Genomic DNA, 105,495 nt, shown 5'->3' with positions numbered 1-105,495 from the left:
GCGTGAACCCGGGAGGCGGAGCTGGCAGTGAGCCGAGATTGAGCCACTGCACCCCAGCCTGGGCGACAGAGCCAGACTCTGTCTGAAAAAAAGAAAAGGAAGAAAAAAGTTGGGGTTTATCCTGATGGTTGATTTGTTGTGCTGTGGGGTAGGTGGGGAGGAGTGTGAGTGCTTCCTTTTCTGGGCCACCCCCTCCCCTCCCCGCAGTGGAAGCCCAGCAACCAGACGGCACGCATTGGTCCTGTGCACAGAATGCCTTTATTCCTGGGCTGGCGTCTGGATGTGGAGGACACAGGGACTCACAGATTCTCCGGTGGTGGGGGAGGGGCGGTCACGCCCCGGGTCCAGACTGACCAGTGCCTGCGTGCAGAGACCAGATGGGGCGATGGAGCCAGCTGGGGATGGTCGGGCAGGGACCCAGGCTGGTCTCCAAGTGCATGGGTCCGGATGGGGCCAAGTGAAGCCGGTCTGCAAGGGGCCTGCAGGGGCATGAGGCCCCTGCGTGGGTGTGGTCAGTGTAGCCACTGGGCCTGGCCTTTCTCAGCGGCCCTGAGCCTGGAGTCTCTGCATCTGCAGAATCTGGCTGAGAATCCGCTGCACATCTTCATCCATCTGGCCCTAGGGTGGGGGGAGTAGAGGGGGACCCTGAGTGTATCCCCGACGGCTGCCCCAGGCCCCTCCACCACTCCCAAAGACCAAGCCAGCCAGGAGGGAAATGCACACAGGTGGGCTCCCACATGCCACAAACCTCTCCCCAGGACCAGCCTCCCACTGTACAGAAGGGGAACCTGAGACCCAGAGAGCAATAGCGGCCTGCCCAAAGCCACCCGGGCACCCGGGAGGTGGGCCACTCACCTGAATGGCGTATAGGAGGTGGCTTCTGTACAAAGCCACCACGCTGGAGTGGTCCCTGGCAGCTTCCTGTAGGTATGAGGGAGGGGTGCTCAGAAGAACAGGACCACCTCCCCCACAGAGCAAAACACACCAACAAGTGCCCTTTGCACCCCACACCTGTATTTTGATGGGCGACTGCTAAAATATGAAAAGATGGCCGGACATAGTGGCACACATTTGTAATCCCAGCACACTGGGAGGCTGAGGCTGGCGGTTCACCTGAGGTCAGGAGTTCAAGACCAGCCTGGACCAACATGGTGAAATCCTGTCTCTACTAAAAATACAAAAATTGGCCGGGCGCAGTGGCTCACGCCTGTAATCCCAGCACTTTGGGAGGCCGAGGCGGGCGGATCACGAGGTCAAGAGATGGAGACCATCCTGGCTAACACGGTGAAACCTCGTCTTTACTAAAAGTACAAAAAATTAGCTGGGTATGGTGGTGGGTGCCTGTAGTCCCAGCTACCTGGGAGGCTGAGGCAGGAGAATTGCTTGAACCCGGGAGGCGGAGTTGCAGTGAGCTGAGATTGTGCCATTGCACTCCAGCCTGAGCAACAGAGCGAGACTCCATCTCAAAAAAAAAAAAAAAAAAAAAAAAAAAAAAAAAAAATTCCCAGGCAAGGCGGCTCACACCTATAGTCCCAGCTAGTCAGGAGGCTGAGGCAGTAGAATCACTTGAACTTGGGAGCTGGGAGGCAGAGGTTGCAGTGAGCCAAGATCATGTCACTGCACTCCAGTCGGGGTGACAGAGTGAGACTGTCTCAAAAAATCTATCTGTATCTATATATATTTTTGTCTTTTTACATATATATGAAAATATGGCCAGGCCCTTTGGGAGGCTGTGGTGGAGAACTGCTTGAGGCCAGGAGTTTGAGGCTGCCCAGTGAGCTATGATTGCACTACTGCACTCCAGCATGATAGAGCAAGATCCTGTGTCCAAAAAAAAAAGGGGGGGGAGTGGGTACCAGGAGCAGTGGCTCGTACCTGCAATCCCAGCATTTTGGGAGGCCCATGTGAACCCAGGAGTTTGAGACCAGCCTGGCCAACATGGGGAAACTCCATCTCTAATAAAATACAAAAATTAGCTGGGTGTGGTGGTGCGTGTCTGTAATTCCAGCTACATAGGACACTAAAGGCATGAGAATTGCTTAAACCCGGAAGGCTGAGGCTGCAGGGAGCCGAGACTGTGCCACTGCATTCCACCTGGGTGACGGAGTGAGACCCTGTCTCAAAAGAAATAAAGGAAATATTTCCTGGCCGCACCATGCATGTGATGTGGACCCCACTGACCCACCCCAGCCCCTCTCCTGGGATCCCCACCCATGGAGTGCTGATTGGTAAATATTTGGACTCCTCCATCCTGATGGTCCCCCGGCCCCTGCCCGGCCTGGCCCTTACCTGCAGCTGCTGCTGCAAATCCTTCACCTGGTCACGGAGGGCCTCCACCTCGGGGGTGGCCAGGGCGGCCGGCTGCTCCTTCAAGGCCTCCTTAAGACTGAAGACTTCTTTGGAGAGTTCTGTGATCTGGGGGTGCGGGTGCTATCAGCCATCACCCTGGGCCCAGGGCTGGGGGCTGAGGACCTCTCAGCAGCCGCAGGAAGAGGCCAGGGATAAAGGCCTTCGAGGGAAGGTCCCGTCCCAGGCAAACTCTGGCCTGAGCGCCACGTCTGGCCCACAGCCTGTTTTCATTTTATTTATGTATTTAATTAATTAATTAATTTATATTTTAGATGGATGCTTACGGTTACCAGCACAGCCTGTTTTTATACAACCCACAAGCTAAAATTGGTTTCCACGTTTTTTTTTTGTTGTTGTTATTTATTTTTTTTTGAGACAGTCTCGCTTTGTTGCCCAGGCTGGAGTGCAGTGGCGCGATCTCGGCTCACTGCAAGCTCCGCCTCCTGGGTTCAAGCGATTCTCCTGCCTCAGCCTCCTGAGTAGCTGGGACTACAGGCGCCGCCACCACGCCCGGCTATTGTTTTGTATTTTCAGTAGAGACGGGGTTTCACCGAGTTAGCCAGGATGGTCTCGATCTCCTGACCTCGTGATCCGCCCGCCTCGGCCTCCCACAGTGCTGGGATGACAGGCGTGAGCCCCCGCGCCCGGCCGTTTTTTCTGTTTTTGTCTTTTTATTTTTTTGAGATAGAGTTGCGCTCTGTCACCCAGGCTGCAGTGCAGTGCAGTGGTGTGATTTCCACTCACTGCAACCTCCACCTCCCAGGTTCAAGCAATTCTTCTGCCTCAGCCTCTTGAGTAGCTGGGACTACAGGTGCCCATTACCACGTCTGGTTAATGGTTATATTTTTAGTAGGGACGGGGTTTCGCCATGTTGGCCAGGCTGGTCTCGAACTCCTGACCTCAGGTGATCCACTTGCCTCAGCCTCCCAAAGTGCTGGGATTACAGGTGTGAGCCACTGCGCCCAGCCAAGTTCTTAACTTAGTAGTAGCTGTGATCCTCCACAGAGATTAAGTTTAAACTGGGCTTGGTCAACAGTAGGCACTCAATAAATGCAGGGCCTTATTACTATACATCGGGGGTTCTCAACTTGAGGCAACTCTGCCCCCCAAGGGGACACTGGGTGTTGTGTGAGGACAACATGACCTGGAGGAGTTCTTGGCATGGAGTGGGTGGAGGTCAGGGACGCTGCTCAGTCCCCTCCAATGCCCAGGACAGCCCCAGCCCAGGAAACGATCCTGCCTCGACATCCACAGTGCACAGGGGAAGAAACCAGGCTATACATAAACCATCATCCTAACTGCAATTCTGCCCTCTGTTTAGAGGGGGAAACTGAAGCTCAGAAAGGTAAAGTGTCTGGTCTAAGGTCACACAGTGAGTCGAGGCTGGGTCATTCTTTACACTGAAGTGCCTGGGACTCCAGGTGTCTCATCTCCTGTCCAGTGACATATTGCGTGATTTTGAGCCACTAACTTCCTCTCTTAAAGATTCAGTTTGCTCATCTGGAAAATGGGGACAAAAATACTTTCTGAAACCAGGTGCAGTGGCTCACGTCTGTCATCCTACCACTTTGGGAGGCTGAGGCAGACAGATCCCATGAGCTCAAGAGTTTGAAACCCTGTCTCTTACCAAAACAAACAAACAAAAAAACACAAAAAAACAAAAACATAAACAAAAACAAAACAGGCTAGGCATGGTGGCTCACACCTGTAATCCCAGCACTTTGGGAGGCTGAATCACCTGAGGTCGGGAGTTCGAGACCAGCCTGGCCAACATGGTGAAACCCTGTCTCTACTGAAAATACAAAAATTAGCTGGGTGTGGTGGCACATGCCTGTAATCCCAGCTACTCAGGAGGCTGAGGCAGGAGAATCTCTTGAACCTAGGAGGCAGAGGTTGCAATGAGCTGAGATTGCGCCACTGTACTTCAGCCTGAGCGACAGAGTGAAACTTTCTCTCAAAAAAAGAAACAAAGAAATTAGCCAGGTGTGGGGGCACACACCTGTAGTCCTGGCTACTCAGGAGGCTGAGGCAGGAGGATCGCTTGAACCCAGGAGGTCAAGGGTCCAATGAGCTGAGATTGTACCACTGCACTCCAGCCTGGGTGACAAAGTGAGACCCTGTCTCAAAAAAAAAAAAAAAAAAAAAAAGCTTTCTGGCTCTTAGAGTTGCAGGAAGATTAAAAATGGTAACGTGTGAGGCCGGGCACGGTGGCTCACACCTGTAATCTGGCAATCTGGGAGGCTGAGGTGGGGGGATCACAAGGTCAGGAGATCAAGACCATCCTGGCTAACATGGTGAAACTCCGTCTCTACTAAAAATACATAAAAAATTTGGCCGGGCGCGGTGGCTCAAGCCTGTAATCCCAGCACTTCGGGAGGCCGAGACGGGCGGATCACGAGGTCAGGAGATCGAGACCATCCTGGCTAACACGGTGAAACCCCATCTCTACTAAAAATACATAAAAAATTAGCTGGGCGTGGTGGCAGGCGCCTGTAGTCCCAGCTATTGGGGAGGCTGAGGCAAGAGAATGGCGTGAACCCGGGAGGCGGAGTTTGCAGTGAGCCGAGATCGTGCCACTGCGCTCCAGCCTGGGCGACAGAGCAAGACTCTGTCTCAAAAAACAAACAAACAAAAAAACAAAGGTAATGTGTGAAAAATTCCCAATCTAACAACTGGAGGCTGCTATTATCATCATTAGTATTGTTTAGGAAGAAAATATGGGAATGTGGGAACGTGAGTACAAACCCAGCTGAAAGACTGCATGGCTGTGTGACCCTGGGTAAGTGACTTCACCCCTCTGTGCTTATGTTTCCTCAAATGGGGATAATAAAAGCACCTGTCCTGTGAGAACTGGATGTGATTAAATGCATCAAGTCCATAAGGTCTGGCATGCAGAAAACACTCAATAAATATAACTGGGCCGGGTGTGGTGGCTCACACCTGTAATTCTAGCACTTTGGGAGGCTGAGGTAGGTGGATCACGAGGTCAGGAGATCAAGACCATGCTGGCTAACATGGTGAAACCCCATCTGTACTAAAACTACAAAAAATTACCCAGGCGTGGTGGCAGGCACCTGTAGTCCCAGTTACTTGGGAGGCTGAGGCTGGAGAATGGTGTGAACCTAGGAGGTGGAGCTTGCAGTGAGCCGAGATTGCACCCCTGCACTCCAGCCTGGGCAACAGAGCAAGACTCCGTCTCAAAAGTAAATAAATATATAAAAAATAAATGTAACTATGGGGACAGATGCGGTGGCTCACGCCTGTAACCCCAGCCCTTTGGGAGGCTGAGGCAGGCAGATCACTTCAGCTCAGAAGTTCAAGGCCAGCCTGGCCAACATGACGAAACCCCATCTCTACTGAAAATATAAAAAATTAGCTGGGCGTGGTGGCGTGTGCCTGTAATCCCAGCTGCTCGAGAGGCTAAGGCAGGAGAATTTCTTGAACCCAGAGGTTGCAGTGAGCCAAGATCATGCCACTGCACTCCAGTCTGGGCGACAGAGTGACACTCTTGTCTCAAATTAAAAAATAAAATAAGGGCCAGCCGTGGTGGCTCAAGCCTGTAATCCCAGCACTTTGGGAGGCCGAGACGGGCGGATCACGAGGTCAGGAGATCGAGACCATCCTGGCTAACCCGGTGAAACCCCGTCTCTACTAAAAAATAAAAAAAACTAGCCAGGCGAGGTGGCGGGCACCTGTAGTCCCAGCTACTTGGAAGGCTGAGGCAGGAGAATGGTGTAAAGCTGGGAGGCGGAGCTTGCAGTGAGCTGAGATCCGACAACTGCACTCCAGCCTGGGCGACAGAGCGAGACTCTCAAAATAAATAAATAAATAAATAAATAAATAAATAAAATAAAATAAGGCTGGGTGCGGTGGCTCATGCTTGTAATCCTGCACTTTGGGAGGCTGAGGTGGGCAGATCAAGAGATCAGGAGATTAAGACCATGCTGGCTAACATAGTGAAACCCCGTCTCTACTAAAACTACAAAAAAATTAGCCAGGTGTGGTGGCGGGCACCTGTAGTCCCAGCTACTCGGGAGGCTGAGGCAGGAGAATGGCGTGAACCCGGGAGGCGGAGCTTGCAGTGAACCGAGATGGCGCCACTGCACTCCAGCCTGGGCGACAGAGCGAGACTCCGTCTCAAAAAAATAAAAATAAAAATAAAAATAAAATAAAATAAAATAAAAGTAACTGTGGTTGTAGTTAGTAGCTGGAACAGCAGCCTCTGTGTGTCTGACTTATCAGAGGCTGTAACCAGGTCCCCTTCTGTTTCTGAGCCTCAGTTTCCCTTCTGGCAAATGGGTTGATTTTCCAAGGCCCTTGCAGCGGCGACCTTCATAGACCGTCCCCAACCTCTGCTGAGTGAATGCCTCCCTGACTGGGTGTGGGAGAGGGGGCACCCACCTTCTTGTCCTTCTCCTTGGCCTTGTCCAGAGCCTCCTGGGCCCGGCTCTGGGCCTGGCGAGCCCTTTCCGCCTCGGTCCGTAGCCCCCGTAGCTGCTGCTCTGCTGTGGCCAGCTGCGCCTCGGCCGCGTGTCGCTCACTCTTCATGAACAGGGCCTCACGCTGCACCTGCGGCCCAAGCCCATGCGTGACTCTCAGGACACTAAAGACTCCAATGATGCTAGACCCCAGAATTCATATGACCCTTCTACTTTGTTCTTGTATTTTTTGATTTTTTTAAAGACAGGGTCTTGCTCTGTTGCTCCAGAGCTGCAGTCCTGGCTGGAGTGCAGTGGTGCGATCATGGCTCACTGTAGCTTCAATCTTTCAGGCCCAAGGGATCCTTCCACCTCGGCCTTCCAAGTAGCTGAGACCACAGGTGCATGCCACCACGCCCGGTTACTGTTTCCCTTGTTTTTTTTTCTTTTCTTTTTTTTTTTTTTTTGGGGGGGCCGGAGTCTCATGCTGTCGCCCAGGCTGGAGTGCAGTGGCGTGATCTCGGCTCACTGCAAGCTCCGCCTCCTGGGTTCACCCTATTCTCCTGCCTCAGCCTTCTGAGTAGCTGGGACTACAGGTGCCCGCCATCAGGCCAGTTAATTTTTTGTATTTTTAGTAGAGACGGGGTTTCACTGTGTTAGCCAGGATGGTCTCAATCTCCTGACCTCTTGATCTGCCCATCTCAGCCTCCGAAAGTGCTGGGATTACAGGCATGAGCCACTGTGCCCAACCCCGGGTATTGTTTTCTTGTTTTTTTTTGTTTGTTTGTTTGATACAGAGTCTTGCTCTGCTGCCCAGGCTGAAGTGCAGTGGTGCAATCTTGGCTCATTGCAACCTCCGCCTCCCGGGTTCAAGCGATTCTCATGCCTTAGCCTCCTGAGTAGGTGGGAGTACAGGCACGTGTCACAATGCCAACCTAATTTTTGTATTTTTAGTAAAGACGGGGTTTCACCATATTGGCCTGAACTCAGGTGATCCGCCTGCCTCAGCTTCCCAAAGTGCTGGGATTAAAGGCAAGAGCCACCCCACCCAACCCATTTTCTTGTATTTTTTGTCGAGATGGGGTTTTGCCATGTTGCCCAGGCTGGTTTCGAGCTCCTGGGCTCATGTGATCTGCCCGCCTTGGCTTCTCAAATTGCTGGAGTTACAGGTGTGAGTCACTGCAACTGGCCAGATTTCATTATTTTTAATCCAGTGGACTCTGATGCTGAAGTTTTTGTTTTTGCTTTTTGAGATGGAGTCTCCCTCTGTCACCCAGGCTGCAGTGCAGTAGCATCATCTTGGCTCACTGCAACCTCCACCTCCCAGATTCAAGCGAATTTCCTACCTTAGCCTCTTGAGTAGCTGGGATTACAGGCGCCCACCACCATATCCAGCTAACTTTTTGTACTTTTAGTAGACATGGGGTTTTGTTATGTTGGCCAGGCTGGTCTCGAACTCCTGACCTCAGGTGATCCACCCACCTTGGCCTCCCAAAGTGCTGGGATTATAAGCGTGAGCCACCACGCCCAGTCATGAATTCAGGAATTTGAGACCAGCCTGGGCAACATGGCAAAACCCTGTCTTTACAGAAAATTAAAAAGTTAGATGAGCATGGTGGTGCACACCTGTGGTACCAGCTACTTGGGAGGCTGAGGTGGGAGGATTACTTGAGCCCAGGAGGTGGTGGTTGCAGTGAGCTATGATTGTGCCACTGCCCTCCAGCCTCGGTGACAGAGGCAGACCCTGTCTGAAAAACAAAAAGAAAGGAGAGGAAGGGAAGGGGAAGAGGGGGAAGAGAAAGAGAAAGAGAAAGAGAAAGAGGAAGAGGAAGAAGAGGAAAGAAGGAAGCAAAGAAGGAAGCTGGGGCGGTGGCTCACACCTGTAATCCCAGCACTTTGGGAGGCCGAGGCGGGTGGATCACAAGGTCAGGATATCCAGACCATCCTGGCTAAAACGGTGAAACCCCATCTCTACTAAACAAAACACAAAAAATTAGCTGGGTGTGGTGGTGGGCGCCTGTAGTCCCAGCTACTCTGGAGGCTGAGGCAGGAGAATGGCGTGAACCCAGGTGGAGCTTGCAGTGAGCCGAGATTGCGCCACTACACTCCAGCCTGGGCGACACAGCGAGACTCCCTCTCAAAAAAAAAAAAAAAAAAAAAAAAAAAAAATTAAAATTAAAAAATAAAGTAAGTCTGTTCAAGTAAAATCGATGGGGTCAAAACACCTCAGGGATGGGGGGCTAAAAAAAGGCCGCCACGTGGCCACTGGGGTGCCGGGTGGGGGCCAGCCCTGCTCACCTGGAAGACCTCTGCGCTGGTCTTCTCATGCCGCCGTCCCAGCTCCTCCAGCTGCCCCTCCAGCTGTGCCACGTTGGCCTGCAGGGCGCCCACGATGCGTTCGTGCTCCGAGAGCGCCACGCTGCACACGCGCTCCCGCTCCAGCTCCGCGCGCAGCCGGGCGGCCTCCTTGCCCGTGGCCACCACTTCCTGCTCCAGACTGGCCGCCCGACCCCGCAGCTCCAGGGCCTCCTCCTGCAGCCGGCGGTGCTCAGTGGCCGGCACCACGGACTGGCGGAGGGCCTCGGAGGCCTCCCGCAGCTCGGCCAGGCCCTGCCGCGCCTCCTCGCAGGCCGCAGCCAGCTCAGCCACTCGGGCCTCGGCCGCGTCCCGTGCCCGGCCCAGCTCCGCGGCCGCCGTGCGCTGCTGCTCCCCCGTGGCCTTGGCCGTGGCCAGCTGCCTCCGCAGCACCTCCAGCTCCCGGCTCTGCTCCAGCCGCGCCTCCTCCCGCTGGGCCAGCTCCGCCCGCAGGCCCCGGGCCTCCTCCTCGGCCAGCAGCCGGCTGGCGCGAGCCTCATCCAGGCAGGCCGAGGCCGCCTCCAGCTCCCGCAGGCGGGAGTCCCGGTCTCGGAGATCCTCCCGGGCCTGCTCCAGGGCGGCCCGCAGCTGTGCGGTGTCGCTGCCACCACCCACCACGCTGGCCCCGCTGCCCTCGGCCTCGCGGACGCGCTCTCGCAGCCGGCCCGCCTCTGCTTCCGCGGCCTCGCACTTCCCCAGGGCCGCCTCCAGCTCCGCAGCTGCCTCCCGCTCCCGCTGCCGGAGCGCCTCCTCCAAGCCGCGAATCCTGGTCTCCAGCTCTACTTGAAGCTTTTCCGAGGCCTCTGCGGCACCAGGATGTAGGACGGGGCCAGCAGAGACCCCCTGGGCCATGGCTTCTACCCCCGGGTTCTCTACACCTGTGGCACTGACTCCTGTGGCTTCCACCCCCGTGGCCCTAGAGCCTGTGGCCTCCATGTTTGTGGTCCCTGTGACTGGGGGCTCTGGTTGCCCAGCACCCACTCCGCAGGCCTGCACTTCTTCCTCTGCTTTTGTTTTTGTGGCCTCCACTCCTGTGGCCTCTGTGTCTGTGGTCTGCGCTCCTGTGAGCTTAGTTTCCATGTTTGCTTCCTCTTCTACAGTCTCCATTTCTCTGACCTCAGCTCCTGTGAGTTTTGTCTCTGTGGCCATGGCTCCTGTGGCCTCAGCTCCCGTGGCCTCAGCTGCCATGGACGTGGCTTCCATAGTCCTGGCTTCCATGGTTTCATCTCCTGCAGCCTTCTCATCTGTGGTCTCGGCTCCGTTAACTTTGGTTTCTGGAGCCACTGAGCCATTTAGCTCCATGTGGGTTGGTCTGTTTTTGGTGGCTGTGGCTCCAACACCCTCACTCTCCCCACAGGCTGCCCTCTCTTCTCTGGGGACCTCTCCTGTCTCCTGCTGCCTCAGTGCCTGCAGGGCCTCAGCATGCTGCCTGCGCAGCTGGTCAAACTCGGCCCGGAGAGAGTCATAGAGGGCAAGAGGGATGACCTCTGCTGAAGCTTCCACTTCCATCTGTGTCTCGTCCTTCTCAAAGTTCTCCAGGATCTGGGGAGTGGGGTGGGGGGCAGGAGTCTGGTAGGGGTTGATGTGATCGTGGGGACACAGGGCAGCTTTGCCACTTTCCCTGCCCACCCTGACCTCAGGGAAGCAGCCCTAGGTCCTCAGATCTGTCCCCAGCCTCACTTTCCCTACCTGGACCTTCTCCATCAGTTCCTGGTTCTGTCTGGTGAGCACAGCCACCTGTTCCTGCAGTGAGGCCAGGCGTTCCTGGGCCGACGGGCTGAGTTGCCTGGACAGCAGCGCCTCGGCCCCTGGAGGGGAACACAGAGTCAGGCCCCGGGGGCCTGGGCCACAGGGGACAGGAGGTGGGGGGCTGGAGTGGTGGATCAGGGTCCCCAGGGCAGGCTCAGACAAGCAGAATTTTAAAAATGGAGGAGTACATACCTCCCTCCCAGCTTCAAACTCCCCCACATCTAGAGGTCCAGGCTCCGTCTCCCAGGGCCCCAGGGGACAAGGCGGCCGGGAGTGCGTGGGGAGGTGGGGGCTCACCTGGAAAGTCAGGCAGCTCACCCTCCTCATCCTGCAGAGTGGTCACATCGTAGCTCGTATTCTCCCGCTCGTTCTGGGGGTGGGGAGCAGAGTCCAGCTTGGGGTTCTGCTCTCAGCCCCTGTGTGTTCCCACCAAGACTCCAGTGGGGACTGGGCTGTTCACATATCTGTATGTCTCCCATGAGCACCAGATGGCTGCATTTGGCCCACCAGACTTGGCCCACAAGGATTTAGTGAGCGCCTTCTATGTCCTTTGCCACCCCCCTTCCCCCCGCTTTTTTAAAATTACTATTTTGGAGCCAGGGTCTTAATCTGTCACCCAGGTTGGAGTGCAGTGGTGCGATCATAGCTCACTGCAGCCTCCAACTTCTGGGCTCAAACAATCCTCCCACCTCAGCCTCCCACGCAGCTGGGACTATGGGTGCGCAACACGACACTTGACTAATTTTTAATTATTTTTTTTTGCAGAGCTGCAGTCTCGTCACGTCGCCCAGGCTGGTCTCGAACTCCTGGGTTCGAGCCATCCTCCTGCCTCAGCCTCCCAAAGTGTTGGGATGACAGGCGTGAGCCACTGTGCCTGGCCCCGTTTTTTTTCTTTGTCCCAGGCTGGAGTGCCGTGGCATGATCTCGGCTCACCGCAACCTTCGCCTCCCAGATTCGAGCGACTCTCCCACCTCAGCCTCCAGAGTAGCTGGGATGACAGGCACGCACCACCATGCCCGGCTAATTTTTGTATTTTTAGTAGAGGCGGGGTTTCACCACGTTGGCCAGGCTGGTCTCGAACTCCTGACCTCTGGTGATCTGCCTGCCTCGGCCTCCCAGAGTGCTGGGATTACAGGAGTGAGCCACCGAGCCTGCCTCCATTTTTTAACTAGGTTGTTTTTTGGGTATCGAGTTGTATTAATTCCTTACATATTTTGGGTATGAGCTCCTTATCAGATGCATGGTGTATGCCAGCATCCCCCAGCTTCCTGGTCTATGTGCCATGGGGGTTTCCCTCCTGGCTGAGGGGACCTCGGGGGAGGCTCTGGTTACCTGTGGGTGTGTTTGTCTGCATGAGAGTGGATGCGACAGTATCTGTTTGGCATGCAGATAGCTGGCTGGAGGTGTGTCTGTGATTATAGGTTGGCTGGAGGTGTGTCTGTGATTATAGGCTGGCTGGAGGTGTGTCTTTGTGATTATAGGTGTGGGTAGAGTGTTGTGGATATGTCTTGGGGCCCCTAACTTCCTGTGACTCTGTGTGATTACATGCTTGAGTTTTTGATTGTTGATTTGTTCTGAGGGAGTCTCGCTCTGTCACCCAGGCTGGAGTGCAGTGGCACGATCTCGGCTCACTGCAACCTCTGCCTCCTGAGTTCAAGCGATTCTCCTGCCTCAGCCTCCCGAGCAGCTGGGATCACAGGCGCCCACCACCACGCCCAGCTAATTTTTGTATTTTTTAGTAGAGATGGGGGTTTCCCCATGTTGGCCAGGCTGGTCTCAAACTCCTGACCTCAGGTGATCCACCCGCCTCGGCCTCCCTAAGTGCTGAGATTACAGGTGTGCGCCACCGTGCCCGGCCTCATGCTTGAGTTTTAGGCGGGTGTGTGTGGCTGTGTTTTTAATGTGCCTGTGGATCTCGGTGTCTGTGTGTACGGTTGTCTGTATATATATATGTTTGCATAATTATGTGTTTTCAGAAATACTGGCGGGGCATGGTGGCTTATGCAATCCCAGCACTTTGGGAAGCAGAGATGGGAGGATTACTCGAGGCCAGGAGTTCGAGACCAGACTGGGTAACATAGTGAGACCCCATCTCTCCAAAAAGAAAAAAATTAGCCAGGTGTGGTGGCACACGCCTATGGTCCCAACTACTTGGGAGGCTGAGGTGGGAGGATTGCTTGAGGCCAGGGAAGCCAAGGCTGCAGTGAGCCATGATCATGCCACTGCACTCCAGCCTGGACCACAGAACAAGTCCCTGTCTCAAAAAAAAAAAAAGAAGAAGTATTTGTTGCATGTGTATGTATTTGTGGGCATGTTGTCTGTGTGTGACTGCACGAGATGGATGCATGCACAGTGCCTGTGTGTGTGATGATGTATTCTTGGACGTGTTTCTTGCGTGTCTGTAAACTGTGTGTTTGTGGGTGTGCCTGCTGTTATCTGTGCTCTGCCACGTGCATAGAGAGTGGTTATCCATCCCTGTGTGTATGCGTATGCTTAAAGAAAAGTCCTTTCTGGGTCTGGGTGTGGTGGCTCACACCTGTAATCCAGCACTTTCGGAGGCCAAGGTAGGCGGATCACCTGAGGTCAGGAGTTCAAGACCAGCCTGACCAATATGGTGAAACCCCATTTCTACCAAAAATACAAAGGTTAGCCGGGCGTGGTCGCGTGCACCTGTAGTCCCAGCTACTCGGGGGGCTGAGGCAGGAGAATGGCATGAACCCGGAAGGCAGAGGTTGCCGTGAGCCGAGATCACAAGAGCCGAGATCACACCATTGCACCCCAGCCTGGGTGACATAGCAAGACCCTGTCAAAAAAAAAAAAAAAAAAAAAAAAGGAAGGAAGGAAGGAGGAAGGAAGGAAGGAAGGAAGGTCGGTTGGTCTCGATCTCCTGACCTCGTGATCCACCTGCCTCGGCCTCCCAGAGTGCTGGGATTACGGGCGTGAGCCACTGCGCCCAGCCGTGACTACAGGTTTGTGAGTGCATGTGTCTGGTGGGTGCATTTGCATGTGTGTGAGGCTGTGCGTGCACTGGTGTGGCTGTCTTTTCACTGCGGCAGGAGAGAAGTTCCCCCACCCAGCCCCAGCCCAGCCCCGACTCATCACTGCTCCTACCTCCAGCAGGGACAGCCGGCTCTGCAAACTCTCCACCTCCCGTCCCAGGCTCTCCTTCTCCTCCTGTCTCTCCACCAGCAGCTGCTGCAGCTCTTGCACCTGTGAGCAGCAGTGGACGCTCAGCTGCCTCTGGGAGGAAAGGCTGAGCAGGGGGAGGGCCGGCTCCTCCCCACCTTCCCACCTACCTGTCTCTCCAGGCTGTGCAGGGAGCTGGCCTCCGGGGACTGATGGGAGAAGCAGGGACAGGGGGTTGGATCTGGGCAGAAGGTCTCCCTGCCCCACCTCCTGCTTCACAGTCTCCATTCCATGCATATTCACGCATTCCATGTGCAACTATTGAGCACCTACTGCATTCTGCCTGCTTTCTCATTACTATTTATTGAGTGGCTGCCGTGTACCAGGCACCATTCTGTTTAATCACTCATTACTAAGTATTTATTGGGCACCTGCTGTATGCTGGGCCCCATTCATTCCTATTTATTAAGTGCCTACTTTGTGCTAGCTATTGTTCTTTCACTCAGTATTTATTGAGCACCTACTGTGCCACCATGCACCATTCTGACCAGTCATTCATTTCTAAGTATTTATTGAGTGCCTGCTGTGTGCCAGTATGCACCATTCTGGCCATTCATTACTAAGTACTTATTAAGCACCTGCTGTATGTCAGGCACCGTTCCATCCACTCATTCATTCACTCAACAAGTTTGTTTTGTTGTTGTTGTTGAGATGGAGTCTTGCTGTGTCACCCAGGCTGGAGTGCAGTGGCGCGATCTTGGCTCACTGCAACCTCTGCCTCCCAGGTTCAAGCAATTCTCCTACCTCAGCTTCCCAAGTAGCTGGGATTACAGGCCCCTGCCACCACGCCCAGCTAATTTTTTTTGTTTTTGCTTTTTGTTTTTGAGATGCTCTGTCGCCCAGGCTGGAGTACAGTGGCACAATCTCAGGTCACTATAACCTCAGCCTCCTGGGTTCAAGCGATTCTCATGCCTCACCCTCCCAAGTATCTGGGACTACAGGTGCACACCACCATGGCTGGCTGATTTTTTGTACTTTTAGTAGAGACAGGGTTTCGCCATGTTGGCCAGGCTGGTCTTGAACTCCTGACCTCAGGTGATCCGCCTGTCTCGGCCTCCCAAAGTGCTGGGATTACAGGCGTGAGCCACGGCGCCTGGCGCAGCTAAATTTTTTTTTTTTTTGCTAAATTTTTTTTGTATTTTTAGTAGACACAGTGTTTCACCATGTTGGCCAGGCTGATTTCCAACTCCTGACCTCAAGTGATCCGCCCACCTCAACCTCCCAAAGTACTGGGATTACAGGCGTGAGCCACCGCGCCCGGCCAGAAAGTTTGTACTGAGTGCCTTTTCTAGGGCAGACCCTGGTTTCGGCCATTCATTCATCCACTCACTTGAATATTCATTCACCCAATCAATATTGATGACGCCCATACTGTGACCCAGGCACAACCAGCCATGCCTGCCCTCACAGGCTCACAGTCAAATGGGTGGACATACATAAAATAAATGCATGCCCAAGAGCAGTAAGTGCTACAAATGAAAATAAAGAGGCCAGGCACAGTGGCTCACACCTGCAATCCCAGCACTTTAAGAGGCCGCGGTGGGTGGATCACCTGAGGTCAGGAGTTCGAGACCAGCCTGGCCAATGTGGTGAAACTCCGTCTCTACCAAAAATACAAAATTAGCTGGGCGTGGTGGTGGTCGCCTGTAATCCCAGTTGCTTGGGAGACTGAAGCAGGAAACTTGTTTGAACCCGGGAGGCAGAGGATGCAGTGAGCCGAGATCGTGCCATTGCACTCCAGCCTGGGCAACAAGAGTGGCAACAAAACAAAACAAAAAATAAATAAATAAAAAATAAAGCGAACTAACGAGTTGGCAGGGGGAAGCAGGTGTTACCATTTTTTTTTTTTTTTTTTTTTTTTTTTAAGATGGAGTTTCACTCTTGTTGCCCAGGCTAGAATGCAATGGCACGATCTCGGCTCACAGCAACCTCCGCCTGCCAGGTTCAGGCGATTCTCCTGCCTCAGCCTCCTGAGTACCTGGGATTAAGGCATGTGCCACCACGCCCAGCTAGTTTTGTATTTTCAGTAGAACCGGGGTTTCTCCATGTTGGTCAGGCTGGTCTCAAACTCCTGACCTCAGGTGATCCACCTGCCTCGGCCTCCCAAAGTGCTGGGATTACAGGCCGAGCTACCGCGCCTGGTCGGGTGTTACAATTTTAAGAAGTGGGCATAGGAGGTGTCTTTGGCAAGGGGCCTATAAAGCAGGTGAGGTAAAGAGCTGTGGGAACATCTGGGGCTAGAGCATTCCAGGTAGAGGACCCAGGCCGTGCAAAGGCCCTGAGGCAGGACCGTGCCTGGTGAGTTGGAGGAACAGCGAGGAGGCCCAAGTGGCTGCAGCAGAGTGGGGAGGGGGAGAGATGGAGGAAGGAAGGTGGGAGAAAAGTAGGGGGATCTTCATGCCTGCATTGACCCCACCCGGGCTTGGCCCCACCCCTAAATCTTGGAGGCCTCCTAACCTCCTGCTGCCTCCGTTCCTTGTGCTGTTCCAGGCCCCGGATCTTCTGCAGGAGGTGGCCCCTCTCCTGGCGCAGCCTCACGATCTCCTCATAGGCATCTCGATCATCCTGTTTCCCTCCCCGCCCACGGCCTTCAGATGGGGCCTAAGGTTTCCCCATCCCAGGTCTCAGCCAGAGCCCCACCCTGTGCCTGGGGGCTCCCCACGCCTCCTCCCGTACCCGGAGCATCTCTCACCGGCATGAGGATGCTGGCAGGAGGTGGAGGCGCCTTCCGCTTCTTGAGAGCCCCCTGCTTTCCATGGCTGGACATAGAGTTCTGGGAAGGGAGGGGGCAGATCGGGGGTCCATGCCAGCCTCCCCGACAGTAAACCAACCTAGCCAGCCCCAGTCATGGCCTGACTTCCCGTAAACACGGAACCAGCCCCTGCCTCCTCCCCGTTGCTTATCCCAGCAAAACGCAGACAAGACCACCTCCCTGTACGTTCCAGATCTTACTCTTTACTCTCTGCTCCTCTCTGTGCCTCAGTTCTTCGCCCAGCTAGACCACACTGCCCACATGTTTTCACTCCTCTGTGGAACAGAGATGCTTTAAAACTGGGAGAGGGGCTGGGCGCGGTGGCTCACACCTGTAATCCCAGCACTTTGGGAGGCCAGGGCGGGTGATCACTGGAGGTCAGGAGTTCGAGAGCAGCCTGAACAACATAGAGTGAAACCCTGTTTCTACTAAAAAATACAAAAAATTAGCTGGGTGTGGTGGCACACGCCTGTAGTTCCAGCTACTCAGGAAACTGAGGCAGAAAAATCACTTGAACTCGGGAGGTGGAGGTCGCAGTAAGTTGAGATCACACCACTGCACTTCCAGCCTGGGTGACAGATCGAGACTCCATCACTCAAAAAAGAAACAAAACAAAAAACAAACAAACAAAAAAACTGGGAGGGGCTGGGCCCGGTGACTCACGTCTATAATCCCAGCACTTTGGGAGGCTGAGGTGGGTGGGTCACTTGAGGCCAGGAGTTTGAGACCAGCCTGGCCAACATGGTGAAACCCCGTCTCTACTAAAAATACAAAAGTTAGCCAGGTGTGGTGGGTGCCTGTAATCCTAGCTACTAGGGAGGCTGAGGCAGGAGAATCACTTGAACTCAGGGGGTGGAGGTTGCAGTGAGCCAAGATCAAGCCACTGCACTCCAGCCTGGGCGACAGAGCGAGACTCCGTCTCGCGGGGAAAAAAAAAAAAACTGAAAGAGGGGAAGAGGCCGATCTGCTTCCCTCCCTGAAGACAACAACCCTCAACAACCTCAGTCCCCACTGCCCTCCCACCCCAGCCCCGTAATTTGGACCCATCCCCCCAGTATTCTCACCCAGTTCTGGGAGTTAGGCTGGGCACACTGCCGCCACTTGGTGGCAGCATACCCTGAAGGTAGCATTCTTTCCAAACAGGTTTTCCCAGGTCTAACTTCCTTCTCTTCTCACAGAGCTTGGGGCAGGGGGGAAGTTAGTGTGGTTGCAGGGAGGAGGGGCTCCTTCACTGCTTAGGGGTCCATACCTGAGATGACGCCTCGCCTGAGTCATCCTCTGTGAGGGCCGGGGAGAGAGGGAAGCAGGGTCAGACGTTCTGTTCCCAGCCCCAGGAAGGGCATTGGTGGGCCCCAGGGACTTGTAGGGGGCTCCTGATTTCCCCAAGAATCAGGGCGTTTAAGGTAGAAATCTGGTGCTTGGGTAGAGTGCTGAGAGAGCGACTTGGGACTCTTAAAAAGAGAGGACAGGCCAGGTGCGGTGGCTCATGCCTGTAATGCCAGCATTCTGGGAGGCCGAGGCAGGTGAATCACCTGAGTTCAGGAGTTCAAGACCAGCCTGGCCAACGTGGCAAAACCCCAACTCCACTGAAAATACAAAAAGTAGCCAGGCGCGGCGGCAGGCACCTGGAGTCCCAGCTACTCAGGAAGATGAGGCAGGAGAATTGTTTGAAACACATGTGGCTAATTTTTGTATTTTTAGTGGAGATGGGGTTTCACCATGTTGGTCAAGCTGGTCTCGAACCCCTGACCTCAAGTGATTTGCCCACCTCGGCCTCCCAAAGTGCTGGGATTACAGGCATAAGCCACCACGCCCAGCAGGGGTGCCCTTCTTAGGAGACACAAAGTTTTGTTTTGTTTTGGTTTTGTTGTGGTTTTATTTTTGTTTGTTTGTTTTTGTTTTTTGGGGTTTTTTTTGAGACGGAGTCTCGCTCTGTCGCTGGGGCTGGAGTGCAGTGGCCGGATCTCAGCTCACTGCAAGCTCCACCTCCCAGGTTTACGCCATTCTCCTGCCTCAGCCTCCGGAGTAGCTGGGACTACAGGGACCGGCCACCTCGCCCAGCTAGTTTTTTGTATTTTTTAGTAGAGACGGGGTGTCACCATGTTAGCCAGGATGGTCTCGATCTCCTGACCTCGTGATCCACCCATCTCGGCTTCCCAAAGTGCTGGGATTACACACTTGAGCCACTGCACCCGGCCTTGTTTTTTTTTTTTTTTTTTTTGAGACGGAGTCTCGTTCTGTTGCCCAGGCTGGAGCGCAGTGGCGCGATCTCGGCTCACTGCAAGCTGCGCCTCCCGGGTTCACCCCATTCTCCTGCCTCAGCCTTCCAAGCAGCTGGGACTACAGGCGCCCGCCACCTCGCCCGGCTCATTTTTTTGTATTTTTAGTAGAGATGGGGCTTCACCGTGTAAGCCAGGACGGTCTTGATCTCCTGACCTCATGATCCACCCACCTCGGCCTCCCAAAGTGCTGGGATTACAGGCGTGAGCCACCAACGGCCAACAAAGTTCTTACTGTACAGATGACCCAGGAAAGCAGAAGCAGACCCCCTCCTAGACTACTCTAAATGCCCTGGGGCTCCTTGAAACTGTTCTGAGTAGAATTGGGTAAGCTCTGGGACCTCCTAGAATGCAGACAGTCGGGGGTACCTTGAAACTATTCATGATAAAGAAAAGGGGTGACAAGAAGCTGCCAAGAAGCAAATGCAGCGGGGAGGTGGGGCTTGCATACCGCTCGGTGGGGAGGGGCGCTGGGCCGCCTCTTGCAGAAGGTGCAGGATGAGCTTGTCCCCCGCCAGGGCACCATAGTGAGCCGCGTCCTGCCCCAGCGCATCGGTGATGCCCGGCTGGGCTCCGCCCTGCAGCAGGACTTCCACTGTTTCGGGGCTGGCCCCCTCACAGGCCAGCATCAGGGCCGTCCTACCAGGGGAGGGGGCTATTGAGGAGATGAGAACATCCTCCAAGCCCCCACGCCCACCTCAGTACCCAGGCCGGGCTGGGAAGAGGAGGCTGGCTAGATCGCTTTACTCAGAGAGGTTAAGAGTCTTGCCCAAGGTCACATAGCATAGGGTGGACTGGCTGGGAGGGGAGATACTCACCTGCCTTGCAGGTCCTGATCATTTGCGGCAGCCCCTTGCTGCAGTAGGAGACGGCACAGGTCTGTGTGACACATCTGAGCTGCTATAATGAGGGGGGTTGCACCTGACTGGTAGGGAGGAGGAGGGATGCGATGGCATGAGAAACTGACCCCTGGGAGGTGCAGAAGCCTATAGAACTGCCCTTGAGTTTTCACCTTGAACTTTCTCAGGCTTTCAAAGGGTGCCTGAAATACTGCCACTTGGTGGGTGGCAGCATACCTCAAGCATAACATCTTCCCCTAAGAGATCCCAGAAGCTTACCCGATCTTGGGGGTTTAGATGTGCCTTAAAGGAGCAGAGCACCTCTGAACAGGAGAGACAGCCACCAGCCACTGCAAAAGAGAAAAGGTTGTCGGGTGTGGTAGCTCAACCCCAGCACCTTGGGAGGCCGAGGCAGGAGGATCGCTTGAACCCAGGAGTTCGAGATCAACCTGGGCCAACATAGCAAGATCCTGTCTCTACAAAAAAAAAAAAAAAAAAAAAAAAGCAAAAATTATCTGGGTGTGGTGGTGGCATGTGTCTGTGGAACCAGCTACTCGGGAGGCTGAAGCAGGAGGACTACTTGAGCTCAGGAGTTCAAGGCTGCAGTGAGCCATGATGGCACCACTGCACACCAGCCTGGGTGACAAGAGTGAGACCTTGTCTCAAAAACCAAGAAAAGAAAGGAAGAAAAACAAAAGGGGGAAGTGTAGGGGTAGGGTGAGACTTCAACCTTTTCTGGGGACTTTCTGCCTGGGTATGACCCTGCCCCTTTATTTCATGAGAAATTCCCACGTACCCTGGGAGATTTGTAACAAAGGCAAATTTTGCATTTTCCAGATGCAGAAACCGAGGCCCAACCAGGCCTGGGGTCACCCAGTGGGGTCACAGGAAGAGTCAGATCTTGGATCTAGGTCTGCCAACTGCTAGTCCCAAGCACTGTGGTTCCCTCTACTTTCTGTAGAGACGGGGTCTCACTGTGTTGCCCAGGCTGGTCTCAAACTTCTGGGCTCAAGCAATCCTCCTGCCTCGGCCTCCCGAGGGGCTGGGATTACAGGCATGAGACCCACACTACAGACATGTGCAACCATGCCTGGCTAATTTTTACTTTATTTTGTTTTTTTAGAGACAGGGTCTTGCTATGTTGCCCAGGCTTTTCTTGAACTCCTGGGCTCAGTCTGCTCGCCTTGGCCTCCTGAGTGGCCGGGAGTGTGGGTGTGCACCACCACTCCTGGCTAATTTTCTTTTGGATTTTTTTTATGGAAATGGAATGCCACTATATTGCCCAGGGTGGTCTCAAACTCCTGGGCTCAAGCAATCCTCCTGCCTCTGGCTCCCAAAGGGCTGGGATTATAGGGTGGAGCCACCAATCCCGGCCCCGTTTCTGTATTTATTTATTTATTTATTTAGAGACAGAGTCTCGCTCTGTGCCCCAGGCTGGAGTACAATGGCGCAATCTCGGCTCACTGAAAGCTCCGCCTCCTGGGTTCACGCCATTCTCCTGCCTCAGCCTCCCGAGTAGCTGGGACTACAGGCGCCTGCCATCGTGCCCGGCTAATTTTTTATATTTCTAGTAGAGACGGGGTTTCACCGTGGTCTCGATCTCCTGACCTTGTGATCCACCCGCCTCGGCCTCCCAAAGTGCTGGGACTACAGGCGTGAGCCACTGCGCCCGGCCTATTTATTTATTTATTTTATTTTTATTTTTATTTTTTGAGACGGAGTCTCCCTCTGCACCCACGCTGGAGTGCAGGGGTGTGATCTTGGATGACTGCAACCTCTGCCTCCTGGGTTCCAGCGATTCTCCTGACTCAGCCTCCCGAGTAGCTGGGATTATAGACATGAGCCATCACACCTGGCTAATTTTTATATTTTTAGTAGAGACGGGGTTTTGCCATGTTGCCCAGGCTGGGTCTCAAACTCCTGGGCTCAAGCAATCCTCCTACCTCTGTCCCCCATAGCACTGGGATTACAGGCCTGCACCACTGTGCCTGGTCTATTTATATTTTTTATTTTTATTTTATTTTATTTTTTAATTTTTTTATTTTGGTCTATTTATATTTTAAGAGATCCCTCCTACTGCCATTTGCGCAGGACCAGAGTGGAGACAGGGAGGCTCCCCAGGAGGCTGTGCAGCTGAGACAAGAGCACAGTCTCTGGAATCCCTGGGTGTGAATTCCAGCAGGTTGACATACAGTCTATGCACAAAAATCCACTTTTCAGTCAATAAACTCTATTTGGGTACCTGCTGTGTGTCTGAGGGAGTATGAGGTTTTGATTGCTGCAAACCTTATCTACATCATGTAGAACAGTGCCTGACACACTGTACACAATAACTGTTTTCTGTTGTTGTTTTTTTTGAGATGGAGTCTTGCTCTGTTGCCCAGGCTGCGCAGTGGTGCGATCTCGGCTCACTGAAACCTCCGCCTCCCGGGTTCAAGCGCTTCTCCTGCCTCAGCCTCCCGAGTAGCTGGGACTACAGGCGCGCCACCACACCCGGTTAATTTTTTGTATTTTTAGTAGAGACGGGGTTTCACTGGGTTAGCCAGGATGGTCTCGATCCGCCCGCCTCGGGCCCCCAAAGTGCTGGGATTACAGGCGTGAGCCACAGCGCCTGGCCTTAATTTTTTATTATTAGTAGAGACAGGGTTTCACCATGTTGGCCAGGCTATTCTCAAACTCCTGACCTCCGGTAATCTGCCCGCCTGGGCCTTCCAAAGTGCCCGGTAACTGTTGAATGACAAAAACCAATGGGCTCCTGTATTGTGACCAGAGGCATTGCTGCCACTAGGTGGCAGCACACTCCAACTGCAGGGAATTCTCACTCAGGGACTAAAACCCCAAAAGCCCAAATTTATTCTGAGTTTCCAAAAGAACAGATGTTTCGTGAGTCGTCAGCGAAAGCCACGCCTGAATTTCATGGGCACAGTGGACAGATCGGGGGCTGTGGGTTCTGGTTCACATCCGTGGGTCCCTTTCCCTCCCTCTGGGAAGGAGATTGGATTTGGTGATTATGAGGGTGCCAGCTGCCTGAAGCTATGGTTTTCCTGATATCTTCTAGGAGCTCCTCAACGGAAATTAAACCCTAGGGACCTCTCCTCATCCTCACAAAGACCAGGAGTACAACTGGCTGCTCCTTGAGGTCAGATGACCTGGATTCCCTACGACTTATCTGCGGTCAAGTGACAGCCTCGTTAAGCCTCATCTGTGCAATGGGCTAAAAGCCTGCGGTTCAAAGGGTAACTGGGATTTATGATGGGCTCCAGTGCCTGGCATACAGTAGGTAATAAAAAAGGAGGAGAAGGGCTGGCACAGTGGCTCACGCCTGTAACCCCAGCACTTTGGGAGGCCGAGGCGGGCAGATCACCTGAGGTCAGGAGTTCGAGACGAGCCTGGTCAACATGGTGAAACCCCGCCTCTACCAAAAACACAAAAAAATTTTAGGCGGGTGTTGTGGCACAGGCCTGTAATCCCAGCTACTTAGGAGGCTAAGGCAGGAGAATTGCTTGAACCTGGGAGGTGGAGGTTGCAGTGAGCCGAGATTGCACCATTGAACTCCAGTCTGAGCAACAGTGGGAGATTCTATCTCAAAAAAAAAAAAAAAAAAAAAAAAAAAAGGAGGCTAGGTGGGGTGGCTCACGCCTGTGATTCCAGCACTTTGAGTGGCCGAGGTGGCAGGATCACTTGAGCCCAGAAGTTTGAGATCAATCTGGGCAACACAGCAAGATCCTGTATCTACAGATAAATTTAAAATATTAGCCAGGCATGGTGGTGCATGCCTGTGGTCCCAGTTACTTGGGAGACTGAGGCAGAAGGATTGTTTGAACCCAGGAGGTCAAGGATGCAGTGAGCCATGATTGCACCAGAGCAAGACCCTATCTCTTTTTTTTTTTTTTTTTTTTGACCCTATCTCATAAAAAGAAAAGGAATGCCAGGAGTGGTGGCTCACGCCTGTAATCCCAGCACTATGGGAGGCCAAGGCAGGTGGATCACCTGAAGTCAGGAGTTTGAGACCATCCTGGCCAACATGGTGAAACCCCGTCTTTACTAAAAACACAAAAAAAATTAGCCAGGCGTGGTGGCAGGTGCCTGTAGTCCCAGCTACTGGGGATGTTGAGGCAGGAAAATTGCTTGAACCTGGGAGGTGGAAGTTACAGTGAGCTGAGATCTCGCCACTGCACTCCAGCCTGGGCAACAGAGTGAGACTCTGTTTCAAAAAAAAAAAAAAAGAAAAAGAAAGGAGGAAACAGGAAGATTCACAGCAGGTCAGGTCCCTAGGGCACTGGGTAGAATAACCCCCAAGTCTAGCACCCTCTGGGCTACGGGGTCAGGGCAGGGCTGGGCTGCACCCACCTGCATGGTGTAGGGCAGTCCACCCGCTGCTGTCCACGACGTCCACCACGCAGGAAGCCTGGGGATGGGGCGAGTCCTTTGAGGCAGAGCCATCCTTCTTGCTGCCTGATTTCTCCAGGACTGCCTTCCCCACCCTGGGCTCTCCTATACTTCAGCCTCGCCCTTCCCTGGTCCCCAAGTGACTCCATTTTCATGAAACTTGGTGAGAAAAGAAAATAGCTGGGAGCTGAGAAGCAGCTGGGAATTTTGGGAGCAGCTGGGAACTCTGCAAGTGTCTGGGTCTAAGAAAGGACCTAGGGCTTGGGGAGAAACAGAGCTCAGGAAATACCTGGCACTGGGAGTATATATACATATATATATTTTTTATTATATGGTGTTTCGCTCTTGTTGCCCAGGCTGGAGCGCAATGGCGTGATCCTGGCTCACTGCAACCTCTGCCTCCTGAGTTCAGAGATTCTCCTGCCTCAGCCTCCCTAGTAGCTGGGATTACAGGCACCTGCCACCAAGCCTGGCTAATTTCTTGTATTTATAGTAGAGACGGGGTTTCACTATGTTGGCCAGGCTGGTCTCGAACTCCTGACCTCAGGCGATCCACCGGTCTCAGCCTCCAAAAGTGCTGGGATTACAGGCTTGAGCCACCACGCCCGGCTTGGGAGTATATCTTAAATAGGAGAAACATGTGGATGGTCTGAGAGTATCTGGTTATCTAGGGAGTAGCTAGGGTTCTGGAGTAAAAGGGGCCAAGGAATATCTAGGATTCACAGAGCATCTGGGGGTTCAAGGAATTGCTGGAACTCAGGAGTAGTAGGGGCCAAGGGAGTAGCTGAGATAAGAAAGTAAATGACCTGCAGTAGTTGCTTCAAGCACTGTGGGTGCCCGTATTTGGCGGCCAGGTGGAGGGCATTGTAACCTGGGGAAGAAAAGAAGATTTACTGGAGCTCCAGCTATTCAAGTAGCTCGCAGCTGCTCCCCAAGCCATGTCAACGACTTGTGATGAGTTTCTGTATCTAGCAAAGTCCCTGAACCCCAGTATTTCTCTCTTTTTTTCCCTACAGACAGCATCTTGCTCTGTCACCCAGGCTAGAGTGCAGTATGATCATAGCTCACTGTAGGCTTGAACACCTAGGCTCAAGCGATCCTCCTGTCTCAGTCTCCCAAGTAGCTGGGACTACAAGCAAGTGCCACCATGTCCGGCTAATGTATTTGTATTTTCTGTAGAGACAGGGGTCTTGCTATGTTGCCCAAGCTGGTCTTGAACTCCTTGGCTCATGCGATCCTCCCACCTTAGCCTCCCAAAGCGCTGGGATTAACAGGCATGAGCCATTGTGCCCCACCGTCAGGTACTTCTCAAAACCATGCTATTCCCTGTACCCAGAGATTCTCCAAGCCATGGCTAGTCTGTATTCCAGACAATCCCATCTCAGCGACTCTCCACACCCACCTATTCCTCAAGCCCTATTGCCTCAGCTACTCCCCATATTCCCAGATACTCTACAGGGTCAACTACACCAAAATTTCAGCTCTGCCCTTCACAACCCACAGTTGCTGTATATGTTCTTCCAATCCATATACCCTTGCTCTTCCATATGCCAACTCTGTCCCTGTTTGATGCTCCACGAATCCCCAGCTACTCCATATACCCTGCCCATCATGCCTGTGGCCCTAAAGCTTCAGATTTGACTGTGTCCCCATGCTAGTTGCCTCCTGAGCCCCAACTAGTCCTTTTGGCCACACATTTTTATCTCAGTTATTCCCCCCAGATCCCCAGTTAAGTCATACATACATACAAGTTCTCCTTGTACCCCAGCTACTCCAAGAGCTCAAGCTACTCCCACAGCTCCAGCTGCTCCCACAACTCCAGCTACTAGTCTAGATCCCAGCTATCCCACATACCTCAGATATTCCCCAAACTCTACTTGTTATTCTCCTGCCCCAGATACTTTGCAAGCTCAGCTACTGTCATGAATCCAGTTCCTCCTCCAAACTCCAAGTAGTTCCCTTCAGTCACTTCCTTGATCTCGGATACTCCCACATCCCAGATACACCTCAAAGCTTAGTTCGTCCAATAGTCCCAGTTATCTCCCAAGCCCCAGGTTCTTCCTCTGTCTCAGTCACTTTCTAGAAACTTCCGCAGGCTGGGCATGGTGCCTTACAACTATAATCTCAACACGTTGGGAGGCTGAGGTGGAAGGATCACTTAGAGCCCAGGAGTTCAAGACCGGCCTGGGCAACACAGGGAGACCACATCTCTACTAAGAATAGAAAATGTAATTGGGCGTGGTGGTGTGCGCCTGTAGTCCTAGCTACTTGGAAGGCTGAGGTTGGAGGATCTCTTGGGCCCCGGAGGTGGAGACTGCAGTGAGCCGCGATCATGCCCATTGCACTCAAGCCTGGGTGACAAAGGGAGACTGTGTCCCTCCCCTAAAAAAAGAAAAAAAAAAAAAAAAAAAACAGAAACTTTGCAGCTATCCCCCAAGCCCCAGCTACTTCCCTGTGCCAGCTATTTCCCCATCCAACTGAACCAATACCTGAATCCTAGTCACTCCCCATCCACAAGCTGTCCACTCGCTTTGCTCGGTGCCAGCCACAGTCTCTGTCTTTGGCCACCCCATCCTAACATGCCCGTGTGTCTCCCTGGGGGCAGGGGAGGGGCACCAGAGGGAGCCTCCCCCTTTTTCAGCGGGGAACACTGAGGCCTGGAATCAGGGCCTGGCTGGACGCTCAGACTGGGCATCTGGGCTGAGTTCCTCCTCCCTCCCCGGGGCCCAGCTGGCAGTACCTGCCCCGTCCGTGCTCATGACATTGGCACCATGAGCTATCATCACCTCCAGACAGCTGGCCGCACCCCGCATGGCTGCCAGGTGGAACCTGGAAGTGAGAGACAAGGGTTCAGCCAGCAGGTTGCACCCCTCAGCCATCTCTCTCCCGGGTCACGGGCACTCACGCGGACTTGCCCTCGGGGTCTAGCTTCGTGGGCACCAGTCCCTTGCGGGCGATGAGGGTGGCCACTCGAGGTGCATCGTTGTTTTCCACAGCTTGTAGCAGCCTCTCGTCACTCTTGCCCCAGTCTTGACTCTGCAGGGCACACCCAGAGGTGCGTGGGGCAGAGTTGGCCCCTGCCCCCTCCCCGCGTCCCCTGACAGGGCCTCCAGGCTCTCACCGCCTGCCCCTGGGCACTTGCCTGGCGCCTGCCTCTGGCTGCCGGCTTCGGGATGGGGCAGGGGCCGCAGGGCGGGCAGGAGCCAAGGTCAGTGGGGCTGAGCCGCAGCTGCAGGGGGAGGTGGTCCTGGGCGAGGGGGTCTTCAGACAGTGTTCCCCAAGCCTGCGACCCCCAGCATCTGCCCCCAGGCCCATCACCCCAGTTGTCCAACAAAAGCCCACCACCAACATCATCCCCTGAGCAGCCCCCTGGCATCTATTTCCAAAAGGTTGTTCCCTGGACCAGGCGTGGGGGCTCACGCCTGTAATCCCAGCACTTGGGGAGGCCAAGGTGGGAGGATCGCTTGAGCCCAGGAGTTTGAGACCAACTTGGGCAACACAGTAGGACCCCGTCTCTATAAAAAACAAAAAAAATCAGCAGGGCACGGTGGCTCATGCCTGTAGCTGCTTGGGAGGCTGCGGTGGGAGGATCATTTGAGCCCAGGAATTTTGAGACCAGCCTGGGCAACACAGCAAGACCCCCGGTGTACAACAAAAAAAGTTGTCCCACAATTCATCCGTTAGTGAAAACCACTCCTGCAACATCACCCCCAGCAAACGGATCCATCAGTCTTTTCCAAACTACCCTCCAAAGTCCCATCTGAACCCCTAAAAGGCCCCTCTAAACGTCTCTCAGGATCATCCTCTGCACTGTTTATCCACAACTGCCCTGAAATGCCACCACTGTCCCCTAAACATCCCGAGGCTTCTCCTCCCAAAACTAGAGCCTGAAATGCATTACAAAATGTCTCCCCGAAATTCCTGAAGTGTTCTGTAAAACCATCCTTCCCAATGAGCCCGTCATGTCCCAAAAATATCCTCCAAAAACATCCCTCAACTGTTCTTCAAAACTGTTCTCCAAATCATTACCTCCTCGCAAAATCGGCTCTCCCAAAATAGCCTCCAAGTTGTCCCCTCAGTGACCCCATCTGTCTCCAAAATGTTTTCCCAAAACTGCACCCCCCAATGCCCTCTAAATGCTCCTAAATGTCCCCATTTGTTTAAAAGTGTCTTCCAAAATGTGTCCACATGTCTCCCCAAATGTCTCTTCCATCCCCCCAAAAGCTGCCCCAACCTCTGTCCCCTCCCCCACCCATCTTTCCCGGGTCTGGAACGAGGGGGTGGTCCAGGTCAGCCGGGGACAGGGAAGAGAGGGGAGAGGAAGTACCCACGCCCCGCCCGCTCCCGCGCCCCCTCCCCAGGCCCTACCGCGAAGGAGGCGGCTGCGCACAGACACAGCTGCTTCATGGCGTCCGGGGCACGGGGCGCGGGGGGCGCACGGGGTTCCAGGAGGAGGCGGCGGCCGGAGGGGCTGGAGGGACCGCGGGGAGCGGCCGGAAGGCGGGGCTGGGCGCTGCCGGAGCTCCCCGCCCCGCCCGCCTGGTCCCGCCCCCTCCCCCTCGCCCCCCTCGCCAGCCCCCTCCCCCACGGGATGGAATGGGAAGACCCAGGAAGGGGGCTGGGCGCTGAGGGAGGGGGCGCCGCCCCGGCCCCTCCTGACCTTGTCGCCTGGAGGAGGATGAGGACGCGGCGCCGGGGGCCGGGTTCCCACACCTGCGCAGGCCGCCGGCTGCATCTCCAGAGGACCCGCGGGCGTCCATCTCCGCCTCCTCCGAGTCGGCCAAGGGCGCGCAGGTGCCTCCGGGCCTCCGCAGCCTCGCACCGCCACGCGGCCGGCAGGGCTCTCGCCACTCACGCTTTCATTCATTCACTCACTCATTCGTTCAACCATTCGTTCATTCATTCACCGGCCCGCCCATTCATTCATTCACTCACCCATTCGTTCATTCTCTTATTCGTTCGTTCATTCATTTATTCATTTGTTCATTCACTAGTTCATTCGATCAACCACTTGTTCATTCCTTCACGCATTTGTTTATTCGCTCACTTTCATTCATTCATTCACTCACCCATTCGTTCACTCATTCATTCGTTCATTCCCTTGTATATTCATTCATTTACTCATTTGTTTATTCGCTCACCCTTTCATTCATTCACTCATTCATTCGTTCGCTCATTCATTCATCATTCACGGGCTCAGCCATTCATTCATTCACTCATTCATTCATTCGTTTATTCATTCGTTCATTCACTCAGTCATTCGTTCACCCACTCGTTCATTCCTTCACCCATTTATTTGCTCACCCTTTCATTCATTCACTGGCTCATCCATTTGTTCATTCGTTCATTCTTGTATCACCCATTCATTCATTCATTCCCACACCATTCCTTCCTGCATTCATTCATTCCTGCATTCATTCACTCACTCATTTGTTAATTCATTTGTTGGCTCACCCATTCATCCATTCATTTGTTCACTCACCCATTCATTCATTTGTTCACCACTCATTCGTTTGTTCATTCCCACACCATTCATTCATTCATTCTCGCATTCATTTGCTCATTCATTGGCATGCCCATTCGTTCATTCATTCACCCATTGGCTCACCCATTCATTCATTCACTCTTTTGTTCATTCACTCTTTTGTTCATTCATTCATTCATTCGCCAGTGGGGATCTGCAGTCCTACACACCTGAATTTGAATCCAGCACCCCGCCCCTGCCCCAGCCTTTCCTACCTATATGACTGGGCCAACAGACTTACCCGTTTTGGACTTCACCTTCCTCCTCTCTAAAATGGGTTTCATAATAAATAGTTCCTACCGCGGAGGGTTACTGGGAGGATGCTGAAGTACTACCTGCGTAGCACTCAGTCGACCGGTGCCTGGCATACAGTAAGCGCACAATAAAACTGTGACTCACAGAAAGAGCTAGCTGGCCCTGGCGCAGCTCTGACATTCTCTAGCCATTTCCAGTCCATTTCCGCCACTCCTGGGACCCGCAGCTCCTCCAGCAGAGGAGATGCCTTGGGTTCCTCCTGGTCACTGCCGCGTACCCAGTGCCTGGCCCACGGCAGGTGCTCCCCAAATATGCATCAGATGAACACTTGGGGGAGATGCTCCTTCATGCAATAAGTATTTATTGAGCACCTACTGGATGCCACGCAGCATTCGCAGGCCTGGAGACTCTGGGAGCACAGCCAAGACCCTTGCAGGTAGCTGGCATTTTAGAAGGAGCCCTGGAGGTCAGGAGCGGTGGCTCACGCCTCTAATCCCAGCACTTTGGGAGGCCGAGGCGGGCGGATCACCCGAGGTCAGGAGTTCGAGATCAGCTTGACCAACATAGTGAAATCTTATCTCTACTAAAAATGCAAAAATTAACTGGGTGTGATGGCAGGCGCCTGTAATCCCAGCTACTCAGGCAGTGAGGCAGGAAAATTGCTTGAACCCGGGAGGCAGAGGTTGCAGTAAGCCGAGATGGCGTCACTGCACTCCAGCCTGGGTAACAGAGCGAGACTCCATTGCAAAACAAACAAATAATAACAAAAACAAACAAACAAAAAACGAAAACAAACAAACAAAAAAAAACACGAGGTCTTCCAGAGCCAGAATTTAAGAACAACGACCCAGCAGACAGGCGACAGGGGCTTGAATTCAGTTTGGTTATATCATCCTTGCTGTGTGACCTTGAGCTAATCGCTTTCCCTCTCTGAAATTCTCCCTCTCAATTTCTTAGCTGTTAAATTAGATAGATAATGGGACAGGCACCAAGGAGGCACTGTGGGCATTTGAGGCTGGATCTTTCTCTAGGGTGGGGCTGTCCTGGGCACTGCAGGGTGCTGAGCAGCATCCCTGGCCTCCACCCACTCCACAACCGAGCACCTCCAAGTTGTGACAAGCACAGATGTCCCAACATTGGCAAGTGTCCCTCCATTGACACACTGACCACTGGCTTAGGGCTGGGTGAGCATTGAGCATTCATTCACATGTCGGTGTGGTCTGTGATTATTCTTAGACATTATTTATTTATTTTTTTATTGAAAAGGAGTCTTGCTCTGTCGCCTGGGTTGGAGTGTAGCGGCATCATCTCAGCTCACTGCAACCTCTGCCTCCCAGGTTCAAGCAATTCTCCTGCCTCAGCCTCCCGAGTACCTGGGATTACAGGCACGCACCACCACGCCTAGCGAATTTTTGTTTTTTGTTTTTTTTTGAGATGGAGTCTTGCTCTGTCGCCCAGGCTGGAGTGCAGTGGTGCAATCTCAGCTCACTGCAAGCTCCGCCTCCCGGGTTCATGCCATTCTCTTGCCTCAGCCTCCAGGTGCCCGCCGCCACGCCTGGCTAGTTTTTTGTATTTTTCAGTAGAGACAGGGTTTCACTGTGTTAGCCAGGATGCTATCGATCTCCTGACCTTGTGATCTGCCCGTCTCAGCCTCCCAAAGTGCTGGGATTACAGGCTTGAGCCACTGCGCCCGGCCACGAATTTCTGTATTTTTAGTAGAGACGGAGTTTTGTCGTGTGGGCCAGGCTGTCTCGAACTCTGACCTTGTGTTCGGCCTGCCTTGGCCTCCCAAAGTGCTGGGATTACGGGCATGAGCCACCGCGCCCGGCCCTCTTAGACAGCTTTGGACAAGAGGAGGGAGGAGTGGGAACCAAGGCAGGAAAATGGAAAGTGACAGGCATTTGGGAAGGAGGGTGTCCTTGAAACTCCTCTCTGTTTCCACCCTTGGGGGTGGGGAGGTCCTCTGAGCTTTTCCAGAGAAGAGACTGAAATGGATCTCTGAGCTCAGGCATTTGGTTTCCAATTGTCTCCTGCACTTGTCCTCCTGGATGCCATACAAGATCAGAGCAAATGCCAGGCGCGGTCGCTCATGCCTGTCATCCCAGCACTTTGGGAGGCTGAGGCAGGCAGATCGCCTGAGGTGGGGAGTTCGAGAACAGTCTGGCCAACATGGCAAAACCCCATCTCTACTAAAAATACAAAAAACTAGCCAGGCGTGGTGGTGCATGCCTGCAATCCCAACTACTTGGGAGGCTGAGGCAGGAGAATCGCTTGAACCCGGGAGGCGGAGCTTGCAGTGAGCCGAAGTTGCACCATTGCACTCCAGCCTGGGTGACAGAGTGAGACTCCGTCTCGGAAAAAAAAAAAAAAAAAGGCTGGGCGCGGTGGCTCAGGCCGAGATCGCACCACCGCACTCCAGCCTGGGAGACGGAGCGAGACTCCATCTCAAAAAAAAAAAAAAAAAAAAATCAAAGTAAATGCCCCTCGGAGCCCACTGAGGTATACCATGGATAATGCCATCCCTCCAGGATTCATTCAAGCCCTGGCATCACCCTGATGCCTCTCTCTTGCCCCATATTCAGTCCACCGGCCGAGCCCACTGGCTGCACACTGGGTCCTATTCTGCCCCTTCTCACCCCTTCCACGGCCACCACCGTAGTCTAGCCCCATCACTGCAGGTTCTGCCTCTGGGATGCATCCTTCCTGGTCTCCAGCCTCTGACCTTGTCGCCTTGTCCCGTCTCCCCCAGCAACCAGAGGCAGCTTCCTAAACCCTGCATCAGACCTCATCTCTCTCTCCTGCACAAAAGCCTCCAGAGACCTCACTCAGCTTAAAATGCAAACTGCTCACAGCAGCCCAGATCCTGCCCACTGCCTGTTTCCGCAGAGAATGGTATTTACACGTGTGAGTCGTTGGGGGGGGGGGGGGGCGGGGGAAATCAAAATAAGAATCATCCTTCCTGACACGTGAAAAATGATATGAAATTCACATTTCTGGCTAGGCGCAGTGGCTCACGCCTACAATCCCAACACTTTGGGAGGGCAAGGTGGGCTGATGGCCTGAGGTCAGGAGTTTGACACCAGCCTGGTCAACATGGTGAAACCCCGTCTCTACTAACAATACAAAAATTAGCTAGGCATGGTGATGCACGCCTGTAATCCCAGCTACTCGTGAGGCTGAGGCAGAAGAATCGCTTGAACATGGGAGGCTGAGGTTGCAGTAACCTGAGAGCACTCTAGCCTGGGCAACAGAACCAGACACCATCTCAAAACAAAACAAAACAAAAAAACTCACATTTCAATGTCCGTAAATAAAGTTGTATTGGGGCCAAGCCCTGCCCATTCATTTATAGATGGTTGGATACCACACGCAGGGTATGAAAAAAAAGTGTAGATAATCAAAGGCTATTCTCAGGCTGCAATGGCAGAGCTAAGGCTGATCTACACCACGAACCAAAAATAGTTACCCTCTGGCCTTTTTTTTTTTTTTTTTTTTTTTTTTTTTGAGGCGGAGTCTCGCTCTGTCGCCCGGACTGGAGTGCAGTGGCCAGATCTCAGCTCACTGCAAGCTCCGCCTCCCGGGTTTACGCCATTCTCCTGCCTCAGCCTCCTGAGTAGCTGGGACTACAGGCGCCCGCCACCTCGCCCGGCTAGTTTTTGTATTTTTAGTAGAGACGGGGTTTCACCGTGTTAGCCAGGATGGTCTCGATCTCCTGACCTCGTGATCCGCCCGTCTCGGCCTCCCAAAGTGCTGGGATTACAGGCTTGAGCCACCGCGCCCGGCCCCCTCTGGCCTTTTAAGAAAAAATTTGCCAACCCTTCTCTGAGCAGCCCCTCTTTGCCAGTCCCTGACCTCATGGAATTTCCCCTCCCTCCCTCTCTTCCTTTCTTTTTTGACGGAGTCTCACTCTGTCGCTAGGCTGGGGTGCAGTGGCGCGATCTCGGCTCACTGCAAACTCCACCTCCCGGCTTCAAGCGATTCTCGTGCCTCAGCCTCCTGAGTAGCTGGGATTACACGCACCCGCCACCATGCCTGGCTAATTTTTGTATTTTTAGTAGAGATGGGGTTTCACCATGTTGACCAGGCTGGTCTTGAACTCCTGACCTCAGGTGATCCGTCCGCCTCAGCCTCCCAAACTGATGGGATTACAGGCATGTGCCACCGCGCCTGCCATCATCTTCCTTTACATTTCCCTTGGTGCAACCCATGTTGCCATAGCAGCCTCCTTCCTGTCCTTCAAACAGCTGGGTCCTACCTCTGAGCCTTGGTGTCTGCAGCTCCTTCTGCCTGGAGCACCTGCCCCACGACGCACATGGCTGCTTAATTTACTGCTGTCCACACCTGGAGATGCCTTTTCCAAGAGCCCTTCTCTGACAGCCCTTTCTTAGGCTGTATTTTTCCTTTATTGCTATATATATTTTTTTTTTTTTTTTTTTCTGAGGGAGTCTCACTGTATCGCCCAGGCTGGAGTGCAGTGGAGGGATCTCAGCTCACTGCAACCCCTGCCTCCCAGATTCAAGCGATTCTCCTGCCTCAGACTCCCAAGTAGCTGGGATTACAGGTGCCCGCCACCATGCCCCACTAACTTTTGTATTTTTAGTAGATACAGGGTTTTGCTATGTTGGCCAGGCTGGTCTCAAACTCCTGACTTTAAGTGATCCACCCACCTCAGCCTCCCAAAGTGCTGGTATTACAGGTGGGAGCCACCACGCCGGGCCTTTTATCACCACCTACATATCTTTTAAAAAATATTGTGTTTACTCTTATTTTATTTATTTATTTATTTATTTATTTATTTATTTATTTATTTATTTTGGCACAAGGTCTCGCTCTGTCACCCAGGCTGGAGTGCAGTGGTGCGATCACAGTTCACCGTAGCCTTGACCTCCTGGGCTCAAGTGGTCCTCCCACCTCAGCCTCCTGAGTAACTGGAGACTAGAGGCACACACTACCATACCCAACTAATTTTTGAATTTTTTTGAAGAGACGAGGTCTTGCTATGTTGCCTAGGCTGGTCTCGAACTCCTGGGATCAGGTGATCCTCCCACCTTGACCTCCTAAAGTGCTGGGATTACAGGAGTGAGCCACTGCGCCCAGCTTGTCTCCTCCTGATCTCTTCCTTAGAATGTCACCTCCTTAGGGACAGCGATTATTGTCTATCTTAGTCACTGCTGTATTCCATGCAGGACCGACTATAGGTTTTGTAGGCCTCAGTGAAAAAATGAAAATACGAGGCCTGGCCAGGCATGGTGGCTCATGCCTGTAATCCCAGCACTTTGGGAGGCTAAGGCAGGAGGATCGCTCGAGGCCATGAGTTCAAGACCAGCTTGGGCAATGTGGCGAGACCTCATCTCTGAAAAAAAAAAAAAGCATACTTAAGTAAAAAATAAAAACATGAAAAGAAAAAAGGCAGAAAGAGAGAGAGGACTTTCCACGAAGCATTGATGTATGGCATCTGTGAATCTCTAGAAACCCCAATCTTGGCCGGGCGCGGTGGCTCAAGCCTGTAATCCCAGCACTTTGGGAGGCCGAGACGGGCGGATCACAAGGTCAGGAGATCGAGACCATCCTGGCTAATATGGTGAAACCCCGTCTCTACTAACGAATACAAAAAACTAGCCGGGCGACGAGGCGGGCGCCTGTAGTCCCAGCTACTTGGGAGGCGGAGGCAGGAGAATGGCGTGAACCTGGGAGGCGGAGCTTGCAGTGACCTGAGATCCGGCCACTGCACTCCAGCCTGGGCGACCGAGCCAGACTCCGTCTCAAAAAAAAAAAAAAAAAGAAACCCCAATCTTGCCACTTGGGAGATTTTCTGAAACCTAAAATAAAGGCAGGAGGTCAGTGAGGTCCCAGATGGACAGCTCCAGGTAACTCCCATTTTATGGATGGAAATACTGAGGCCCACGGACAGCCTAAGGGGCATCAGAGTAAGCAATGCCAACTGTTGGGACCCCGAAGAAAGAGACGGTGTTGGACAGGCACAGTGGTTCTCGCCTGTAATCCCAGCACTTTGGGAGGCCGAGGCGGGTGGATCACTGGAGGTCTGAAGTTTGAGGCCAGCCCGGCCAACATGGTGAAGCCCCATCTCTACTAAAAATACAAAAACAACAACAAAAAAATTAGCCGGACATGGTGGTGGGCGCCTGTAATCTCAGCTTCTTGGGAGGCTGAGGCAGGAGAATCCCTTGAACCCGGGAGGCAGAGGTTGCAGTGAGCCGAGATCATGCCATTGCACTCCAGCCTGGGCAATAGAGCAAGACTCTGTCTAATAAATAAATAAATAAATAAATAAATAAATAAATAGGCTGGGGGCAGTGGCTCACGCCTGTAATCCCAGTACTTTGGGAGGCCGAGGTAGACAGATCACATGAGGTCAGGAATTCGAGACCACCCTGGCCAACATGGTGAAACCCCGTCTCTACTAAAACTACAAAAATTAGCCAGGTGTGGTGGCGCGCCTGTAATCCTAGCTACTCAAGAGGCTGAGAGAGATGAATCTCTTGAACCCGGGAGGTGGAGCTTGCAGTGAGACAAGATTGTGCCATTGCACTCCAGCCTAGGCGACAGAGCGAGACTCCGTCTCAAAAAAATAATAATAATAATAAATAAAAATAAAACAAATTAAATTAAAGTAAATACATAAATAAGAAAAAGCCGGTGTTAGAGACCAGGAAAGGCACGCAGAGAGGCCACCAGGCAGGGATAAGGAGAGGAGGAGAGGGGTAGCAGTGGCTAGAAGACACGGAACACAAGGTCCCAGGGACAGGAGGAGGCCAGGCCCCTGCAGTCACGGGTGTTTGCTTTCTTCCCTCGGGGCTGCTGAACAAAAGCTGAACTTGACTCTGGCTGCCTGCTGCGAAACCGGAGAAGGGCAGATGGAGGGACGGATGGCAAGGTGCTCCGGGAGGGGAGGATGGAGGCCATGCAGCTCCCCACCAACAGCCAGGCCTCCCATCTGCTGCAACAGCTCCAGCAGGCTATGGGCCGACCTCAGGCCCCTCCAGCTCCAGACACCCTTAGAGGCCCTCACACCCATCTGAGGTTTTAACATCTATCCTGTCCCTGTCCAATTTTGACTTTGTCCCGACCCCTCCCATTGCAAACATATCAAAACACACCCACGTCCCGAATGAGGCATCTCTTTTTTAACCGCCCACGCTTCTTGAAAGATTTGATTTAAATATTAAATATAACTGTGCTTTGGAAATGAAGCACTCATATGACTTGGTTTACCAGTGGCTACTACTTCTGGGGAATGCTTGGGGAAAAAAAGTGTTCAGGGGTTGACCCCTGAACAATATGGGTTTGAACGCCCAGGTCCACTTACATGTGGACTTTTTGTTTGTGTTTTGAGATGGAGTCACGCTCTGTCGCCCAGGCTGGGCAATCATGCAGTGGCACGATCTCGGCTCACAGCAACCTCTGCCTCCTGGATTCAAGCGATTCTCCTGCCTCAGCCTCCTGAGTAGCTGGGATTACAGGTGCCCACCACTACGCCCGACTAATTTTTGCATTTTTAGTAGAGAGGGGGTTTCACCATGTTGGCCAGGCTGGTCTCGAACTCCTGACCTCAGATGATCTGCCTGCCTCTGCCTCTCAAAGTGCTGGGACTACAGGTGTGAGCCACCATGCAGAGCCAGACTTTTTTTTTTTTTGGATGGAGTCTCGCTCTGTTGCCCAGGCTGGAGTGCGGTGGGGCCATCTTGGCTCACTGCAAGCTCCACCTCCCAGGTTCACGCCATTCTCCTGCCTCAGCTTCTCTAGTAGCTGGGATTACAGGCGCCTGCCACCACACCCAGCTGATTTTTGTATTTTTAGTGGAGTCGGGGTTTCACTGCGTTAACCAGAATGGCCGTGATCTCCTGATTTTGTGATCCGTGCGCCTCGGCCTCCCAAAGTACTGGGATTACAGGCGTGAACCACCACGCCCGGCACAGATTTTTTTAGACCTTTTTTGTTTTTTGTTTTGTTTTAAGAGACAGGGCTGAACTCTGTCGCCCAGGTTGGAGTACAGTGGTGTGATCACAGCTCACTGCAGCCTTGAACTCCTGGGCTCAAGCAATCTTCCCACCTCAGCCTCCTGAGTCGCCGGGACCACAGGGCACGCCAACACACCTGGCTAATATTTTTATTTTTCACTTTACAGACTGGGTCTTACTGAATTTCCCAGGTGGGTCTCAAACTCCTGGGCTCAAGTGATCCTCCTGCCTCCACCTCCCAAAGTGCTGGGATTACAGGGGTGAGCCACTGTGCCCAGCCATATATGTGGATTTTTTCTTTTTTTTTCTTTTCTGAGATGGAGTCTCACTCTGTCGCCCAGGCTGGAGTACAGTGGCGCCATCTCGGCTCATTGCAACCTTTGCTTCCCAGGTTCAAGCGATTCTCCTGCCTCAGCCTCCCGAGTAGCTGGGATTACAGGCACGCGCCACTATGCCCAGCTAATGTTTGCATTTTTAGTAGAGATGGGGTTTCACCATGTCGGCCAGGCTGGTCTCAAACTCCTGACCTCAGGTGATCCATCCGCCTGGGCCTCCCAAAGTGCTGGGATTACAGGCATGAGCCCCCGCGCCCGGCCTCTACATGGATTTTTGACTGTGCGGGGGGGCGGGGAGGGGCTGTAATTGTTTAAGGGGCAACTATAATTGAGAAATTGATTCCAAATGGGAAGAAAAATTTTAGGATCACTCCACAGTGAATGAAACTCACCCAATGCCACGTTTTGTAAGCAGTTAATGAGCCGTTTTTCACCTCTTTCTCTCCCGCTGTCTGTCTCCACCTGTTCTCTTTTCAATCAATGCACCCCCCTCCCACCTCCAGGCCAATCATGTTCATAGTAATGCAGCCCTAGGGGAAGGCTTGTGTCTCACTTCCTAGCTGTGTGACCTTGAGCAGGTATCTTAACCTCTCTGGGCTTCCCTCCCTCATCTATAAAATGAAGATAATAAAAGCTCCTGCCTCATTACATGGTGGTGAGGATTAAATGAGCTGACACCTGCAAAGCACATCTTATGTTCTCTATCGTGCTCAAAAATGAACAAAAATGAAAATAAAATAAATAAGCCGGGCGCAGTATTGCACTTCTGTAGTCCCAGCTACTTGAGAGGCTCAGGCAGGAGGATCTCTTGAGCCCAGGATTTTGAGACCAGCCTGGACAACACAGTGAGACCCCATCTATTAAAAAAAAAAAAAAAAAAAACTTAGGGCCAGGCATGTCTGTAATGGCTCATGCCTGTAATGGCAACCCTTTGGGAGGCCGAGGTGGGCGGATCACCCGAGGTCGGGAGTTTGAGACCAGCCTGACCAACATAGTGAAACCCTGTCTCTACTAAAAATACAAAAAAATTAGCCAGCCATGGTGGCAGACCCCTGTAGTCTCAGCTATTTGGGAGGCTGAGGCAGGAGAATTGCTTGAACCCAGGAGGCGGAGGTTGCAGTGAGCAGAGATCATGGCACTGCACTCCAACCTCAGCAACAGTGTGACTCAGTCTCAAAAATAAATAAAATGAACCCAAACAACTGAAGGAAGCCACAGAGGGGTCATGACATGCCCAGAGTTACCCAGGACACCAGGGACAGAGGAAGAATCTGATCTCAGAGCCACCTGATTTTACCCCAGGCTTGGCTGGGTGCAGTGGCTCACACCTGTAATCCCACCACTTTGGGTAGGAGGTAGGAGGATTGCTTGAGGCCAGGAGTTTAAGACTAGCTTGGACAACACATCTCTACAAAAAATAAAAATTAGCCCAGTGTGGTGGTGCACGCCTGTAGTCTCTGCACTTTGGGAGGCTGAGGCAGGAGGATCGTTTGAGCCCAGGAGTTGGAGGCTGCAGTCGGCTGAGATAGCACCATTGCACTCCAGCCTGCGTGACAGAAAGAGACTCTGTCTCAAAAAACAAAACAAAACAAAACAAAACAAAAAAACTGAACCAGGCGTGGTGGCTTATGCCTGTAATCCCCAGCACTTTGGGAGACTAAAGCAGGTGGATGACCTGAGGTCAGGAGTTCAAGACCGGCCTGGCCAACATGGTGAAATCCTGCCTCTACTAAAAATACAAAATTAGCCGGGCATGGTGGTGTATGCCTGCAATCCCAGCTACTCAGGAGGCTGAGGCAAGAGAATCACTTGAACCTGGGAGGTGGAGTTTGCAGTGAGCCGAGATTGAGCCACTGCACTCCAGCCTGGGCGACAAGAGGGAAACTCCGTCTCAAAAATAAAATAAAATAAAAAATGAAATCCAGGTTTGTTCCACAGGCCTCTTTTTGACTTTGCAAAAATGGCTTTCAAAGATCCTGAGCTCCCACTCACTCACACTCTCTGCTCCTGCCAAGAGAATCTGCCTGTCATGCCCGTGAATCAAGCAGACCTGGTCCAGCCTCCGAATCTGTCCCGACACGGGTCCATGCCCCGCTCCTCACATGCCTGCCTTCACTTCTCTAAATCCTCCCTATTCTTCCAGGTTCTGCTCCGGCGCTGCCTCCTCCAGGCAGACTCCCTGATTTCTCCAGGTCGCACCGGTTGGGGAGGTTGTATTCCATGATGGGAAAATTAAAGGCTCCAAGTCAAGTTTGCCCACCTAGGCCAGGCACCAAGAGGTGCTCAGGAAGGCTGACTGCCTGTCCCTGGAGGTGAGCCCTCCCTGTCATCCTCTCCATCTGTGCCCTGAACTGTCCACCACAGGGACTTGGGGGGCTGAGTGGGAGTGGGGATGACGGAGGAAGAAGCATGTCTTTCCAGGAGTTCATAGCTGAAGACACGGATGAAAGAGAAGATAGCTGGATCTACCTCATGGCCTTTCAACTGGCTGTTCCAGCCGCTTGGAATGCGATTCCTGCAAACCCCTCCCCTACTCTCCTTCCCCTTCTTTTTTTTTTTTTATTTTTGAGATGGAGTCTCACTCTGTTGCCCAGGCTGCAGTGCAATGGCACAATCTCGGCTCACTGCAACATCCACCTCCCGGGCTCAAGCAATTCTCCTGCCTCACCCTGGGCTCAGAGTAGCTGGGATTACAGGTGCCCGCCACCACACCCAGCTAATATTTGTATTTTTAGTAGAAACAAAGTTTCACCATGTTGGCCAGGCTGGTCTTGAACTCCTGACCTCAAGTGATCTGCCTGCCTCGGGTTCTCAAAGTGCTGGGATTACAGTCATGAGTCACCATGCCCAGCTCTCCCCTTCCCTTTCCAGTCTTTGCTCCAATATCACCTTCTCTGGGAAGCCTTCCCTGGCCACCGTCTTAAAAACTGCAGCCACCTCCCCTGCCCTAGATGCTTCAATTCCCTTTTCCTGTTTTGTCTGTCTTCGCGACACAAAATACACATTGTCACTTATTTATCTTGTTTCATGTTCATCTCCCGTACTCAGCGGTCGGCTCCACGAGGGCAAGGATTTTTGCCTGCCCTATTCCCTGGCTGATTCCCCGGTGCCTGGAACAGCGCCTGCTATCTAAACATGTGCTGAGTACACACACTCCAAAGCAAAAGACCAAGGTCCAAGGGAAAGTGGGTCCTTGGGAAAGCAAGGGGTCACTGTGGCCGGGGAGAGCGGAGATTGGATGGGGAGGTGGTACTGGGGCCAAACTGTGATGAGGAGGGTCTGATAGGTGGCAATGCAGGGAGAAGGTATTCCATGGGGAGCAGACTAGGGCCCGGGCAAAGGCCTGGGCTGCAAAGGTTGTACGGGGAGCAGTGGGGAGGTCAGGACGCTAGGGGGCAGCAGAGAGGAAAGGAGAAGAGGTGGGTACTGGAATGAAAGGGAGGGTCTTCAGCCAAGCCCCAGGAGACAGAAGCCTGAAGTTGGGGGCGGGGCGTGTATCCGGCATCTAGGGCCTCACACTCACCTCTGTCTTCTTAAATCGCGCCCTGAGAGTCTTCATGGTCGGTGCCCTGCGTTTCTCCTCTTCCCAGGCCACCTGAGGAAGGTCAAGGGTGGGGGTAAGGTGAGGGACACCAGTCCTGGTGGGCGGCAGGGTCCCTCGCCTCTCCCTTCTCAAAAGGGCCACTTCCTCCTCCCTGACCAGTCCTGCCCCTAGAGCAAGACAGACCTGCTGTATCTCCTACCTGCTGTGTGTCCTTTGGCAGGTTACTTGCCCTCTCTGTTTTTATTTCCCTCATCTATAAAACGAGAGAAACAATCCTTTCTTGAGCAACTCATGGTCAGTTTTCAGTATGGTCCCTACATAGAGCCTGGCCAAACATGAGGGGCTCCATAAATGCATCTCACCGGTATTTCCTGTTGTCCAAACAGATCAAGCCTTCTCTGGTCTAACTTTTCTCTCTGTGCAGTTATTTCTGCCTAGAATGGTTTCCTTTTTCTTCTCAGAACTCCTACTCACCCTTCAAAACCCAGTTACCCAAATCCCTTGCTCTGATCAGCTTTGCCTCTCGTTCCCAAGCAGAGATCTAACTCCCCAAATTGGGTTCCCGCCTACCCTGGCTGGGTCTCTTCCTCTGCCTCACCCCTGGCTCCATGGGCTGGAAGGGTCTGGGCTGATTCTGTCTTTTGCAGCAGTTGGGGGCTCCCTGGAGACTGAAGCCAGGGCTGAGGGCTCTCAGCATAGAGGCATGTTTGCTAGATAATCAGAGGGAACCTCCATGTGACAGCAATTCATCCATAGTGGGTGGAGGTCTGGGGCGATGGCTGCATGCATGTGTGTGAAGTGAGCGTGGGGCACGTGCATGCGTGCCCGTCTGTCCACCTGCGCCCGTTCTATGTTCCGCATGTGCAGGCACGGAGGTCAGGCAGGATTATCTCGAGGGGGTGTGTTTTTTGAGGGGTGTGACTATGAGGCCCTATGTCTGAAAGGGATCTTTGTGATGGAGAATCTGTATTTGCCTCTTACCAGGGAGTAGGGGTTGGGATGGCCTCTATCTGTCCACCTACCTACTTGCGAATTCTCCAAGCCACCCTTCTACCCAGTTACCACCTATGCACTCACCTGGGCATCCATTCTCCCACCTAAGCACTGTACACTCACTCACTGGCCACCACCCACAAACTCACCCACCCAATTCGTGTTCTCATGGTTCTTCATCACCCTTTAATCGGGTTTCACCCACACATCCATCCACCCGCCCAAACACCTACCAACTCCCACCATTCATCCATCCACTCATCTGCCCATCCATCCACTTATCCATCCCTTCATCCATCCACCCAACCACCCATCCATCCATCCGCGCATCCATCCATTCATCCATCCATCCATCTGCCCACCCAATCACCCACCCATCCACCCACCTACCCATCCACTCATCCATCCACTTATCCATCCATCCACCCACCCACCCACCCACCAGTCCATCCATTCATCCACCCATCCATCCATGGATCCATGGATCGATCCATCCATCCAACCATCCATCCATCCATCCATCCATCATCCATCTACCCATTCATCCCTCTACCGAACCGCCAATCCATCTATTCGCCCCCCATCCATCCACCCACTCATCCATTCATTTACCCCTCCACCAGTACCCATTCACTCACTACCTACCCTTTCTTCTTCTACCTTTGACTGGAGGATTCAATCACACCCAAAGCAGGGGGTAATAAGACACCCAACAGAGGAGTTCACAGGCTGCTTGGGAGAAGACAATCCGTGGGCTTCGGGGAGGGAAAAATGCCTGCTAAATTTAGGGAGCTGCTTGCTGGAAGAGGTGATGGTAAATAAGAAGGGCCTCATGGCCGGGTGGGATGTTGAGCACCCGCCTTGGAGGAAGCTAGGCAGGGCACAGGCCGGCAAGTGCGAAGTGCGTGGGTGAAGGAGTGCATGTGTGTGTCAGGGTACCCAGGTAGCTCTGAAGCCTGGCTGGGACCCAGCACAGCTTCTTTCTCCCACACACAAGGGCTCAGGGGCTTGGGACCCTAAGGGGATCCTCCATCCTGGGCCTCTCCCACCTCCTTCCTCCCCTACCTCCTGCAGCTCCAGTGCCCCGAGCTCCCGGCCAAAGTGCCCACTGCCGGCTCCGGTTACCCACTCCCAGCTGGGCCACGAGCAGCTCCAGCTGCTCCACTCTGACACCTGATCGGCTCTGAGCGGGCGGCCGCCCCAGGGGGCCGGGGATGAGCCGAGGGAGGAGACAGGCTGGCAGCGGACTGCCTGTTGGCCAACTGGCTCTGGCGGGAAGACACCCACGATCTTCCCTGTCATCACTGGACTGATTTCAGTTTCTGGAAGGAGCCATGCTCTTCCTCTCTTCTCAGCCTTTGCACTTGCTGTTCCCCTGACCAGGAACATTCTTTCTGTACTTCATGTCACCCCCAACTGGCTCTACCTGGCTCATGCACTCTTTAGATCTTTGCTACAACATCTCCTCCTCCAGGAAGCCCTCCTGGATGCCCCCAGCCTGGGTCAGGTGCCTCCTGTGAGCCCCCTCATTGCCCTGTGCTCTCTTTGTCACCCATTGCACCCCAACCACACCATGTCACCATTACCTGGTCACATGTTTGTGTCCACCCCCAGCCACCAGGGCATAGATGGTACCACCTTTGTTCAAAGTAGGTACTCGACACACGATTCTTAAATGAGTCCTCCAGGCCACCAGCCCCATTGACTTTGAGCAGGACCTGTCCTGCAGAACGCAGAACCTCCAGTTGGATGATACTCAAATAACCTGGCCAGGCGCAGTGGCTCAGGCCTGTAATCCCAGCACTTTAGGAGGCCGAGGCCGGCGGATCACCTGAGGTCAGGAGTTCGGGACCAGCCTGACTAACATGGTGAAACTCCGTCTCTACTAAAAAATACAAAAATTTGCTGGGCGTGGTGGCGGGCGCCTGTAATCCCAGCTACTAGGGAGGCTGAGGCAGGAGAATCGCTTGAACCCGAGAGGCGGAGGTTGCAGTGAACCGAAATCGCTCCACTGCACTCCAGCCTGGGCCACAGAGCGAAGCTCCGCCTCACAAAACAAAACAAAACAAAAAAAAACAACAAAAAAAGATACTCTGATAACTCTGAGTGCTATTCAAAATCCTTGGACTGGGGTCCCTGCTGTCCGGCTCTGTCCTTACGGAATTTACTAATCCGTAAAAGGGGTTGTGGGGGCACCGATAGCCTGTGTCCCTCATTTTAGAGGTGACTGAAGAACTGTCACGTAGGTGGCCGCCCCAATTTCCCGCCCGGGTCACAGGGCAGCCTCTTCCCAAGCCTTTGCGGACGCCTGCATGCAAAGAGGCAGTCTTCCTTCCGACAGCAGTTAATATGGCGTCTGCGGCATCAGCACGAGGCGCATGCGCCTTGCCGTGGGAGGCCGGGCGCGCAGGACGGGAACGTGGTTCCTCCTTCTTCCCCGCCCCGCCCCGCTTCCGGCGGAAGCGGCCTCAACAAGGGAAACTTTATTGTTCCCGTGCGGCAGGCGAGGATGTCGGTGAATTATGCGGCGGGGCTGTCGCCGTACGCGGACAAGGGCAAGTGCGGCCTCCCCGAGGTGAGCGCGTCCGAGGGTCCCGAGCTTCGCGCCCCGGGGCATTGTGGGAATATCAGGAGGCACTGAGGCTAGACCATGGGAGGGACTTCCCAGTGAGGAAGGGGCGGGAAGTGACGCCCCTGCGCGCCCGGAGACGCGAACACGCCCAACTCTGTGGCCACCCTGTCGGGGCTGATGGGGGAGAGAATGGATGTAGTTCCAGGAGGAGGGGACGACAGGCGCAAAGGCAGGGAGGTGGGAATAAACACATTTGGAGAACGATTAGGCCTGGGAGGTTTCCAGAGTCGGGCCAGGACGGGGCTCAAATGCCAGGCTGAGGAGTTGGTACTTTATCCTGAGGGTAATGGGGAAGGGTTTTGCCCTGGTGAGGGGCCTGGACAGAATGTGCCAGAAAGATCCCTCCAGCCACTCGGAGGGGAAGTGGAGGGATCGGCTGCCCCCTCCGCGCACTGTGGTACTTTGGGGAAGTCGTCTGCCTTCTGGGTCTCCATCTCCATCCTTTCTGCAAAAGAGGGGAAGATGGCCCCATTCCATAAAGGCCGGCCCATGCATTCTGTATCATGCATTTAATGAGCGCCGATGGTGTGCCCCCGTCCAGAAGCCCCACTCTTCATGCTACTATTAGTCACTTTATTATTATTATTTATTATTATTATTGAGATGGAGTTTCTGTGTCGCCCAGGCTAGAGTGCAGTGGCAGGATCTCGGCTCACTGCAACCTCCGCCTCCCAGGTTCAAGTGATTCTCCTGCCTCAGCCTCCTCGGTAGATTAGATGAGATTACAGGCGCCTGCCACCACGCCCAGCTAATTTGTGTGTTTTTAGTAGAGGCGAGGTTTCACCATGTTGGCCAGTCTGGTCTCGAACTCTTGACCTCAAGTGATCCACCCACCTTGGCCTCCCAAAGTGCTGGGATTACAGGCGTGAGCCACCACGCCCGGCCTGTTAGTCACTTTATTCTACCAACGTTTATGGAGTACCTACCGTGGGTCAGGCACTTTCTAGGTACTAGGGCCACAGCCAGGAGCAAGACAGATTAAAAACCCCTCTTTCTAGTAAGAGAGACTGACTAGGGGTTGCATGGAAACCAGGTGGCCAAGGGAAGCGTCACTGTCACTGAAATGACATCTGAGCCACAAGTTACAGGAGGTGAGGGAGGGAGCCATGTGGGTATCTGGGGGAAGAGCATTAAACGGTGTGGCCTTAAGCAGGACTGTGCCTGGTGTGATGGAGGAACAGGGAGGAGATCTGTGTGGCTGGAGCAGAGTGAGGCGGGGAGAGGGAGGAGAAGAGGGCAGGGAGGGGGCAGGGGAGGTAGTGCAGGGCCTGGTGGGCCGTGGGGAGGTATTGCAGGGCCTGGTGGGCCGTGGGGAGGGCTAGGGCTTTGACAAGGCAAGTGGGAGTCATGGAAGGTTGTAGGCAGAGGAGGGGCATGAGGACAAGCTGCCTTTTCCAATCCGTTTTCCTCCCTCAGGCAAGACAGGGACAGCTCAGTCTGTGGCTTGTGTGTGGCCTTGCCACTCGGGGAACTGTTTTGACCCCTCCGTCTGCTCTCTCCCCCACAGATCTTCGACCCCCCGGAGGAGCTGGAGCGGAAGGTGTGGGAGCTGGCGAGGCTGGTCTGGCAGTCTTCCAACGTGGTGTTCCACACGGGTGCTGGCATCAGCACTGCCTCTGGCATTCCCGACTTCAGGTCTGTGAGTGTGCAGGGGATTCGAGGCGAGGCCCCCCAGGCTGCCAGGGGCTTCCCTGCGAGCCACACACATCTGGGAATTAGAACCCATCCATCTGCTTTTCTCCTGGATGTGTCCTGGGTACTGGGGAGGGGGAACACCCCCTCTCTATAAGATGTGTCCCTTGGCTGGGCATGGGGGATCATAAGGTCAGGAGTTCCAGACCAGTCTGGACAATATGGTGAATCCCCGTCTCTACTAAGAATACAAAAATTAGCCAGGTGTGGTGGCACACATCTGTAGTCCCAGCTACTTGGGAGGCTGAGGCAGGAGAATCTCTTGAACCTGGGAGGTGGAGGCAATGAGCCGAGATCGCACCACTGCACTCCAGCCTGGGCGACAGAGTGAGGCTCCGTCTACAAATAAACAAACAAAACAAAACAAAGATGTGTCCCTGTCACAACCAGCATTCCACTCACCCCACTGGCCAGAACACGGTTGCCTGATCACATCTGGCTGCAAGGAATGCTGGGAAATGTAGTCTTTCACATTTGCAAGTGTAGCCAGGCGTGGTGGCGGGCACCTGTAATCCCAACTACTTGGGAGGCTGAGGCAGGAGAATCGCTTGAACCCGGGAGGCGGAGGTCGCAGTTAGCCAAGATCGTGCCATTGCACTCCAGCCTGGGTGACAGAGCCAGACTCCATCTCAAAAAAAAAAAAAAAAAAAAGAATTCCAAGGTGTGAATTTCTTCTCCTCCTCTTCCATAACCTGCTGTGGCTCCCCATTGCCAGGCAGTGTAGAATTTTGAATACCTTGTGCTGGAAGCTGAAGCCCTTCTGCCCCAGCCCTGAATCACCTCTCCAACTTCAGCCCCTCCTGCTCCTGCTGCAGCCCCAAAACACTTGCATTTCCCAGCTCTTCCCAGCACCAGGCCTTTGTTTACCCCTTCTGTCTGATCTTCCCTCTCACCCTTCAAGAAACTGCTCAGCCTCCTCCAGGAAGCCCAGTCAAGCCTGGACCAAAAGAGATAAGCTGGGCCTGGGGAAGCCCAGGGCCCCCACCACCTCCACTGGGCTTCCCCAGGCCCGGGTACCTCCTCTGGTCCAGGCTTGACTCTTGGGGCCAGAGGGTCTGTGTCCACATATCTCCCCCAAGATCAAGGGCTTCTGGAGGGCAGGGCTTGGGTCCCCGTGGGCATCGTCCGGGCTCATTGAGGCAGCAGTGTTGGTTGAATAGAATAAGTCATTTTTGCCTTGGTGTGAATTAATCTCTCTCTCTGCCTCTCCCTCTCTCTTTCTCTCTCCAATTCTGTCTCTGACTTGCTTTCTTTGTCTTTAACTCTTTATCTCTCTGTCTGTGTCTTGTTCTATCCCCCTCTCTCTGTTCTTCCGACTCACCCTCTATTTCTGTCTTTCTGATTCTCTCTGTCTGTCTCGCTGTCTCTCTCTGTCGCCTGATTTTCTGTCTCTCCAACTTTCTCTCTATGCCTCTCTGATGCTCCCTCTGTCTCTTTTTCTGTTCCCCTCTCCCTGTCCATCTCTCCTGGCCTGCCACCTTCAGGGGTCCCCACGGAGTCTGGACCATGGAGGAGCGAGGCCTGGCCCCCAAGTTCGACACCACCTTTGAGAACGCACGGCCCACGCAGACCCACATGGCGCTGGTGCAGCTGGAACGCGTGGGCCTCCTCCGCTTCCTGGTCAGCCAGAACGTGGACGGGCTCCATGTGCGCTCAGGCTTCCCCAGGTAACACCCGGGCCCCGCCCCCCAGGAAAGCACCTGGGGCCCCACAAACCATGTTTGCGTTGTTAGGGGGAAAGTCCCCTTTCCTGGTTCTGTAAGATTCTAGCCCTGAGCTCTCTGGATCTTTCTTGGCCCAGTGTGTGGAGATTTCTGAGCCCCATGGCTCAGAGCTGTCCCCGCCGGGGCCAGAGGCAGAATTTCCCTTGGGATGGGGCCGAGTGGAGCAGAGCTGTCAGGGTCTAGAAGTTGCAGTTTGTTGTTGTTGTTGTTGTTGTTTTTGAGACCGAGTTTCGCTCTTGTTGCCCAGGCTGAAGTGCAATGGCGTAATCTCGGCTCAGCCTCCTGGGTTCAAGCAATTCTCCTGCCTCAGCCTCCTGAGTAGCTGGGATTACAAGGCAGGTGCCACCGCACCCAGCTAATTTTGTATTTTTAGTAGAGATGGGGTTTCTTTTTTGTTTTTTTTTTTTGAGACAGAGTCTCGCTCTGTCGCCCAGGCTGCAGTGCAGTGGCGCCATCTCCACTGACTGCAAGCTCCGCCTCCCAGGTTCACACCATTTTCCTGCCTCAGCCTCCCAAGTAGCTGGGACTACAGGTGCCCGCCACCTCGCCCGGCTAGGTTTTTTTTTGTATTTTTTAGTAGAGACTGGGTTTCACTGTGTTAGCCAGGATGGTCTCGATCTCCTGACCTCGTGATCCGCCCACCTCGGCCTCCCAAAGTGCTGAGATTATAGGCTTGAGCCACTGCGCCCGGCCAGAGACGGGGTTTCTTCATGTTGGTCAGGCTGGTCTTGAACTCCTGACGTCAGGTGATCCACCTGCCACAGCCTCCCAAAGTGCTGGGATTATAGGCGTGAGCCACCGCACCCGGCCTGTTGTGTTTTTAATTTCCATCTTTATTAATCTGACACTAAACGTGTCTGACAGTGAAGTGAACCTGTGCTCTGGGGCAGGCTGATTTCCTAATAGAGGTGCGGCCCTCCCCTGCCCCTCTTTGCCGGGTCTCACCCCTGAAGCAGCCGGTGACAGCCAGGTCAGTTGTTGAGACAAGGAGCTGGGCACCCAGTGGTAAGGGGTGAGGAAGAGATTTTTCTCTGCTTATAAAAGCAAAGGAGAGGCTGGGCACGGTGTCTCACATCTGTAATCCCAGTGCTTTGGGTGGCCAAGGAGGGTGGATCATGAGGTCAAGAGTTCGAGACCAGCCTGGCCAACACGGTGAAACCCCATCTCTACCAAGAATGCAAAAATTAGCTGGGCGTGGTGGCTCACGCCTGTAATCTCAGCTACTCAGGAGGCTGAGTCAGGAGAATCGCTTGAACCCGGGAGGCAGAGGTTGCAGTGAGCCGAGATGGTGCCACTGCACTCCAGCTTGGGCGACAGAGCAAGACTCTGCCTCAGAAAAAAAAGCAAAGGAGGGCCGAGTATGGTGACTTGTGCCTGTAATCCCAGTACTTTGGGAGGCCGAGGTGGGTGGATCACAAGGTCAGGAGATCAAGACCATCCTGGCCACATGGTGAAACCCTGTCTGTACTAAAAATAGAAAAATTAGGCCAGGCCAGGCACGGTGGCTCATGCCTGTAATCCCAGCACTTTGGGAGGCCGAGGCGGGCAGATCTTTTTTTTTTTTTTTTTTTTTTTTTGAGACGGAGTCTCGCTCTGCTGCCCGGGCTGGAGTACAGTGGCCGGATCTCAGCTCACTGCAAGCTCCGCCTCCCGGGTTTATGCCATTCTCCTGGCTCAGCCTCCTGAGTAGCTGGGACTACAGGCGCCCGCCACTGTGCCCGGCTAGTTTTTTTGTATTTTTTAGTAGAGACGGGGTTTCACCATGTAAGCCAGGATGGTCTCGATCTCCCGAACTCGTGATCTGCCCGTCTCGGCCTCCCAAAGTGCTGGGATTACAGGCGTGAGCCACCGCGCCCGGGCTTGAGGCGGGCAGATCATGAGGTCAGGAGATCAAGACCATCCTGGCAAGGCCGGGCGCGGTGGCTCAAGCCTGTAATCCCAGCACTTTGGGAGGCCGAGACGGGCGGATCACGAGGTCAGGAGATCGAGACCATCCTGGCTAACACGGTGAAACCCCGTCTCTACTAAAAATACAAAAACTAGCTGGGCGAGGTGGCGGGCGCCTGTAGTCCCAGCTACTCGGGAGGCTGAGGCAGGAGAATGGCGTAAATCCGGGAGGCGGAGCTTGCAGTGAGCTGAGATCTGGCCACTGCACTCCAGTCCGGGCGACAGAGCGAGACTCCGCCTCAAAAAAAAAAAAAAAAAAGACCATCCTGGCTGAAACGGTGAAACCCCCTTTCTACTAAATATACAAAAAATTAGCCAGTCCATCTCAACAAAAAGAAAAATTAGCCAGGCATGGTGGCGGGTGCCAGTAGTCCCAGCTACTCAGGAGGCTGAGGCAGGAGAATCGCTTGAACCCAGGAGGCGGAGGTTGCAGTGAGCCGAGATCACGCCACTGCACTCCAGCCTGGGCAACAGAGCGAGACTCCGTCTCAAAAAAAAAAGAAAAAGAAAGAAAAAAAAAAGAAAAATTAGCCAGACGTGGTGGCTTATGCCTGTAATCCCAGCTACTCGGGAGGGTGAGGCAGGAGACTCGCTTGAACCCGGGAGGTGGAGGTTGTAGTGAGCCAAGATCGCGCCACTGCACTCCAGCCAGGGCGACAGAGTAAAATTCTGTCTCGGAAAAAAAAACTAAAGGAGGACTGGGTGCGGTGGCTCACGCCTGTCATCCCAGCACTTGGGGAAGCCAAGGCAGGCGGATCATGAGGTCAGGAGATTTAGACCATCCTGGCCAACATTGTGAAACCCCATCTCTACTAAAAAAAAAATACAAAAAATGAGCTGGGCATGGTGGCGGGCGCCTGTAGTCCCAGCTACTCGGGAGGCTGAGGCAGGAGAATGGCGTGAACCTGGGAGGCGGAGCTCACAGTGAGCTGAGATCGCACCACTGCACTCCAGCCTGGGCGACGGAGCGAGACTCTGTCTCAAAAAATAAAATAAAATAAAATAAATGAATAAAATGAAGCTGGGATTGGACCTCATGCTTCAGGGCCACGCATTGCCTCGGTTTCTTCCATTATAAACTGGGAATTTGAATTCCTGTGCTTCTGACCTGGTGACACCAAGAGGTTCCCATATGCTGTCGGAGGGGATGGGCATCTTCTGAGTGGAAAGGGCTTCCCGTTATCTAAGGTGGGTTCAGCCGCAGGGGTTAATGATTCCTTGGGCTCAGAGAGGTTCGGCCACTTGCCCAGAGACACATAGCAGATGAGTGGTGGAGCCAGGAGCTAGAAGAGCCAGAAAGGATTTGATCAACGTTGTGGGAGAGGAGTCCGGGAAGCCTTCCTGGAGTAGAGGGGCTTAGCACCAGCCCCAAAGCCTGGGCATCCAGGGAGCCCTTTGCACCATCGAGCCTCTTCCTTCTCCCACAGGGACAAATTGGCAGAGCTTCATGGGAACATGTTCGTGGAAGAATGTGCCAAGTGTAAGACGTGAGTGTCACCTGGGTGCAGGGGCAGAGGCTCTGCCAGGCTTCCCCCAGGCGGGTGCACGGTGTGAGCCATGCAGCCGCCATCCCTCCCTCAGGGCGGGCTCTGCCAGAGGGGGTTGGGGGTCGAATCTGTTGTCCCAGAGACCCTGAGGATGTGGGGGGACTGGGATATGGCCCTCCTGGAGGGATCTGGGGGTCATGCCTTCCTCCTGGAGGGATCTGGGGGTCACGCCTCCTTCCTGGAGGGATCTGGGGGCCATGCCTCCCTCCTGGGGTGATCTGAGGGTCATGCCTTCTTCCTGGGGGGATCTGAGGGCCATGTCTGCCTCCTAGAGGGATTTGGGGGTCATGCCTCCCTTCTTGGGGGGTACATCCGTGTCCTGGCACTGCCATAGCAACCTGCCGCAGATAAGCAGCTTAGAGCAATAGAAATTTGCGACAGTTCTGGGGGCCAGAAGTCCAAAATCCAGGTGTCTGCAGGGCCATGCTCCTCTGCAACCTGTAGTGGAGGATTTTTCCTGCCTTTTCCTGGCTGCTGGTGGCAGCCAGCCACCCTTGGTAGTCCTGGACCTATAGCTCCAGGGGCCTTCTTATCTCTGTGTCTCCTTGTTTTGGAGACAGAGTCTTGCTCTGTCACCCAGGCTGGAGTGCAGTGGCGCAATCTCGGCTCACTGCAACCTCCAGCTCCCGGTTCAAGCAATTCTTCTGCCTCAGCCTCCTGAGTAACTGGGACTACAGGTGCCCGCCACCACACCAGGCTAATTTTTGTATTTTTAGTAGAGATGGGATTGCACCATATTGGCCAGGCTGGTGTTGAACTTCTGACCTCATGATCCACCTGCCTCGGCCTCCCAAAGTGCTGGGATGAAAGGCATGAGCCACTGCGCCTGTCCCAGTATAACGATTAAAGTCAGGAAAAGTAAAGTGGACATTGCCTTCTCTAATCCTGAATCCAGACTCGGCCTGTTGTCCCCATGCTCCAGTGGTTCCTGTTTCTCCTGGTCTGGGATCCCATGCAGGGTCCTGTCTCTCGAGCTTTGTCTGGGACAGTTTCCTGCTTTGTTTTCTGTGCTGTGGGCACCGAGCAGCATCCTGGCCCGTTATTCATGGAAGGCTCCTCGTTCGTGTTGCTGGGTGCTAGTTCTGGTGACCTGTCCACCCCCCACCTTCCTGGGAGAACGTCGCCCTAGAAACAGTGCGAGAGTCACCCACGGGGGCTGACCCAGCCCCATCCTCCCCCTTCCTCCCCGACACAGGCAATACGTCCGGGACACAGTCGTGGGCACCATGGGCCTGAAGGCCACGGGCCGGCTCTGCACCGTGGCTAAGGCAAGGGGGCTGCGGGCCTGCAGGTGAGCCACCCCCACCCACGCCCTGGGCTCCAGGGGAGGCTGCGAGGCCCCTGTGAACTCTCCTTGGCTTCCTCATTGCAGGGGGGAGCTGAGGGACACCATCCTAGACTGGGAGGACTCCCTGCCCGACCGGGACCTGGCACTTGCCGATGAGGCCAGCAGGTCTGACCCCCACCCAGGGAGCCCATGGTGGGGTGGGCCAGGGCGACGGCAGAAACACAGCCAGCTCCAGCATGGGGCAGTGGCTCTGGCTCAGAGGCAGGGGAGGCTTCCTGGAGGAGGTGGGCCAGGCCAGGGGCTGCGCGCGCGCATACACACACGTACTCCTCGCCTCATGGCTCTGGGTGGGTGCTGCACAAGGAAACCAAGGCTTCGGCCAGGTGTCTCCTCTATCCAGTGCTGCCCAGCGGGGAGGTGGCTGAGCCAGGGTCCCACCCTAGGCGTCCAAGCTCTTAGCACACTGTGGTGCTCCCTAGAAGTGTCTAAGGGCCCGCTGTCCAGATCAATGACCCTGCCAGTGGACAGCAGAGGAGGGCGGGGTGGGATCCCAAAGGCTGATTCGGGAGTGGGGCCGGCCTTGACCGCCCCAGTGAGCACAGATGACCTAGGTGTGAGCCAGACCCCAGGGCTGGCTCGAGATGTTGGCAGGAGCGGGGCTGGGGAAGGGATCAGACTAAGCCCACACTCCCTGGCCCCAGGAACGCCGACCTGTCCATCACGCTGGGAACATCACTGCAGATCCGACCCAGTGGGAACCTGCCGCTGGCTACCAAGCGCCGGGGGGGCCGCCTGGTCATCGTCAACCTGCAGCCCACCAAGCACGTAGGTGTCTGAGCCCACCCCTGCCCAGGGCCGCCGTGCACCCTCTGTCCCCCATGCCTGACCCGTCCTGCCCCCCCGGCAGGACCGCCATGCTGACCTCCGCATCCACGGCTACGTCGACGAGGTCATGACCCAGCTCATGAAGCACCTGGGGCTGGAGATCCCCACCTGGGACGGCCCCCGCGTGCTGGAGAGGGCGCTGCCGCCCCTGCCCCGCCCGCCTACCCCCAAGCTGGAGCCCAAGGAGGAATCACCCACCCGGATCAACGGCTCTATCCCTGCCGGCCCCAGGCAGGAGCCCTGCGCCCAGCACAACGGCTCAGAGCCCGCCAGCCCCAAACGGGAGCGGCCCACCAGCCCTGCCCCCAACAGACCCCCCAAAAGGGTGAAGGCCGAGGCGGTCCCCAGCTGACCAGGGTGCTTGGGGAGGGTGGGGCTTTTTGTAGCAACTGTGGATTCTTTTCCTCTCGTGGTCTCACTTTGTTACTTGTTTCTGTCCCCGGGAGCCTGAGGGCTCTGAGAGCTGTGCTGCAGGCCAGGGGTTGCACCTGCCCTCCATGGTCTCTCCCTGGGCTCTGGGGGCCTTTGGTGGGGTTTGGGGAAGAAGCCACACCCCAGAGCTAACAGCTGAGCCCCTGCCACACCCCATTCTCTGACTTGGAGTGTTGTCCAGAGGTGCGGCTGGGCCCTCCCGGGTCTCCAGTTTAAACAGGAGTGAACTCCCTCTGCCCCCAGGGCCTCCCCTCTGGGCCCCCCACACCCACCCTACCCCTCCTCCATGGACCCTGCAGGAGGGGAGACCCACCTCGAAGTGGGGGACGCAGTGGAGGCTTTGCACTACCTTCAGGGCTGGAGGGAGACGTGGGTCCACCAGGCTTCTGGAAGAGTCCTCAATGCAATAAAAAATTTCCTTCTTGCATCTCAGTGTGTTTATGTTATGTTATTTTATTTCATTGAGCCAGAGTCTCACTCTGTCACCAAGGCTGGAATGCAGTGGCTTGATCTCAGTTCACTGCAGCCTCTGCCTCCCTGGGTTCAAGCGATTCTCCTGCCTCAGCCTCCCGAGTAGCTGGGATTATAGGTTTGTGCCACTACACCCAGCTAATTGTTTGCATTTTTTTTGTTGTTGAGACGGGGGTCTCACTATGTGGCCCAGGCTGGTTTAAATTCCTGGGCTCAAGCATTCAGGCCAGCTCGGCCTCCCAAAGTACTGGACTTAACCGGCGTGAGCCACCATGCCCAGTGAGTGTTTAAATTCCCAATTTGAGGCAGGTCCTCGCCCCCTGGGTCAGGAGTTCGTGGTCCCCTCCTCCCTGAACCACCTGCCTGGGCTCCGTTGCAATCCCTGCCCCTCAAGCCTGGAGGGGAGGAACAAGGGCTCACCTCTCCCCGCTCCGGAGAGGGCTCACCTCACCCACCCCACCTCTGGAGGGATCAGGCCAGTTTTCTGATGATGAAGTCAATATGGCAGCTGTCATTTTCTAAGCACTCAGTTTGTAGTTATACACTTATGCGCATTTTTTGTTTGTTTGTTTAACATTTGCCCCCAGGTTGGCCGGGCGCGGTGGCTCAAGCCTGTAATCCCAGTACTTGGGGAGGCCGAGACGGGCGGATCACGAGGTCAGGAGATCGAGACCATCCTGGCTAACCCAGTGAAACCCCGTCTCTACTAAAAAATACAAAAAACTAGCAGGGCGAGGTGGAGGGCACCGAGGTGGAGGGCACCTGTAGTCCCAGCTACTCGGGAGGCTGAGGCAGGAGAGTGGCGTGAACCTGGGAGGCGGAGGTTGCAGTGAGCTGAGATCCGACCACTGCACTCCAGCCTGGGCGACAGAGCCAGATTCCGTCTCAAAAAAAAAAAAAAAAAAATTGCCCCCAGGCTATGAGCCCCTTCCAGTGCTTTGGGCCCAATTGGGATTGCAGCCTGGCAGGCGCACACAGCCCTCAGTGGGGGGCGACCCCACAGAAGAGCGCAGGCCAGGCGCAGCCAGGTTCCACCTTCCCCAGCTGTGACCTTGGGCAGTCCCTCCACTTCCGACGCCTCCGTGTCCTCACCCGCAAAACGAGCAGGGTGGACCGCCCAGATCCCCGGGAAGGCAGCTGCCTTCCCGCAACCCCCGGCGCGGACACCTTGAAAGCGCCACACTGCCTCCCCGCACTCCGCCCGCCGCCGCTCTCCAAGGTGCTGAACTCGTGTCCGGCGCCTCTCCCTCCGCAGCTCCAGCGCGGGCATCCGGCGGGGGTGTGGAGCCCACACCTCACTCCCCCATCCCAGGCTGGCCCAGCCCCTCCTTCTGGGGAGTCGAGGAGCCCCAGACTCCGCCTCCACACCAAAAGAAGGTTCTGTCAAAATACTTTATTTCGGATCAGGCAGTCTTAGAAAAGGGGGGTGATTGTGGGCCGTGGCTGCTCCCAAGACCCGGGCGCACCCAGGGCTCTGGGGCCAGGCTCCCTGCAGTCTCGGCGGCTGCCTCCTCCCAGTGTGCGAGGGAGGCCGGTTGCTGGGCATCTGTTGTGTGTGTGCGTCTGTCTGTCTGTCCGGGTCCGTTTCAGGCTGTGTCTGCCTCTCTGTCTGGGTCTGTTTCAGGCTGTGTCTATCTGTTCGTTTGGGTCTGTTTCAGACTGTGTCTATCTGTCTGGGTCTGTTTCAGGCTGTGTCTGTCTGTCTGTCTGTCTGGGTCTGTTTCAGGCTGTGTCTGTCTGGGTCTGTTTCAGGCTGTGTCTGTCTGTCTGTCTGGATCTGTTTCAGGCTATGTCTGTCTGGGTCTGTTTCAGGTTGTGTCTGTCTGTCTGTCTGGGTCAGTTTCAGGCTGTGTCTGTCTGAGTCTGTTTCAGGCTGTGTCTCTGTCCGGGTCTGTTTCAGGCTGTATGTGTGTGTTTGCTCTTTGCTTCTGCTCCTGGCTCTGTGTGTATTTCCCAGGTCCTGTGGCTCTCTCTTTGCCATGTGTCTGAGTGTCGGTTCCTGCATGGGCCTTAGTCAGGCCCTGGGTGTGTGGCTGTGAGCTGTGCCTCCCCCATTCTGACGTGTCTGCTGGGGTCTCGGCCTCACGTCCCATCCCCAGGTGGGTCGCTGTCCAGCGCAGCATCCCCAAGGCACCCCTGGGCAGAGGGGCCTGGGAGCATAGTCCTGGCGGGGCTCACAGCTCGTCTCCCGCCGCCTCCAGCCCTGCACGTCCTGAGCCAGTGCTTGGCCCAGGCGCCACCCAGTCCAGCAGGGCGACCTGGCCCAGCCCCTCTGTTGCATTCCTCAGGACCAGGGTGGCGTTGTCCACCTCCTCCATCCAATTGGTCAGGTTCGCAGTGTCCCGGATGCCCCAGTCTGCCCCGGGGCTTCCTGGAGACCCTTCTCGGGTTGTGTCAGCCTCGGGTTGGGGTCCTGGGGCCTCGGAGCCCGGCACAGCATCAGAGGTCACGCGGGAGGCAGCATCGTTGTGCAAAGTTCTGGAGAACACTGATTGGGGAAGGGGGGCATCACAGGGGACATGGTGGAGGTGGGGTCCTATGCTCCTTTCCCTGGCCCCCAGCCTCAGGGAACAGGAGCACAGGGGTCTTCTCCCCCTCCCCCAGAGGCCTAGGATGGAGACTTGGGGAGCCCAGACAAGGGTTTCAAAGGTGGGGATCCCCTACCTCGCACAGGCGCAAAGTCCCCGGGGCTCTCGGCTTTGTTGGGGCCAAAGGGGCTGATGGACGGGAGGATAATGAGGGCAAAGGACAGCAACAGGACCTGGTGGAGACAGCAGCAGGGTCACCCCCTCCCTCCCCTCCCCTGCAAGCACCTCCATCCCACAGGCAGGGAAACTGAAGCCCCAAAGACCAGACTGGATCATACTTGAGTTGGGGCACGAGGAGAGCTTGGATTCACTGTCACCTCCCTATGGGCCCCTCTGCTGAAGCCTAGGTCTCTGGCTTTCCTGGGGGCACCAGGACTCACCGCAACACAGGTGCCTGTCTGGGCTGACTTGCTGGTGGATTGCACCACAATGGCCTGGAGTTTCTTCAGCTGCTCCAAGAGGGACCTTAGAGAGACAGGCAGGCCTCCACTGAGCCCTAAAGGGCCTCGGTCCCGCTTCTCATCCATTTCCGGGGTCCCCCAGCCCCACTAAAGTCCAAATTCCATCCATCCTTCAAGGGCCTCCGGCTCTTTATTATTTATTTATTTTATTTTACTTATTTTATTTTATTTTATTTGAGACAGAGTCTTGCTCTGTTGCCCAGGCTGGAGTGCAGTGGCATGATCACAGCTCACTGCAAGCTCTGCCTCCTGGGTTTACGCCATTCTCCTGCCTCAGCCTCCCAAGTAGCTGGGACTACAGGCGCCTGCTACCTCGCCCGGCTAATTTTTTTGTATTTTTAGTAGAAACCGGGTTTCACTGTGTTAGCCAGGATGGTCTTGATCTCCTGACCTTGTGATCCACCCGCCTCAGCCTCCCAAAGTGCTGGGGTTACAGGCGTGAGCCACCGTGCCCGGTCTTATTTATTTATTTTTGAGACAGAGCCTTGCTCTGTTGCCCAGGCTGGAGTGCAGTGGTGCGATCTCGGCTCATGGCAACCTCCGCCTCCCGAGTTCAAGTGATTCTCCTGCCTCAGCCTCCTGAGTAGCTGGGATTACAGGCGCCTGCCACCATGCTCGGCTAATTTTTTTGTATTCTTAGTAGAGATGGTGTTTCACCATGTTGGCCAGGCTGGTCTCGAACTCCTGACCTCAGGTGGTCCACCTGCCTTGGCCTCCCAGAGTGCTGGGATTACAGGTGTGAGCCACCGCGCCCGGCCCGTAGGTGAAACTCTTATTTCCTATGTCATTGTGCCATCACATGGGTTCTCGGCTTTTCCTGCAAGGGCCTCTGCGGCTGCTTCCCTTGTCCTCTGCCCCAGCAGGACCCAGACTCACAGGTTTTGCTTCTCGAGATGCAAGACTTTCCTCTGTAACTCCTGATTCTGAGCAGCGCAAGCTGACATCCTGAAAGGAGAAAGACACGATGACATTCAGCATACGCCAGCATACACCAGACAGCCCCACTGACATCTTCCCCGGGAGGCCTCACGTTACAAGCAGGGAACCCAAGGCCAGAGAGGGGAAGTCATTCATCCAAGGTTACCTGGCAGGTCAGATGGGGCTGGGATTTGAACCCACATCTGCCTGGTTCCTAGATCCCATTTCTGCATTAATACGGAGGGGGCTTCATTCAAGGCTGAGCCCCCCGGCCGGGTGCGGTGGTTGACACCTGTAATCCCAACACTTTGGGAGGTTGAGACGGGCCGATCACCCGAGGTCAGGAGTTCTAGACCAGCTTGGCCAACGTGGTGAAACCCCATCTCTACTAAAAATACAAAATTAGTCAGGTTTGGTGGTGGGCGCCTGTAATCCCAGCTACTTGGGAGGCTGAGGCAGGAAAATCGCTTGAACCCGGGAAGTGGAGGTTGCAGTGAGTCAAGATCACACCATTGTACTCCAGCCTGGGCAATAAGAATGAAACTCCGTCTCAAAAAACAAACAAACAAACAAGAAACCGCTGAGCCTCCTAGATTCAGGCAGTGATGTTTCCAGAAGAAATATCAGGACAACCGGACATCCCAGGAGATTCAAGTTTCAACTCTCCCCACCGACCCATGCATGACCTTGAGCCACTTCACTCTCTGGTCTCAGTTTTTGTGTCTGTGAAATGGGATACAATTACCCAGGACACAGGGTGGTGGGGAGAATGACCCTGGATAAAGATGATGAGAAGCTTAGCAGATTGCATTTAAGAAAGGGGACAGACCAGGGCCAGGCGTGGTGACTCACGCCTGTAATCCCAGCACTTTGGGAGGCCGAGGTGGGCAGATCACGAGGTCAGGAGATGGAGACCACAGTGAAACGCTGTCTCTACTAAAAATACAAAAAATTAGCCAGGTGCGGTGGCGGGTGCCTGTAGTCCCAGCTACTTGGGAGGCTGAGGCAGGAGAATAGTGTGAACCCGGGAGGCGGAGCTTGCAGTGAGCTGAGATCACGCCACCACACTCCAGCCTGGGCGACAGAGCGAGACTCCGTCTCAGAAAAAAAAAGAAAGAAAGAAAGAAAGGGGACAGATCAGGTGCAGTGGCTCACACCTGTAGTCCCAGCACTTTAGGAAGCTGAAGCGGCCAGATCACCTGAGATCAGGAGTTTGAGACTAGCCTGGGCAACACGGTGAAACCCCATCTCTACCAAAAATACAAAAAAAAATTAGCTGGGCCTGCTGGCGGGCGCCTGTAATCCCAGCTACTGGAGAGGCTGAGGCAGGAGAATTGCTTGAACCTGGGAGGTGGAGGTTGCAGTGAGCCGAGACCGCATCGCTGCACTCCAGCCTGGGAAAAGAGTGAGACTCTGCCACACACAAAAAAAGGAAGGAAGTGTCTATCTTCAGGCAGAGGGTCAGAATAGGATGGGTCACACTTTGTCCTTTCTCCACACACCTTCTAGGGAGCAAAGGGTCTCCCAAACCCTTGCCCTACACCGTCTCTAGGCATCCTCCCAACCCTGCAATCAGTAAGAAGCATGATCTCTTCCAGAGAGGAGAACCACCTCCAATTTTGTCAGACCCTAAGCTGTGTGGTCTTAGCCACGTCTCCTTCTCTCTGGGCCTCAGTTCCCTCCCCGAGTGTAGAGTCTGGGTCCAGCACCACCCACCGAGTCTCCAGGCCGTCGATATATTCCTTTTTCTTCTTCCTGCTTTCTTGGGCCGACTGCTTGTTCCGGATTTTCCGGCGGATTTTTTTCAGCACTCGCTCCTCGTACTGCCAAGTGAAATGGAGAGGAGGATGTCAGGACAGCAAGTCCCCACTTGGAGGCCAGGGGCAGTGGCTCTCGCCTGTAATCCCAGCACTTTGGGAGGCTGAGGCAGGCGGATCACCTGAGGTCAGGAGTTCGAGACCAGCCTGGCCAATATGGTGAAACCCTGTCTCTACTAAAAATACAAAAATTAGCCAAGCGCAGTGGCAGGTGCCTGTAGTCCCAGCTACTCGGGAGGCTGAAGCAGGAGAATGGTGTGAACCCGGGAGGCGGAGGTTGCAGTGAGCCGAGATTGTGCCATTGCAATCCAGCCTGGGCAACAAGAGTGAAACTCCATCTCAACAAATAAATAAACGAATCAATCAATCAATAAAATAAAATAATTAAAATTAAAAAATTAAAGTCTTCACTTTGGGGACAGTGGGACAGTCCCCACTGTCCTGACCCCACTTCACCTAACCTCTACCCCACAACTTCACCCCATTCTCTTTCCATATGAGACATCCCCGAGGACCCACAGGCAGATTCCTAATGACTTGAAGCTACCCTTTGCCCAAACCCTCAGAGAGTCTCTGGGAGGCACCTGGGTCTGAGGGTCTCTTCCCAGCTCCCAATACTGTAAAATGGGCAACTGCCCACCAGACTTTGGGCACGGGTACCACTGCGTCACCTTGGGGCCATCTCTGGAAACAGCACTTTTCCCTGGAGACAGGAAGTGTTTCAAGACTAATTAATACATGTTTTTTCTTCTTTCTTTGCTTTCCTTTCTTTCCTTTTCCTTCCTTCCCTCCCTCCCTTCCTCCCTCCCTCCCTCCCTTCCTTCCTTCCTTCCCTCTCTCTCTCTCTCTCTCTCTTTCTTGTTTGACTCTTGTCGCCCAGGCTGGAGTGCAGTGGCGAGATCTCAGCTCACTGCAACCTCCACCCTCCGGGTTCAAGTGATTCTCCCACCCCAGCTTCCCGAGTAGCTGGGATTACAGGCCCCCACCACCATGCCTATTTTTAGTAGAGATGGGGTTTCACCATGTTGGCCAGGCTGGTCTCAAACTCCCGACCTCAGGTGATCCACCCATCTTTGCCTCCCAAAGAGCTAGGATTACAGGCGTGAGTCACTGCGCCCGGCCAATAAGTGTCTTCAATTGGGAATGTCAGGCTGGGCACTGGTGGCTCACAGTGCTGTCATCCCAACATTTTGGGAGGCCAAGGCAAGAGGATCGCTTAAGTCCAGGAGTTCAAGACTAGCCTAGGCAACATTTAGTAAAGTTATCTTGTCTCTACTAAAACAAAACAACAACAAAATTAGCTGGGTGTGGTGGTACACGCCTGTAGTCCCAGCTACTTGGGAGGCTGAGGCAGGAGGATCCCTTGAGACCAGGAGCTACTAACTGCAGATTGCACCACTGCAGTCCAGCCTGGGTAACAAAGTGAGATCCTATCTCAAAACAAACAACAACAACAACAACAACAGAAACAGAGACAGATGGGACTGGGCATGGTGGCTCACACCTGTAATCCTAACACTTTGGGAGGCCAAGGCCGGAGGATTGCTTGAGGCCAGGAATTTGAGACCAGCCTGGGCAACATAGCAGGATCCTGTCTCTACGAGAAAAAAAAAAAAAAAATGCCAAGCGCAGTGGCTCACGCCTATAATTCCAGCACTTTGGGAGGTTGAGGCAGGCGGATCACAAGGTCAAGAGATTGAGATCATCCTGTACAACATGGTGAAACTCCGTCTCTACTACAAAAAAAAAAAAAAAAAATTAGCTGGGTGTGGTTGCACACGCCTGTAATCCCAGCTACTTAGGAGGCTGAGGCAGGAGAATTGCTTGAACCTGGGAGGCAGAGGTTGCAGTGAGCTGAGATCACGCCACTGTACTCCAACCTGGGCAACAGAGCGAGACTCTGTCTCAAAAAAAAAAAAAAAAAAATTAGGCTGGGCACGGTGACTCATGCCTGTAAACCCAGCACTTTGGGAGGCTGAGGTAGGTGGATTACCTAAGGTGGGGAGTTCAAGACCAGCCTGACCAACATGGAGAAACCCTGTCTCTACTAAAAATACAAAAAATTAGCTGGACATGGTAGCAGGCGCCTGTAATCCCAGATATTTGGGAGGCTGAGGCAGGAGAATCGCTTGAACCTGGGAAGCAGAGGTTGTAGTGAGCCAAGATCGTGCCACCGCACTCCAGCCTGGGCAACAAGAGGGAAACTCCGTCTCAGAAAAAAAAAAAAAAAAAAAAAAAAAATTAGCTAGGCATAATGGGGTACACCTGTAGTCCCAGCTACTAGGGAGGCTGAAGTGGGAGAATCACTTGAACTCCAGACGGGGAGGCTGCAGTGAGCCAAGGTCACGTCACTGTACTCCAGCCTGGGTGACAGAGTAAGACCCTGTCTCGAAAGAAAAAAATAAACAGATGAGAATATCAAACTCAGGCATTGATACTGAGTGAGCAGGCTGAGTGGGGACTGTGGTTAGCTAGAGCCCAAGCAGCTACCCAGCCACTGACTAGTACATATGGAGGTTTCAGAATATGGAACAGAAGCCATTCAAGTCATTGAGTTGGTTTTCTGGGTTTTGTTTTGTTTATGTTTTTGAGACAGAGTTTCGCTCTTGTCACCCAGGCTGGAGTGCAGTGGCACCATCTTGGCTCACTGCAACCTCTGCCTCTTGGGTTCAGGGGAGATTCTCCTACCTCAGCCTCCTGAGAAGCTGGGAGGCTGAGAAGCACCTTACAGGTGCCCGTCACCGGGCACAGCTAATTTTTGTAATTTTAGTAGAGACGGAGTTTCACCATGTTGGCCAGGCTGGTCTTGGACTCCTGACCTCAGGTGATTCTCTGCCTCAGTCTCCCAAAGTGCTGGGATTACAGGCGTGAGCCACCATGCCCGGCCTCAAGTCACTGAATTCTCATGTAAAATCTACCGGTCAGAAAAAACATTATCAAGCAATTCAAAAATGTATAAAATGCAGTACGGTCGAATCAAAACATGTCTGCAGGGCCAGGCATGATAGATCATGCCTGTAATCACAACACTTTGGGATACCAAGATGGGAGAATCACTTGAGCCCAGGAGTTCCAGCCCAGCCTGGGTAACATAACAAGACTCTGTTTCTATACACACACACACACACACACACACACACACACACACACACACACACACAAAGTTTAAATTAGCCAAGTGTAGTGGCATGCACCTGTCATCTCAGCTACTTGAGAGGCTGAGGCGGGAGGATCTCTTGAGCTCAGGAGGTCAAGGCTGAGGTGAGCTATGATGGCACCACTGCACTCCAGCCAGACACAGCAAGACCCTATCTCCAAAAAAACAGTTTGCTGCACCCCAATTGCTGCCACCTGGAGTCCGCCATTCATTCCTGGATGTTGATAATTAACCTCTGAGTTGAATTTACAATGGAGTTTCTGGCTGATTGTTTTGGATCTGGTGACAGACACACCGTAGCATTCTAGTACGGGTATTCTAAAGGTGAGACACATAGCCAGCGCAGTGGCTCATGCCTGTAACCCCAGAACTTTGGGAGACCGAGGTGGGAGGATCACATGAGGTCAGGAGTTCAAGACCAGCCTGGCCAACATGGGGAAACCCTAGTCTCTACTAAAAATACAAAAATTATCCGGGCATGGTGGCGGGTGACTGTAGTCCCAGCTACTCAGGAGGCTGAGGCAGGAGAATCGCTGGAACCTGGGAGGCAGAGGTAGCAGTGAGCTGAAATCATGCCACTGCACCCCAGCCTCGGTGACAGAGAAAGACTCTAAATGAATAAGTAAAGGTGGGACACCCACGCAGGTAAGTGCATGAAGGGGAGATGAACCCGGGGCTGGAAGTCCCCCCAGACTCACTTTAGTGAGGGGCAGCTGAGTGGGCAGCGTGATGCCTTCTTTAGCCAGCAGTTTCTTCTCATCCTCAGTGAGCACCAGCTCCTGACAGTGCTCAGCCCCAGGTCTCAGGAGGTGGGAGACCCCCAGGTGATGCTGTTGCTACGGAAAAAAGCAGAGGAATGATGGCGGGTGCAGGGACACCAACCACCTTCAGGAAATGAAAGAGTCATCAGTTGGGAGGCCGAGACGGGCGGATCACGAGGTCAGGAGATCGAGACCATCCTGACTAACACGGTGAAACCCCGTCTCTACTAAAAATACAAAAACTAGCCGGGCGAGGTGGCTGGTGCCTGTAGTCCCAGCTACTCGGGAGGCTAAGGCAGGAGAATGGCCTAAACCCAGGAGGCGGAGCTTGCAGTGAGCTGAGATCTGGCCACTGCACTCCAGTCCGGGCGACAGAGCGAGACTCCGCCTCAAAAAAAAAAAAAAAAAAAAAAAAAAAAAAAAAAAAAAAAAAAAAAAGAAAGAGTCATCAGATGGAAAACACTATCTCCCCAGGCTGGGTGCGGTGGCTCACGCCTGTCATCCCAGCTACTCGGGAGGCTGAGGTGGGTGGATCATGAGGTCAGGAGTTTGAGACCAGCCGGGCCAACATGGTGAAACATGGTGAAACCCCGTCTCAACTAAAAATACAAAAAGTTAGCCAGGCGTAGTGGCGGGTGCCTGTAATCCCAGCTACTTGGGAGGCTGAGGCAGGAGAATTGCTTGAACCCGGAAGGCGGAGGTTGCAGTGAGCCGAGATCGTGCCACTACACTCCAGCCCTAGCGACAGAGTGAGACTTCGTCTCAATAGATAAATAAATAGCCGGGCCTGGTGGCGGGCACCTGTAATCCCAGCTACTCGGGAGGCTGAGGCAGGAGAATTGCTTGAATCTGGGAAGCGGGGGTTCCAGTGAACCAAGATCATGCCACTGCCCTCCAGCCTGGGAGACAGAGTAAGACTCCGTCTCAAAAAAAAAAAAAAAAAAAAAAAAAAAAAAGGTGGCTCACATCTGTAGTCCCAGCACTTTGGGAGGCCAAGGCAGGTGGATCACTTGAGCTCAGGAGTTCGAGACCAGCTTAGCCAATATGGTGAAACCCTGTCTCTACTAAAAATACAAAAAGTCAGCCGGGCATGGTTGCAGGCACCTGTAATCCCAGCTATTTGGGAGGCTAAGGCAGGAGAATTGCGGAGGTTGCAGTGAGCCGAGATCCAGCCTGGGCAACAGCAACTCCGTCTCAAAACAAAAACAACAAAAACTATCACTCCACAATCTCCCTTGGCACCAGGACTCAAAATAACCAACACACAGTCCTTTGACTTGGCCATTCTACCTTCAGAAATCAGTCCTACAGATATCCTCACGCGCAAAATGGCGTTTTTTGTTGTTGTTGTTTTTTTTTTTTGAGACGGAGTCTCGCTCTTTCACCCAGGCTGGAGTGCAGTGGCACGATCTTGGCTCACTGCAACCTCCACCTCCCAGGTTCACGCCATTCTCCTGCCTCAGCCTCCCAAGTAGCTGGGACAACAGGCGCCCGTGACCACGCCCGGCTGACTTTATGTATTTTTAGTAGAGACGGGGTTTCACCGTGTTAGCCAAGATGGTCTTGATCTCTGACCTCGTGATCTGTCCGCCTCGGCCTCCCAAAGTGCCAGGATTACAGGTGTGAGCCACCGTGCCCGGCCCACTGAATGGTGGCAGTGGAGGCAGGAGAATGGCGTAAATTTTGAGAGCTTTCTTCTTTTCATTTTATTATGACTATTATTATTTTTGAAACAGGGTCTTGCTACGTCGCCTGGGAGGGAGTGCAGTGGTGCTATCTTGGCTCACTGCAACTTCCGCCTCCTAGGCTCAAGCGATTCTCCAGCCTCAGCTTCCCTAGTAGCTGGGACCACAGGGCGTGCCACCATGCTTGGCTAATTTTTGAATTTTTTTGTAGAGATGGGGTTTCACTATGTTGCCCAGGCTGATCTCAAGCAGTCTGTCTACTTCAGCCTCCCAAAGTGCTGGGATTACAGGCGGGGTGCAGTAACTCATGCCTATAATCCAGCACTGTGGGAGGCCAAGGGAGGAGGATCACCTGAGGCTAGGAGTTCAAGACCAACCTGGGAAACATAGCAAGACCCATATCTACAGAAAAAAATTAAAAGAAAAATTAGCTGGGTCTAAACTGGGCATAGTGGTTCATGCCTACTGTAATCCCAGCACTTTGGGAGGCTGAGGCAGGTGGATCACTGAGGTCAGGAGTTTGACACCAGCCTGACCAACATGGTGAAACCTCAAACCTCATCTCTACTAAAAAATACAAAATTAGGCCGGGTGCGGTGGCTCACGCTTGTTAATTCCAGCACTTTGAGAGGCCAAGGCTGGTGGATCACGAGGTCAGGAGTTCGAGACCATCCTGGCTAACACGGTGAAACCTCGTCTCTACTAAAAATACAAAAAAATTAGCCAGGCATGGTGGTGGGCGCCTATAGTCCCAGCTGCTGGGGAGGCTGAGGCAGGAGATTGGTGTGAACCTGGGAGGTGGAGCTTGCAGTGAACCGAGATCGCGCCACTGCACTCCAGCCTAGGTAACAGAGCAAGACTCTGTCTCAAAAAAAAAAAAAAAAAGAAAAAACGAAAAACAAAATTAGCTGGACCTGATGTCGCATGCCTGTAATCTCAGTTACTTGGGAGGCTGAGGCAGGAGGATCGCTTGAACCTGGGAGGTGGAGGGAGGTTGCAGTGAGCCGAGATTGCACCATGCACTCCAGCCTGAGTAACAAGAGAGAACTCTGTCTCAAAAAAAAAAAAAAAAAAAAAAGACAAGAAAAATTAGCTGGATGTGGTGGTGCACGCCTGTAGTCCCAGCTACTTGGGAGTCTGAGGCAGGAGGATTGCCTGAGGCCAGGAGTTTGAGGCTGCTGTGAGCTAGGATTGTGTCGCTGCACTCCAGCCTGGGCAACAGAGTGAGATTGTGTCTCAAAAAAAATTTTTAAGGCCGGGCGCGGTGGCTCAAGCCTGTAATCCCAGCACTTTGGGAGGCCGAGACGGGCAGATCACGAGGTCAGGAGATCGAGACCATCCTGGCTAACACGGTGAAACCCTGTCTCTACTAAAAATACAAAAACTAGCCGGGCGAGGTGGCGGGTGCCTGTAGTCCCAGCTACTCGGGAGGCTGAGGCAGGAGAATGGCGTAAATCCGGGAGGCGGAGCTTGCAGTGAGCTGAGATCCGGCCACTGCACTCCAGCCTGGGTGACAGAGCGAGACTCTGCCTCAAAAAAAAAAAAAAAAAATTTTTAAGATGATAAATAAAGCATTTAGAAGAGTGCCTGGCATTTAGCAGGTGCATTCTCAGTTTTAGCTTTGTTCCTTTTGTTATCATTGTTGAGACAGTCTTGCTCTGTTGGCCAGGCTGGAGTGCACTGGTGCAATCACAGCTCGCTGCAGCCTTGACCTCCTGGGCTCAAGCGATCCTCCCACCTCTGCCTCCCAAGTAGCTGGGACCACAGGCATGTGCCACTATGCCAGGCTCATTTTTGTATTTTTTGTATAGATGGGGTTTCACCATGTTGCCCAGGCTGATCTCAAACTCCTGAGCTTAAGCGATCTGCCTGCCTTGGCCTCCCAAAGTGCTGGAATTACAGGTGTGAACCACCACACTCGGCCAGTTTTAGCTTTTTTTTTTTGTTGCTGTTGTTACTGCTAAATACCACAGAGGAAGACGCCCCAGCCCAGGCGACAGTGAACCCGGGACTGGAATGTTCTCTAACGGTGGGCAAATTCCATGCCTTTCTGTGACTCAGTTTTCCAGTCTCTGAAATGGGAATATTTAGGTTCCTCGAACCCGAGCAGCCTTCCCAGATCCAACGCCCCGTGGGAGGGTGTGGCGGTGCTCACCAGGTCCCCGCTGCTGCCCGAAAGGAGGAGATCTTTCACGGTGAGATTGCATCGTGGGGACACGTGCACCGGGTCAGCCTGTTTCTCAGCATAGGTCCTTCCTCCTGGGCTCCACATTTCTGACCAGGGCAGTTGGGGACGGAAACCGGGAGAGTGTGAGATGGGAGGAGTCCTGAGCTTCCAGCCTCTAACCACCTCCTCCACCAAGTCTCCCATGCTTCATCTCAACATTTGTAGGACTTTTGCCAGAGCTTGGAGTCCTCAAGGCCTGGGTTGAAGGGGGCAGCCCTCACTAGTGATTCGGTCTCCCCTCTGCTATAAGACGGGAACCCAGCCAGTCATGGTGGCTCACGCCTGTATTCTCAGCACTTTGGGAGGCCGAGGCAGGAGGATCATCTGAGGTTAGAAGTTCAAGACCAGCCTGGCCAACACGGTGAAACCCCGTCTCTATTAAAAATACAAAAATTAGCTGGGCCTGGTGGCGTGCACCTGTAATTCCAGCTGCTCGGGAGGCTGAGGCAGGAGAATCACTTGAACCCAGGTGGTGGACGTTACAGTGAGATGAGATTGCGGCACTGCACTCCAGCCTGGATGACACAGCGGATTCCATCTCAAAAAAAAAAAAAAAAAAGATGGGGACCCAAATTCAACAGGGCTTGGTTCTGTCTGTTCCACAAGGCTGAGGAAGACACAGGACATTGTCAGGAGACACCAGCTGATTCAGAAGGGAGTGGCTGTTATCACACAGAATTACAGGTTAGATTTGCAGCCCGCCAGGCGCTATCTCACCCGAGGGGCAGGGACGAGGTCTGATTCACCTCCGGTTGTCCCCTCCTGGTACCCGGCATGCAGTAGGCATGCTGTCTGAGCACACAAACTTCGGGTCAGATAACCTTTAGTTCCCATCCTGGTTGGGCAGGGCTGTGTGACCTTGAGTAACTGACTTCACCTCTCTGAGCCTCAGGGTTTTTTTTTTTTTTTTTTTTTTTGAGACGGAGTCTCGCTCTGTCGCCCAGGCTGGAGTGCAGTGGCCAGATCTCAGCTCACTGCAAGCTCCGCCTCCCAGGTTTACGCCATTCTCCTGCCTCAGCCTCCCGAGTAGCTGGGACTACAGGCGCCCGCCACCTCGCCTGGCTAGTTTTTTTTATTTTTTTGGTAGAGACGGGGTTTCACTGTGTTAGCCAGGATGGTCTCGATCTCCTGACCTCGTGATCCGCCCGTCTCGGCCTCCCAGAGTGCTGGGATTACAGGCTTGAGCCACCGCGCCCGGCCTGTTTTTTTTTTTTTTTTTTTTTTTTGAGACAGACTCTCACTGTGTCGCCAGGCTGGAGTACAGTGGTGCAATCTTGGCTCACCACAACCTCTGCCTCCCGGGTTCAAGTGATTCTCCTGCCTCAGCCTCCCGAGTAGCTGGGATTACAGGCACCCGCCACCACATCCAGCTAATTTTTGTATTTTTAGTAGAGACAGAGGTTTCACCATGTTGGCCAGGATGGTCTCCATCTCTTGACCTTGTGATCCGCCTGCTTTGGACTCCCAAAGTGCTGGGATTACAGGTGTGAACCACTGTGCCCAGCTGGTTATTTTGTTTGTTTGGTTTTTGTTTTGAGACAGAATCTGGCTCTGTCACCCAGGATGGAGTGCAGTGGCATGATCTCGGCTCACCGCAACCTCTGCCTCCCGGGTTCAGGTGATTCTCCTGCCTCAGCCTCCCAAGTAGCTGGTACTACAGGTGCCCCCCACCATGCCCGGCTAATTTTTGTATTTTAGTAGAGACGGGGTTTCACCATGTTGGTGAAGTCCTAACCTCAAGTGATCCGCCTGCCTCAGCCTCCCAAAGTGCTGGGATTACAGGCGTGAGTCACCACACCTGGCCTGAGCCTCAGTTTTGTCGACTCTCCAGTGGGACCAAGAAGAGCTCATAGCAAGGCACAAGGGACAAAGGCCACCTGGAGGCCAGGTATCTCCAGCCAGGACTCTGCCTGGCCTGCCAGGACTGCTTAACCAACAGAGTAAATCATTACCAATCTGCTGTTCCCCACGTCTAGGAGGAGCGCCCTGGAACCTGGGACCCCGTAACCTCATGAACTTTTATGGAGCATCTACAGACCGGGCGCCGTGGCTCACACCTGTAATCCCAGGACTTTGGGAGGCTGAGACAGGCGGATCACCCAAGCTCAGGAGTTTGAGACAAGCCTGACCAACATGGTGAAACCTCGTCTTTACTAAAAAATAAAAATTAGGTTGGGGGCAGTGGCTCACGCCTGTAATCCCAGCACTTTGGGAGGCCAAGGCAGGCAGATCACGAGGTCAGGAGATGGAAACCATCCTGGCTAACACGGTGAAACCCCGTCTCTACTAAAAATACAAAAAATTAGCCGGGCGTGGTGGCGGGCGCCTGTAGTCCCAGCTACTCGGGAAGCTGAGGCAGGAGAATGGCGTGAACCCGGGAGGCGGAGCTTGCAGTGAGCCAGGATCACGCCGCTGCACTCCAGCCTGGGCGACAGAGCGAGACTTCATCTCAAAAAAAAAAAAAAAAAATTTAAAATAAATAAATAGGCCGGGCGCGGTGGCTCAAGCCTGTAATCCCAGCACTTTGGGAGGCCGAGACGGGTGGATCACGAGGTCAGGAGTTTGAGACCATCCTGGCTAACACGGTGAAACCCCGTCTCTACTAAAAAATACAAAAAACTAGCTGGGCGAGGTGGCGGGCGCCTGTAGTCCCAGCTACTCGGGAGGCTGAGGCAGGAGAATGGCATAAACCCGGGAGGCGGAGCTTGCAGTGAGCTGAGATCCGGCCACTGCACTCCAGCCCGGGCGACAGAGCCAGACTCCCTCTCAAAAAAAAAAAATAAATAAATAAAATAAAATAAAATAAAATAAAATAAAATAAATAAATAAATAAAAATAAAAATTAACTGGGCATGGTGACACATGCTTGTAATCCCAGCTACTCAGGAGGCTGAGGCAGGTGAATTGCTTGAACCTGGAAGGTGGAGGTTGCAGTGAGCAGAGATTGCACCACTTTACTCCAGCCTGGGTGACAGAGTGAGACTCTGTCTCAAAAAAAAAAAAAAAAAAAAATCTACTAGGAACCAGGCATGGGGTATAGACACGTGGAAGGCAAGACCCTGACTTCGGGCTGTGCTTGTCAGCGCCATGCCTGGTGCCTGAGCCACCTGCCGGGGTTGCAGCCTAGCTCTGTGGTTTTATCTCATTGCTCAACCCGATGGGACTCAGTTTCACAATCTGGAAAATGGGCTCCCAATAGCATCCACATGAAAACATGGAAACACCTAGCCAAGGGAGACACGCGTCCTGAGTTTGAGTTTAGGCCCAACTCCAGATTGTTGTGTGACCTTGGACAAGATGCCAGCCCTCTCTGGGCCCCCGTTTCCTCACTTACAAGAAGGGCCCTGGAACAAGGTGAGGGCGGTGGGCAGACACACAACAGAACTCACCCAGGTCTATGGTCACAGAGGCTTCAGGCACTTGGACCACTGGCCCTGGGGGTGTGGTGGGGCAAGAGTTGCCAGGATTATAGGAGAGGCAGGGCCCCTTGCCAGGCTGGGCAGGATGGCAGCCGGCTGGGGAGGCGGCTGGTCCGTTGCATGCAGGGGTGTCCTGGGGGTCGGAGGGGAGGTCTTCAGAGATGCCACTATCACTGCCTTCGGGGGACCAGAGTGGGGAGCTGGGCAGTGAGTCTCCGGAGCCCAGGATGGAGCTGAGGAAGTCGTCAGGGTCGGGGTTTGGCTGGACCTGCTGGGGTGGACAGGGAGGTGTAGGAATTAGGAGGTGCACACTCTTTCTAGATTGCTGTCTGGCCCCAGGCAAACCAGTGACCCTCTTCGGGCCTTCGGTGTCCTTCCTTTCTCCAGGATGGAATTAATACTTCTTCCTCCTGGGGCTGTTGAGGCTCAAACACAGTCACATAGCATTAAAAACCCAGCCAGGGCCAGGTGCAGTGTCTCCTGCCTATCATCCCAGCACTTTGGGAGGCCGAGGAGGGCGGATCACTTGAGGCCAGGAGTTCGAGACCAGCCTGGCCAACATGATGAAACCCCATTTCCACTAAAAATACAAAAATGAGCTGGGCATGGTGGTGGGTGTCTGTAGTCCCAGCTACTTGGGAATCTGAGGAAGGAGAATCGCTTGAACCTATAAGACCGAGGCTGCAGTGAGCCGAGATCGCACCACCACACTCCACCCCAGGTGACAGAGCAAGACTCCATCTCAAAAAAAAAAAAAAAAAAAGAACAAAAGAACAAAAGGACCAGGCATGGTGGCTCCGCCTGGAATCCCAGCACTGTGGGAGGCCGAGGCAGGCGGATCACCTGAGGTCGGGAGTTTGAGACCAGCCTGACCAACATGGAGAAACCCTGTCTCTACTAAAAATACAGAATTAGCCAGGCGTGGTGGCACATGCCTGTCATCCCAGCTACTCGGGAGGCTGAGGCAGGAGAATCGCTTGAACCTGGGAGGCGGGGGTTGCGGTGAGCCGAGATTGCGCCACTGCACTCTAGTCTGGGCAAAACAAGAGTGAAACTCTGTCTAAGAAAGAAAGAAAGAGAGAGAGAGAGGAAGGAAGGGAGGAAGGGAGGAAGGGAGGGAGGTGGGGGAGAGAGAGAGAAAGAAAAAAAGAGAGAGAGAAAGAAAGAGAGAAAAGGGCTGGGTGCGGTGGCTCACCCCTGTAATCCCCACACTTTGGGAGGCCTAGGCAGGCGGATCACCTGAGAGGTCGGGAGTTCGAGACCAGCCTGGCCAACGTGGTGGAACCCCATCTCTACTAAAAACACAAAAAATTAGCCGGGCGTGGTGGCAGTTGCCTGTGATCCCAGCTACTCGGGAGGTTGAAGGTAGGAGAATCGCTTGAACCTGGGAAGTGGAGGTTGCAGTGAGCCAAGATCGCGCCATTGCACTCCAGCCCAGGGAACAAGAGATAAACTCTATCTTAAAAACAAAAAAGAAAAAGAAAAAGAAAGAGAGTAAAAGAGAGAGAAAGGAAGGGAAGGAAGAAGGAGGGAGGGAGGGAGGGAGGGGAGGGGGAGGCAAAGGGAAGGAAGGAAGGAAGGAAGGAAGGAAGGCAGGGCGGAATGAAGGAGGAATGGGATCAGAAACGCAGAACCACGCGGTCAACACGAAAGCAACCCCCTTCACCAAGTACGTTCCGATCGATAGAAAAATACAACGATAACGAAAGGCTCGATAGAAAAAAGATAAAAAAGAAAGAGGGCCGGGCGCGGTGGCTCAAGCCTGTAATCCCAGCACTTTGGGAGGCCGAGACGGGTGGATCACGAGGTCAGGAGATCGAGACCATCCTGGCTAACACGGTGAAACCCCGTCTCTACTAAAAAATACAAAAAACTAGCCGGGCGAGGTGGCGGGCGCCTGTAGTCCCAGCTACTTGGGAGGCTGAGGGAGGAGAATGGCATGAACCCGGGAGGCGGAGCTTGCAGTGAGCTGAGATCCGGCCACTGCACTCCAGCCTGGGTGACAGAGCGAGACTCCTTCTCAAAAAAAAAAAAAAAAAAGAAAGAGAGAAAGGAAGGAGAGGAAGGAGAAGGAGAAGAGAACCGAACCCAGCCAGGGAGGTGCCCCAAGTTTGAGTTTGAACTAACTCCAAATTGCTGCGTGACTCTGGATGAGTTTCCACCTGCTCTGGGCCTCCATTTCCCCACTCGTAAGAAGGAGCTGATGCTACCTGCAAAATGATGTGCTTGGCTAAAATCAAGCACTGTGACCCATTAGTGCACTGTGGAGCTGAGCAGAGCTCTGGCTGGGCTCTGGCAGGTCTAGGACCTTCGTGGGGCCTCAGTGGGACCGCCTGGAGCTCTGTGGCCCCGCGGCAACTGCAGTGGGCTCCTCACCTGGTCCTTGACGTGGCCCCAGTCGTCGCCCAGCTCCACGTGTCTCAGGATGCCGTCCTGCCGGTCAAACAGGAGATCCAGGAGCTCAAAGCTGTTGATGGGGTCCATGGGGCAGGCAGAACAAGCCATCTGGGGTGCGAGGAACAGGTGTGAGGGTCACACGTAGCCCCTCTCCTCCCCACCTCCCATGTGCTCACAACCGCGGCTCCTTCCAGCTCGAGTTCAGTGGCCGCTCTGCCTCCAGGTTGGGCCAGCCACTGCCCCTCACTGGGACTCCCCTTCCAAATCTGGACTTTGAGGTTGATAGAGAGAATTTCACAGTGTGAGAGCCAATTTCTCTTAAAGTGCTGGAGAGGCTGGATGTGGTGGCTCACACCTGTAATCTCAGCACTTTGGGAGGCCAGGGCAGGAGGATCACTTGAGCCCAGGAGTTCAAGACCAGCCTGCGCAAGATAGAGAGACCCCATCCCTATTAAAAATAATTTTAAAAAATTAGCTGGCTCTGGTGGCACACACTTGTCGTCCCAGCCACTGGGGAGGCTGAGGTAGGAGGATCCCTTGAACCCATGAGGTTGAGGCTGCCGTGAGCTATGGCCGCCCCACTGCACTCCAACCTGGGTCACAGAGCAAGACCTTGTTTCAAAAAACAAAAAAGTATGCCAGGCACGGTGGCTCACACCTGTAATCCCAGCACTTTGAGAAGCCGAGGTGGGCAGATCACCTGAGGTCAGGAGTTTGAGACCAGCCTGGCCAACATGGTGAAACCCTGTCTCTATGAAAAGTACAAAAATTAGTCGGGCGTGATGGTGCACACTTGTACTCCCAGCTACTTGGGAGGCTGAGGCAGGAAGATCTCTTGAACCTGGGAGGTGGAAATTGCAGTGAGCTGAGATCATGCCATTGCACTCTAGCCTGGGTGACAGGGAGACTCCATCTCAAACAATAAAAATAAAAATAAAAATAAAATAAAATAAAATAAAATAAAAAGTGCTGGAGAGAGGCCCTAGCTAGAGATGCTGCTTGCCTCTCAGGCCTTCACAGCCTCCCCAAGTGCCCACTCCTGGGAGGCAGGGGCACTTGGAAGAAAGACAAGGGTAGCCCCAGGGCAAAGGCACACAGTTTTGCTCATTGCATCCTTTCTCTGGGCCTCAGTCTTCCCATCTGTACAGTGGGGGTGGAGATGGGGTTTCTTGCAGCTCTGACAGCTTGGGGAGGCTTTCCCAGCCTAGACTCCCGCTCTCGCTGAGGACCTAGCAGGGCTCACCTTTCCAGCAGCTAAATCCATATTCATGGGTCCATCCAGCTCTGTCTGCAGATGCTTTGGGGGGTCTCTGCTCCAAGCTGGAGGCCCATCCATCGCCAGCGTTACCCAGGGCTGGGCAAGCTCACAGCCCTCTGTGGCTCTGTCACCACTCCCAAAAGATGCTGAAGCAGCCCTGGGCAGCTCCCAGCCCGCCTCCAGGTGCTGATTGGTGAACAGCGTGGAGAAACGGGGTTGACAGCCAGTGACACGGGGACAGGCGGGGACAGGGGAGGGAAGACCGTTATCTGGGTGTTTTGTGGTTTTCCAGCCCTCAGTGGGCAAAGGTCGAAGTCTGGGGTACCTCAGCGCTGCCGTGACCTCTCCCCTACTTACGAGGACTTTTTCTTTTTTCTTTCTTTTTTGAGACGGAGTCTCGCTCTGTGGCCCAAGCTGGAGTGCAGTGGCACCATCTCATCTCGGCTCACTGCAACCTCCGCCTCTTGGGTTCAAGTGATTCTCCTGCCTCCGCCTCCTGAGTAGCTGGGACTACAGGTCCCCGCCACCACAACCGGCTAACTTTTGTATTTTTAGTAGAAACGGGGTTTCACCATGTTGGCCAGGCTGGTCTTGAACTCCTGACCTTGTGATGGCCTACCTTGGTCTCCCAAAGTGCAGGGATTACAGGTGTGAGCCACCGCACCCAGCCAGTTAACGGGACCTTTTCTCTTCAGAATTCCTAGATGGGTTCTGGGATAGCCCAGGGCCCTTACATGGGTCCCGTCCACTCCCGGGACAGAAACAAACCAAGAGGACCAGCCCAGATCTTCACTGAAGTCAGTTTTCCTGCCAGCAGCTCCCATCCTTCACCCCACCTGCCAACCTCCAGCCCCCAGCCCCCTCCAAGACCAGCTTGGACTCCGCCTCCGAGTCCCCATGGCCGATTCTGTGCAATCAATTCTCTCTAGAATCTTCTGTCATTCATTGAGTCAACAAATATTTAGGGAGCCAAACTGGTCCCTGCTTAGGGCCTTTGCACCTGCTGGCCCCTCTGCCTGGAACTCTCCTCTTGTACCTTCCCTCTTCCCCTCTGGCTCTGGGTCACTGTATTGACATTTTCGTGAATGTTCGATATTTGTGAATCAGCCCGGGTGGCTGAGAGGCTGTCTCTGGCTTCCCCTCCACCCCCCACCAAGAGAGAGGAGACCTGCTTCTTTTTTTGGAGCTGGTGGGGGACAGGGTCTCACTCTTTCACCCAGGCTGGAGTGCAGTGGCATGATCATAGCTCACTGCAGCCTCCAACTCCTGGGTTCAAGTGATCCTCCCACCTCAGCCTCCCAAGTAGCTAGGACTACAGGCGTGCACCACCACACCTGGCTAATTTTGTTTTTTTATAGAGATGGGGTCTCACTGTCTTGGCCAGTATGGTCTCAAACTCCTGGGCTCAAATGATCCACCTGCCTCAGACTCCCAAAGTGCTGGGTTTACAGGTGTGAGCCACTGTGCCCAGACAAAGTTCCCCTTTAGTGGATGACATGTTAGGCCAGGCGTGGTGGCTCACATTTGTAATGCCAGCACTTTGGGAGGCCGAGGTGGGTGGATCACCTGAGGTCAAGAGTTCGAGACCAGCCTGGCCAACATGGTGAAACCCCATCTCTACTAAAAATACAAAAATTAGCCAGGCGTAGCAGCATGTGCCTGTAATCCCAGTACTCAGGAGACTGAGGCAGGAGGATCACTTGAACCCAGGAGGCAGAGGTTGCAGTGAACTGAGATCACGCCACTGCACTCCAACCGAGGTGACAGTGAGACTCTGTCTCAAAAAAAAAAAAAAAAAAAAAAGGCATGTTCAGTGCAGCCCTGAAGGATGAGATGGAACTGGCCACGGGGAGATCTAGGGGAAGGTGTCCCAGGCAGAGGCACAGTTTGTGCAAAGGTCCTGGGGCAGGTCCATGCCTAGTGCATTGGAGGAACAGCGATGAGGTCTCTGTGGCTGAAGCAGAGTGAGGAGAGGAAGAGAGGGAGGAGGGGAAGGCAGGGAGGGGACGGGGCAGGTTGTGCACAGCCCTGTGGGTTGTGGCAAGGAGTCTAGTTTGTGCTAAACATCAGGGCACTGTTGGAAGTTTAGCAAATAGGCGACTAAATCAAGCTTTCTGTTTGCTGGACAAAATGCCATGCGCTAGGTTGGGAGGGGTAATTTATGTGCCCTTCTTGCTCTAAAAAAATTCACATCCTGGTTTGTTTCCTTCCCTCCCTCCCTTCCTTCCCTCCCTCCCTCCCTCCCTTCCTTCCTTCCCTCCCTCCCTCCCTTCCTCTGTTCCTTCCTTCCTCCCTCCCTCCCTCCCTTCCTTCCTTCCTTCCTTCATCTCTCTCTTTCTCTCTTTCTTTTCTTTCTCGAGACAGAGTCTAGCTCTGTCGCCCAGGCTGGAATGCAGTAGTACAATCTTGGCTCACTGCAACCTCCACCTCCTGGGTTCAGGTGATTCTTCTGCCTCAGCCTCCCGAGTAGCTGGGATTATAGGCCCATACCACCACACACCCAGCTAATTTTTGTATTTTTGGTAGAGATGGGATTTCACCATGTTGGCCAGGCTGGTCTCGAACTCCTGACCTCAAGTGATCCACCCGCCTCGGCCTCCCAAAGTGCTGGGATGACGGATGGGAGCCACCATGCCCGGCCTGTAGATGCACCATAAAAATGCATGAGGTTACGGGGTCCCAGGTTCCAGGGTGCCCCTCCTAGACGTGGGGAACAGCAGATCAGTAATGATTTACTCTATTGATTAAGCAGTCCCGGCGGGCCAGGCAGCGCCCTGGCTGGAGATACCTGGCCTCTGGGTGACCTTTGTCCCTTGAGACTTGCTATGAGCTCTTCTTGGTCCCATTGGAGAGTTGACAAAACTGAGGCTCAGGCCTGGTTTGTGTTTTTCAATGGATCACTCATACGTAGGCAGGAAACCAAAATTCAGTAAGGGGCTACCATATGCCATGCCCGATACGATTCTTTTATCTAACACTAACTCATATTCCTGCAGTTGTCCTCCACCAGGGCAGGCTGGAGTGCAGTGGTGTGATCAAAACTCACTGCAGCCTCAACCTCCCGGGCTGAAGCTCAGGACACTCACTGTGCAATGTCTGGGACATTTGTGGTTGTCATGAGTGTGAGGTACTCCTGGCATAGAGTGGGTGGAAGTCAGAGATGCCGTTCAGCACCCTGTAGTGTCCAGGACAGCCCCACCCCAGACAGCAATCTCGCCCCACAGCCACGGGGTCCAGGAGGAGAAGGACTGCATTAATCATTTGGAAAAAAACTGAGTGGGATCCCCGCTCACATCAGACACCAGAATAAACTCCGGATGGGGCAGAGGGTATAAACCAGAGGAATCCCATTTCCTGGGATTCGCCTCCTCCTCCCTCCCCACTCAGGGCATGGATTTCAATGTGTGCAGCCTCCTGGGACCTCAGCAGAGCAGAGGATCACGGGATGCAGTCTCTTAGGGGCCCACGGAATCCCCTAATCCAGGGCAGCTCACCCAGGGTGATTTTACGCCCCGTCCCCAGGACACTGGTTGATGTCTGGAGACATCTGTGGTTGTTACAAAAAAGGGAGGTGGCCCTGGAGTGGAGTGAGTGGAGGCCAGGGACACTGCTCAGCAACCTGCAGTGCCCGGGATGGCCCCACCCCATAGAACGATCCGGGTCCCCAAGGTCCACGGGGCCCAAGGAGAGACCCCAATAACAGTACCTGTCCCTCTCTGGGTGCTGCTAGAATTATCTCGCCCTTGACCTCTGCATTTTTCTGATTTCCTTTTCAACCGCTCTGTATCGGATTTTAGGGGCTTTGTTTGCCTTGGCTTTGGCTTTAGTGATCCCAGTCATAATATTTATTCAGCATTTGCCATGGAGGCTTTTTTCCAGGGCCGTCACAGTGGGTGGATCAAGTAGGTGAAGTTTGACTTCTGGACTCCTCTCTGCCTCTCCTCACCCTGTTTATGACTCTTGGGAGCCCTAGCGCCCTCGAGAGAGATCCCTCCCCCTTCTCTTATCAAAATCTGCTGGAGCTGGACACGGCGGCTCATGCCCGTAATCCAAGCCCTTTGGGAGGCTGAGGCGGGAAGATTGCTCGAGCCCTGGAATTCCAGATCAGCCTGGGCAACAGAGCAAGAACCCATATCTCCAAAAAAGTTAAAAAATTAGCCAGGCAGCCTGGCCAACATGATGAAACTGCGTCTCTACTAAAAATACAAAAATTAGCCAGATGTGGTGGTGGGCACCTGTAGTCCCAGCTACTTGAGAGGCTGAGGCAGGAGGATTGCTTGAGCCTGGACGTTTGAGGCTATGATGAGCTGTGATTGCACCATTGCACTCTAGCCTGGGCCACAGAGTGAGACTCTGTCTCAAAAATAACAATACTTATTATCATGAAATTTATAAGCCTTTTGTACACCTCAATGAAGGGATTTCAGGTATCCGTGAACAAGGAGGATGAGAATAAACACTTGGCCCCACAAGGTAGCTCACGCCGTCATCCCAGCACTCTGGGAGGCCGAGGTGGGCAGATCACCTGAGGTCAGGAGTTTGAGACCAGCCTGCCCAACGTGGCGAAACCCAGTCACTAAAAAATACAAAAATTAGCTGGGCGTGGTGCCACGTGCCCGTAATGCCAGCTACTCAGGAGGCTGAGGCTGGAGAATCACTTGTACCCAGGAGGTGGACGTTGCAGTGAGCCGAGATCATGCCACTAAACTCCAGCCTGGGACAGAGAAAGATTCTATCAAAAAAGAAGAAGAAGGAGAAGGAAAAGGAGAAGGAGAAGGAGGGGGAGAGGGAGGGAGAAGCACTTGGAGGACAGAAGGACTTTTCACTGCCATTGACCTCATAGCATTTTATCCACTGAACACAACTACGTATCTCAAAGCAACAATAACTCGGAATCTAAAGTAAAACTCCCACAGTCATTTCCAACAATGTGTTTAAGTACATGTTCTCTCTATAGACTGTCACTTTATTGCTAACACATCATTGTTTATTTCTTTTGTTTGTTTGTTTGTTTGAGACGGAGTCTCGCTCTGTCGCTCGGGCTGGAGTGCAGTGGCCGGATCTCAGCTCACTGTAAGCTCCGCCTCCCGGGTTTACGCCATTCTCCTGCCTCAGCCTCCCGAGTAGCTGGGACTACAGGCGCCCGCCACCTCGCCCAGCTAGTTTTTTGTGTTTTTTAGTAGAGATGGGGTTTCACCGTGTTAGCCAGGATGGTCTCGATCTCCTGACCTCGTGATCCGCCCGTCTCGGCCTCCCAAAGTGCTGGGATTACAGGCTTGAGCCACCGCGCCCGGCCTGTTTATTTGTTTTGAGACAAGGTCTCACTCTGTCACCCAGCCTGGAGTGCAGTGGCGCCATCTCGGCTCACTACAACTTTTGTTTCCCAGGCTCAAGTGATCCTCCCGCCTCAGCCTCCCAAAGTGCTGGGATTACAGGCATGAGCCACCACGCTGGGCCCCCCATTTTTTTTTTTTTTTTTTTTTTTTTGATACTGAGTTTCGCTCTTGTTGCCCAGGCTGGAGTACACTGGCTGTGATCTCGGCTGACTGCAACCTCTGCCTCCTGGGTTCAAGTAGTCCTCTTGCCTCAGCCTCCTGAGTAGCTGGGATTACAGGTGCCTGCCACCACGCCTGGCTAATTTTGTGTTTTTAATAGAGACAGGGTTTCACCACGTTGCCCAGGTTGGTCTCAAACTCCTAGGCTCAAGTGATCCTCCCACCTCAGCCTCCCAAAGTGCTAGGATTACAGGCATGAGCCACCACGCTGGGCCCCCAATTTTTTTTTTTTTTTTTGATACTGAGTTTTGCTCTTGTTGCCCAGGCTGGAGTACACTGGCTGTGATCTCGGCTGACTGCAACCTCTGCCTCCCGGGTTCAAGCAATCCTCTTGCCTCAGTCTCCTGAGTAGCTGGGATTACAGGCGCCTGCCACCACGCCCGGCTAATTTTGTGTTTTTAGTAGAGACGGGATTTCACCATGTTGATCAGGCTGATCTCGAACTCCCGACCTGAGGTGATCTGCCTGCCTCGGCCTCCTAAAGTGCTGGGATTACAGGTGTGAGCCACCACACCCGGCCCCTCCCATGTTTTGAACCAAGTGGTAAAGTCAATAAAAGCTTGACAACGGAACACGTCCATGTATAAAGACTTGCATTGCCTAATGTGTTTGCACACTGCTGTCAATTCTCATAAACCCACCCAGCAGAACATACAACAGCGCGCTGGCCAAGGAACCACAGGAGTTTCCCATTGTACAAAAAATACGATGTCATCAAACAAGGAATAGTTTATCATTATTTAATTTTTTTTTTTTTTTTGAGATGGAGTCTTGCTCTGTCACCCAGGCTGGGGTGCAATGGCATGATCTCAGCTCACTACAACCTCTACCTCCAGGATTCCAGCAATTCTCCTGCCTCAGCCTCCCAAATAGCTGGGATTACAGGTGCCCGCACCCATGCCCGGCTAATTTTTGTATCTTTAGCAGAGACGGGGTTTCACCATGTTGGCGAGGCTGGAACCCAAATATATTTTTTAAGTGAAATTTAATTTTGCCCTGAACTTTTAAAATATAGCTGCTGGAAAACTTAAGAGGATACCTCAGGAAGGTGGAGATAAACAATAAATAAGTGAATAAATAAAAGTCTATGTGAGGCCGGGCTTGGTGGCTCATGCCTGTAATTCCAGCACTTTGGAAGGCCGAGGCGGGAGGATCACGAGGTCAGGAGATTGAGACCATCCTCGCAAACACGGTGAAACCCCGTCTCTACTGAAAATACAAAAAAATTAGCCGGGCGTGGTGGCGGGTGCCTGTAGTCCCAGCTTCTAGGGAGGCTGAGGCAGGAGAATGGTGTGAACCTGGGAGGCGGCAGAGCTTGCAGTGAGCAGAGATTGAGCCACTGCACTCCAGCCTGGGCGACACAGCGAGACTCCGTCTCAAAAAAAAAAAAAAAAAAAAAAAAAGTCTACGTGAGCCGGGCATGGTGGCTCACACTTGTAATCCCAGCACTTTAGAAGGCTAAGGTGATCCACCTGAGGTGAGGAGTTTGAGACCAGCCTGACCAACATGGTGAAAACCCGTCTCTACTAAAAATACAAAAATTAGCTGGGCACACGGGCTCATGCCTGTAATCCCAGCACTTTGGGAGGCCAAGGCAGACGGATAACCTGAGGTCAGGAGTTCAAGACCAGCCTGGCCAACATGGTGTTTGTCTCTACTAAAAATACCAAAATTAGCCAGGCGTGGTGGCCTGCGCCTGTAATCCCAGCAACTCAAGAGGCTAAAGTAGGAGAATCGCTTGAACCCGGGAGATGGAGGTTGCAGTGAGCCCAGATTGTACCACTGCACTCCAGCCTGGGTGACAGAGTGAGACTCCTTCTCAGAAAAGAAAAAAAGTCTATGTGGTCTATTGGACAGAATCCTGGCTCTGCCACTTGCCCCCCTGTGACTGTGGGCAAACAACTACTTCCCCCTGCCTCAGTTTCCCCATGTGTAAAGCCAGGGATAAAGGACCAACCACACTTGGAAGCATTCCCACGGAAAGTGCTAAAAAGGGACTTCCGGCCTGGTGAGGTGACTCACACCTGTAATCCCAGCACTTTGGGAAGCCGAGGCGGGCAGATTGCCTGAGGCCAGAAGTTCGAGACCAGCCTGGCCAATGTAGTGAAACCCCGTCTCTACTAAAAATACAAAATTAGCTGGGCGTGGTGGCGCATGCCTGTAATCCAGCTACAGGGAGGCTGAGGCAGGAGAATCGCTTGAGCCCAAGAGGTGGAGGTTGCAGTGAGCTGAGATTTTGCCATTGCACTCCAGCCTGACGACAGAGCAAGACTCTATCTCAAAAAAAAGAAATCTGTCTCGCTGCAGTTCCGTGACGCCAAACGGATGCCCGGCTGTCCCTTCCCGGTTGCCTTAGCCCTTTGGCCTCTGCACAGCTCTGATCGTTAAGGACAGTCCCCAGTCTGCACAGGACGACAGAGGAGCTGATAAGGGGATATGACTCACTTGGCCATCACATGAGTCAGGCAGAAGAGCTGATAACACCCAGGTCCCCTGCTCCAGATGGGAGGTGGGGGGGACTTGCCCCGGGGTCCTTGATTACCTCCCTTGTGGGCCAGTTCCCGGTGGAACAAGTGAGGGTGTCCAGGTGGCAGCAGCTCCCCCTCCTCCTCTCCCTCCTCTTCCTCCTCCCTCTCCACTCTGTTCCTATTGCCTCCCTCCTCCTCCCTACTCCCTCCTCCTTGGCCTTTTCCCTCCTCCTGCCTCTCCTCTTCCCCCTCTCCTTCCTCCCCCTCCTCCCTGCTCCCTTCTCTCTTCTCCTTCCCCTCCCCATCCTCTTCCTCATCCTCCCCTCCTTCCCCACTCCTCTCCCTCCTTCTTTTTCTCTCCCTCCGCTCCCTCCTCCTCTGCCTCCTCTCTTCTCCTTTCTCCTGTCTCTCACCCTCCTCCCCCTTCTTCCTCACCTTCCCCTCTTCTCCCTCCTCCCCACCTCTCCCTTCTCCCCCTTCTCCTCTCCCTCCTCCCCTCCTTCTTCTCCTTCTCCTCTTCCTCCCCCTCGTCCGTGCTTCCTTCCTTCTCCTTCCACTTCCCCTCCTCATCCTCCCCTTCTTCCCCATTCCTCTCCCTCCTCCTTTCCCTCCCCCTCCTCTCTTCTCCCTCCTCCTCCCACTCCTCCTCTTCCCCCTCTCCCTCCTCCCTTTCTCCTCCTCCGTCTTGCCCTCCTCCCCTTCCTCTCTCTCCTCCCCCTCCTCCCCTTCCCTCCCTTGTAATACAGCCAGGCAGTGAGTATAACCCTTGTGATGTGGGAGTGCCAGGGGCCGGCCAGAGGCTGGCAGGCCACACGGGGACTCTGATCGGCCTCATGGGCAGTGACACTGATTAGGACCTGACCCTCCAGGCATCCACCTCCTCTCTGATGTCCTGGGTGGATCCTGGGAGTTCCAGCCTCTGCTCTCAGAGGGGTGGGTGAAGACAGGACATTGGAGCCAGAACCTCCAGATCCCATGAGTTTGGGGGACTCACTCTGCCCTTCCTAAAGAATGGAGGACACTGTGCTTGAGAATTCATTCATTCATTCATTCATGCATGCATGCATTCATTCATTCATTCCTTTGACTGTTATTTATTGAGTACCTGTCGTGTACCGGGTGCTGGGATCCAACAGGGAACAAGACTGAGGAAGCATTCCACACCCCCCACCCAAGACAGGAAGATGCTGAATGATACCATTACTGTAGAAGAAGTAAATAGGCCAGATGCGGTGGCTCACACCTGTAATCCCAGCACTTTGGGAGGCTGAGGTGGGCAGATCACCTGAGGTTAGGAGTTCGAGACTAGCCTGGCCAACATGGTGAAACCCCATCTCTACTAAAAATACAGAAAATTAGCTGGGCGTGGTGGTGCACACCTGTAATCCCAGCTCCTTGGGAGGCTGAGGCAGGAGAATCGCTGGAACCGAGAGGCAGAGGTTGCAGTGAGCCAAGATCGTGCCATTATTGCACTCCAGCCCGGGCAACAGAGTGAGACTGTCTCAAAAAGAAAAAGAAAAAAGCCGGGCGCGGTGGCTCAAGCCTGTAATCCCAGCACTTTGGGAGGCCGAGACGGGTGGATCACGAGGTCAGGAGATCGAGACCATCCTGGCTAACACGGTGAAACCCTGTCTCTACTAAAAAATACAAAAAACTAGCCGGGCGACGTGGCAGGCGCCTGTAGTCCCAGCTACTTGGGAGGCTGAGGCAGGAGAATGGCGTGAACCCGGGAGGCGGAGCTTGCAGTGAGCTGAGATCCGGCCACTGCACTCCAGCCTGGGTGATAGGGAGACTCCGTCTCAAAAAAAAAAAAAAGAAAAAGAAAAAAAAAAAAAAAAGAAAGTCAGTCCCCCAGTTTCAGGGGAACAGGTTGTCAACAGGGCGGTACTGAGAACCGGCACCTACCCCATCTCATTTCCTTATCCACACCCCTCAGTCCAGTCCGCACCTCCCAGTCTCGCCACCACCTCCTCCTGGTGATTGCTTTATGGCTGGTGGGTCCAAGGGTCACAGCGGACCTTCTCACCTGGAAAAGGAGGGACAGGAGGCCCCCACTGACTGTGGAGGCGGTCAGCTTGCATCTTTCCTGTTGGTGGAAGAGGAAACGGCAGGGGCAGGGGGTGTCTCCTCTGCTCCATCCAAGGGGGTTGATTGGCCTGCAGGGGTTGAGGAGGATTGCATCTCCAGGCCCCGGAAACTGAATTATCCCTTCGTATGCTTCCCTATCTAGTCCCCAAGATCAAGGTGTGGGCAGGATTCATTCCTTCTCGGTTTTTTTGAGACGGAGTTTTGCTCTTGTCGCTCAGGCTGGAATGCAGTGGCACGATCTCGGCTCACTGCAACTTCCGCCTCCTGAGCGATACTCCTGCCTCAGCCTCCCAAGTAGCAGGGACTACAGGTGCCCGCCACCACACTAGGTAACTTTTTGTATTTTTAGTAAAGATTGGGTTTCACCATGTTGGTCAGGCTGGTCTTGAATTCCTGACCTCATGATCTGCCTGCCTCGGCCTCCCAAAGTGCTGGGATAACAGGCATGAGCCACAGAGCCTGGCAGTGAACATTGTTTTAATACTACCTTCTCCAAATGACAAAAAGCTTCAGTGATGATTATAAAATGCAACAAATAATAGTAAGGGCAAGAAAAGAAATAGAGTAAAAATTTATTTTATTGAACATTGTGTATATAATCATTAAAAAAAAATCCCAGCACTTTGGGAGGCCGAGGCGGGCGGATCACGAGGTCAGGAGATCAAGACCATCCTGGCTAAAACGGTGAAATCTCCTCCCTACTAAAAATACAAAAAATCAGCTGGGCGTGGTGGCGGGCGCCTGTAGTCCCAGCTACTTGGGAGACTGAGGCAAGAGAATGGCGTGAGCCTGTGAGGCAGAGCTTGCAGTGAGCCGAGATCGCGCCACTGTACTCCGGCCTGGGTGACAGAGCGAGACTCCGTCTCAAAAAAAAAAAAAAAAGTATTGCAGGTCAGGCACACCGGCTCATGCCTGTAATCCCAGCACTTTGGGAGGCCGAGTCAGGTGGATCACCTGAGGTCAAGAGTTCGAGACCAGCCTGACCAACATGGAGAAACCCCGTCTCTACTAAAAATACAAAATTAGCTGGGTGTAGTGGTGCACGCCTGTAATCCCAGCTACTCGGGAGGCTGAGGCAGGAGAATCACTTGAACCAGGGAGGCGGAGTTTGCGGTGAGCTAATATTGCACCACTGCACCCCAGCCTGGGCAACAAGAGTGAAATTCCATCTTGAAAAACAAAAACAAAACAAAAGAAATATTACAATTCACCAGAGGGAAAAAGTAATGATGGAAGACATTTCATTCCACTAATAAATATTTTTATGATTTTTTTTTCTGTGTGTGTGTGTCGGAGTCTCGCTCTGTCGCCCAGGCTGGAGTGCACTGATGCGATCTTGGCTCACTGCAACCTCCGCCTCCCGGGTTCACGCCACTCTCCTGCCTCAGCCTCCCAAGTAGTTGGGACTACAGGCACGCACCACCATGCCCGGCTAATTTTTTTTTTTTGTATTTTTAGTAGAGATGGGGTTTCACCGTGTTAGCCATGATGGTCTCAATCTCCTGACCTCGTGATCTACCCGCCTCGGCCTCCCAAAGCGCTGGGACTACAGGCGTGAGCCACCGCACCCCCCCACCCCCACCCCGGCTCTTTTAAGCCTTCCTGTTATATAAGGGAACGCTCCATTGGGTACTCTATTTTTATTTATTTACTGAGATGAAGTCTTGCTCTGTTACTCAGGATGGAGTGCAGTGGCACAATCTCAGCTCACTGCAACCTCCACCTCTCAGATTCAAGCAATTCCCCTGACAAAGCCTCCTGAGTGGGATTACAGGCGCCGGCCATCAAGTCCAGCTAATTTTTGTATTTTTAGTAGAGACAAGGTTTCATTATGTTGACCAGGCTGGTCTCGAACTCCTGACCTCAAGTGATTCACCCACCTTAAGCCTCCTAAAATGCTGGAAATACAGGTGTGAGCCACTGCCCCACACACTGGGTACTTTAACACGTATTTGCTAATTTGTCTCTCTCTCTCTTTTTTTTTTTTTTTTTAACAGAGTCTCGCTCTGTTGCCCAGGCTGGAGTGCAGTGGCGTGATCTCAGCTCACTGCAAGCTCTGCCTCCCGGGTTCACGCCATTCTCCTGCTTCAGCCTCCCTAGTAGCTGGGACTACAGGCGCCTGCCACCATGCTCAGCTAATTTTGTTTTGTATTTTTAATAGAGACAAGTTTTCACCATGTTAGCCAGGATGGTCTCGATCTCCTGACCTTGTGATCTGCCTGCCTCAGCCTCCCAACGTGCTGGGATTACAGGCATGAGCCACCGTGCCCGGCTTGTTTTGTTTGTTTTTTTGGAGACGACGCCTAGCTCTGTCTCCCAGGCTGGAGTGCAACGGCACGATCTCGGCTCACTGCAACCTCCGCCTCCCAGGTTCAAGCCTAAACTGTGTATATATTTATTTAGTGTGTGTGTATTTGTTATATGGCTCTTCAGAAAAACGTTTGCCAGCCCCTGTGCTAATTTGGCAACCCCTCTCCTCTAAGCCGAGATCGCGCCATTGCACTCCAGCCTGGGCGACAGAGGGAGACTCCGTCTCAAAAAAAAAAAAAAAATATTTCATGGTAGTATTCACAGAAAATTATGTGACATTCAGATTTCAGTGTCTAAAAATAAAATTGTATTAGGACACAGTCATGCCCAGTTGCTTACAGGTAATCTAAGGCCTCTTGCAAACTGCAAGAGCAGATTTCAGGAGTTGCAACAGAGACAGTTTAAGCTGGGTGGTTGTATGTATGTGTGTCTGTGTTTTGGTTTTCTTTTCTTTTCTTTTTTTTTTTTTTGAGCTAGAGTCTTGCTCTCTTGCACAAGCTGGAGTACAGTGGCACGATCTCAGCTCGCTGCAACCTCCACCTCCTGGGTTCAAGCGATTCTCCTGCCTCAGCCTCCTGAGTAGCTGGGATTACAGGCGCCCACGTCACCATACCTGGCCAATTTTTGTATTTTTAGTAGAGACTGGGTTTCGCCATGTTGCCCAGGCTAGTCTTGAACTCCTGATCTCAAATGATCCGCCCGCCTCGGCCTCCCAAAGTGCTGGGATTACAGGCATGAGCCACCGTGCCCCGCCTAAACTGTATATATATTCATTTAGTGTGTGGGTATTTATTATATGGCTCTTTAGAAAAAAGTTTGCCAGCCCCTGTGCTAATTTGGCACCCCCTCTCCTCCAAGCCCCCAACTCTGGAAGGGTAGACAGGGCTTTCAAGTTCCAAAGACAAAGACCACCCCTGCTGACCCCACCATCTTTTCCACCCAGGCTAGTCCTGCTTGGGGAACAGGGGATACCAGGAGGAGGTGGGACACCAGGATGGACCCGCGTCCCAGCTCCCGGCTCCCTCTAGAGGATTTTACGAGATACTGACATTCTCTACGGCGGCCGGAGCTACCTAATCTCCCCCAGTCTTTCTTCTGCTATGGGGAAAGTTTGGGTTTTTTTTCTTTTTTTTTGAGATGAAGTCTCGATCTGTTGCCCAGGCTGGCGTGCAGTGATGCCATCTCAGCTCACTGCCACCTCCGCCTCCCAGGTTCAAGCAATTCTCCTGCCTCAGCCTCCCGAGTAGCTGGGATTACAGGCGTCTGCCACCACACCCAGCTTTTATTTTTTTTCTATTTTTAGTAGAGAAGGGGTCTCACCATGTTGGTCAGGCTTGTCTCAAACTCTTGACCTCGGGTGATCAGCCCACCTCGGTCACCCAGAGTGCTGGGATTACAGGCATGAGCCACCGCACCCAGCTGGAATTAAATGTTTTGATGTTTAACTAGTGTCAAAGATACTAGCAAATTTCAACAGCAGTGTGGATTTTCAAAGCCCTTTCATAAATATGCCGATAACCTCTTATATTATTCTTTTTTCTTTTTTTGAGATGGAGTTTTGCTCTTGTTGCCCAGGCTGGAGTGCAATGGCACGATCTCAGCTCACTGCAACCTCCGCCTCCCGGGTTCAAGCAATTCTCCTGCCTCAGCCTCTTGAGTAACTGGGACTACAGGTGCCCACCACCACACCCAGCTAATTTTTTTGTATTTTTAGTAGAGACGGGATTTCACCATGTTGGCCAGGCTGGTATCCAACTTCTGACCTAAGCACTACCCCAGCCTTTTTTTTTTTTTTTTTTTTTTTTTTGAAGCAAGGTCTCATTCTGCCGCCCAGGCTGGAATGCAGTGACATGATCTCGGCTCACCACAACCTATGCCTCCCATGCTCAAGCCATTCTCCTGCCTCAGCCTCCAAATTAGCTGGGACTATAGGCGTGCGCCACCATGTCCAGCTAATTTTTGTATTTTTAGTAGAGATGGGGGTTTCACCATGTTGGCCAGGCTGGTATGAAACTCCTGACCTCAGGTGATCTGCCCACTTCAGGAGACACAGCTGAACCTGAGCTCCTCACTTTCTCCCCAACCTGTACCTCCTGCTGCCATTCCTTTCTTTTTTTTTTATTCCAGACAAAGTCTCACTCTGTCATGCAAGCTGGAGTGCAGTGGTATGATCTCGGCTCACTGCAACCTCCACCTCCCGGGTCTGAGCAATTCTCCTGCCTCAGCCTCCTGAGTAACTGGGATTACAAGCATGTGCCACCATGCCCAGCTAATTTTTTTTTTTTTTTTTTTTTTTTTTGAGACAGAGTCTTGCTCTGTCACCCAGGCTGGAGTGCAGTGACGCTGTCTCGGCTCAAAGGAAGCTCCGCCTCCCAGGTTCACACCATTCTCCTGCCTCAGCCTCCCGAGTAGCTGGGACTACAGGCGCCTGCCACCACACCGGGCTAATTTTTTGTGTTTTAGTAGAGACGGGGTTTCACCATGTTAGCCAGGATGGTCTCGATCTCCTGATCTCGTGATCCATCCACCTCAGCCTCTCAAAGTGCTGGGATTACAGGCGTGAGCCACTGCCCCTGGTCTGACATTTCCATTTTACCAAACAGAAGCACCATCCTTCCAGAGGGGTCAGGTCCAAATTTCTCATTATCCCTGACTTTTTCTCTCATATCTGCAAAACTCTACACCAGGAAAGTCTTGTTGGCTCCATGTTCAAAACGCATCCTGCCTCTACCTGGTGCAGCCTCACCTCACCTTAGCGGGCCTGGGCCAGCCCACTCTCCTCCAACCTGTTTCTCAGCTCCCACTCTCGCCCTGCAAACTTGGTCTTCTCCATAGCAGACACCAGAGGGTGACCTTGAGCACCGAAGTCAGGGCCTGTCCCTCCTCTGCCCGAAACCCTCTACGGCTCCCACCTCCCTGGAGGTCAAAGCCCAAGTCGTCCCTGTGGTCCACAATGCGCTGCATGACCTGTCCTGTCCTCTACCCCTCCCCCCTCCCCATCTTGTCCTCCTCCTTCTCTCCCCCTTGCTCATTCTGCTATAGCTACACAGGCCTCCTTACTGCTCCTCCAACACCAAGCGTGGTCCTGCCTCAGGGCCTTTGCATGGGCTGTGCCCTCTGCCTCAAAACCTTTCCCCGATATCTGTGGGGTACACTCTCACCTCTGCTCAAATGTCACCTTTTCATTGAGACCTACCCCGACAGCCTTCTTAAAACTGCCACCTTGGCCAGGCACAGTGGCTTACGCCTCCCATCCCAGGACTTTAGGAGGCTGAGGTGGGCAGATCGCTTGAGCTCATGAGTTCAAGCATTGGCAGCTTTGGCAACATGGTGAAACCCTGTCTCTACTAAAAATACAAAAATTAGCCGGGTGTGGTGGTGCACTCCTGTAGTTCCAGCTGCTCAGGAGGCTGAGGCAGGAGAATCATTTGAGCCCAGGAGGTGGAGGTTGTGGTGAGCCGAGATTAAGCCACTATACTCCAGCCTGGGTGACAGTAAGAATGTCTCAAGGCCGGGCGCGGTGGCTCAAGCCTGTAATCCCAGCACTTTGGGAGGCCGAGACGGGCAGATTACAAGGTCAGGAGATCGAGACCATCCTGGCTAACACGGTGAAACCCCGTCTCTACTAAAAAAATACAAAAAACTAGCCGGGCGAGGTGGCGGGCGCCTGTAGTCCCAGCTACTCGGGAGGCTGAGGCAGGAGAATGGCGTGAACCCAGGAGGCGGAGCTTGCAGTGAGCCGAGATCCGGCCACTGCACTGCACTCCAGCCTGGGCGACAGAGCGAGACTCCGTCTCAAAAAAAAAAAAAAAAAAAAAAAAGAATGTCTCAAAAAAACAAAACAAAAACAAAAACTCCAACCTTTCCTCAACTCTCTGCTTCCACAGTTCTATCCCCTTCCTCCCCACTTTTTTTTTCTTGAGATGCAGTTTCACTCTTGTCACCCAGGCTGGAGTCCAGCAGCGTGATTTTGGCTCACTGCAACCTCCGCCTCCCAGGTTCAAGCAATTTTCCTGCCTCAGCCTCCCGAGTAGCTGGGATTACAGGTGCCCGCCCCCACACCCGGCTAATTTTTGTAATTTTTAGTAGAGACTGAGTTTCACCACGTTGGGCAGGCTGGTCTCGAACTCCTGACTCCAGTGATCTGCCTGCCTTGGCCTACCAAAGTGTTGGGATTACAGGCATGAGCCACTGCGCCCAGCCTTTATTTTTAAATTTTAGACAAGGTTTCACCATGTCCAGGAGTCTGGAACTCCTGGACTCAAGTGATCCTCCTACCTCAGCCTCCCAAAGTGCTGGGATTACAGGCATGAGCTACTGCACCCAAGCTCCTTCCCCACTTTATTAATCTCTGTGGCTCTTCCTGGCATGCTCTTTGTGGCCTACTTCTCCCCCAGATTATAAACTCCGTGAGGGCAGGGGTTTTGCTCATCCAACGCTTAGCACTTAGTAGGGTTTCTATCAAAATGTGTCGAATCAATGAACCTTAAGAGAAGTGACTCACAGTAGTTTGATAATAAAGAACATGGCCGGCCGGGCGCAGCGGCTCATACCTGTAATCCCAGCACTTTGGGAGGCCGAGGCGGGCAGATCACGAGGTCAGGAGATTGAGACCATCCTGGCTAACACAGTCTCTACTAAAAATACAAAAAAAAAAAAAAATTAGCCGGGCGCGGTGGTGGGCGCCTATAGTCCCAGCTACCCAGGAGACTGAGTCAGGAGAACGGCGTGAACCCGGGAGGCGGAGCTTGCAGTGAGCCGAGATCGCACCACTGCAGCCTGGGCGACAGAGCGAGACTCTGTCTCAAAAAACAAAACAAAACAAAAAAGCACATGGCCAAAAGCAAAACAAAACAAACAAACAAACATGACCATGTTTCATGTCTCAAATGCCTCCCGGTGTAATCACACCCTGTATTGCGGTAGGCAAATTAAAGCCCACAGCTCACTGCCTAAGTTAAAAACTGAATTTATGGCCGGGACATGGTGGCTCACGCCTGTAATCCCAGCACTTTGAGGGGCTGAGGTGAGAAAATTGCTCGAGCACAGGAGTTCAAGATCAGCCTACGCAACATAGCGAGTCCCCGTCTCTACAAAAAAATTTAAAATTAGCTGGGCATGGTGGGAGGTGCCTGTAATCCAAGCTTCTCAGGGGTTTGAGGGGGCAGGATCACTGGAGCCAAGGAGTTTGAGGCTGCAGTGAGCTATGACTGCGCCACTGCACTCCAGCCTGGGTGCCAGGTGAGATCCTGTCTCTAAAAAAAATTGTTTAAAATTATTTTATTGCCAGCATAATAAGTCACACCTATAATCTCAGCACTTTAGGAGGCCAAGGTGGGAAGAAAGCTTGAGCCCAGGAGTTTGAGATCAACCTGGGAAACAAAGTGAAACCTGTCTCTACAAAAAATTTAAAAATTAGCCAGGCATGGTGGCACATGCCCGTGGTCTCAGCTACTTGGGAGGCTAAGGTAAGAGGATCACTTAAGCCCAGGAATTAGAGGCCATGGTGAGCTATGATCGTGCCACTGCCCTCCAATCTGGGTGACAGAGAGAAACACCCTGTCTTTCTAAAACAAGAAAAGTGGAAACTGAGGCCCAGAGGGTTGAAATGAGTTTCTCAAGACCTTGTGTTTCTGAGAGACGTCCTACTTACCAAATTCTCCAAACAGGACCTCAAATGCTTCACAGGAAGTACAGAGATCACATTTACGAATAAACAGTTCCATACATTGCATGTCGGAGAGAGCACTGCACACACCCATTTGATCTTGCTAAGCCTGGGAAATTTTTTTTTTTTTTTTTTTTTTTTTTTTTTTGGAGACAGAGTCTCGCTCTGTCGCCCAGGCTGGAGTGCAGTGGCCGGATCTCAGCTCACTGCAAGCTCCGCTTCCCGGGCTCACGCCATTCTCCTGCCTCAGCCTCCCGAGTAGCTGGGACTACAGGCGCCTGCCACCTCGCCCGGCTAGTTTTTTGTAGTTTTTAGTAGAGACAGGGTTTCACCGTGTTAGCCAGGATGGTCTTGATCTCCTGACCTTGTGATCTGCCCGTCTCGGCCTCCCAAAGTGCTGGGATTACAGGCTTGAGCCACCGCACCAGGCCAGCCTGGGAAATTTTTAATTGCCCCTGTTTAAAAAAAAAAAAAAGTCATTGCATTTTCTAGAACCTTGGGTTTGGAACTTTGATCAGAGCGATTTCGACATGTTGTGAAAACCTCATCTTAACTTTATCTTTCTTACAGGCATCTCACTTCAATCAGAACTTGGTAAGGCCAGGCATGGTGGCTCACGCCTGTAATCCCAGCAATTTGGGAGGTGGAGGTGGGTGGATCACCTGAGGTCAGGAGTTCCAGACCAGCCTGGCCAACATGGCGAAACCCAGTCTCTACTAAAAATACAAAAATTAGCCCGGTGTGGTGGCACATGCCTGTAATCCCAGCTACTCAGGAAGCTGAGGCAGGAGAGTCGCTTGAACCTGAGAGGCAGAGGTTGCAATGAGCCGAGATCATGCCACTGCACTCCAGCCTGGGCAACAGAGTGAGACTCTATCTCAAAATATAATAATAATAAAAATAAATAAATAAATCATGGGAAAGCGAAAAAATAAATTTTATGTGTTCTTTCCCTCCTGCAATTAAACGCCTTTCATTTTCCCATGTTCCCTCTCAGTTCCCGTTCATCTACACAAATCCTTGATTGCAGAGCGATAAAATAATTATGAGCATCCGTCGTCCAGGATGTGGCACAAAGTCATAAAGCAATTCCAGGCTGGGCACACTGGCTCACTCCTGTAATCCCAGCACTTTGGGAGGCCGAGGCAGGTGGATCACAAGGTCAAGAGATCAAGACCATCCTGACCAACATGGTGAAACCCTGTCTCTACTAAAAATACAAAAAATTAACTGGACGTGGTGGCACGTGCCTGTAGTCCCAGCTACTCGGGAGGCTGAAGCAGGAGAATCGCTTGAGCCCAGGAGGTGAAAGTTGCAGTGAGCTGAGATTGCGCCACTGTACTCCAGCCTGGCGACAGAGCGAGACTCCATCTCGAAAAAAAAAAAAGAAAAAGAAAAGAAAAGAAACTCTAGAAACCAGCTGGGTGTGGTGACTCATGCCTGTCATCCCAGCACTTTGGGAGGCCAAGGCAGGCAGATCACCTGAGGTCAGGAGTTCAAGACCAGCCTGGTCAACATGGTGAAACCCTGTCTCTACTAAAAAAAACTACAAAAATTAGCTGGATGTGGTGGCAGGTTCCTGTAATCCCAGCTACTTGGGAGGCTGAGGCAAGGAGAATCGCTGGAACCTGGGAGGCAGAAGTTGCAATGAGCTGAGATGGCTCCACTGCACTCCAGCCTGGGTGACAGAGCGAGACTCCGTCTCAAAAAAAAAAAAGAAAAGAAAAGAAAAAAAAGGCTGGGTGTGGTGGCTCACACCTGTAATCCCAGCACTTTGGGAGGCCAAGGCGGGTGGATCACCTGAGGTCAGGAGTTTGAGAAGAACCTGGTCAACATGGTGAAACCCCGTCTCTACTAAAAACACAAAAATTAGAGGTTACAGTGAGCGGAGATTGCGCCACTGCCCTCCAGCCTGGGCAACAAGAGCAAAACTCGGTCTTAAAAAAAAAAAAAAATGAATAATAGGGAAATATTTTCCAGTATTCAGAAACGATTATGTGATTCATCACAGAAGTCATCCACATTTTTGATGAGCAAGTGAAGTTCTTTTTTTTTTTTTTTTTTAGACAGAGTTTCGCTCTGTTGCCCAGGCTGGAGTGTAGTGGCGTGATCTCAGCTCAGTACAACCTCCACCTCCCAGGTTCAAGCAATTCTCCCGCCTCAGCCTCCTGAGTAGCTGGGATTACAGGTGCCCAACACCACTCCCAGCTAATTTTTCTATTTTTAGTAGAGACAGGGTTTCATCATGTTGACCAGGCTGGTCTCAAACTCCTGACCTCAAATGATCCTTCCACCTTGACCTCCCAAAGTGCTGGGATTACAGGGGTGGGCCACTAATCCTAGCCGAATTGTTTGTTTGTTTGTTTGAGACAGAGTCTTGGTCTGTCCCAGGCTGGGGTGCAGTGGTACAATCTCGGCTCAGTACAACCTCTGCCTCTCGGTTTCAAGTGACTCTCCTGCCTCAGCTTTCCGAGTAGGTGGGATTACAGGCGCCCGCCACCACACCCAGCTAATTTTTGTAGTTTTTTTAGTAGAGACGGGGTTTCACCATGTTGACCAGGCTGGTCTTGAACTCCTGACTTTGTGATCCGCCTGCCTCAGCCTCCCAAAGTGCCGAGATTACAGACGCGAGCCACTGCGCCTGGACTAATTTTTAATCATAGTATTAACTACCAATTCCCAAATTTCCCAAAACTTGAACAAATAGGCTCTTACCCACCAGAAGGAGCTGCTGGCTTTGGCACAGCACTGCTAAGCTTCTCTCAGAGCATCCTGTTTTTCTCCTTGAACGCTGCGCCCCAGGATGTTAAGTTAATCAGCTGCAGCTCTGGAAGAAAGCTCAGATTGGTTTCTGGAGTTCTACCCTGGGAGCTCGGCCACAGGCTAAGAGCGAGAGGTTTCATCAGGAACTCACTGGAATGGGATGAGAACATCCTGTGATCCAAGGGAACAGGCTTTGAGCCAGGTGTGTTTGCCCCAAACCCCTGCAGGTTGCACACTGCCCCCGTGCCACGAGGTCCCCAAAGCAGCCACGTTCACCTGCTCACATTTGTGCTCACCAAACACCTCCCGTGTGTCAGGCTTTGTGCTGGTAGCCAGGGACGCCAAGATGGATGAGTTCCCGGCATTCCAGGAACTCACAGACCTCACGAAATTCAATTAATCATGTGTTCATACCCCTAAACATTATAAGGAGCAGTTTTCCTTTTCTATAATCTATAGTTTCTTTTTTTTTTTTTTTTTTGAGATGGAGTCTCGCTCTATCGCCCAGGCTGGAGTGCAGTGGCCGGATCTCAGCTCACTGCAAGCTCCGCCTCCCGGGTTTACGCCATTCTCCTGCCTCAGCCTCCCGAGTAGCTGGGACTACAGGCACCCGCCACCACCCTCGCAAATTTTTGTATTTTTAGTAGAGATAGGGTTTCACTGTGTTAGCCAGCATGGTCTCAATTTCCTGACCTCATGATATGCCTGCCTTGGCCTCCCAAAGTGCTGGGATTACAGGCATGAGCCAACACGCCCAGCTGAGACAGGGTTTTGCCATGTTGTCCAGGCTCGTCTCCAACTCCTGAGCTCAAGCGATCTGCCCACTTGTGCTCCCAAAATGTTGGAATTATAGGTGTGAGCCACTGTGCCCAGCCAAATTTTGTTTTTATTTTTGTTTTTGAGACCGAGTTTTGTTCTTGTCGCCTAGGCTGGAGTGTAGTGGCACCATCTCGGCTCACTGCAACCTCCGCCTCCTGGGTTCAAGAGATTTTCCTGTCTCAGCCTCCCGAGTAGCTCTGATTATAGGCATTTGCCACCGCACCCGGCTAATTTTTGTATTTTTGGTAGAGAGGTGGTTTCACCATGTTGGCCAGGCTGGTCTCAAACTCCTGACCTCAGGTGATCCGCCCACTTCTGCCTCCCAAAGTGTTGGGATTACAGGCATGAGCCACCGCACCCAGCCTCTTTTGCCTTTTGAGACAGGGTCTTGCTCTGTCACCCAGGCTGGAGTGCAGTGATGCAATCATAGCTCACTGCAGCCTTGAATTCCTGGGCCTAAGTGATCCTCCCACCTCAGCCTCCCAAGTAGCTGGGACTACAGTTGTGCACCCAGCTTTTTTTTTTTTTTCGTAGAGACAAGGATCTCACTATGTTGCCAAGGCTGGTCTGGAATCCCTGGCCTCAAGCCATCCTCCCACCTCAGCCTCCCATAGTGTTGGGATTATAGGCAGAACTACTATACCTGGTCAGTATTTTTATTTTAGCCATTCTAATAGGTGTATAGAAGTATCTCATTGTGGTTTTAATTTGCATTTGTCTAATAGCTAATAACACTGAGCCATTTTCATTTTATAAAAATGGTGTCATAAGACCAGGTACGGTGGCTCACACCCGTAATCCCAGCCCTTTTGGAGGCCGAGGAGGGCAGATCACTTGAGGCCAGGAGTTCAAGACCAGTCTAGCCAACATGGTAAAACCCCATCTCTACTAAAAATACAAAAATATTAGCTAGGTGTGGTGGCACATGCCTGTAATCCCAGTTACTCAGGAGGCTGAGGCATGAGAATCGCTTGAACCCAGGAGGCGGAGGTTGCAGTGAGCCGAGGTTGCACCACTGCCCTCCAGCCTGGGTAAAAGAGCAAGACTCCATCTCAAAAATAAAAAATAAATAAATAAATAAAAATAAAAATAAAAGGGCTGGGCACGGTGGCTCACGCCTGTAATCCCAGCACTTTGGGAGGCTGAGGCGGGCAGATCACGAGGTCAGGAGATCGAGACCATCCTGGCTAACACGGTGAAACCCCGTCTCTACTAAAAATACAAAAAAATTAGCTGGACGTGGTGGTGGGCACCTGTAGTCTCAGCTTCTCGGGAGGCTGAGGCAGGAGAATAGCGTGAACCCAGGAGGCAACGGAGCTTGCAGTGAGCGGAGATCGTGCCACTGCATTCCAATTCCAGCCTGGGAGACAGAGCGAGACTCCATCTCAAAAAGAAAAAGAAAGAAAGAAAGAAAGAAAAAGGCTGGGTGTGGTGGCTCACGCCTCTAATTCTAGCACTTTGGGAGGCCGAGGTGGGAGGATCACTATGTTGCCCAGGTCTGCCTGGAACCCCTGGGCTCAAATAATCCTCAAGCCTCAGCCTTCCAAGTAGCTGAGACTAAGATTCTTTCATGCTGTTGTCACGTAGGAATTTTCTGCTGTCTCCTATTTCTCTGTGGGACAGCGCTGGGACGTATTTTTCCATTCTCCCATTAATGGACCCTGTGTACTTTCCAAACTTTTGCCATTGAGAACATTATTGTGTGAGTTTCCTGTTTGCACACAGGCAGGAGTTTCTCTAAGTCATATGCCCACGATTCCAACTACTGAGTCACCGCGTGGTCACGATAGGGTTAAATGGCTTTCCAATGGGGTCCCTTCCACTGTTCTGGCAGTTAATCCACTGCACAGGTGAGAGAGATAAAGTTCACAGGACATTGCTAGTTGGAAACAATGTACACTTGTGATATTAATGCCAGCGTGTGCCTCTACAAGATAAATGTCACCATGGATTGAATCTATCAAGAAAGCTATTAGAAATTTATTTCCTGGGAGGGGCCATTTAGGAGATACCCACGTCTCTGGGACCAAGGGACAGATGTACTCAGAAAAAGTGTTATTGGAAGCAATGATAAGTAGGAAATATATCACAGAGAGAGGTCACAGGGCAAACGATGCTTGGTAGTAAAGATAGAGAATGGGTGGAGGGGGTGAGGTTGCACGGTAACCTCAGCAAGTAAAGCTCCTGTTTTATCGTAAGTGCTGTGAATGGTTGCCTTATAATAAGGCAACCTGTCCCCCCGAGGACAAGAACACCAGGTCATTCCTTCAGGTAGCCTATATGTATCCAGTATCTGTTATGTCCGTGGAGGTAAAGTGGGAGAGAAGGAGATACATCCAACATCTTCTTTGGCCTCAAAAAATTCATAACAGACCCAGCACAGTGGCTCACGCCTGTAATCCCAGCACTTTGGGAGGCCAAGGCAGGCAGATCATGAGGTCACGGGTTCGAGACCAGCCTGACCAAAATAGTGAAACCCCCGTCTCTACAAAAAATACAGAAATCGGCCGGGCGCGGTGGCTCAAGCCTGTAATCCCAGCACTTTGGGAGGCCGAGACGGGCGAATCACGAGGTCAGGAGATCGAAACCATCCTGGCTAACACGGTGAAACCCCGTCTCTACTAAAAATACAAAAAAATTAGCTGGGCGAGGTGGCAGGCGCCTGTAGTCCCAGCTACTCGGAGGCTGAGGCAGGAGAATGGCGTGAACCCGGGAGGCGGAGCTTCCAGTGAGCTGAGATCCGGCCACTGCACTCCAGCCTGGGGGCAGAGCGATACTCTGTCTCAAAAAAAAAAACAAAAAGAAAAAAAATACAGAAATCAGCCCGGTGTGGTGGCGCTCACCTGTAATCCCACCTACTCAGGAGGCTGAGGCAGGAGAATCACTTGAACCCAGGAGGCGGAGGTTGCAGTGAGCCAATATTGCGCCACTACACTCCAGCCCACGTGACAGAGCGAGACTTTGTCTCAAAAAAAAAAAAAAAAAAAGTTCCTAACAGACTGGGCTTGGTGGCTCACACTTGTAATCCCAGCACTTTGGGAGGCCAAGGCAGGAGGATCGCTTGAGCCCATGGGTTTGAGACCAGCCTAGGCAAGATGGTGAGACTCCCCCAGCCCATTTCTACAAAAAATAAAAAAATTAGCTGGGCAAGGTGGTATGCACCTGTCATCCCAGCTACTCAGGAGGCTAAGGCGGGAGGATCACCTGATCCCACGAGGTAGAGGCTGCAGTGAGCAGTGATCACACCACTGCACTCCAGCCTAGGTAACAGAGTGAGACTGTCTCCAAAAAAAGAAGGATAATTCTTTTTTTTTTTTTTTTGAGACGGAGTCTTGCTCATTTGCCCAGGCTGGAGTGCAGTGACGTGATCCTGGCTCACTGCAAGCTCTGCCTCCTGGGTTCATGCCATTCTCCTTCCTCAGCCTCCCGAGTAGCTGGGACTACAGGCGCCCGCCACCACGCCTGGCTACTTCTTTTTTGTATTTTTAGTAGAGACAGGGTTTCACCATGTTAGCCAGGATGGTCTTGATCTCCTGACCTCGTGATCCACCCATCTCGGCCTTCCGAAGTGCTGAGATTACAGGCGTGAGCCACCGTGTCCAGCCAGAAGGAGAATTCATTTACTGTTCTATGTCAAGGGCAATGCCCACAGTACATACAATGGGATATCATCTAGCAAGGAAACCGAACAAATTATCGTTACGTGAAACAATATAAATGAACCTCAAAAATATTGTCTCAGGATCTGGTACAGTGACTCCCAGCACTTTGGGAGGCCAAGGTACTAACGTCATTTGAGCCTAGGAGTTTGAGACCAGCATGGGCAACATGATGACAGCCCCATCTCAACAAAGAATACAAAAGTTAGTTGGGCATGGTGGTGCGAGCCTGTAGTCCTAGATACTCTGGAGTCTGAGGTGGGAGGATGGCTTGAGCCCAGAAAGTGGAGGCTGTAGTAAGCTGAGATCACACCACTACACTCCAGCCTGTGCAATAAAGCAAAATCCTGTCTAAACCAAAACCAAAACCAAAACCAAAAGATTGTCCTAAAGCACAAAGAGCTGACACCATGAGTGCAATTCCATTTACAGGAAACTCTTGAACAGGGAAAAATTAATCTATGGGGACAGAATGCAGAATCTAGGGGGTTTCTGGGGTGCTAGTGGACTGCAGCTGGCTTATAGCCACCCAAAAGCATCTTTGATACCATCGTCAACTTCTTTTTTTTTGAGACTGAGTTTCACTCTTGTTGCCCAGGCTGGAGTGCAGTGGTGCCATCTCAGCTCACCACAACCTCCACCTCCCCGGTTCAAGCGATTCTCCTGCCTCAGCCTCCCTAGTAGCTGGGATTACAGGCATGCGCCACCACGCCCAGCTAGTTTTATATTTTTAGTAGAGACTGGGTTTCTCCATGTTGGTCAGGCTGGTCTCGAACTCCCGACCTCAGGTGATCCGCCCGCCTTGGCCTCCCAAAGTGCAGAGATTACAGGCATAAGCCACCACACCTGGGCTTTTTTTTTTTTTTTTTTTTTGAGACAGAGTCTCCCTCTGTCACCCAGGCTGGAGTACAGTGGCATGATCTTGACTCACTGCAACCGCCACCTCTCAGGTTCAGGTGATTCTTGTGTCTCAGCCTCCCAAGTAGCTGAGATTACAGGCACCTGCCACCATGCCCAGCTAATTTTTTTTTTTTTTTTTTTGAGACAGAGCCTTACTCTGTTGCCCAGGCTGGAGTGCAGAGGCACAGTCTTGGCTCACTGAAACCTCCACCTCCGGGGTTCAAGCAGTTCTCCTGCCTCAGCCTCCCAAGTAGCTGGGATTACAGGGGCCCACCACCATGCCCGGCTAATTTTTGTATGTTTTTAGTAGAAATGGGGTTTCACCATGTTGGTCAGGCTGGTCTCGAACTCTTAACCTCAGGTGATCTGCCCACCTCGGCTTCCCAAAGTGCTGGGATTACACTCATGACCAGCCTAATTTTTGTATTTTTCGTAGAGATGGGGTTTTACCATGTTGGCCAGGCTGGACTCGAACTCCTGACCACAAGTGATCTGCCCGCCTCAGCCTCCCAAAGTGCTGGGATTGCAGGTATAAGCCACCACGCCCGGCCTCTCCTTATTTTAATGGCTCATTGTTAAACATTTACCAGTTCACTACTGCTAGGTGCAGAGGAAGAGAATGAACTAAAAAAGCAGTGAACAAACTTTCTGGAGTAAGGGGAAGGGTTACATGGATGTATAGAGTTGTAGCAGTTCAAGAAATTGAACTTTGGAGAATTGTGCATTAATGGCTGAGTGCAGTGGCTCTCGGCTCTAGTCCCAGCACTGCTGAGGCTGAGGCAGGAGGATCACTTGAGCCTAGGAGTGTGAGACCAGACTAAGCAACATGGAGAAAACCCATCTGGACAAAAAGTACAAAAATTAGCCGGGCGTAGTGGCACATGTTTGTAGCCAGGACTACTAGAGAGGCTGAGGTGGGAGAATCGCTTGAGCCAGGGAGATCAAGGCTGCAGTGAGCTATGATTGTGCCACTGCACTCCAGCCTGGGGCCTGGGTGACAGAGTGAGAACTTGTCTTAAAAAAAAAAAAAAAAAAAAAAAGCCAGCCTGGAGTGGTGGCTCACGCCTGTAATCCTAACACTTTGGGAGGCTCAGACAGGCGGATCATGAGGTCAGGAGATCGAGACCATCCTGGCTAGCACGGTGAAACCCTGTCTCTACTAAAATACAAAAAAAAATTAGCCGGGCGTGGTGTGGGCGCCTGTAATCCCAGCTGCTCAAGAGGCTGAAGCAGGAGAATGGCGTGAACCCGGGAGGCGAAGCTTGCAGTGAGCCGAGATCATGCCACTGCACTCCAGCCTGGGCAACAGAGTGAGACTCCGTCTCAAAAAAAAGCTTAAAATAGGATAAAATGGGAGAATGATTGCTGGGCAGAACAGAAGGAACATGGAAATACCCCGGTCTCTGAAAGGGCCTGTCCTTATTTGAGACCAGATGAGCGTCCATCTGAATTTTGGACAAGCAAGTGGGAGTGAAGAGAAGTCAAACTGAAAGGCCCAGATTGTAAAAACCCAGGAGCAGGCTTCCCTAGTAGCAGTATTTTGTTTCTTGTTTTGTTTTGTTTTGTTTGTTTTCGAGACGGAATCTCAGTCTGTCACCCAGGCTGGAGTGCAGTGGCGTGATCTTGGCTCACTGCAACCTCCACCTCCTGGGTTCAAGCAGTTCTCCTGCCTCAGCCTCCCGTGTAGCTGGGACTACAGCTCAATTTTTGTCTTTTTAGTAGAGATGGAGTTTCACCATGTTGGCTGGGCTGGTCTCGAACTCCTGACCTCAAGTGATCAGTCTGCCTCAGGCTCCCAGGGTCCTGGGATTACAGGTGTGAGCCACCATGCCTGGCCAAAAATTAATTTTTTTGTTGTTGTATTTTGTTTTATTGGAGACGGAGTCTTATTTTGTTGCCCAGTCTGGAGTGCAATGGCACAATCTCGATTCACTACAACCTCTGCCTCCCGGGTTCAAGCAGTTCTCCTGCCTCAACCTCCTGAGTAGCTGGGATTACAGGCACGCACCACCAGGCCCGGCTTATTTATTTATTTATTTATTTATTTAGTAGAGAGGGGGTTTCACCGTATTGACCAGGCTGGTATTGAACTCCTGACCTCAGGTGATCCACCTGCCTCGGCCTCCCAAAGTGCTGGGATTACAGGCGTGAGCCACTGCGCCCTTTCCAATTTTTTGTATTTTACTAGAGACAGAGTTTCGCTGTGTTGCCCAGGCTGGTCTTGAACTCGGCTCAGGCAATTTGCCCATCTCGGCCTCCCAAAGTGCTAGGATTACAGGCATGAGCCACCATGCCTGGCCAAATTAAATAAATTTTTAATAGGTCACACCACCAGGTAAATAACATGACCTTTCTTATGAAGTGGTACGGCTATTGTATTAAACAGTTCAACATAGAATTACCATATAATCCAGCAATTCCTCTTCAGAACATATACCCAAAATAACTCAAGGCAAAGACTCAAACAGATATTTGCACATCTGCGTTCATAGCAGCACGATTCACCAAAGTGTCTAGTGGCAGATAAATGGACGAGCAAAATATAGTCCATCCACACAATAGAATATTATTCAGTCTTTAAAAGGAGGAAAATTCTGGCCGGACGCGGTGGCTCAAGCGTGTAATCCCAGCACTTTGGGAGACCGAGGCGGGTGGATCACGAGGTCAGGAGATGGAGATCATCCTGGTTAACACGGTGAAACCACATCTCTACTAAAAATACAAAAAATTAGCCGGGCGAGGTGGCGGGCATCTGTACTCCCAGCTACTCGGGAGGCTGAGGCAGGAGAATGGCGTGAACCCGGGAGGCGGAGCTTGCAGTGAGCTGAGATCGCGTCACTGCCCACCAGCCTGTGTGACACAGCGAGACTCCATCTCAAAAAAAAAAAAGGAGGAAATTTTTCTTTTATTTTTTTTCCTTCTGCTCCTTTTTGGAGCAGGGCTACCCGATTGGAAATATGCCCAGATCAGTCATGTGGGGAAATTCTAACACAGGCTCCAACGTGGATGCATC

The 105,495-nt window shown here is 53.0% G+C and overlaps 3 protein-coding genes across 14 annotated transcripts; 1 reads left to right on the top strand and 2 right to left on the bottom strand.

Annotated features, from left to right (window-relative positions):
* Nucleotides 1-240: 240 nt before the first annotated feature.
* ANKRD24 (ankyrin repeat domain 24) lies at nt 241-44,815 on the bottom strand. 7 transcript variants are annotated; one of them, XM_030937073.1, is made up of 23 exons: nt 44,533-44,815; nt 42,153-42,206; nt 41,933-42,004; nt 27,459-27,545; nt 27,222-27,352; nt 27,057-27,145; nt 25,123-25,187; nt 24,278-24,335; nt 20,207-20,277; nt 19,907-20,013; nt 19,540-19,727; nt 18,059-18,087; nt 16,750-16,830; nt 16,515-16,622; nt 14,168-14,206; nt 13,983-14,081; nt 11,169-11,241; nt 10,812-10,930; nt 9,066-10,664; nt 6,751-6,918; nt 2,290-2,415; nt 856-921; nt 241-618 (listed from the first exon to the last, which is right to left on the bottom strand). In XM_030937073.1, exons 2-23 carry the CDS (start codon nt 42,204-42,206, stop codon nt 541-543), a joined length of 3,507 nt encoding a protein of 1,168 aa, XP_030792933.1. In that variant the 5' UTR covers nt 44,533-44,815; the 3' UTR covers nt 241-540. The 7 variants fall into 7 exon arrangements, with proteins under 7 accessions (XP_030792933.1, XP_030792934.1, XP_030792935.1 ...); XM_030937074.1 differs by lacking the exon at nt 27,459-27,545; XM_030937075.1 differs by lacking the exon at nt 42,153-42,206.
* Nucleotides 44,816-45,396: 581 nt separating this feature from the next.
* SIRT6 (sirtuin 6) lies at nt 45,397-55,520 on the top strand. Of its 4 annotated transcripts, none has more exons than XM_010367260.2 (8): nt 45,397-45,521; nt 47,086-47,213; nt 48,755-48,937; nt 52,369-52,428; nt 53,684-53,779; nt 53,861-53,941; nt 54,478-54,601; nt 54,684-55,520. In XM_010367260.2, exons 1-8 carry the CDS (start codon nt 45,456-45,458, stop codon nt 55,011-55,013), a joined length of 1,068 nt encoding a protein of 355 aa, XP_010365562.1. In that variant the 5' UTR covers nt 45,397-45,455; the 3' UTR covers nt 55,014-55,520. The 4 variants fall into 4 exon arrangements, with proteins under 4 accessions (XP_010365562.1, XP_030792706.1, XP_030792704.1 ...); XM_030936846.1 differs by having other exon boundaries at nt 45,408-45,521; nt 54,518-54,601; nt 54,684-54,732; XM_030936844.1 differs by lacking the exon at nt 45,397-45,521 and adding an exon at nt 45,662-45,755.
* Nucleotides 55,521-57,645: 2,125 nt separating this feature from the next.
* CREB3L3 (cAMP responsive element binding protein 3 like 3) lies at nt 57,646-76,399 on the bottom strand. Of its 3 annotated transcripts, none has more exons than XM_030936444.1 (10): nt 76,238-76,399; nt 74,974-75,102; nt 72,568-72,868; nt 69,107-69,225; nt 65,204-65,341; nt 61,248-61,354; nt 59,490-59,558; nt 58,533-58,617; nt 58,229-58,325; nt 57,646-58,052 (listed from the first exon to the last, which is right to left on the bottom strand). In XM_030936444.1, the coding sequence occupies exons 1-10, from the start codon at nt 76,328-76,330 to the stop codon at nt 57,739-57,741; spliced, it is 1,452 nt and encodes a 483-aa protein (XP_030792304.1). In that variant the 5' UTR covers nt 76,331-76,399; the 3' UTR covers nt 57,646-57,738. The 3 variants fall into 3 exon arrangements, with proteins under 3 accessions (XP_030792304.1, XP_030792305.1, XP_030792306.1); XM_030936445.1 differs by having other exon boundaries at nt 72,568-72,865; nt 76,238-76,375; XM_030936446.1 differs by lacking the exon at nt 61,248-61,354 and having other exon boundaries at nt 57,925-58,052.
* Between the last annotated feature and the right edge of the window lie 29,096 nt (nt 76,400-105,495).

This window comes from Rhinopithecus roxellana, chromosome 8 (assembly GCF_007565055.1).
Source record: "Rhinopithecus roxellana isolate Shanxi Qingling chromosome 8, ASM756505v1, whole genome shotgun sequence".
Lineage (NCBI taxonomy): Eukaryota > Metazoa > Chordata > Mammalia > Primates > Cercopithecidae > Rhinopithecus > Rhinopithecus roxellana.
This window is presented reverse-complemented; position numbering and strand designations above follow the sequence as displayed.

Coding starts and splice junctions, on each gene's coding strand:
- ANKRD24 (XM_030937072.1), bottom strand. CDS start 27,692: ATGCCAGGGGGCTGCTCAGGGGATGATGTTGGTGGTGGGCTTTTGTTG. Junction 11,242..13,982: donor GCCGGCTGTCCCTGCTGGAG/GTAGGAGCAGTG, acceptor CCCCACCCCCAG/AACGAGCGGGAGAATACGAG. Junction 10,665..10,811: donor AACTGATGGAGAAGGTCCAG/GTAGGGAAAGTG, acceptor CCCACTCCCCAG/ATCCTGGAGAACTTTGAGAA.
- SIRT6 (XM_010367260.2), top strand. CDS start 45,456: ATGTCGGTGAATTATGCGGCGGGGCTGTCGCCGTACGCGGACAAGGGC. Junction 48,938..52,368: donor GTGCGCTCAGGCTTCCCCAG/GTAACACCCGGG, acceptor CTTCTCCCACAG/GGACAAATTGGCAGAGCTTC. Junction 52,429..53,683: donor GAATGTGCCAAGTGTAAGAC/GTGAGTGTCACC, acceptor TCCCCGACACAG/GCAATACGTCCGGGACACAG.
- CREB3L3 (XM_030936444.1), bottom strand. CDS start 76,330: ATGGATGGGCCTCCAGCTTGGAGCAGAGACCCCCCAAAGCATCTGCAG. Junction 65,342..69,106: donor CGGGCAGCAGCGGGGACCTG/GTGAGCACCGCC, acceptor TTTTTTCCGTAG/CAACAGCATCACCTGGGGGT. Junction 59,559..61,247: donor ATCGACGGCCTGGAGACTCG/GTGGGTGGTGCT, acceptor TTCTCCTTTCAG/GATGTCAGCTTGCGCTGCTC.